This window comes from Stylophora pistillata, chromosome 10, assembly GCF_964205215.1.
Source record: "Stylophora pistillata chromosome 10, jaStyPist1.2, whole genome shotgun sequence".
Classification (NCBI taxonomy): domain Eukaryota; kingdom Metazoa; phylum Cnidaria; class Anthozoa; order Scleractinia; family Pocilloporidae; genus Stylophora; species Stylophora pistillata.
In genome coordinates, this window is record NC_142528.1 from 3,037,861 (window position 1) to 3,180,592 (window position 142,732).

Genomic DNA, 142,732 nt, shown 5'->3' on the forward strand with positions numbered 1-142,732 from the left:
AAATTGTTCCCAACTTACGTAGACGTAAATATCAGCGTTCGGTTTCCAATGTTATAGCTATTGTTACTTACAGTTAGTCAGTTTTAAAATTCATCCTGTGTATCTGTTTTCATTGCCGATTGTTCAATTCTCTCCATATCGAGAGTTGAAATGAGTTCATGATCAATCTTCCTACACGCAACGAATCGCAGACATTTTCCTCATTATATGGAAAAACAATCTCTTTGGTAAAATAGCCAATTATCGCGGCGACATGATAACTCATAACACATTTTGTTAGCATAGCTATTTATAGCTGTTTTTGTAAGCTATCACGAATAAACCTAAAGCACAGTAGTATGCTTTTCAGACGAAGACACGACCGTGATAACCGGAACTCTGAAGTTTAACATGACTCTTACTCAAGTTTTTGAGAACTGAAAGGTATTTATCATGTATGGTTTTCGAAAATTGCAAGCAATTTTTCGTAACTTATTCGATAAGAGCTTAATTCAGGGTAAATAGGAGTGACTTGGAAGAACTGAGTCGATTCTTAATATTTTGAAAAGTTTTCAGTATTTACGCGCCTATATTTAGAAAATTGTTCAGTATTGAGATCAGTTTCACTTGCTCCAACTTTATCTTGTGTGAAGGTGAGACAAGAGACAAATTATCACAAACATGTTAGTGTTCTTTCTATTTAAAAGGAGTAAATTTCATCGCGGAAGCTAATAGAAAAAGATATAAGCTTGACATAAGCTCTTCCTTTCTTCGTCATGCACGGTAATTGAATGCTAAAAGAAGGAATTAACAAATATCATTTGTATTGCTCTATTCGTAGCTTAAGACTAGGTGTGCTATTCGCTAAACACGCTCTTCTCCCAGCCTTTTTTTAATGTTTCTTTGTGCATCTTTAAGAAAGGCAGGTGAGCTCGCCCCCGCTCGAACTGTCTAGTGCTCAAAATTTCAATGATGAATAAATTGTTTTGATTAAAGTAATAGAAAAGTTTTAAAATTTTCTCCATTGCGCAAAATTTCAGCCATTTCACGAGTCCAGCAAGGGAACCTCCAGGTTAACAAACTGTCAAAACCTCAATAAATGTATTTCTAACTTAAGAAACTCACATCTGCTTCTGATTCTGAATTACAAATTCCGTTTATTTGGTGCTCAACAGTATGCAAATAGATTTAAATAAAAATCCGTGATGCTTCTTACAAAGTGCTTACCCTAACATGCATTATAACACAGCACGTGTGTTTGTCCAATGTCACTCCTATTGAGTTACAATGGTATAAAACTCTTAATACCTACGGCCGCGCGGATATATCGTGGCGTATGCAGTCAAATTTGGCTGCAACGTTCCAGTCCTATTCAGCTGCGAGAAGCTAGAGAAGCTATAATCGCTGTCGGCTATGCCTCGAGCAACTTTTAAGCTTCTATGGCGCTCTCTAAACTTCCTGTGTGCATCCGTGTTCTGTAGCTCTTTGTAATAATCATCTCACTTTGAAATGAAATTGTCGCACATTATAATAAAATAGTCTCGCTTTGTCATTAAAAAGCTGTCATACTTTTTTCTAACACACCATTACCTTTTGTAATAAATTAAGTTGGCTCACTTCATAATAAACTCGGTATAGACGGTCGGAGCGCAAGTAGACCCAACGATAGCTAATAGATTGTAAATAGTTAGCAAAATTGATAGTAACCAGTGGCCAGTCTTTCTAGCAAATGTTAAGACGTCGTTTTTAAATTAGGTTTTTAAAGGAACACGAGCTGTTTTAATTATTTTTATTAGTTTCCCACCATTTCTGCACGTTGTATATTATAGAAAGCTATAATCCCGGTAGGAACATAGGTTACGTTATTACGCCCTATGTTTTTTTTTTCCTCTTTTTAATTAGCTCAGCATCTAGAAGTTCAGTATTACGATAAGAAAATTAATAACAATGATGAAGATGGTGATGCACGACTTTCGCCATAACGGACACTATCTGCACTTCCACAGAAAGACCGAGCTGTTACAAAGTGCGACAGGCTTTGTTACAAAGTATGGCAGCTTTTTTAATACAGAGTGCGACAAGCTTTATTAATTTTATTGCAAATTGTGACAGGTATTCTGAAATAAAACAGAACAATTTATACTTCAATAAACGCACGCTAAGCATGAACCAGTCGTTAAATCATTTAAGGAGAGAAGGTCATTCATCTTGCCATTTATTAACTTTGAACTGAAGTGAGTTCAGTCATTCGCATACTACCGGGCAATATAAAGCTAAGCAAGTATGTCACCTGTTTTTACGTAAATTTTATGAGAACAGAAAGTAACAGGTGGTCGTTTTATGTGATATGTGAAATCGTTGGCTATAAGGGAGCGAAAACTACACGATCAATGGGATAACGATCTCCAGTCAGAAAGCTGGAAGTCAGTTTACTCTAAACTTCTCTGTGACGATGCTCACCGTAGTTTTCTTTTTGACCACAGAATGGAAGTCTGGTACATCGTTAATCTCGTCTTGAACGCCATAACATCTTTCACCACCACTGTGTTCAACACTTGTACAATCTACGCGATGAGGAAAACTTCTTCTTTACCGGGACCTTTCAAAACACTTCTCCTGAGTCTTGCAGTTTCTGATCTTATCGCTGGTTTGTTCGCTCAGCCATTGTACATCCTACTAATTGTCATTATGTCCAAGCAAAACACCTCGGAGAATTCCTTGGCATCCACCCTGCTACTGGTCATCGTATGTGCTCTATGCACCGCTTCACTTCTCAGCGTCATGGCTTTGAGTATAGACAGGTTCCTTGCTGTTCATCTTCATCTCAGATATCAGGAGCTTGTGACTCACAAACGCGTTGTTGGTGCAGTGATCGTGACATGGATATCAAGTGTGGGTATTTCACTAGTTTGGATTTGGAGGAAGACGTATACAGCCTTCTCCTTCGTCGCAATAATTTGGAGTCTTTGTTTCGTTTCCATGACAATTGTTAATTTTAGACTATATCAAGCTATCAAACGCCACAGAAACCAAATCCAGGCAAGCTTACATGTACAGCAAGTAGCACAGCATAGCCAGGTAGAAAGTGCTACAAAGCCGAGAAAATCTGCAGTCAGTACACTGTATGTGTATCTTGTAGTTTTAGTTTGTTATTTGCCAATGTATTATTGTATAATTTTCATTGCAATACATGGAAGTGCAGACAGTTTCCTTCGCTACTCACGGACCGTTATGTTTTTCAACTCTTCATTGAATCCTGTTATTTACTGTTGGAGGATAAGACCAATTCGTCAAACCATGATGGACGTACTGCGGAACATATTCCCATGCAAGTCGGCATCAGAATCAGTGCCAACGAAATCTTCGCATGAAATAACAAGAACAGCACATGGCATCCACACTACGAGAAATTTACAAGAAAGTTGAGGCGGTTGTGACCTTAATCTTGACTGAGTAATTAGTACACTTTTAGTACTGTGTATAGCACTTATAACAAAAATCGTTATGAAAAATAATGCGTTCTACCATAAGACACATGAATACTTGGAATAAAAATCTTAATTTTAAGCGCTCCAATTAGAATCATATCTATGCTCTTCTGGTTTTGATCGGATTTTGTTAGAAAAATTTGTGGGTTACTGATGCTCAATGTGCCATTAAAAAAAAAAAAACCGTGACAGTAAAAGTGGGTTTCTGTGACAATCTTTGTTGTGTTAGGATCTGAGTGTTTGATAAAGCCTTTGCAACGACGTTTAGTAGAAAATGAAGATAACATATTTGAAGCCTCATTGATGACTTCTTTTCTTTATCTGACACTGACATACTTCATGCAAAGCGTATATGGTGTAAATTTTTTTTCTCCCCGCGCCTCAATGCAAATATTCCTGAAAATAAACCATTTTTCATGATGAAAATCTGAGTCTGAAGTTATTATCAAAATAGAGGAAATGGGGCTTAGCCTTTCGGAGAAACACCGATGAATTCTGAATAATCAATATCGCTTAAGCTTTCAGTGCCTCGCAGGTTTTTCCGCACACCTGCAGCCGAAAGTCGTTCTTCTTAAGTTGTACTGTGTTCCTATTGGTCAAGCTAGACCAAACTCTGAGGCACCCTTTAATCGGGAGTTCAGAGTTAATTTCCTTCGCGATAGTCATGGGAATTATTTCTGTAGCGGCTTATCAGTTAATTGGTTGATACTCAAGCGCGTTAGAACTGGTTTCATTCTTCTTCCTGTAGCCCTTGTGTTTTCAAAAATGTCCAGAACAGTTACGCTATGCTGACAATTCTCCATATGAATTTTCTGGTTTTTCTTGACGGAAATGATTGAAGTACGTAATCAAGTTCTTTTGTGTCATTGCCACCTGGTAGAGGAAGTATTAATGCTTCAGATCGCAGCGTTGAAACAAAAATATTTTTTCTTGAAGGGAAATCAGTTGGTACTTAGAAACTTGGGACTCGTACACTAGAGTTACGGTCTCGTTTCAATTTTTTACAAAAACAAAATGAAAAAAATAACCGTTTAATTTGTCTGAGTGACGTATGATCATCTGGCACACTTCATTGGAACAAATTTTCCAAACTGTCATCCTCTCAGGTCACTGTTTAAAAAGGTAATATTTAATTTGATTCTAGTTTGATTCACCGTTTTAAAACCTGAGTTGTGAGTCTCGCTGCCCCCGTTATGCATTAGCATATTAGACAATCCCAATATGTAAAGTAGAGGTTCGTTTCATGAAATATAGGAAATTCAAAACTCTTTTACTTAAATCTTAGAAATTTATGTCAGTTCAAGAAAAAGGACGCGAATGCTTTTTGCTTTTTTAATTAAAACGTTTTGAGATAACTAGGATTAATGTGGATCTTATTGATACAGAATTTTGATCACCGGCCTTTCGTCAACAAAGATTAAGTTATCGGTAGCTCCCCGTCGAGTGGTTGCCGGTTCACCACTAAGCACAGCTCCTCGCCACCGTGAAACACAGGAGAGTGTTTGACATAATACAGAATAGAAATGCAAGAAAGAAGAGTCAACCTGACAAGTGCGAGCATCGTTAATTTTGACTTGAACGCATCATCAGCCCCGATAGCGGATGTTACTAAAACTGGTTACAAGGAACGGGGAACGGGGAACGGGGTACGGTGAACGGGGAACGGGGAACGGGGAACGGGGAACGGGGAACGGGGAACGGAGAACGGGGAGCGGGGAACGGGGAACGGGGAACGGGAACGGAGAACGGCGAGCGGGAAACGGAGAACCGGGAACGGGGAACCGGGAACGGGGAACGGGGAACTGGTGTACAGCAGTAACCCGCCTTAGAATTCAAAATGGCGGAGTAAAGGGAACTAAAAGTGTCTGGCAACTAGTTTTGAGTACGTGCTCTTCGAACGCGATCGTCGGAGCAAAAAGCACGGACGGTAAGAGTAGGTTTTATTGAAGGACTTTACTTTGAAATGTGAGTGCCTCATAAATTTAGTTTTTTTCTGGCACACATTGCAGGTTGCATAGAAATCAAATCCTCGGAGAGGTAAGTATCTTACAATTCATGCACAACATTTGAACAATCAAATCAGAACTACAAGCTCGCGGCATTCATTCTTATATTCATAGAGTAATTGTACTGAAAGGTAATGAAGTTTACCTCCAATATCTTCACTGTTACAACCTAGCAATGTCAATAATGTTGTAAAGCAAACAGCTGAATGACTTTCACGCCCATTATGGGAATCACTTTCTCTTGAATATGATCAATGCAGTGTAAATATTATTGTAAGCATTAGCATGAATGTGAATTCATACACCTACATTCTTGAAGACATAACTGATATTTTCCTGTTAAATTAAATGTTATTAAAAGTTCTGTCAATGTTTGATTTCTCTATTGTTTACATGGAAGTTTATGGGTCGATACAATGATATGTTCCTGATGTTATTTTGCGGTAAGGTAAGCAGATATCTGCATGTAGTAACTTTAATAACGAGGCTGGTTATTACGTTTCCTAGCTCATTTTTGTTAATATAAAATATTACCTCCTTGCTACTTATCAGCAAAAAATGCTGTTGGGCAATGCAAACAACCAACATACCCAAACCCTGCCAAAAGATGCAGATTTCAAGAAGGAGAAACAAAGAGGGACGTCAGAACAAATGGTGGCAGCCATTGCAGAAACGTTGACTTCGGATACTCGCCTCGGAATACTAGGCTTCGTGGCTTCGCCTGGGCAGTAGTTAAATAAAAGCGAGTCGTCGAATTTCGCTGCAAGCGGCGACCTAGCGATAAAATCAGTGTTTGTAAACATCGTTTACGCCGCCATTTTAAATTCTCAGGTGGGTTACCGTTGTACACCCGTTCCCTATTCGCCGTTCCCCGTTCCCCTTTCCCCTTTCCCCGTTCCTCGTTATCCCTTTCCTGTTACCAGTTTTAATAACATCCCCCGTAGCCATCATTTTGAACAATTTAACAATCCACGTCATGAGAAAGACTGTCGTCGTTGCCAAAGCTTCTAAAAATATTACTGCTGAGTCTTGCTGTCTCTGATCTTGCTGTTGGTTTAATAGCCCGGCCATTATTTATTGCATTGAAGATTTCAAGGTACTATAGCCCATTTACTGTCAAGTTGTTCGGTGGAAATCTGCATGCACTTTCTAACACATTGTTCCTCGGTGTCATGGCTCTGAGCGTGGACAGATTCTTGGCTGTTCAAATTCATCTCAGATATTAGGAGCTTGTGACGTATAGGCGTGTCGTTGGTGTGGTGATTTTACCGTGGGTGTTAAATATTGTTTTTTCAGCAGTTTCCTTGAATTGGATCCACGTTAAAATTGTAGTTCTCGTAATTTGGAGTATCTCTTTTATTTGCATAGCAGTTATAAGTTGCAGACTTTATTTTGCAGCAAAACGCCATAAAAATCAAATTGAAGCCCTACAAGTTCAACAAGCAGCGCCGAATGGTGAATGGACGATGCTAGGAAGCTGAGAAAATCTGCAGTCGTCAGGGTATTCTATTTATATTTTGTATTCATAGTTTGTTACATGCCAATATATTCTTACTAGTGTTGTTGTCCGGTTAAATTTTGGGAAACATCGCTTCAGCAGCACAGCATCATATCATTTTTATTGTTTCTCTCAGACTCTAATGTTTGTAAATTCTTCGTTGAATCCAATTATTTACCATTGGAGAATGAAAGACATTCGATATTCTACCATTGGCATACTGCGACAGATATTTTCATGTCAGAATTATGGATGATCAAGAAAGAAAAATTTTACAGAACTGACTCGGCTTTCCATTCATGTGTCTACGACATTTGAATTCCTAAGTTTTTTAAGATTTTGCTTCTTTAAATTTATGTAACAGTGACTTTTAAACCTACTAAATTGAGGTTGGAAAGGTTAATAATGTCTTAGTAACTTAAGTATAAACTTCGCTCAGAATTCGATCATATACATTTGTTGCCTCCTTATTCGGGGTGCGTTTTGGAAAATTTAGCAAAGTACCGACCCTGTAGTTTTTTGTATGTATGCAGTGATTGTGTCAAGCGATTTTAGCCACCCTCCCTTTGAAAAGAAACTAGTTCACGGACGCAAGTTTATGCCTTATCCCAAACAAAATTATTCGACTGCAACACCCCTGGAAATAAATTTTGGTATGGTAAAAAAAGGAAATATTCAAGATCACAAGATTTTCTACCGGTGACGATCATTGCTGGTGCAGAAGATTATAAATCATTCATTTCTTGACTGGCATCAACTTTACAGCTAATCAGGCAAAACTGACAATGACACAGTTTTTTGTCGGGTGGCACAAAGCAGGATTTACATACATACTTTAGTTTATAGAAGGTTGCGCAGTTTGTAAAACTTAGTGGAGTATTGACGTGAAAGATTATATGACCTATTGGTCAAGCTAGACCAAACTCTGAGGCACACTTTAATCGTGAGTGCGTTGTCATTAATTCAAGTGAATGGTAGTTCAGAGTTAATTTCCTACGCGATAGTCACGGAAGTTCTTTCCATAGCGGCTTATCAGTTAATTGGTTGATACCCAAGCGTTTTAGAACTGGTTTCACTATTTTTCCTCTAGCCGTTGTGTTTTAAAAAATTTCCAGAACAGTTACGCTACGCTGACAATTCTCCATATGATTTTTGGTTTTTGTTTTTCTTGACGGAAATGATTAAAGCACGTAATCAAGTTCTTTTGCGTCTTTTCCACCAGCTAGAGGAAGTATTAATGCTTCAGATCTTTGCGTTGAAACAAAGTTATTTTTTCTTGAAGGGAAATCAGTTGGTACTTAGAAACTTGGGACTACAGTAAGGTTACGTTCTCATTTCAATTTTTCACAAAAAAAAAATGAAAAAAATAACCCTTTCATTTTTCTCAGTGACGTATGATCATCTGACACACTTCATTGGAACAAATTTCCCAGACTGTCATCCCCTCGGGTCACTGTTTAAATAGATAATCTTAATTTGATTCTAGAAACCCGTTTTGAAACCTGAGTTGTGAGTCTCGCTGCCCCCACTATGCATTGGCATATTAGACAATCCTAATATGTAAAGTAGAGGCTCGTTTCATTAAATATTGGAAATTCAAAACTCTTTTAATTAAATTTCAGAATGCTTTTTGCATGCACATTTTCTAACACTTTCTAACACATGCACAATTTCTACCACATTGATATGTTTCAGCAAAAACCAGCATTCCAAATTCCAATTCGATCTGGAAACAGTGGACAAGGAAGAACTACCCAGTTGAATGTCCATTGCTAAATTATTATTTATTACTATTTATTTATTTATTTTAGCCTCGTTTTCACGCTGGACTTCATGGTTCAGAACTTAACCCCCCCCCCCCCCCTTAAAAGCGAACTGAGCAAGTGGCAAAGCTGGCACCAAAACTTTTCATGTTTAGTAGGACCTAATGAACACTTTTACACTCAGGTGCTTGCTTTCAGCACGAACTTCACACGGGACCTTATTTTATGACATTTGCTCCCAGACTATGATATGGTATTAAAACTGATAAAAGTAAAGTGATTATTCAAAATAACTGAAATTGAATGCCGGTTAACGGGCGCCCTCAAACTTAAGATTGACTCCTCTTAGATGTCAAGACCCAATCTGGTGCCCAAGTAGCTATGGTTCATTTGGTTAATAAAACTTGGGAGCTAAAACTCCTTAATCCCAAGGGACCAGTCCTTATTTGCTGCCCTAGGAAATGAGAAATTCCCGGGGGATCCCATGGTTTTTCAGGGAAAACGGAGGGGGATCGTTCGTTACCAACAAAGTATAAAGGGGAACTATAGCATACTGACTAACAATTTACTTCCAATGAGCGTAGAGGGGTTATAGGACTATTAAAGAGCCTATAGGGGCATCTGGTGAATTTACCTTGACTCAACAACCAGAATCTTCCCTTCCCTGTCCCCCCCGCCGTTTCCCAAGTTGCCTAGCGAAATTTGTTCAGGATGAATTTAGCAAACGAAAGAAAATGGACGTGACTTCCATAGGTTTTTTTTTTAACTTATGAAGAGTTGTTCATGACGAGCAATAAAGAGTTGTTAAGTAATTGTTCTATTTTTACTCTGACAACAAAGCAGCCTTCCGTTACAAATGAAAAGAAAAAGACGTAACTCAGCTTAGAATGGCTTTTATGCAAATAGTTTGGTTATTGAATAGGAGAATATCACTCATCTGTCTGATTATGATATCCGTATGGTGGACAACATCGTCCACGTTTTGATGATTAGTAGAACCTCGTCAGTCTTAAGTCGTAATTTTTTAGTCAGGTATATGTCTGAAAGCCAGAAGCTATTATTCTTTACACTTAGTTTTAACGTGATACCCATAGCATGAGCTCCTCAATTTTTTACTTTTCCATTTCATAGTCATTTTCTATCAATGACGGTCTTTGTTGCCTCCTTTTTTCGCTTATTTTTACCTTGTCTCAGTCTCGTTGCCAATCTTTCGTGAGAATAAAGACTCAAAATCGAAACCAGGAATGATATCACAATAAAACATCGAGTAGATTAGAAATACATTGAGTATTAGTACTTTATTTAGGGCACTGATTCATATCCTATGCTGTCAGCTCTTCATTTTGCATGTCTCCTCTCAAAGCAGCTGAAGACATCTGGCTTGATTTAGACTAAATATTTGCATGCATCTTCAAATTGACAAGCTTTCAGCTTAAATAAAACCGCGTGGAATTGAACTTTTCACATAAACGACCAACTATCGATAATTGTAACTTCCCTCGTGGCAAAATGGCAGCTAATGAACTCACACGTGCTTCAACGTTTTTCATTAATGTCGTCTTGAACGCCCTTTCAGCACTGGTAACGATCGTTTTCAACAGCCTAACAATTCAAGCCATACGGAAAACTTCCTCTTTACCAGAACCTTTCAAAATATTGCTGCTGAATCTTGCCGTTTCTGATCTCGCTGTTGGTTTAGTAGCTCAGCCGTTGTCAATTGCATTTGAGTTAGCGGGTAGCCGTGTTACATATATTTTATGGGCCATCCAATTTGCACTCGTTAACGTTTCGTTCCTTGCCATCACGGCACTGAGTCTGGACAGATTCCTAGCTATTCATCTCCACCTCAGATATCGAGAACTTGTGACACACAAACGCGTTGTTGGTCTAGTAATCTTAACATGGGTGCTCAGTGCTATTCTTTCACCCCTTTGCCCTTTGATCATCAAAAATCATCGATCAAAATTAGTCAACATCAAAATCATCCTTTGGAGTCTTTGCTTCATTTTTATAACTGTCACAAGCTTCAGACTTTACTTTGCAGTAAGACTCCATGCAAAACAGATTCAGGCTTCACAAGTAGAGCAAGCCGCACGGAATGGTGAATTAGCAAATGCCGTCAGACTGCAGAAATCGGCCGTCAACACATTTTATGTATATTTGGTTATTTTAGTTTATTATTTGCCTTCTTTTTGTTCTCTTCTTGCCAAGCAATTCTTTGAGTCCACACCAAATTGGTACAACGATTTTTCTTTTTACTGTCGCACACTAATCTTTGTAAATTCATATCTGAATCCTATTATCTACTGCTGGAGAATGAGCGACGTTCGATACTCTGTAAAGGACCTTACGCGAAATATAATTGCAAGGCTTAAATATGGATAAGCAACATGGAATATTATATATTGCCTATACCAGTCCACTTATTTCTTCTTATTATTTAATTTTCCCAGGCGGTTTTTCTCTTTTTTTATCTCAATTCGGTTACAGTGCAATGAAAGTCGCTCGTAACAAAGAGTAAAAATAGTCAAAGCTGAAAAAAATTCTAATGTTCGTTTAAAATACACCTCTCCCTTGAATACCTCATTTTTATAATTATAATAAATAAAATGTACTGAGAGGACTTTACTAATAAAAAAAAAAAAGAGAATGAAACCCTCAAACATTAAGATACGAATGTTGCGCACGTGAAGCGTTTCTACGCTCAAAATCGATTTCCTTGTTTTATCATGATCATATTTTCGACTGTTTATCAAGTAAGCCGTAATTTCGCTCCCGCTAAAAAGAGATTTGAAGAATGTAACAGGATGCGTAGCAGCATAAAATTAAACAATGTTGCATTTTATCAGGTACTTCTAAGCCGTTAGCCACATATGGATTAGCAGCACGATATGAGTGTTGAATAAACTGACGTGTGATAGGAAATTAGTGCACATGAATTCTTCTAGAAAGTGAGCAAGCTTTGTTTCTCACTAGGAATTACGCATCTGGGTAAGGACTTCCTTAGCTAATAGATGCAGCATTTTTGTAACCTTGAGATGGATAAATCGTAGAGAGTACAAAGTTGAATTGTGAAGAATAAAGTCCGATTTGAGCGAAAGTTTTGCAGTCCAAGATTGTTAAACCAGCGTGAGCGGAACTTCTCTCGAACACAAATGGGAAATTTTGTGAATTTAGCGCGACTCTTTGGCTCTACGTATACTTTGGGTTCTAACTTTGGTGGAACCCTGTGTTGATAACACTGCACGAAATTGAATAAAGGAACCACAAGAAATTTAACACTTAAAGGGCTCTGCGCGAACCGATGAATCAGAGCAAAAAGTTTGTCATTTGTTGTTTATTTTTATTCTGACAGCACAAGCTGTTCTGAAAAAAATTAAGTTTTCAATTCAACTGACTCCATATTTCTAAATCTAGAACATTGCAAACCATTCTGCTGTCTATTTTTTTGATGGTTCATGTTTGATAAGTAATTGTTTGATTCAAATTTCTCTTCATTTTGTGATTCAGTTTAAAGAAGGGGTTCGGGTCAAAGACACTGTGGATAAATTAGAAGAATAAAATTATGCGATATGAATTCATAAGGCCACAAGGTCTGCCTTCAGCGCTGCTCATTGGCTAACGTGGCATTATTTCTCATTTACTCTTTATTTAAGTCAGTCTCATTTCAAATCTTTTATGAATATAAATGTTTGCACCCGAAGCGTGGGACGACATCAAAAGAAAAAAACAGACTAGAACGGGAATTCATTGGATCTCACCAGTTTAGTTAGGAACTTACTAATCGGCACACTGTCGCTTTGAATTTATTCATAACCCAAGTTGTAACCCACTTTATTACACGACTCGGGCAGTCAGAGGGCCAATAACTAAAATCAACCAATCAAAATGCTCTATTGCCGGTCAATAATCTCTCAGTATTGGACCGGGCACTGTTCCGAATGGTCCCGAATGATACCGCACTTGTGTCCCTTTGAACTTCAGTCGTATAAGAAATCTCTTATTAACCAAGCTTGATCGGGACCGTACTGGAAGAATATCGGCCCTCGTTCTTTTTTGTACGGACATCGCTGCGCTCGGTCCGTACTGTCAAGACCTCGGGCCGATATTCTCCCAGTACGGCCCTCGCACTTGGTTAATAAGATATATGTCAAGCTCCTATCAGTAGCTTAAGACATCTGGCTTGGCTTGGGCATAAAACATTACCATATATTGCTAAACTGTTATTCGCTCAGCTCACACTCTGTTAAACCGTTCCGTCAGTAAGCATCGAAATTTGTTCAAAATTTCATGTGACATATCAGGAGTGATACAAATCAAATTGAACGCGTTTGTCCATGCCGCTGACAAGCTGAATCAGCCATAATGCCTAAAATCGTTTTTCTAAAACTGGAATGCCTGTTAAATTGTATATACGAGATCTTCTATTCGTGATTCCGATAACTCTCCATATAGCTAATTTAATGCTAGCTAATAGAAAATACACTTGGATGAGAATATATTACCATCTAAAATTCATAAACTATAACGTCATCACAAAATGCTGGAAAGATGGTAAAGTTTCATTCGCTACAGCGCGTTTTCAAAATATTTATTTATTTTTTGTATATTTAACTTTTACATGCATTCCCTCAATACTTTGAAATAGAATTTTGAATAGCGCGACTTAGTTACTTACCTAACTTTGCAAAATATTCTGAATACCAACGTCACTTATATTTTAAAGTTAAAAGTTTTTCTATAAAAATAAACACTTTTCTTCTTACTAAAAGAAGTAAACAAACATTCCAGCAAAAGGGAAGGAAGCAAAATACTTGTGTGATTTTCTGCTTTTCGAGAGAACGGGTGATGGATTTGCATTTAATGCACAAGATTACCATGTGTTAAACACCGCCGATGTATTGAGATAGCATTTTGACCAGCGGTTCATTTGCTAAGATCAAACTATTTGATTGAGAGCCAGAGGAAAGTTTCTTTACTGCACACTTTCTGATTTAGACGCTCGGTTTTCTGAATTTTAACTCAGTTCGAAATGGAAGAGATTGGACGCGCTTCTACTTCATCGAACTTGACTGTCAATAGGGACCTTAAGCGGTCAGGACAGCAACGCCAAGGAAGACGTCGATTAAAAAATGAATTTCTACTTTTAATTAAAATTTCGAAAATGGCTGCATGTGTTTACCATCTCATAAAGTGCCACAACTCAATCTCAACATAATGTATATAAGTAGCGTTGAGTTCCAAATGAAAATTAAAATAATTTACCGTCGCTGTTCCGGTTCGCAGACGACGCAAATTTTGGTGATTTCACTTTGTTGTTTTGCAAAGGACGCCGGCTAAGAAATATACTAAGTTTTAAAATGCAACTGAGCTATTGTTCTGCCGATTAGATCTTTGTTTTTCCACGTCCTCGTTGCCGTCGCCGTCGTGCTTTGCTTAAACCCTCTTCTATTATTTTCATAACGGTTGTAAGTTTTAGGCTCTATTTTGCAGTAAGACACCACAAAAACCAAATTCACGCTTTACAAGTTCAACAAGTAGGACACAATGGTGAACTAGAGAATGCTATAAAACTGAGAAGATCTGCAGTTAGTGTATTTTATGTATATTTAGTTTTTTTTCCTCCGCTGTTCGCCAGTATACTGTAGGCTTGTTTCCAAAATACTTGGAGATAAAACTACTATTGCTGGGCACAATCATTTTTTCTTTACTCTCTAACAGTAATGTACATGATAAATTCATCTCTTAATCCAGTTATTTACTGCTGGAGAATAAGAGACATTCGGCATTCGATCAGGGAAATTTTGCGAAATATGTTTTGTAAGTCAGAAGAGTAGATTATCAAAACGAAAAACGATGTGTTACAAACAAGTGCATCAATATTACTCTGCCTTCCTGAGATATCCATTAGTCATGAATTGGGCTTCGTTACTATTCTTGTTAGTTTTTACTTTTTCTGATTTTGCTTTAGAGAAAGTTGTGTAGGAAAAAAATTATTAAGACTAATAAAAGTTCTAGTGGGTCGTTTAAGTCAATTTGTTTTCATGAAGAACGTTTTTATGAGGTACTACAATAAATATTCACTTTAAGCTCAGTGATGTCACGTGGTTTACCAAACATCTTCACAATTCGAAAGCCGGTGACAAGAAAAGTTGTAGTCTCGATCCAATGCCGACATACTTGGTCTTAATTAGTTTAGAATGTATTGACATGCCGCTTCCAGTGATCACCAAAATGATAAGTCTATCGCTGGATTCTGGTGTGTTCGTTGATGCTTGGAAATGCGCTCTTGTCAATCCACTGCTAAAAAAAGGCCTTAGCTGGATCTACTGTATAAGAACCACCGACCCATAAGCAATTTACAGTACGTGTCTAAATTGAAGGAGAAAATTGTATTCGACCAGACGCATGCGCAAATGATGGCAAACTCGATATACCCCGCCTTGCAGTCATCCTATGGCGTTTCAAAGTAATGAATGACATTTTCACGAACATGAATTCTCAAGAGATCCCTTCTGCTGTTGATACGGTGAATCCTGATGTTTTGATCGATCGTTTGCGCGAAGAGATTGGTATTTCTACCAACACTCTTGACTGGTTCAGGTCATATTTAAATTTTCATTCAATCTACCCCAAACGTCGCTTGACAGAAAAGGGAACTTAAGCAGTCACGACGGCGACGGCAACGAGATCGTGGAAAAACAATAGATCTAACTGGCAGAACAATAACCCGGCAGGTGCGTTTTAAAACTTTGTACATTTCTTAGCCGTCCTATGCAAAACAGCAACGTGAAATCACCAAAATTTGCGTCGTCTGCGAACCGAAACCGCGGCGGCAAATTATTTAAATTTACATTTGGAACTCAACGCTACTTTTATGCGTTATGTTGAGTTTGAGGTCTGGCGCCCTATGAGACGGTAAACACATGCAGCCATTTTCGAAATTCCAACTAAAAGTAGAAACTCATTTTTTAATCGACGTCTTCCGTGGCGTTGCCGTCGTGACTGCTTAAGTTCCCTAATGACAGACAGACAACCTTTATTTTAGCGCGATAGTAATAAAAGCTATGCAGCTTATGGGGTCGTGCATAAATACTAAACCTAAGAACAAAATATATACATAATAAGTAACAATATCAAACTATCTAAATATTAAACTGGTAGAGGCTATGATGTAACCTAAAAGTAATGGAAATCTTTACAGCTAAAATTTGTGGTTGTTGTAGAGGTCTCTTTGAAAGTCAACTCTAAAAATATCAATTGAATGGGTTTTCTTCTTCAGGTTTTGATAACTTTTATTGGGAATAGTTTCCATAATACAGGGCCTCTATAAGCAATAGAGTTTTTACCATAAATAGAGCTGGAACGTGGCACCACTAAGGAGTCTGACGCTCGTAAAGAGTAACCTGTAGAGCGTTTCGTCATAATATTTTCGGATAGCACTAGTGGGAGCCAATCATGAAATGCTTTGTACATTAGCTTTAACAGAAATAACTTATAACTAGAGCTCAGTCGATGCCAATCAGCTTGTCTTAACACGTCCAACGATCTCATGTCTTTAACTAAATTAAAAATTATCCTCGCCGCCCTACAGTGCAATCGTTCCAATGAGTCGAAGAGATCTGCATTAAAACACGACCCCCCACAGAACGAGGCCGTAAGTTACTGATGGTAATATGACTCTGAAATAAAAGTTAATAAGAACGTCCTTCGGCAGGGACCTCAATCTCCCAATTAGATATAGTTCTTTGCGAAACTCTTCTTGAGATCCAACATGTGCGCTACCCAGGAGAGTTTATCATCGACTGTTATACCCAGTAGCCTGGACGAGACTTGTTAACCCACTTTATGGCATCGGTACCTTTATATGTGGATTGGCGCCACTGGCCCCGTAATTTTGGTTTTGCAAATTAACATGGCTTCGCTTTTTTGCGGAGGTGGGGTAAGGCGACTTAAAATACACCATTTGTACAGCTCATCTAAAGCTTTATCCAATTGAGCTACCGCTTCATCTGCCGTTTGTTTGATACAGTAGATCGTAATATCATCAGCGAATAAGTAGACGGAGCCTGATTTCACACTTGGTGGGTAGATCGATGACAAACAAAGAGAACAGTGTAGGGCCGAGCACTGATCCCCGTGGTATACCGACGGATATGGGAAAAGTGTCAGAGATATTTCCATTATCAACTGTGTACTGCTTTCTCCCAATTAAATAATCTGTAATCCAACCCAGTGCTTGATCACAAATGCCAAAATTTGAGAGTAATTTCTCCAACAAGACCTGGTGCGATACACTATCAAACGCTTTGCGAAAGTCTACAAAGGCAACAGCCACTATGGAACCAGAGTCAACTGCTTTTCTCCATGTTTCCGTGAGATGAACAAGCAGGAGCTCGATAGAGTACCCCTGTCGATAAGCCCATTGTCTGAAAGCTTGAGAGCTTGAAAGCCGATGATGTTCATTTCCACCCGAAATAAGAGAAAACGTAGCAACGCAAGACTGATAAAATAGTTTGCATGGGGGCTTGGAGAGACAAGTGTTTCCCATCGGCCTTAGGCCTACTCTGTATCTTTTTCTTAGGATGATATGGCAGTAGCACAGATACGGTAAGGAATCACTACTGTTTCGGGGGGAGTCACATGGTCACGTGTTCGAAGACGTTGCGCAAGAGAAAGCGAGCTATCCTTGGTAAGGGCTGTGACTAAAAGTGGGTCGGGGACGTGGGAAGTGGGACGTAGGGACGTGGGACTCGGTGACATAGGACGCGGGGACGTGGGATGTGAGGACATGGGACGCGTGGACGTGGGGACATGAGACGTGGGACGCGAGGACGTGGGACGTGAGGACGTGGGACGCGAGGAAGTGGGACGTGAGGACGTGGGACGCGAGGACGTGGGACTCAGGGACGGGAACGAAATTTGCAAGGATAAGGCACGGATGTTGTAGGATCAACAAGAAACAATGGATACTTACAGGGAAAGTCCTCCATGGCTGTCCAGAGTTCTTGCGGTCAAAAAGGAAAACAAACATATCCGGCCGAACCATGGACGCTGGAAATCATCGGCTGCTACTGACAAGCTCTCCAACATAAAATAATACCTTTCCCGAGACCACCGAAAATTATACTTTTACAAATTCAGCGCAAAAATCAGGTGTTGTTTGTTCATCATATCCCCGCGTCCCAGGTCTCGGAGTCCCACGTACCCGAGTCCCACGTCCCCGCGTCCCACGTCCCAAGTCCCAAGTCCCCGCGTCCCACGTCCCCGCGTCCCACGTCCTCACGTCCTCACGTCCCTGCGTCCAACGTCCCACGTCCCCACGTCTGCGATCCCACGTCCCACGTCCCCGCGTCCCAAGCCCCCGCGTCCCACATCCCCGCGTCCCACGTCCCCGTCCCACTTTTAGTCACAGCTCTGGGTAACAACATGAGTGAAAGGATTCTTCCCACCGTTCCTCTTCATCGTTTTCTTTTCCTAACATTCGTTCTTTTTCTGTCAAACACTTAACATTGCCTCAGATTTAGTTCTCACTGGAATCAAAGAACCCTATGAATCCCTTCCATAGTTCTTTATACTTTTCAAAAAGACATGAATAACATCTAAGTTCACTTTCAGAGTATTGCAATGCCATGTTATGAATTTTTTCAGAAGATTGTATCGCTGGAGGAGGGAGAGGGAAAGTGCTTGCTATCTAAAAATTGGCATGTTTGAGGCTCATATTTTTTACTTTGGAACCGATTTTGGCGAAATTCTGAAGAATTACTCATGTCATTCTGAAAATTGATGTGCTGTAGAAGAGTTTCCTGATAATTACTGTTTCAGAAAAAAAATTGGAAATTTGTGTCAAAATACATTGTTGCTTTGGAATAGGGGGATCAACTGTTGTACCACTTATTTGACAACATCACCCATTTCACAGTTTTACCCTCTCTAAAGTCTTTAATTCTTTGTTGTAAAACAAATGGGCTTTACAAAGTGTGCTGAGCACAGAAGAGTTATTTTGAAGTAAGAGTTGCAAAAAAGTAGTACATGTTCATATAACCTGTATAAGCTCTTTCAAGAGGTTTAGAAATAACTAGTAGGACCAAGATAGGCATATAGTTATTCTTATCTTGAGGCAAGTCTTTCAGGTAAACAGGGGTTAACCTGGCTTTAACCTCCTCTTCTATTGCAAAAAGAAAGTATCAGCGCTATTGTGTGGAAGCCGATTGCCAGCCAAACCTTTGAACAAACCGACTTCAAGGTAAAAAAAAAAATAAAGAAACTTTCTTAATCCCTTCCTTTTTTATTTTCATTGCTTAACTATATCATAGTTAACAAATGACGCTCACTAAATTCGAGCACGTGGCCCTATCCGAACTTTCTTGGGTTCTTGATCTTTTCCATTTGTTGCAGGGCTTCAAAGAAAAAGTTTGATCCTTTGGCAGAGTTTTCAAGGTTAGCTGGAAAGTTGAAAGATAAAGTAATGAATCCAAACAAAGGTAAGTAACGGTGAAGTTGATTTGTGTGCTCCCAGCAAGACTGAAAAGTATTTGAAGCAGCAGTCAACGTGCCATACGCATTAAATTACAGCAGATGTACCCGTTTTGCCATATTTTACTTTAATTGAACATTTTGTGGGCAACAAAAGCTCTTGACTACAGTTTTACGCAGCAGCGATGGAATCTCTCTTTAATAATTAAAGTTACAAGTTCCCTATAGGTTGTAGGGAAAATTTTTTCAGTTGATATCTACAAGTACTTGCGCAAGTACATTCGCTAAAGATAGTGCAAAGTCAGCAACAAATTATGTGGTGAGTGAAAATCTTTTGAAGTTTTTACCTCATTTCATTTGTTTTACGCTCCAGATGACTCACCGTATGAAGAGGACCCGTGTGATATCCCAGACACACCTCCGGTAACACTCTACAACTTTCATCAACTAACTTAGTAGTGTAAACGATTTGGAATTGTTTGAATGTAGGTGAACAGTGAAAGGATCACAGAGCAATTGAATCATGGTCATCGATGTTGATCCTGAAATCAATTCGTGATTTGCAAAAGCTCGAAAACGAATTTTTATTCATTTGTTTGAAGGATTGTGACTGGGAAAGTGAAGAAGAAAATGAAGGAGTGGAAGAAAAGGAGACGCGTGACCTCAGCTTGTGGAAGATAACGATTCCTCACGTGATCATGGAAACTAAACAGGTGATTGGTCATTTTACTTCAAGTAAAAACCGGGAAGATTGGGTCGGGTCTTGAGATTAAGTACGCGACCCGACCCAAACCTTCCCGGTTTTTTTCACTCCTTCGCCACCATCGCGCCCTTTGCTTTCGCGTTTTGTTTTACTAATTGAACGTCAGGGATAGGCTACCATTGCAGGTTAAAGTGAGGAGGAAATAACCTTATCATTTAGTAGTAGTAGTAGTAGTAGTAGTAGTAGTAGTAGTAGTAGTAGTAGTAGTTCTTCTTTATTTAATGTACCACCACACTTAGCTACAAGCTACTTTCCAGGAAATAATTTGGATATATCAACAAAAGTTAAATGGTAAATTGGCCATCGTAACGATTCCAAAAGCTTACATTTCAAGCGTTAGCCCTTCGTCGGAGCGAATAGAGGAATTGTGGGTTGTGTGGGTTGTGAATTATTTCGTTACCCCCACCGACACAGCCCTAAATAGTTTCTTTAGAACCTATCAGCCTACTTTCTAGGAAGCCCACAACAAAATATTCAATAAAAATTACAACCTACATCAAGAATTATGTACATTAAGTAAAATATTATTATATAAGGATATCGTAAACTTTAATGACTGTAACGCGGTTGACTTGGAAAATTGTAATTTCCATTTTGTGACAATCAAACCAGATCCTTTAAAATTCTGTTGGATCAGTCTAGTGATAGGAATGGTGACCGTGTTCAAAGATAGTAGAGTGAATCCTTAAACTAGTGTTAACTGTGGTGTGTTCGCTTGCTCTCGATTACTGTAACTGAGAGCAGTAATAGACTTTCATGCATGACATAAAAGGTTTCTTTGCTTTGCAGAAATGTATGTTTATTATATCTGTGGAAAGAGCTGATGCAGAAGAAGGTGCGTATGCTGTAAATATACATCAGGTACAATTGCCGCTATTCCGAAATCAAAGTTCCTCTTTTTCGTCGTAGAACCTTTAGGTATTCTAGAACAATCAGAGCATTTTCCATCACAAAATCAACGAAGACAGAATTTACTTTTACCCAACAAATGTGTCATCCTTTTCATCAGCAGGTTGTTGCACTAAATAGTTTATCCCTCAGCGACTTTGACCCTGTTTACTTGACTTTATGTTTTGATCGGAGAGGTGTTCTCTTCTTCCTATGGTTTCCATCTTTTTCAACCAATGTTTCTACGCTCTCATGATTCCAGCTTCCATTTCCGCCAAATCTCTGGATATTTGTGCGAACTTCTTTTCCAAACTTACTGCTGCCTTTTGAGTTATTTGCGTTTGCTCCATGGAGATTTGTAACCATAATGCACTTCGTGAAAGTCTTCGGTCGGTGAGTGCGAGCTGGTGATTCAAGGTTTCAAGCTAAACGCGCAATTTTTCATATTCCATCATCTTCTCTTTAGAGTTACAAGCCAGGCTCTAGTTCGCTTCATGCTCTATCAACGGCGTATATAGTTTTCAAATAATCAAAGCGACGCTGGCCACCTTTTGAAATAAAAAAGGTATAGTTTCAGCAAAAAGTGGCTTTCTTTGCAACAAAGTCGATAACAAGATGACGATAATTAAAAGTCAAAATTATAATAACTATTACTATTTTAAGCTACCAATTTCAGCATAAGAACGGTTCATTAAGATGAAACATGCTGTTCGACAAAGGGTTCAATGCGAGGTATTTTTATTCTTACTGTTTCCACTGAAGTGGTTAGGTATTTTTCCATAGCTATGTTCGAGGTTCCTTCGAGTGTCCGCTCATTCCACAGTTACTTTGCGAGTGTATTTCTGATTATGAGCGTATCCTTCTCAGTCCCTTACACCTTCTTTAGTCCAGTGTGAAACGGTTTCAATGGATACCAAACTAGCACTACCTCTGAAAACTGACGCCTTCAAGGCACCCCAGCTCCTCCACAACCCACGCATATGGCAAAATCGCTTTGTGAGTTTACATAAGCGGTGACCCGTTAAAGGAGCAGTGAAAGTGATCCAAATGAAAGAAATCCCTGTTTTCGTTTTACTACTTTCTTGAGGAACGGTACGGTACTGGTAAAGCGGTTTAGAAATGCATGCATTTTGGTAAAAAGGGGGGGGAAGCTCAAGCAGTGAACTTATATTTCTTTTTTCCCTTTCTTTGTAGTGACCCGATGGGATGTAGCACGGTAGGTTTTAATTACTGTTTGTCATCAGCTTCCCAGATTACGAGCAGTCTTTCCTTTTCGGCGTAGTTTGTCGCACGAGTCAAAACAAATTAAGTGAAAAAAATAACGGTGTTAGCGCACCGCGCAGAACTCTAGGTGCGAGGCGCACTGATTTTTTTCCCCTCGTGCGACGAACTTCACCGAAAAGCAGAGACTGCTGTTAGTAAGGGGAGTTCAAGTTATACAGATGCCCTTCCATTCTATATTTTGTTGAGGAACTAAACGAATTTCACGATTTTGACATTTTTTCACAAAGCAATCGAAGTTTGCTAAACATTCCTCTTACCTTTTCCATTTTGAAAGTGGCGAAGGCACTGGTAATATCGTTTCCTTTTTTGTTCATATTACCCACAATAGTCGCGAAGAGGAAACTATCGTGCAAGTCCTTGTAAGAGGAAGTTGGACCTTTACAGACTTGGTTTTAACAGTTTTAATCGCCCTTTGATGTTCATTTTAAATCAACAGGCGGTATAAGGAATTCTTTGTTCTTCAAAGCAAGTTACAAGAATTCCACGGTAAGTATTGGAGTTTGATCTATGTTTGCTTTGAATTATTTCCATTGGAAATATCACACCAAACTAAAAGGCATAGACACAGGGTCATTTTTATCAGCCAGCACGCGCAAGATGAGAGAAACACCCATGAGACCCACTAGACGAGTCTTTTTTCCCGTTCGACACTCCTAAAAAGTGCTTCGTGCATATGATTTCATTTCATTTTGTCTCTTGCAGGTTCAATCGATGACTCGCTTCTTCCACCGAAGCGTAATTCTTTAAAATCAGTTTCGCAGAAGAGTACAGCTACTTATTTCGATGCTTGCAGAGTTCAGTTTGAGAAATATTTCCAGGTGAGAATGAGGCATGAATGAATCTCGAGGCTTGGAATGAATTCTTCGAACAATTTGTTGTTTTTCTGTTCTCTAGTATTTGTGTTCTAATCCGCTGCTAAAGGGAAGCGGATTATTGTTCAACTTCCTTTCACCAGAAAAGGAATTCAGTAAAATGTTTGGCCCTGACAAGATGGGTGATAAAGCGGGTAAGTTGTATACTGTTTTGCACCACTCATATATCCTATGCACAGATAGAATGAAAAGAATACAGGATGAAATCAATAAAAGAATAGATTAATAAGCAACGTGACGTTACTGAGCGAAAAAAAGCCTTTTTGAAACATACAGCGAAGAGGGGTTATAGGACTGATAAATTAGTCAATCTAAGCTAATCAGAAAACAATGTCCAGTGTGACAGGTTGTTTGCCCAACGTGATTCTCTGTCATAGGAATATTACCGACACCCTCCTGCAGTTTTAGCTGTTGGAGTCCATACTTTTTGTTCTAATTTCTCGATTCCACATTTTTCGCAGGTAAAAAGATCAAGTCAGTGACAACAATACTCAAAAAGGAGGTAAGCCGGCGATGCTTTAAAGACAAGTGAATTACTTGATTCTTATACTTAGAACTCTATTCAAGTATTCAGTCGGTGGGTATACAATAAATGTCCCGTGGGTATACAAGGAGTGTCCCATGGGTATACAATGAATGTCCCCTGGGTATACAATGGATATCCCCTGGGTATGCAATGAATGTCCCCTGGGTAAAACTGTTAACCTTGCTGTTTCTCTCTACAGAAAGGTCAGAACCTCGATCCATTTTTGCAGTCGATCTTATCATCTACCGTAGAACCAACAAAAAGGAAGCCATTACCAAAGTTAGTTATTTTCTTCATGTTGATTTTGTTTTAAGCTATCAACCATAAATCTCAGACCGATCTTGCAAACTATCTCTATAATCACAGGCAACGAGCAGAGCCTCTCTTTCCAGTTTATCTTGTCACATGAGTCACAAACAGTTAACAGAAACCAGTTGTTTTATTCACCTCTGGTTATTGGTGACTCGCTCAAAAGAACAAAAAGAAAGACAAAAACAAATGCTCTTAGCTTAATGGAGCCTATTCAAGGTAAGCCAAAATTGTGCTATTTAATTGACTTGGTAAATATTGGGTTTTATCTATTGTAGGGGTCTTCTAGATGAATCAAGAAGAGGCGAGGTACGCTTACATTTTAGACATGATTTTCTTCTCTTCATATCTGTTTTCTATATTTGATTAAGCGTTTTTGTGTAGATGGCTTTGAACTCGCTTTTACCAGCCCTCAATGGTACACTTTCAAACAATTTTGTACTTTCGGTTTTGAAACCTTTTGATCATTTTAACGAGTTACATTTGATTGTTAAATTGCATCTAGGAGGGACTTTTTCCTGAAAGGAAAAAACCGGCATCGTGAGTATTGCGTGGTTCGCAAACCTTTCTTTTTATTCTCGAGAAGGACAACAACTTAAATCAACAATATTATACATATGATGCACGATCCTCGCAGTAGATAGCGCTATTTAAGCAATAGCGAAAATCAGACCTGAAAAAAATCAGGCCTGTACGGGATTCGAACCACTGACCTCTGCGATACTAGTGCAAAACATATGAACTTCATATATCTATTGTATCTGATTTATCATCACGGGTTTATTACGAATCAACTTAACGGCCTGCTCCCAGTTGGCTTGTTAGCTCAATAGGTGGTTTGCACGTTACGTCATAGCCGCCATGTTGGTGGACGTAAACAATGAATATCTCATTAGCTTCGTTTGTTCGTCCACCAGCATTTGTTCCTTTCACCATTGTTACCTGTGTCTCTAGAGGTTGGTTGCAAACCACCAATTAGTAGAGCGCTGCACTAGTATCGCAGAGGTCAGTGGTTCGAATCCCGTACAGGCCTGCTGTTTTTCAGGCCTGATTTTCGCTATTGCATAAATAGCGCCATCTACTGCGAAGGATCGTGCATCATAAATATATCTTTGATGTTAAAAGAAACTAGTTAACATTTGTTCACCGAAGCGGAGGTGAATTATTAGGGACCTTAAGAAACCACGACGGCGACGGCAACGAGGACGTGGAAAAAAAAGAGATCTAATTGGCAGAACAATAGCTCAGAACGTGCGTTTTGAAACTTGGTACATTTCTTAGCCGTCCTATGCAAAACAACTTGAACGTGAAATCGCCACAATTTGCGTCGTCTGCGAACCGAAACCGCAACGGCAAATTATTTTAATTTCCATTTGGAACTCAACGGCTACTTTATACGTCATGCTGAAGTTGAGCTGTGGCGCTGTATGAGACAGTAAGTTCCTGCATCCATTTTTGAAATTCTAACTAAGAGTAGAAACTCATTTTTTAATCGAAGTCTACCTTGGCGTCGCCGTCGTGGTTTCTTAAAGTCCCTATTATTTTGGTATAGGAGAGGATAACGTGTAAGTAATTCAATCGAAACTAAAATGAGACAAAAATTCATAGTTGTATAAACGAATATCTATTTATCTTTTCAATACTCTCACAGAATCACTCAGTGTACTTACAAAAATAATCTTTCGGCAAAATACGAAATCAACACCTTTAAGAAGCCATGTTAAGCAGGAGATGCTCATAATTTATCGTCTTTACGTGTCATATTCCTATTTCAAAGTAAAAAAAAAGCTTGTTTTTCTTTTTCGTTTTTAGAGTTATCTGATTAAAGACCCTCTAGCTAAGTAATTGGCGTTCGTTTGAATCAATTTCCGGGTAACTTATAGGTAAAAAAATATATAATAAAACAAAAACAATAGCTGTTAACGTCATCGGTCACCCCCTGAGGGTCCCCCAGAGGAACACATAGCCTCTTCACACAGAGAACAACTTACAAATCTAGTTGAGGATTTATATTGAATACCCAACATTTGAAAAAATGCACAGAAATTAATCTAGAAAGATTTTTTATTCAAAATATGCTAGCTTTTTGGCTTAATTTGTTGAATGGTTTAAGTTCGATTTTATCATTATTAAAGCTCGTCACTCAAACCGCACTTTTGAATGATTGCTTATCAGCAGTCGATTCCGGTAACATTTTTGAAACTCTCAATCGAAATTTCAGTAGCATTCCCACCCACTGATTACAGGTGATGCCTGGCGCAGGTCAGCAGTATTGTTTGTGACATGGTCTAATGCGGAAGCAAAGCGTCGCACTGTAAAACCAGAGACCTCACAGCGGTTTATTTTTTACACTAAAAATATAAATTCGATTTATCTGTATTCGATTGGAGGAGTCCTTTATCGATTCTTTGAACTGCTAAGTTTCTCTGTAGTATACTAGAGGTGGAAAAAAGTGTTGAAGCTTCGAAGAAATTAAATTTCTCTTCACTGGATGATTATGACATTTCAATATCAGAACGACTAATAATTGAGTTTACACTCTCTAGAAGACTGCCATAGAAGGGAGCAGGTGATCTGTTTGAGGAAAGTCAACTGAACAGCAGTGAAATGAAAGAAATTTCTAAGTGTCAAACATTCGTCAACAGACTCAGTCATGATAGGCGATTTCAAGCCTTTGTTCGGTAACAATTAAAAAAAAAATAATCAATATTGATAATTAAGCCTTGCAGAATATGTCCAATTGAAAATTGTAGCTGTATTGAAAATGCCGAGGAGTGACTTGGAGCAGTTACGTATGAAATTAATCACAAAATAGCCCGGATCTGTTGTTTTAGAGGTAACACCTCAAAAGTACCCAATATTCATTTTTAATAATACTTCATGGACCTTGAAAGGTAGCTTTGCGGCTTGCATCGAACGGAAATTTATGTGACCCAGAAGTATCTGTTTTATACTCTTTTTAGGATGAGCTCTTATAAACAATCTACCAATTTCGATGAAGTTCAAGGAAGTTGAGTGGGTGTCGATTTTGACAGATTGCTTGTCAATAGACATGGTAAACCCTTTTGTCAAAGGTGACATATATTATTAGTAGAAAACTAGAAGCCATCCACTTTTAACATTGCCATCCGTTTTCTAGCCAAGGTAATTACATTCTAATTTGGATGCTGCTAACAGATCTAAGTCGTAAACTTACGACTCGAAATTTTGAAAAGCAGGATTCATATTCCCAATTTACTGATTTTAACTCGCTGATATCAAACTCGTGAGGCCCTCTTATCAGTCTCTGTTTTCAAACGCCTTAACAATTTCTTAGATTTGGAACCAAATTTGGAAGGTGAGTATTTACACAGTATAACTAATGATCCTATGGCAACCGAGCTTGATAAGAAGTTTTGCCAGAATTTGGTGCCTCATCGCCCTTCTGACCTTGCATTGGTTGTAATGAGAGTCACACTAAGTTCTAACTAAAGCTTATTTAAAAATTTTCACTATTTATCATGTAATTATATTGTTAGTAACTCTTTTAACTTCCCCACCATGGCCACTGGGAAAACTGAGAGGTAATAATCTTAAAGGCATTACACAAACATAACGTATATGAATAGAAACTAAACTCAGGCATAAAAGATCACATCGTGCAACTCGGCAATCACTACAACCCGGATCCGAAAGGATTATTTTTCCAGATCTCTGGCATATCCATCAAATGATTCCGTCCATGCAAGTACTTTTGCTACCGACAACAACTGATGTAATCAAAAGCTCTTAAAGCAATACGCAAATTCATTCATATTTGTGTGCTAACCAGAAGATGGAATATGTTTTCCGGAGGAAACCACAATCGCCTACTCTTCAATTATATTATTCGATGGGCCAGTTAAAATCAACGGCTGTGTTTGAGAATAATTTTACTTCCCCCATTGGCCACGAGCATGGGTAAAGAAATAAAAGGCATGTCCTTTCTTTTTGATGCAGTATACTTACGAGTGGTTCTTGTCCAAAATTCAATTGTTACACTAAAGGCGGCAGGAAGTTACTACTTGCTAAGATAATGCAACAATCCACAACTTGGAAATTCTACTTGTTTCGGAGCTTTGTCCACTAGAAATGACCTTTGGTTAGTTTTAATACATTCATTGAGCTTAATTCCTTGTAGACTTGAAATCAGTTGTCTTAAAGAGCATCGACCATATCTTTAGTGGTTTATATCATTCTTTACATGGTTTTTTGCATTTGTATCTTGTATTTATTATATAATTTTTTTAGTTGGAGGGCCAATGAATTGTAAATCTTTGTGATTATCATCATGATCTTGTGCTATTTCTTAACTAACCAAGGCATTTCCGTATTACCTACTGAAAATAGTCAACGGTTATGTTGTACGGCGCCTAATTGACCTTCTTCTTGTAGAATAACCTTCAGAATTTTGTCAACCCACTGATCGGACAAAATACAGGGAAGAGTCACGTTCTCATTTAAATACAACTGCTCAAGCGGATCGATCAGAGAATCATCATAGTTGATAATTATTATGCTGACGAACTGATCAGGGGCTGATACTCGTAGGTAAACCTTACATTTTTAATATGCAAGAAAAAGGAAGAAAAAAAAACAATCATCTAAGAGTGGGTAGCATGTCTGTACGAGAAACACATTACGAGGCTTAAGTACACATTCACGGTGAACGTTATCGATTTTTTAATATGAATTCAGTCGACAGGCTTTTACACTTAAGGGCCATTCTGTCTTTAAAAAGAACAATACGCAGTTAAAACCCGGAAACTCTCAAAACAACACAAGAAAAAGGAAGAAAAAAAAACAATCATCTAAGATTGGGTAGCGTGTCTGTACGAGAAACACACTACGAGGCTTAAGCACACACTCACGGTGAATGTTATCGATTTTTTAATATGAATTCAGTCGACAGGCTATTACACTTAGGGGCCATTCTGTCTTTAAAAAGAACAATACGCAGTTAAAACCCGGAAACTCTCAAACCTTGGAGGGTTTTAATGAAACAAAGTAGTTTAGGCAGAATTTGGGTATGGTACAAGGCGTGAAACTCAATAAACTCTGTCTCAAGACAAAATTTACCAATTCTGAGGTTATTATGCTAATGCCTCCGTTTAGGTCTCCTTTGATGTTCCGACATGCCAAATGAACACACGACTGATTGTTTATCAATTTCTGAACAAGATGTTAATCTTTTGCACCCTCATTTAAGTCCACTGAAAGTTATGATTGTTTGCATTCGTTCATATCCAACAAAACAAGTAAATGATATTGGTCGCGTTTTATTGCATATAGTCTTCTCAATACTGGTGAATTTGCGAAGATTGATATTTTTTTAAGCTTGGATGTGCTAGCAACAATCTAACGCGGGCAAGATTAGAAAACTCCGCCTACTTTACAGGTCAATTAGAAACAGCAGGATGAGATAAATTACACTTGCTCAGTCACTGAAATAAAGCTAATTGTTTCAGATATTTTTATCTACGAAGATGGTCAATTAATTTGAGCTCGAGTAAATTCAAAATAAAAGTAGTGTGATACCTTAAGGACGTTGAAAGGTTGCTTCTAAAATTAATGATTTTGCCAGAATTTTCCATATTTGAAGATACTTGTTGAGTCCTGTGAAGAGGAAAACAATTCAGAAGCTCCAAAGCCACAAGTGAACGAGATCTCAACGATATACTGCTTTTTTTAATACAAAAGAGTGACGTTTAACATGACATAGTCTTGCATACTCCTTGAAAGACTTTGTATAAACTTCCTCAACCCTGGAGCCGGACCACCAGACCAAACTACCCAAAAAAATCATAATACATTTCACTGTGGAGATCAATCAAAACTGAGTTATATGACTTTACAACTCAAAACATTTAAACCACCCGTCAGAACATCTTTAAGTTTCAGTGATCTTACACGGAAATATCGTTCATGCACATCATACTATTATAAACTCTTCTGAAAATTTCTACGGCCAAAATGGAACATCTTTGTACTTGAAAAAGCCTCCATGTGATTAGTTTAGGGATCAGCACAAAGGTACCCTTATTGTCTAATTGATTTTTACTTTTGCTCTAACTCGGAATAAACGTGCCATAACAAATTTGCATAGACCATCTGACCATCAGAGTCAATGAATCCGCTTTTGAAACTGTCATCGATTTTCAGTAAACTCATCGCGTAAAATTAACGATCATCGGGCATAACAAATTTGCATAGACCATCTGACCATCTGAGTCAATGAATCCATCGATTTTCAGTAAATTCATCGCGTAAAATTATCGATTATCGGGTATAACAAATTTGCATAGATCATCTGACCATCAGAGTCAATGAGTCCGCTTTTGAAACTGTCATCGATTTTCAGTAAATTCATCGCATAAAATTATCGATTATCGGGGCATAACAAAATTGCATAGACCATCTGACTATCAAAGTCAGTGAATCTCGCTTTTGAAACTGCCATCGGTTTCAGCAAATTTATCGCGTATAGTGATCGATTACCATTGTTTACAAACAGAATGGGTTTTCAATGGAAATTCAACCTTACGAAATACTTCCGCGCAAGAGAATTTAAACTGACTTTGTTGTCATTATTATGTAAATTCAAAGGGCAATTCGATTTTCATTTCATTTTCGGATGTTCATATAAAGCAAAAACAAGCGAGAAATAAAGAATCTCAGAGTCTTCATCAATTGGCCTTGCTTTATAAATAATTGGCCTTCTCCCTCGGAACATCTTACTCGGAGGACATATTACGAGAAAAAGGTTTTCCCAAATTTATTTTTGCAGGATCATGGGAGGTAGGCCCCCAAATGATTTGATAGATGGCAATTAATATCAAATTTCATCAGTCAAGATCGCCGGGAAGTCATAGATAATTTAAAGCTGCTTTCGTTCACGAGAAGTTACCATTTTGTCCACTGTTAGTCTCCTGGTCGACTATCCACGCGTTTGATCTTCATCTGCGTCCTAAACAATGACAAGCGCTGAGGGTCCCTATCGTTCATCGATGGTCGCCAATTGTGTGCTCAACGCATTGTTATCCTACACCGCCATCACATTGAACATCATAACAATTTACGCAATGAGAAAAACCTCGTCGCTACCGAGGCCGTTAAGAACATTTCTGCTAAGTCTTGCCATCTCAGATCTTGGTGTTGGTATATTTGTACAACCTTATTACGTCGTGCTTTTAGTTAGAAGGTTGAAAAGCGCTGATCCTGTTGACGAATCAACGAATAAAGCCCTGCTTGCCATCGCGGATACCATCTCCATAGTTTCAATTCTCACTGTTTTCGCACTCAGCATGGACAGATTCCTGGCTGTACATCTTCATCTCAGATATCAGGAGCTTTTCACCCACAGACACTCTGTTTTGGCTGTGATATCAATCTGGATGTTCAGTGTATTTCTTGGAGTATCTGGACATTTTTGGATACCTCCCTCCCTTCTTATTTTCCTTCCTGTTGTCCTTGGGTTCTGTTTTAATTGCACAGGATTAGTTTACTGCAGGATTTATTTTGCTGTACGGCGCCACACGAGGGAAATTCAGTCCTTGCGAGTGCGGCGAGCCGAGCAGGATGACGGTGACATGGAACAAGCCGCAAGGATGAGGAAAATTGCCATTACTACATTTTACGTGTATCTTGTGTACTTGGTCTGTAATTTGCCTGAATACTGCACTAGTATTGCTGCTACTGCCAATAACGAGCCTAGCGTTGCTTTGAAAACTTTTAGGTTTTACAGTTGGACTCTTGTGTGTATGAATTCATCGCTAAACCCCGTTATTTACTGTTGGAGTATGAGGCACATTCGACACATCATCATTAACACTCTCTAAAATTTACACCCGTGCGGAAAGTGAGCGACACAGAAAAATAACAAGTCGAACTCCTATGGCTATTGCACCTGACAGTTATTATGTGAGTGGATACAATAACACAACTTGATAAGCTTTTTGAACTAACAGCCTGCATAAAGTAGTAATAAAATGGTTTACTTGTAATATTCAAAATTGATCTCTAGTAATAAGGACAAAATCACCGTAGGGAGCCTGTCTAAACGAGAATATTGGTGCAATTTTTGCTGTTGCTCCTCTGCTAACGACATTGGCACAGAAAATAAGTGCTTTGTATTTATGATAGCCTAATTTAGATGCAACATGAAAAGGCACACATCAAAGCGTGTCGGTTGCTATTGTACATATCTTAAAAGGAAAGTTCTATGTAATTTGAATACAAATTTTAAGCATGGTGATAATTGGAATTAGAATAGAGAGCTTCAGCTATCTACTTTTTCTAGTACTACAATATATTAGAGAGCTATCACATAAAAAAAAAATCAAACAAAAAACACCTCAATTTTCATGGCTCAATAATTTTGCATCGATGGAAAGACAAAGAACTTTTGACTGATACAGTGTTGTCGCTCAGCCAAAAACCATATAATTAAACTTTGAATTGACCTTTTAGTTGCTTCCACAGTAGACGCCGACAACTCCCTGACGAAATGAATTCAGGGAAAGTGTTTTTTTCTTTTCAATTCTGTCGCTTTTCCTCCAGTGGAAGCTTTTATATTTTCAATTTACGCTTTTTTAAAGGTTGTTTTACACTTCGGGCTCACGAATCTTTAATCAAATAAAGATCCAGAATTTATTATATGACCCTTCCTTCCCAAACGAATCCAAATGACATTCGATACATACGTCTCATAGCTCTCGCAGCAGTTATTTAACATAAACAAATAAGAGGAAACCCACTAACCGGATAATGCCTAGAACATTTGTATTTATAAAAGTGTTTATTTGGCATCGATTATGTAAAAATCAGAATCATCATCAAACTTAGGCTCGGCCAAACGCTATCAAAATTTAACGCAAGATCTTGCAACGTTGTTGCGCGCAACGTGTTCCACACCTTTGGCCACCCCATTACATTGTTGGTTGGTGTTGTTTCAAGTGGTCAAGTTTTTGGTGCCACACTTTTGGATGTTGCAAAATATTTCTCTCGTTTGGCCAGGTTCTTCACAACATTTTTTATCGCACGATCCAACAATGTTGCGTTGAAATGTTGCGTGCGTTTAGACGGGCCTTGAAAATTTTATTCGGTTTTAAGTACCCCAGAGGACTTAGTGATCATAGTTGGATAAAATTTCTTTGGTTATGAGTAATGCACCCCTTTGTTTTGTTTGTTTTTAGGTTTTGTGAATGGCACCCATCCTTACAAAATATTTCGGTTTAAATTGACCAAACATACCCGCAGTTTATTGACATTCAAGCCAACCCTCCGCCTACACAACCCACAGCTTATTATACCAAACAACCCTCTACCCACACAAAACTATTATTAAGAAGTCTGCATTTCGATTTTTCCGTTTTACAGTGCTCGATACATAAAAGTAGAACGCGATATATACTGAGTTAGTAAAATGCAGAGACTACGCTTTCATCCTTACAAGCCTGTTTCTAAGATCACTAAAAAAAATTATTAAATATTTTGAAGTAAAAACAGTATTTTTTTTTATTTTCTTACAGCTGAATAGAGCCTCAATCGAAAGCCCCTATATATTATGGAAGAAGAAATTACCCCCTACTCAAAATATGAGTCATTTACTTTCATGGAAAACTGAATCGCAGAATAAAAAGCCCGCAGTATAACACACGCACTACCCGCGTGTTTTCAGTAGAATGTGCGCTCAGATCACTATCGTCAGAGTGTGACTGTCCCTGCTATAGGTATTTGCTAGGGGCAGAAAAGTGAGGTTGATTATTTCCGCTGAAAAATCGATCTCGACATGTGCAGCCATCATAATCTACTTCACATACGTATATCATAAATGCATTCGGAGACCAATTAATCCTTTTTCTCTGAATAAATAGCGCGAGGCTTGTCTAGTCTGTAAAATTCTTTCATCGTAGAAGAACCCGAACTAAAACTGATCACTCAACTATTTTACCCGAAAATGAACACCCAACATAATTTTTTTATAAAAAAAAACACATAAAAAGTTAATATACAGAATAAATCCAACGTCTGATTAAAGGTTCATAATTTAACTGAATAAAGCTGCCGCGATCAGATTAAACAAAAAAAAAAAGACTGAGAAAGTCTAAGAAGAGCCCTTAAACCCAGGAGTAACATTTTATAATATAGTGAGGCTATTGAGCGTGCTTAGAAGGACGTTTTGTTGTCAGCGACAATGATAGGCACCTGAACATCCTGAGCGGGTGATGATATCCGTTCAGGTTGTCTTGAGAAAAATATCTATTATGTGTGTATTTTCGAAAACTTCCCGCAGCTTCATGAATGTTTAATAGGGCAGACAGTACTGTCTACTAAAGTCCAAATATAGGAAAAGCTTGTTCCGCATTCAAATCAGTTTCACTCCCTGAGTAAATAAAAAGACCATAAAAATCATTTAAATCGAAAGTTGCCCTGAAAAGGAAAATAATTTTTTCTTCCAGATAATATACTTTCTTGTTATCACTACGAAAACATGAAAATGTATTCTCTTGAATATATGCTCAGTTCACTCGCAATTGGACTGAGGAGAAAAAAGGACTTTTATACTGCAATGGACAGATATGTCAATGAACCAAAACATAAATTATGTTAAAAACGTCACAACGGGCTCCTCTTCCGAGAAATGTCTTAATGGAGCAAACTTAATTAAAGCAGTAATAATAATTATGAGTATTCTCCTAAATATATGCTCAGTTCACTCGCAATTGGACTGAGAAGAAAAAAAGACTTTTATACTGCAATCGACAGAGATGTCAATGAACCAAAATATAAATTATGTTAAAAACGTGACAACAGGTTCCTCTTCCGAGAAATGTCTTTAATGGCGCAAACTTAATTAAAGCAGAAATAATAATTATAAGTTTGAAAGTTTTCTTCCTCGTCTTTGGCCACTCATACAGATATACAAACGGAATGCAATAAAAGTATAGTAGTTGACTTAAGCCAAAGTGCACTTATTCTCTCAGTACACTCTTCACTGAAGCTTTCTTAATGGGTTTCGGGCGGCGATTGTTTATTCATTGGAAAAAGCTAATTTCAAGAAGGGCAGGTGAACCCGCCCTTGATTGAATTTACTAGTACTCACAATCGGCTACGATGAATAATATGATTTTAGGGAAAATAAAACAGTTCAGAATTATTCTCTTTTTCTCATGATTAAGTTTTCCCACAAACTCATGAAAATAACATAAAAAAGACATTTGAATGTAATCCTAACTTTCGAAAATTTCAGTCCAATATTTGATTCCTACTCTGGAGTCTAAATTCGGTTTTCACCTCGCCGCTATGCTAATGAAATATAATGAAAATTCGGCACGTATTTTACAAACTGAATTTGACAAACTTCATTCAAAAAGAAAGAAGAAAAACAGTCATTGAAATATTATAAGATATCAGCGATGGAAAAATTACAGAAACTTCTCCTGTTGATCTTGATTTTGTGAGGATAGAAAAAGGCATAGACTTGACGTGGTATCAGCAGATAAAAGGGTGCGGTAATTTTAGTATCAAGCAAACAAAACGAATTCTTAGGAATAATTTCTGTGAGCAGCTGTTCATCATTAAAGCGGACCATGTTCATCAGCCCGAGAACGGTGCTGGAGACAGTACTGTAAACATCTCTGTGGCAACGCTCACAGCAGTTTTCTTTACGACCACAGAATGGAAGTCTCGTACATCGTTAATCTCGTCTTGAACGCCTTGAAGTCCTTCACCGCCATCAAGTCCAAGATTTCACGCGATAAGGACAACTTCATCCTTACCGGCTCCTTTCAAAGTCCTTGACTGACTGGTTGACTGCCTTGCTGACGGACTGTTCACTGACTGGTTAATACACTGGTGCCTGACTGGCTAGCGACTGGCGACTGGCTAATTGACTGGGGTTCTTATACTGGCTGACTGACTCACTAGTACCTGACTAGCTGACTGACTTGTTGACTGACTGGCTGACTGACTGATTGAGTTAATGGCGATTGACTGTCTGACTAATTGGTTGAGTGTCTCACCGGCACCTCAAGGCTATCTGATTGGCTAACTGATTTACTGACCGAGTGGTGACTGATTGGCTAACTGACTGGGGAACTGACTGGCTGACTGACTGACTCACTGACTGACTCACTGACTCACTGACTCACTGACTGACTGACTCACTGACTCACTGACTGACTGACTGACTCACTCACTGACTCACTGACTCACTGACTCACTGACTCACTGACTCACTGACTGACTGACTCACTGACTCACTGACTCACTGACTCACTGACTCACTGACTGACTGACTGACTCACTCACTGACTCACTGACTCACTGACTCACTGACTCACTGACTGACTGACTGACTCACTCACTGACTCACTGACTCACTGACTCACTGACTCACTGACTGACTGACTGACTCACTCACTGACTCACTGACTCACTGACTCACTGACTCACTGACTCACTGACTCACTGACTCACTGACTCACTGACTGACTGACTCACTGACTCACTGACTCACTGACTCACTGACTCACTGACTCACTGACTCACTGACTCACTGACTCACCGGTACCTGACCAGCTGAGTGACTGGTTGACTATCTGGTTAACTGACTGGTTCACTGAAGGTCTTATTGCTTACTGACTGGCGTATGACTGGCTGACAGACTGGTTCACTGATCACTCGCACCCGACTTGTCTTTAAGCCTGAGTTGAGCTCTACAAGAGCTCGCGCTTTTCACTTTTTGGCCAAAATTTGCAAAGCACATCGCACTTCAGCTGGATTGTAATGTTTTCTTAAAGATTTCAAGCCCATGAAATGAAAAAATTTAATCTCGGCTTGTTTGCAAATACTTTCTGCAAATAGTGTTTTGCAAGCAGTTTCTGACCTTATCGCTGGTTTGTTAGCTCAGCCATTATATATCCTACTTATTGTCATTCGGTCCAAGCAAAACACCGCAGACGGCGATGCCTTGGCATCCACCCCACTACTGGTCATGATATGTACTCTGTGCACCGCTTCACATCTCGGCGTCATGGCTTTGAGTCTGGACAGTTTCCTGACTGCTCATCTCCATCTCAGATATCAGGAGCCTTGTTGGTGCAATGATCTTATTAGGGACCTTAAACAGTTAGGACGGCAACGCCAAGGAAGACGTCGATTAAAAAATGAATTTCTATTTTTAATCAGAATTTCGGAAATGGCTGCATGTATTTACCATCTCATACGGCGCCACAACTCAACCTCAACATAACGTATAAAAGTAGCGTTGAGTTCTAAATGGAAATCAAAATAATTTGCCATCACGGTTTCGGTTCAAAGACGACGCAAAGTTTGGTGATGTCACGTTGTTGTTTTGCAAAGGACGGCTAAGAAATGTACTAAGTTTTAAAATACACGTGCGGAGCTTTTGTTCTGCTAACTGGGTTTTTTGGTTTTTCCACGTCCTCGTTGCCGTCGCCGTCGTGGTTTACTTAAGGTCTCTAATGTGGATATCAGGTGTTGGTATTTCACTAGTTTGGACTTGGGGGAAGGCATGAACAGCTTTCTGCTTTGTCGCAATAATTTGGAGTCTTTGTTTCGTTTACATCACAATTGTTAATTTTAGATTATATCAAGCTATAAAACGGCACAGAAACCAACTTTACGCTAACTTATAGGTACAGCAAGTAGAACAGCATAGCCACAAAGAAAGTGCTACAAAGCCAAGAAAATCTGCAGTCAGTACACTGTAAGTACATCTTGTAGTTTTAGTTTGTCATTTGTAGCATGATTTTCATTGTAAGACGTAAAAGTGCAGACAATTTCTTTCTCTAATCCTTACTGATTCCTGTTATTTACTGTTGAAGGATAAGACCAATTCGTCAAACCATTATGGACGTACTGCGGAACATATTCCCATGCAAGTCGTAACCAAAGAAAACCGGAAAGAAAAACTTTGTTGATTGGATTAACTCAAGGGTAACCTCGTTATCAAATGAGGGATTTTTATCGCAGAATATTCATCATCTAAAATGGTTTCGATCGTTTGTTCTTGTCAATAATACTGGGGACCTTAAGCAAACCACGACGGCGACGGCAACGAGGACGTGGAAAAACAAAAGATCTAATTGGCAGAACAATACCCCAGCCTGTGCGTTTTAAAATTTTGTACATTTCTTTTTCACCAAAATTTGCGTCGTCTGCTAACCGAAACCGCGACGACAAATTATTCGTCGTCTGCTAACCGAAACAGCGACGACAAATTATCTCAATTTCCATTTGCAATTGTTCGCTACTTTTATTCGTTGTGTTGAGGTTGAGGTGTGGCGCCGTACGAGACAGTAAACACATGCAGTCAATTTCCAAATTCTAATTAAAAGTAGAAATTAATTTTTTAATGGACTTCTTCCTTGGGGTTGCTGTCTTGATTGCTTAAGGTCCCTATTGATATCAAAAGATTCGTCATCACGGCAAAAAAGAACAATAACAACACATGGTATCCAAAGGGGAATTCGACTTGACTGAAGCTAATGTGTTATTTATCGTTAACTAATGCGAAATATATTGCCTTTGTCAAAAGGTAATTTGAAATATGATACTTTTAGTCATGTGAATCAGGGGAAGGAAAAGCATCACACACAGTGTTGAAGTTTGAGTGCTGAGTAAAGCTTTCGCCCAACCAGAGGAAGATTATAGCAAATCTAAAGCCTTTTAACAAAGGACTTCTCGTTATTAGACAGACATGCTTCACGCAAAGCGATATTTGAGCCTTACCTTTTTTTCCGCACATAATGACAAAATATGTGGGAAATAAATGACAATTTAATTGTGAAGACTTAATCCGAGTAGAGACGGTCAGGCGAAGCCTTCCAAATACGCCACTCATGGGTGCTGAGTAATGAACTCATCTAGGCCTTCAGTGCCTCGCAAGTTTTTCCCCTCATCTGTAGCCGTCAGCCACTCTTATCAACTTGTGTTCCTATTGGTCAAGCCGTGTTTACGATACGATGATCACAATCATACTTTGCGGCACACTTCGTACTTAGGTGCGTCTCCATGGTTAGAAGTAGTTTGAAATTCAGAGGTTTTTTCTAGGCGATTTTTGCAGAAATTTTGAGTGTAGTGACTGGTTTAAATAATAAGACAAGATTTTCCAGTTGATTGGTTGATTTCACAGCGAACCGGCCAAGTCGCTACCTCGTGTCTCAAAAATGTCTGTGCTTATAAGCTATCAGAAAAATTTCATTAATGATCGTCTACCTGTTTTTCTTGACTAAAATAATAAACCGGAAGGCATATGCTTTTAATTCACTGCCGCTTTGATGAGGAAGCATAAAGGCTTTTAAAAGAAGTTTAATTGAAAAAAAAAAGAGGATTTCTTTTTTAAGGAAAATTATTTTCTACTCCCCTAAGACAGTTTAGATGATGCTTAAAAACCCAGGAGCAAAGCTAATATATAGTCTCATTAAAAAGAAACCCGCAAGACTATTTAGTTCATCTGAGCAACATATGATCATCCGATAGACCTCATCAGAACACATCTTCCAAACAGTCTTCACTTCAGTTCATTTTTTACATAGATAGTCTTAATTTGGTTCTAGAGACCCATAATGAAACCCGATTTCAATCTAATGGAAGAAACAGCAATCACTTTAATGGATTTGATCAATATTGATCTTGTCTTGAACACATTTTTAATACAGACATCATGTTGAACAGTTAACTAATCATCATCACCAAGCCTCACGCTAATGTTTGTAAATTCATCGCTGAATCCTGCTATTTATTGGTGGAAATCTATCTAGGCAAGTTCTCTACTACATTTTAACATCTGATTTCCACGTCATTCCTTCGAATGGAATATTTTAGTTGAGTATTGAAAGTAACCAATTGCATCCTTTGTAATTCTTAATCGTTTTAAATAAGTTGTCCCATTAGTTGTTAGTTAATAGGTTTTTAACTATATTATATTGTTAGGCCTTTTTTAATAGTTCCATTAGAAAATAGTTGATAGGTTACTAATTGTGTCCCCAATTAGTAGAGGGTTTCCTTAACCCCATCGGCTACGAATGGAAATGTGTGTGCGAATGGAAATGTGTGTACGAATGGAAATGTGTGATCAAAACAATGCCGTCTTGACAAAACCTCTCGAGGGGACCAGGGGAGCTAACTGGTTTGTTTGTCGACTGCAGGTCGCTGGCTACCCTCGCCGGGCTTATTTTTGTTACCCAACATACTGTGCGATCGGCCAACGGGCCGCAAATGGTTCAAGCAGCCAAATTCGAAATTGGAAAGCCGATCGATCTGGAGATAAAAGCATCGCTAGTGAAAGATCTGTGGAAGGAATTGGGAATCGAGTGAATGGAAATGAAACTGCAACATCTCTGCTTTGATTTTCTGGAGGAATCGAGACTGGTGGTAATTTTTTGGCGGAATTATTCGCTTCAGGCGACGGACACTTTTAAAATAGGTTACCGGCCTTGTCTTTCTTTTAGCAGTTGAACACCAACATAGCGATAACTCGCCGAAAACGCTTCAAAATGGCCTGAGTTGCTCGGAATCAAAAAAGAAAACAACAAAGCAATAAGGTAAGCCCATTTTATTTCAAAACAAGACATTTTTTCCTCTCTTATAAAGGCAAACCGATAACAACCCATACAAACCTTTATAAATATAAGACGTTGCGCAACACGTTAAGAGTCGCGTCCGCTTTTCAAGTAGTGAGCTTGGGCTGCCTGTGCTTGGGCTAGCTGTGATGCGCTTTGATATTTGAATTCCGCAGTAAGGGCAAAAGGATACGCGTACCTAAAAAGCGATTTAGCCAGAATAAGTGATAAAACGGAGCAGCTCTCGGATCGATGCAGCGGAATTTGGAAACTTTTGCCGCTGGAAAGGATAAGTAATAAGTAAGCGCTCTCACGGGTGGAAATTTGAGAGAGATCGGTCGACTTTTGTGCAATTTTTCGGCCTTCGAGTGGCGACGGTTGGTGTTCAGGACCGGTTGAAGTTTCCAGCCTTGAGTTTTTTTTTATACACAGTTGACCGGTAGCACCACACGCGTTACAAAGAAAGTCGCCAAAACAGCGTTAAAACGACCGTTGGCAACAAAGCAGGTACGGGAAAAAGGTAACGAGACTGCACATGTTTCATTCCTCGCTTACTATCCTTTTAAATTTTTTTCTTATTTTTTTTAATTTGTCCTTTTTTAACGGCCCACACGTATGCTTGAAATTCGATCTTAATATGTTAGTTATTGCCGTTAATAAACTTTACATCCAAAAGTCACACACAGCAAGCTTGGGCCACTTGTGATCTATCCTCTTTTTCAGTGGTAATTAGGCATTCATTTCCTCTTACTTCCCAACTTACGTAGACAGAAATATTAGCATTCGGTTTCCAATGTTACAGCTATTGTTACTTGCAATTAGTCAGTTTTAAAATTCATCCTGTGTATCTGTTTTTATTGCCGATTTTTCAATTCTCTCCATATCGAGAGTTGAAATGAGTTCATGATCAATCTTCCTACACGCAACGAATCGCAGAAATTTTCCTCATTATATGGAAAAACAATCTGCTTGGTAAAATAGCCAATTATCGCGGCGACATGATAACTCATAACACATTTTGTTAGCATAGCTATTTATAGCTGTTTTTGTAAGCTATCACGAATAAACCTAAAGCACAGTAGTATGCTTTTCAGACGAAGACACGACCGTGATCACCGGAACTCTGAAGTTTAACATGACTCTTACTCAAGTTTTTGAGAACTGAAAGGTATTTATCATGTATGGTTTTCGAAAATTGCAAGCAATTTTTCGTAACTTATTCGATAAGAGCTTAATTCAGGGTAAATAGGAGTGACTTGAAAGAACTAAGTCGATTCTTAATATTTTGAAAATTTTTCAGTATTTACGCGCCTACATTCAAAAAATTGATCAGTATTGAGATCAGTTTCACTTGCTCCAACTTTATCTTGTGTGAAGGTGAGACAAGAGACAAATTATCACAAACATGTTAGTGTTCTTTCTATTTAAAAGGAGTAAATTTCATCGCGGAAGCTAATAGAAAGAGATATACGCTTCACATAAGCTCTTCCTTTCTTCGTCATGCACGGTAATCGAATGCTAAGAGAAGGAACTAACAAATATCATTTGTGTTGCTCTATTCGTAGCTTAAGACTAGGTGTGCTATTCGCTAAACACGCTCTTCTCCCAGCCTTTTTTTAATGTTTCTTTGTGCATCTTTAAGAAAGGCAGGTGAGCTCGCCCCCGCTCGAACTGACTAGCGCTCAAAATTTCAATGATGAATAAATTGTTTTGCTTAAAGTAATATAAAAGTTTCAAAATTTTCTCCATTGCGCAAAATTTCAGCCATTTCACGAGTCCAGCAAGGGAACCTCAAGGTTAACAAACTGTCGAAACCTCAATAAATGTATTTCTAACTTAGGAAACTCACATCTGCTTCTGATTCTGAATTACAAATTCCGTTTATTTGGTGCTCAACAGTATGCAAATAGATTTAAATAAAAATCCGTAATGCTTCTTACAAAGTTGAGTCAGTTTGCTAGACATAACGTCTCGTAGTCACGTTCGACGCACTAAAAACTACTGTAAAACGAATACAAGAATTGTAAAAACGTGTAAAATGGTATATAAAAAGTCACTTGTAAAAATGTAGCGGAATTCCAAATCGATTTCGATCAATTACGATCCTCATCAGTAGTACTCCGCCATGTTTAAAATACTCATAAATAATTGTTCATATAAGTGACTCTGAAATGTCCACACTTCTTCCAGGCTTCATGTAAGCGGTCATGATGTATCAATCACAGCTCGTGGGATTTGAAAAAAGTTCCATTCGTTCTTGGAGTTCATAAGCGAGTCTTCGTTCACATTATTTATCCTCACTCCTTCAGTTATTTGTCTCAGCATCGCGTCATTGTGATAAACCCCCGTCACATTCAATTATCGAACACGTTCCTGGCCTCGGCCCACAAAATTTCATCACAATTCTTACAAAGTGCATACCCTAAAATGCATTATAACACAGCACGTGTGTTTCTCCAATGTCACTCCTATTGAGTTACAATGGTATAAATGTCTTAATACCTACGGCCGCGCGGATATATCGTGGCGTATGCAGTTAAATTTAGCTGCAACGTTCCAGTCCAATTCAGCTGCGAGAAGCTAGAGAAGCTATAATCGCTGTCGGCTATGCCTCGAGCAACTTTTAAGCTTCTATGGCGCTCTCTAAAGTTCCTGTGTGCATCCGTGTTCTGTAGCTCTTTGTAATAATCATCTCACTTTGAAATGAAATTGTCGCACATTATAATAAAATAGTCTCGCTTTGTCATTAAAAAGCTGTCATATTTTTTTCTAACACACCATTACCTTTTGTAATAAATTAAGTTGGCTCACTTTATAATAAACTCGGTATAGACGGTCGGAGCGCAAGTAGACCCAACGATAGCTAATAGATTGTAAATAGTTAGCAAAATTGATAGTAACCAGTGGCCAGTCTTTCTAGCAAATGTTAAGACGTCGTTTTTAAACTAGGTTTTTAAAGGAACGCGAGCTGTTTTAATTATTTTTATTAGTTTCCCACCATTTCTGCACGTTGTATATTATAGAAAGTTATAATCCCGGTAGGAACATAGGTTACGTTATTACGTCCTATGTTTTTTTTTTGTTGTTGTTGTTTTGTTTTGTTTTTTTTTTTTTTCAATTAGCTCAGCATCTTGAGGTTCAGTACTACGATAAGAAAATTAATAATAATGACGAAGATGGCGATACAGGACTTACGCCATAACGGACACTATCTGCACTTCCGCAGAAAGACCGAGCTGTTACAAAGTGCGACAAGCTTTGTTATAAAGTATGGCAGCTCTTTAAATACAGAGTGCGACAAGCTTTATTAACTTTATTACAAATTGTGACAGGTATTCCGAAATAAAACGGAACAATTTATACTTCAATAGACGCACGCTAAGCATGAACCAGTCGTTAAATCATTTAAGGAGAGAAGGTCATTTATCTTGCCATTTATTAACTTTGAACTGAAGTGAGTTCAGTCATTCGCATACTACCGGGTATAGGCAATATAAAGCTAAGCAAATATGTCACCTGTTTTTACGTAAATTTTATGAGAACAGAAAGTAACAGGTGGTCGTTTTATGTGATATGTGATATCGTTGGCTATAAGGGAGCGAAAACTACACGATCAATGGGATGACGATCTCCACTCAGAAAGCTGCAACTCAGTTTACTCTAAACTTCTCTGTGGCGATGCTCACAGTAGTTTTCTTTTTGACCACAGAATGGAAGTCTGGTACATCGTTAATCTCGTCTTGAACGCCATAACATCTTTCACCACCACTGTGTTCAACACTTGTACAATCTACGCGATGAGGAAAACTTCTTCTTTACCGGGACCTTTCAAAACACTTCTCCTGAGTCTTGCAGTTTCTGATCTTATCGCTGGTTTGTTAGCTCAGCCACTGTACATCCTGCTAATTGTCATTTTGTACAAGCAAAACACCTCGGAGAATTCCTTGGCATCCACCCTGCTACTGGTCATCGTATGTGCTCTATGCACCGCTTCACTTCTCAGCGTCATGGCTTTGAGTATAGACAGGTTCCTTGCTGTTCATCTTCATCTCAGATATCAGGAGCTTGTGACTCACAAACGCGTTGTTGGTGCAGTGATCGTGACATGGATATCAAGTGTGGGTATTTCACTAGTTTGGATTTGGAGGAAGGCGTATACAGCCTTCTCCTTCGTCGCAATAATTTGGAGTCTTTGTTTCGTTTGCATGACAGTTGTTAATTTTAGACTATATCAAGCTATCAAACGCCACAGAAACCAAATCCAGGTAAGCTTACATGTACAGCAAGTAGCACAGCATAGCCAGGTAGAGAGTGCTACAAAGCCGAGAAAATCTACAGTAAGTACACTGTATGTGTATCTTGTAGTTTTAGTTTGTTATTTGCCAATGTATTGTTGTATAATTTTCACTGCAATACATGGAAGTGCAGACAGTTTCCTTCACTACTCACGGACCGTTATGTTTTTCAACTCTTCATTAAATCCTGTTATTTACTGTTGGAGGATAAGACCAATTCGTCAAACCATGATGGACGTACTACGGAACATATTCCCATGCAAGTCGGCATCAGAATCAGTGCCAACAAGATCTTCGCAAGAAAGAACAAGAACAGCACATGGCATCCACACTACGAGAAATTTACAGGAAAGTTGAGGCGTTGTGACCTTAAATCTTGACTGAGTAATTAGTACACTTTTAGTACTGTGTACCGCACTTATAACAAATATCGTTATGAAAAATAATGCGTTCTATCATAAAGGCTGATAGTTTCGAAAGAAACTGTTTGGGGCTGCGTCGGTGAGAGTAACGAAATAATTTGGATATATCAACAAAGTTGAAGTGGTAAATTGGCCACCATAACCATTACAAAAGCTGACGTTTCGAGCGTTAGCCCTTCGTCGGAGCGAATAGAGGAATTGTGGGTTGTGTGTGTTTTTAAAGGCAGAGAATGGAGCTACGTTATTGGTGGGAACATGGCAACGAGAAAAACAAGAATAAATTAGTGGAATTTAAAGCGTTCGTTGATCCCTGTGGGATTTAGACTGCCGGTTTGAAAGATGAGGTTTTGTTCAAGATTTTTATGGCTTTCCGTGCTACCTAAGTGTAAGGAAAGACCGCAGATTGCAATATGTTGCTTAGATGATTAGGTAAATTAAAATGTCTAGCGACTGGTTTCGATGTGTCCTTGTTATTGCTTTCCACGTATCGAAGGTGTTCTCGGAATCGGCCACCTAGTCTTCTGCCTCTTTCGCTGATGGATATCTTTTTGCAATAAGTGCAAGTTATGCAATAGATTACATTGGCAGAGGTGCATGTAACGTGATCGGTGATCTTAATGGATCGTTTAGGTCCCGATATTTCCACCACAAATCAGAGTCAATGTGCCAGTTTTTCGATAAACGTCGTTACCCTGTTTCTGTCGTTCAAGCGGGTTACCACCGCGCCCAACTTATTGATCAACATTCAGCACTACAAACGTCGCATAAGGAAGATTCCGACCGCATTCCATTCACTCTCACGTTTCACCCTCACAACCACTAAGTTAAATCCATCATTCTTAAGAACTTTAAATTACTTCAAAACGATCCAGAGACAAGCACTATCTTTTCGCAGCCTCCGCTCATTTCATTCAAACGCGACAAAAACATAGGCAATTTTTTGGTCAAAAGTTCTTTTCACACTAATGACCAATCAGGCACTTTTAAATGCGCTCATGCACGATGCAAAACGTGTCCTTTCATTCACAACACTGATGAAATATCGGGACCTAAACGATCCACTAAGATCACCGATCACTTCACGTGCACCTCCGCCAATGTAATCTATTGCATAACTTGCACTTATTGCAAAAAGATATCGGCGAAACAGGCAGAAGACTAGGTGACCGATTCCGAGAACACCTTCGAGACGTGGAAAGGAATGACAAGGACACATCGAAATCAGTCGCTAAACATTTTAATTTACCTAATCATTCTAAGCGACATATGGCAATCCGCGGTCTTTCCTTACACTTAGGTAGCACGGAAAGCCGTAAAAATCTTGAACAAAACCTCATCTTTCAAACCAGCAGTTTAAATCACACAGGGATCAACGAACGCTTTTCATTCCACTAATTTATTCTTGTTTTTCTCGTTGCCATGTTCCCACCAATAACGTAGCTCCATTCTCTGCCTTTAAAAGCACACACAACCCACAATTCCTCTATTCGCTCCGACGAAGGGCTAACGCTCGAAACGTCAGCTTTTGTAATCGTTACGGTGGCCAATTTACCACTTCAACTTTGTTGATATATCCAAATTATTTCGTTCTATCATAAGACACATAAATACATAAAAATCTTAATTTTAATAAGTGCTCCAATAAGAATCTTATCTGTACCCTTCTGGTTTTGATCGGATTTTGTCAGCTAGATTTGTGGGTTACTGATGCTCAATACGCCATTAAAAAAAAAAACATTAAAAGTGGGTTTATCTGACAATCTTCGTTGTGTTCGGATCTGAGTGTTTGATAAAACCTTTGCACGTTCAGTAGAAAATGAAGATAGCATATTTGAAGCCTCATAGGTGATTACTTTTCTTTAACTGACACTGACATACTTCATGCAAAGCGTATATGGTGTAAAGTTTTTTTTCTCACCGCGCCTCAATCCAAATATTCCTTAAAATAAACCGTTTCTCATGATGACAATCTGAGTCTGAAGTTATTATCAAAGTGGAGTAAATGGGGCTTAGCCTTTCGGAGAACCACCGATGAATTCTGAATAATCAATATCGCTTAAGTTTTCAGTGCCTCGCAGGTTTTTCCGCACACCTGTAGCCGAAAGTCGTTCTTCTTAAAGTTGTACTGTGTTCCTATTGGTCAAGCTAGACCAAACTCTGAGGCACACTTTGATCGTGAGTGCGTTGCCATTCATTCAAGTGAATGGGAGTTCAGAGTTAATTTCCTACGCGATAGTCACGGAAGTTCTTTCCATAGCGGCTTATCAGTTAATTGGTTGATACCCAAGCCTTTTAAAACTGTTTCATTCTTTTTCCTGTAGCCGTTATGTTTTCAAAAATGTCCAGAACAATTACGCTACCCTGACAATTCTCCACATGACTTTTTGTTTTTGTTTTTCTTGACGGAAATGATTAAAGTACGTAATCAAGTTCTTTTGCGTCATTTCCACCAGGCAGAGGAAGTATTAATGCTTCAGATCTTTGCGTTGAAACAAAGATATTTTTTCTTGAAGGGAAATCAGTTGGTACTTAGAAACTTGGGACTACAGTAAGGTTACGGTCTCATTTCAATTTTTCACAAAAACAAAATGAAAAAAATAACCCTTTCATTTTCCTCAGTGACGTATGATCATCTGACACACTTCATTGGAACAAATTTTCCACACTGTCATCCCCTCAGGTCACTGTTTAAATAGGTAATCTTAATTTGATTCTAGAAACCCGTTTTGAAACCTGAGTTGTGAGTCTCGCTGCCCCCACTATGCATTGGCATATTAGACCATCCTAATATGTAAAGTAGAGGCTCGTTTCATTAAATATTGGAAATTCAAAACTCTTTTAATTAAATTTCAGAATGCTTTTTGCATGCACATTTTCTACTTTCTAACACATGCACAATTTCTACCACATTGATATGTTTCAGCAAAAACCAACATTCCAAATTCCAATTCGATCTGGAAACAGTGGACAAGTAAGAACTACCCAGTTGAATGTCCATTGCTAATTTATTATTTATTACTATTTATTTATTTATTTTAGCCTCGTTTTTACGCTGGATTTCATGGTTCAGAATTTAACCCCCCCCCCCCCCCCCTTAAAAGCGGTCTGAGCAAGTGGCAAAGCTGGCACCAAAACTTTTCATGTTTAGTAGGACCTAATGAACACTTTTATACTAGGTGCTTGCTTTCAGCACGAACTTCACAAGGGACCTTATTTTATGACATTTGCTCCCAGACTATGATATGGAATTAAAACTGATAAAAGTAAAGTGATTATTCAAAATAACTGAAATTGAATACAGTTAACGGGCGCTCTCAAACTTAAGATTGACTCCTCTTAGATGTCAAGACCCAATCTGGTGCCCAAGCAGCTATGGTTCATTTGGTTAATAAAGCTTGGGAGCTAAAACTCCTTAATCCCAAGGGACCAGTCCTTATTTGCAACCCTAGGGAATGAGAAATTCCCGGGGGATCCCATGGTTTTTCAAGTAAAACGGAGGGGGATCGTTCGTTACCAACAAAGTATAAAGGGGAACTATAGAATACTGACTAACAATTTACTGCCAATGAGCGTAGGGGGGTCATAGGACTATTAACGAGCCTCATAGGAGCATCTGGTGAATTTCTCTTCACTCAACAACCAGAATCTTCCCATCCCTGTCCCCCCCCCCCGCCGTTTCCCAAGTTGCCTAGCGAAAATTGTTCAAGATGAATTTAGCAAAGGAAAGAAAATGGACGTGACTTCCATAGGTTTTTTTTTTAACTTATGAAGAGTTGTTCATGACGAGCAATAAAGAGTTGTAAAGTAATTGTTCTATTTTTACTCTGACAACAAAGCAGCCTTCTGTTACAAATGAAAAGAAAAAGACGTAACTCAGCTTAGAATGGCTTTTATGCAAATAGTTTGGTTATTGAAAAGGAGAATATCACTCATCTGTCTGATTATGACATTCGTATTATGGACAACATCGTCCATGTTTTGATGATTAGTAAAACCTCCTTAGTCTTAAGTCGTAATTTTTTAGTCTGGTATATGTTTGAAATCCAGAAGCTATTAATCTTTACACTTAGTTTTAACTTGATACCCATAGCAGGAGCTCCTCAATTTTTTACTTTTCCATTTCATACTCATTTTCTATCAATGACCGTCTTTGTTTCCTCCTTTTTTCGTTTAATTTTACCTTGTCTCAGTCTCGTTGCCAATCTTGCGTGAAAATAAAGACTCAAAATCGAAACCAGGAATAATATCATAATAAAACATCGAGTATTGAATATTAGTACTTTATTTAGGGCACTAAATTCATATGCTATGCTGTCAGCTCTTCATTTTGCATGTCTCCTCTCAAAGCAGCTCAAGACATCTGGCTTGATTTAGACTAAATATTTGCATGCATCTTCAAATTGACAAGCTTTCAGCTTGAATAAAACCGCGTGGAATTGAACTTTTCAAATAAACGATCAACTATCGATAATTGCAACTTCCCTCGTGGCAAAATGGCAGATAATGAACTCACATGTGCTTCAAGGTTTTTCATTAATGTCGTCTTGAACGCCCTTTCAGCACTGGTAACGATCGTTTTCAACAGCCTAACAATTCAAGCCATACGGAAAACCTCCTCTTTACCAGAACCTTTCAAAACATTGCTGCTAAATCTTGCCGTTTCTGATCTCGCTGTTGGTCTAGTAGCTCAGCCGTTGTCAATTGCATTTGAGTTAGGGGGTTGCCGTGTTACAAATATTTTATGGGCCATCCAATTTGCACTCGTTGACGTTTCGTTCCTTGGCATCACGGCACTGAGTCTGGACAGATTCCTGGCTGTTCATCTCCACCTCAGATATCGAGAACTTGTGACACACAATCGCGTTCTTGGTCTGGTAATCTTAGCATGGGTGCTCAGTGCTATTCTTTCATTCGTTTCCGCTTGGATCATCAATGATGATCGATCAAAATTAGTCAACATCAAAATCATCCTTTGGAATCTTTGCTTCATTTTTGTAACTGTTACAAGCTTCAGACTTTACTTTGCAGTAAGACTCCATGCAAACCAGATTCAGGCTTCCCAAGTACAGCAAGCCGCACGGAATGGTGAATTAGCAAATTCCGTCAGGCTGAGGAAATCCGCCGTCAACATATTTTATGTATATTTTGTTTTTTTAGTTTGTTATTTGCCTTTTTTTTGTTCTCTTCTTGCCAAGCAATCCTTTGAGTTCAATTCAAATTGGTTCAAGGATTTTTCTCTTTACTGTCGCACCCTAATGTTTGTAAATTCATCTCTGAATCCAATTATCTAATGCTGGAGAATGAGCGACGTTCGACACTCTGTAAAGGACCTAATGCAAAATATAATTGCAAGGCTAAAATGTGGATAAGCAACATGGAATATTGTATATTGCCTATACCAGTCCACTTATTTCTTCTTATTATTTCATTTTCCTAGGCGGTTTTTCTCATTTTTTTTTCTCAATTCGGTTACAGTGCAATGAAAGTCGCTCGTAACAAAGAGTAAAAAATAGTCAAAGCTGAAAAAAACTCAAATGTTCGTTTAAAATACACCTCTCCCTTGAATAACTCATTTTTATAATTATAATAAAATGTACTGAGAGGGCCTTACTAAAAAAAAAAAAAAGAGAATGAAACCCTTAAACATTAAGATACGAATGTTGCGCACGTGAAGCGTTTGTACGCTCAAAATTGATTTCCTTGCTTTATCATGATCATATTTTCGTCTGTTTATCAAGTAAGCCGTAATTTCGCTCCCGCTAAAAAAGAGATTTGACGAACGTAACAGGAAGCGTAGCGGCATAAAATTAAAGAATGCTGCATTATATCAGGTACTTCTAAGGCGTTAGCCACATATGGATTAGCAGCACGATATGATTGTTGATTAAACTGACGTGTGATAGGAAATTAGTGCACATTAATTCTTCTAGAAATTGATCAAGCTTTGTTTCTCACGAGGAATTACGCATTTGGGTAAGGACTTCCTTAGCTAATAGATGCAACATTTTTGTAACCTTGAGATGGATAGATCGTAGACAGTACAAAGTTGAATTGTGAAGAATAAAGTCCGATTTGAGCGAAAGTTTTGCAGTCCAAGATTGTTAAACCAGCGTGAGCGCAACTTCTCTCGAACACAAGTGGGAAATCTTGTGAATTTAGCGCGACTCTTTGGCTCTACGTATACTTTGGTTCTAACTTTGGTGGAACCCCGTGTTGATAACACTGCACGAAATTGAATAAAAGAACCACAAGAAATTTAACACTTAAAGGGCTCTGCGCGAACCGATGAGTCAGAGCAAAAAGTTTGTCATTTGTTGTTTATTTTTATTCTGACAGCACAAGCTGTTCTGAAAAAAATTAAGTTTTCAATTCAACTGACTCGATATTTCTAAATCTAGAAAATTGCAAACCATTCTGCTGTCTATTTTTGTGATGGTTCATGTTTTATAAGTAATTGTTTGATTCATATTTCTCTTCATTTTGTGATTCAGTTTAAAGAAGGGGTTCGGGTCAAAGACACTGTGGATAAATTAGAAGAATAAAATTATGCGATATGAATTCATAAGGCCTCAAGGTCTGCCTTCAGCGCTGCTCATTGGCTAACGTGGCATTATTTCTCATTTACTCTTTATATAAGTCAGTCTCATTTCAAATCTTTTATGAATATAAATGTTTGCACCCGAAGGGTGGGACGATATTAAAAGAAAAAAACAGACTAGGACGGGAATTCATTGGATCTCACCAGTTTAGTTAGAAACTTACTAATCGGCACACTGTCGCTTTGAATTTATTCATAACCCAAGTTGTAACCCACTTTATTACACGACTTGGGCAGTCAGAGGGCCAATAACTAAAATCAACCAATCAAAATGTTCTATTGCCGGTCAATATTCTCTCAGTATTGGACCGGGCACTGTCCCGAATGGTCCCGAATGATACCGCACTTGTGTCCGTTTGAACTTCAGTCGTATAAGAAATCTCTAATTAACCAAGCGTGCTCGGGACCGTACTGGAAGAATATCGGCCCTCGGTCTTTTTTGTATGGACATCGCTGCGCTCGGTCCGTACTGTCAAGACCTCGGGCCGATATTCTCCCAGTACGGCCCTCGCACTTGGTTAATAAGATATATATCAAGCTCCTATCAGTAGCCTAAGACATCTGGCTTGGCTTGGGCATAAAACATCACCATATATTGCTAAACTGTTGTTCGCTCAGCTCATACTCTGTTGTGACATATCAGGAGTGATACAAATCAAATTGAACGCGTGTGTCCATGCCGCTGACAAGCTGAATCAGCCATAATGCCTAAAATCGTTTTTATAAAACTGGAATGCCTGTTAAATTGTATATACGAGATCTTCTATTCGTGATTCCGATAACTCTCCATATAGCTAATTTAATGCTGAAATAATGAAAATACACTTGGATGAGAATATATTACCGTCTGAAATTCATAAACTATAACGTCATCACAAAACGCTGGAAAGATGGTAAAGTTTCATTCGCTACAGCGCGTTTTCAAAATATTTATTTATTTTTTGTAAATTTAACTTTTACATGCATTCGCTCAATACTTTGAAATAGAATTTTGAGGAGCGCGACTTAGTTAGTTACCTAACTTTGCAAATTATTCTGAATACCAACGTCACTTATATTTTAAAGTTAAAAGTTTTTCTATAAAAATAAACACTTTTCTTCTTAATAAAGGAAGTAAACAAACATTCCAGCAAAAGGGAAGGAAGCAAAATACTTGTGTGACTTTCTACTTTTCGAGAGAACGGGTGATGGATTTGCATTTAATGCACAAGATTACCATGTGTTAAACACCGCGGATGTATTGAGATAGCATTTTGACCAGCGGTTCATTTGCTAAGATCAAACTATTTGATTGAGAGCCAGCGGAGAGTTTCTTTCCTGCACGCTTTCTCATTTAGACGCTCGGTTTTCTGAATTTTAACTCAGTTCGAAATGGAAGAGATTGGACGCGCTTCTACTTCATCGAACTTGACTGTCAATAGGGACCTTAAGCAGTCAGGACGGCAACGCCAAGGAAGACGTCGATTAAAAAATGAATTTCTACTTTTAATTAAAATTTCGAAAATGGCTGCATGTGTTTACCATCTCATAGAGCGCCACAACTCAACCTCAACATAACGTATATAAGTAGCGTTGAGTTCCAAATGAAAATTAAAATAATTTACTGTCGCTGTTCCGGTTCGCAGACGACGCAAATTTTGGTGATTTCACTTTGTTGTTTTGCAAAAGACGCCGGCTAAGAAATGTACTAAGTTTCAAAATGCAACTGAGCTATTTTCCTGCCGATTAGATCATTTGTTTTTCCACGTCCTCGTTGCCGTCGCCGTCGTGCTTTGCTTAAACCCTCGTATTATTTTCATAACGGTTGTAAGTTTTAGGCTGTATTTTGCAGTAAGACGCCACAAAAACCAAATTCATGCTTTACAAGTTCAACAAGTAGGACCATGGTGAACTAGAGAATGCTATAAAACTGAGAAGATCTGCAGTTAGTGTGTTTTATGTATATTTAGTTTTTTTCCTCCGCTATTCGCCAGTATACTGTAGGCTTGCTGCCAAAATACTTGGAAATAAAACTACTATTGCTGGGCACATACATTTTTTCTTTACTCTCTAACACTAATGTACGTGATAAATTCATCTCTTAATCCACTTATTTACTGCTGGAGAATAAAAGACATTCGGCATTCGATCAGGGAAAGTTTGCGAAATATGTTTTGTAAGTCAGAAGAGTAGATTATCAAAACGAAAAACCATGTGTTACAAACAAGTGCATCAATATTACTCGGGCCTCCTGAGGAATCCATGAGTCATGAATTGGGCTTCGTTACTATTCTTGTTAGTTTTTACTTTTTCTGATTTTGCTTTAGAGAAAGTTGTGCAGGAAAAAATTTATTAAGACTGATAAAAGTTCTAATGGGTCGTTTAAGTCAATTTGTTTTCATGAAGAACGTTTTTATGAGGTACTACAACAAATATTCACTTTAAGCTCAATGATGTGTCACGTGGTTTACCAAACATCTTCACAATTCGAAAGCCGGTGACAAGAAAAGTTGTAATCTCGATCCCATGCCGACATACTTGGTCTTAATTAGTTTAGAATGTATTGACATGCCGCTTCCAGTGACCACCAAAATGATAAGTCTATCGCTGGATTCTGGTGTGTTCGTTGATGCTTGGAAATGCGCTCTTGTCAATCCACTGCTAAAAAAAGGCCTGAGCTGGATCTACTGTATAAGAACCACCGACCCATAAGCAATTTACAGTATGTGTCTAAATTGAAGGAGAAAATTGTATTCGACCAGACGCATGCGCAAATGATGGCAAACTCGATATACCCCGCCTTGCAGTCATCCTATGGCGTTTCAAAGTAATGAATGACATTTTCACGAACATGAATTCTCAAGAGATCCCTTCTGCTGTTGATACGGTGAATCCTGATGTTTTGATCGATCGTTTGCGCGAAGAGATTGGTATTTCTACCAACACTCTTGACTCGCTCAGGTCATATTTAAGTTTTCATTCAATCTACTTCAAACGTCGCTTGACAGAAAAGGGAACTTAAGCAGTCACGACGGCGACGGCAACGAGAGCGTGGAAAAACAATAGATCTAACTGGCAGAACAATAACCCAGCAGCTGCGTTTTAAAACTTTGTACATTTCTTAGCCGTCCTATGCAAAACAGCAACGTAAAATCACCAAAATTTGCGTCGTCTGCGAACCGAAACCGCTGCAGCAAATTATTTAAATTTACATTCGGAACTGAACGCTACTTTTATGCGTTATGTTGAGTTTGAGGTCTGGCGCCCTATGAGACAGTAAACACATGCAGCCATTTTCGAAATTCCAACTAAAAGTAGAAACTCATTTTTTAATCGACGTCTTCCGTGGCGTTACCGTCGTGACTGCTTAAGTTCCCTAATGACAGACAGACAACCTTTATTTTAGCGCGATAGTAATAAAAGCTATGCAGCTTATGGGGCCGTGCATAAATATTAAACCTAAGAACAAAACATATACATAATAAGTAACAATATCAAACTATCTAAATATTAAATTGGTAGAAGCTATGATGTAACCTAAAAGTAATGGAAATCTTTACATCTAAAATTTGTCGTTGTTGTAGAGGTCTCTTTGAAAGTCAACTCTAAAAATATCAATTGAACGGGTTTTCTTCTCCAGGTTTTGATAACTTTTATTGGGATTATATAGTTTCCATAATACAAGGCCTCTATAAGCAATAGAGTTTTTACCATAAATAGAGCTGAAACGTGGCACCGCTAAGGAGTCTGACGCTCGTAGAGTAACCTGTAGAGCGTTTCGTCATAATATTTTCGGATAGCACTCGTGGGAGCCTATCATGAAATGCTTTGTACATTAGCTTTAACAGAAATAACTGATAACTAGAGCTCAGTGGATGCCAATCAGCTTGTCTTAACACGTCCAACGATCTCATGTCTTTAAGTAAATTAAAAATTATCCTCGCCGCCCTACAGTGCAATCGTTCCAATGAGTCGAAGAGATCTGCATTAAAACACGACCCCCCACAGAACGAGACCGTAAGTTACTGATGGTAATATGACTCTGAAATAAAAGTTAATAAGAAAGTCCTTCGGCAGGAACCTCAATCTCCCAATTAGATATAGCTCTTTGCGAAACTCTTCTTGAGATCCAACATGTACGCTACCCAGGAGAGTTTATCATCGACTGTTATACCCAGTAGCCTGGACGAGACTTGTTAACCCACTTTATGGCATCGGTACCTTTATATGTGGATTGGCGCCACTGGCCCCGTAATTTTGGTTTTGCAAATTAACATGGCTTCGCTTTTTTGCGGATGTGGGGTAAGGCGATTTAAAATACACCATTTGTACAGCTCATCTAAAGCTTTATCCAATTGAGCTACCGCTTCATCTGCCGTTTGTTTGATACAGTAGATCGTAATATCATCAACGAATAAGTAGACGGAGCCTGATTTCACACTTGGTGGGTAGATCGTTGACAAACAAAGTAAAAAGTGTAGGGCCGAGCACTGATCCCTGTGGTATACCGACGGATATGGGAAAAGTGTCAGAGATATTTCCATTATCAACTGTGTACTGCTTTCTCCCATTAAATAATCTGTAATCCAACCCAGTGCTTGATCACAAATGCCAAAATTTGAGAGTAATTTCTCCAACAAGATCTGGTGCGATACACTATCAAACGCTTTGCGAAAGTCTACAAAGGCAACAGCCACTATGGAACCAGAGTCAACTGCTTTTCTCCATGTTTCCGTGAGATGAACAAGCAGGAGCTCGATAGAGTACCCCTGTCGATAAGCCCATTGTCTGAAAGCTTGAGAGCTTGAAAGCCGATGATGTTCATTTCCACCCGAAATAAGAGAAAACGTAGCAACGCAAGACTGATAAAATAGTTTGCATGGGGGCTTGGAGAGACAAGTGTTTCCCATCGGCCTTAGGCCTACTCTGTATCTTTTTCTTAGGATGATATGGCAGTAGCACAGATACGGTAAGGAATCACTACTGTTTCGGGGGGAGTCACATGGTCACGTGTTCGAAGACGTTGCGCCAGAGAAAGCGAGCTATCCTTGGTAAGGGCTGTGACTAAAAGTGGGTCGGGGACGTGGGAAGTGGGACGTAGGGACGTGGGACTCGGTGACATAGGACGCGGGGACGTGGGACGTGAGGACATGGGACGCGTGGACGTGGGGGCATGAGACGTGGGACGCAAGGACGTGGGACGTGAGGACGTGGGGCGCGAGGAAGTGGGACGTGAGGACGTGGAACGCGAGGACGTGGGACACAGGGACGGGAACGAAATTTGCAAGGATAAGGCACGGATGTTGTGGGATCAACAAGAAACAATGGATACTTACAGGGAAAGTCCTCCATGGCTGTCCAGAGTTCTTGCGGTCAAAAAGGAAAACAAACATATCCGGCCGAACCATGGACGCTGGAAATCATCGGCTGCTACTGACAAGCTCTCCAACATAAAATAATACCTTTCCCGAGACCACCGAAAATTATACTTTTACAAATTCAGCGCAAAAATCAGGTGTTATTTGTTCATCACATCCCCGCGTCCCAGGTCCCGGAGTCCCACGTCCCCGAGTCCCACGTCCCCACGTCCCACGTCCCCACGTCCCAAGTCCCCGCGTCCCACGTCCCCGCGTCCCACGTCCTCACGTCCTCACGTCCTCACGTCCCTGCGTCCAACATCCCACGTCCCCACGTCTGCGATCCCACGTCCCACGTCCCCGCGTCCCAAGCCCCCGCGTCCCAGTCCCCGCGTCCCACGTCCCCGTCCTACTTTTAGTCACAGCTCTGGGTAAGAACATGAGTGAAAGGATTCTTCCCACCGTTCCTCTTCATCGTTTTCTTTTCCTAACTTTCGTTCTTTTTCTGTCAAACACTTAACATTGCCTCAGATTTAGTTCTCACTGGAATCAAAGAACCCTATGAATCCCTTCCATAGTTCTTTATACTTTTCAAAAAGACATCAGTAACATCTAAGTTCACTTTCAGACTATTGCAATGCCATGTTATGAATTTTTTCAGAAGATTGTATCGCTGGAGGAGGGAGAGAGAAAGTGCTTGCTATCTAAAAATTGGCATGTTTGAGGCTCATATTTTTTACTTTCGAACCGATTTTGGTGAAATTCTGAAGAATTACTCATGTCATTCTGAAAATTGATGTGCTGTAGAAGAGTTTGCTGATAATTACTGTTTCAGAAAAAAAATTGGAAATTTGTGTTAAAATACATTGTTGCTTTGGAATAGGGGGATCAACTGTTGTACCACTTATTTGACAACATCACCCATTTCACAGTTTTACCCTCTCTAAAGTCTTTAATTCTTTGTTGTAAAACAAATGGGCTTTACAAAGTGTGCTGAGCACAGAAGAGTTATTTTGAAGTAAGAGTTGCAAAAAAGTAGTACATGTTCATATAACCTGTATAAGCTCTTTCAAGAGGTTTAGAAATAACTGGTAGGACCAAGATAGGCATATAGTTATTCTTATCTTGAGGCAAGTCTTTCAGGTAAACAGGGGTTAACCTGGCTTTAACCTCCTCTTCTATTGCAAAAAGAAAGTATCAGCGCTATTGTGTGGAAGCCGATTGCCAGCCAAACCTTTGAACAAACCGACTTCAAGGTAAAAAAAATAATAAAGAAACTTTCTTAATCCCTTCCTTTTTTATTTTCATTGCTTAACTATATCATAGTTAACAAATGACGCTCACTAAATTCGAGCACGTGGCCCTATCCGAGCTTTCTTGGGTTCTTGATCTTTTCCATTTGTTGCAGGGCTTCAAAGAAAAAGTTTGATCCTTTGGCAGAGTTTTCAAGGTTAGCTGGAAAGTTGAAAGATAAAGTAATGAATCCAAACAAAGGTAAGTAACGGTGAAGTTGATTTGTGTGCTCCCAGCAAGACTGAAAAGTATTTGAAGCAGCAGTCAACGTGCCATACGCATTAAATTACAGCAGATGTACCCGTTTTGCCATATTTTACTTTAATTGAAAATTTTGTGGGCAACAAAAGCTCTTGACTACAGTTTTACGCAGCAGCGATGGAATCTCTCTTTAATCATTAAAGTTACAAGTTCCCTATAAGTTTTAGGGAAAATTTTTTCAGTTGATATCTACAAGTACTTGCGCAAGTACATTCGCTAATGATAGTGCAAAGTCAGCAACAAATTATGTGGTCAGTGAAAATCCTTTGAAGTTTTTACCTCATTTCATTTGTTTTACGCTCTAGATGACTCACCGAATGAAGACGACCCGTTTGATATCCCAGACACACCTCTGGTAACACTCTACAACTTTCACCAACTAACTTAGTAGTGTAAACGATTTGGAATTGTTTGAATGTAGGTGAACAATGAAAGGATCACAGAGCAATTGAATCATGGCCATCGATGTTGATCCTGAAATCAATTCGTGAGTTGCAAAAGCTCGAAAACGAATTTTTATTCATTTCTTTGTAGGATTGTGACTGGGAAAGTGAAGAAGAAAATGAAGAAGTGGAAGAAAAGAAGACGCGTGACCTCAGCTTGTGGAAGATAACGATTCCTCACGTGATCATGGAGACTAAACAGGTGATTGGTCATTTTACTTCAAGTAAAAACCGGGAAGGTTGGGTCGGGTCTTAAGATTAAGTACGCGACCCGACCCAAACCTCCCCGGTTTTTTTTCACTCCCTCGCTACCATCGCGCCCTTTGCTTTCGCGTTTCGTTTTACTAATTGAACGTCAGGGATAGGCTACCATTGCAGGTTAAAGTGAGGAGGAAATAACCTTATCATGTAGTAGTAGTAGTAGTAGTAGCAGTAGCAGTAGCAGTAGCAGTAGCAGTAGCAGTAGCAGTAGCAGTAGCAGTAGCAGTAGCAGTAGCAGTAGTAGTAGTAGTAGTAGTTGTTGTTGTTCTTTATTTAATGTAGCACCACACTTAGCTACAAGCTACTTTCCAGGAAATAATTTGGATATATCAACAAAAGTTAAATGGTAAATTGGCCATCGTAACGATTACAAAAGCTGACGTTTCGAGCGTTAGCCCTTCGTCGGAGCGAATAGAGGAATTGTGGGTTGTGTGTGCTTTTAAAGGCAGAAAATTTCTGCCTTTAAAAGCACACACAACCCACAATTATTTCGTTACCCCCACCGACGCAGCCCCAAATAGTTTCTTTAGAAACTATCAGCCTACTCTCCAGGAAACCCACAACAAAATATTCAATAAAAAATTACAACCTACATCAAGAATTTATGTACATTAAGTAAAATATTATTATATAAGGATATCGTAAACTTTAATGACTGTAACGCGGTTGACTTGGAAAATTGTAATTTCCATTTTGTGACAATCAAACCAGATCCTTTAAAACTCTGTTGGATCAGTCTAGTGAGAGGAATGGTCACCGTGTTTAAAGATAGTAGAATGAATCCTTAAACTAGTGTTAACTGTAGTGTGTTCGCTTGCTCTCGATTACTGTAACTGAGAGCAGTAATAGACTTTCATGCATGACATAAAAGGTTTCTTTGCTTTACAGAAATGTATTTTTATTATATCTGTGGAAAGAGCTGATGCAGAAGAAGGTGCGTATGCTGTAAATATACATCATTTACAATTGGCGCTATTCCGAAATCAAAGTTCCTCTTTTTCGTCGTAGAACCTTTAGGTATTCTAGAACGATCAGAGCATTTTCCATCACAAAATCAACGAAGACAGAATTTACTTTTACCCAACAAATGTGTCATCCTTTTCATCAGCAGGTTGTTGCACTAAATAGTTTATCCTTCAGCGACTTTGACCCTGTTTACTTGACTTTATGTTTTGATCGGAGAGGTGTTCTCTTCTTCTTATGGTTTCCATCTTTTTCAACCAATGTTTCTACGCTCTCATGATTCCTGCTTCCGTTTCCGCCAAATCTCTGGATATTTGTGCGAACTTCTTTTCCAAACTTACTGCTGCCTTTTGAGGTATTTGCGTTTGTTCCATGGAGGTTTGTAACCATAATGCACTTCGTGAAAGTCTTCGGTCGGTGAGTGCGAGCTGGGGATTTAAAGTTTCAAGCCAAACGCGCAATTTTTCATATTCCATCATCTTCTCTTTAGAGTTACAAGCCAGGCTCTATCAACGGTGTATATAGTTTTCAAATAATCAAAGCTACGCTGGCCACCTTTTGAAATAAAAAAGGTATAGTTTCAGCAAAAAGTGGCTTTCTTTGCAACAAAGTCGATAACAAGATGACGATAATTAAAAGTCAAAATTATAATAACTATTACTATTTTAAGCTACCAATTTCAACATAAGAACGGTTCATTAAGATGAAACACGCTGTTCGACAAAGGGTTCAATGCGAGGTATTTTTATTCTTACTGTTTCCACTGAAGTGGTTAGGTATTTTTCCATAGCTATGTTCGAGGTTCCTTCGAGTGTCCGCTCATTCCACAGTTACTTTGCGAGTGTATTTCCGATTATGAGCGTATCCTTCTCAGTCCCTTACACCCTTCTTTAGTCCAGAGTGAAACGGTTTCAATGGATACCAAACTAGCACTACCTCTGAAAACTGACGCCTTCAAGGCACCCCAGCTCCTCCAGAACCCACGCATATGGCAAAATCGCTTTGTGAGTTTACATAAGCGGTGACCCGTTAAAGGAGCAGTGAAAGTGATCCAAATGAAAGAAATCCCTGTTTTCGTTTTACTACTTTCTTGAGGAACGGTACGCTACTGGTAAAGCGGTTTAGAAATGCATGCATTTTGGTAAAAAGGGGGGGGAGCTCAAGCAGTGAACTTATATTTCTTTTTTCCCTTTTCTTTGTAGTGACCCGATGGGATGTAGCACGGTAGGTTTTAATTACTGTTTGTCATCAGCTTCCCAGATTACGAGCAGTCTTTCCTTTTCGGCGTAGTTCGTCGCACGAGTCAAAACAAATTAAGTGAAAAAAATAACGGTGTTAGCGCACTGCGCAGAACTCTAGGTGCGAGGCGCACTGATTTTTTTCCCTCGTGCGACGAACTTCACCGAAAAACAGAGACTGCTTTTAGTAAGGGGAGTTCAAGTTATACAGATGCCCTTCCATTCTATATTTTGTTGAGGAACTAAACGAATTTCACGATTTTGACATTTTTTCACAAAGCAATCGAAGTTTGCTAAACATTCCTCTTACCTTTTCCATTTTGAAAGTGGCGAAGGCACTAGTAAAATCGTTCCTTTTTTGTTCATATTACCAACAATAGTCGCGAAGAGGGAACTATCGTGCAATTCCTTGTAAGAGGATGTTGGACCTTTACAGACTTGGTTTTAACAGTTTTAATCGCCCTTTGATATTCATTTTAAATCAACAGGCGGTATAAGGAGTTCTTTGTTCTTCAAAGCAAGTTACAAGAATTCCACGGTAAGTATTGGATTTTGATCCATGTTTGCTTTGAATTATTTCCATTGGAAATATCACACCGAACTAAAAGGCATAGACACAGGGTCATTTTTATCAGCCAGCACGCGCAAGATGAGAGAAACATCCATGAGACCCACTAGACTAGTCTTTTTTCCCGTTCGACACTCCTAAAAAGTGCTTCGTGCATATAATTTCATTTCATTTCGTCTCTTGCAGGTTCAATCGATGACTCGCTTCTTCCACCGAAGCGTAATTCTTTAAAATCAGTTTCGCAGAAGAGTACAGCTACTTATTTCGATGCCTGCAGAGTTCAGTTTGAGAAATATTTACAGGTGAGAATGAGGCATGAATGAATCTCGAGGCTTGGAGTGAATTCTTCGAATAATTTGTTGCTTTTCTGTTGTCTAGTATTTGTGTTCTAATCCGCTGCTAAAGGGAAGCGGATTATTGTTCAACTTCCTTTCACCAGAAAAGGAATTCAGTAAAATGTTTGGCCCTGACAGGATGGGTGATAAAGCGGGTAAGTTGTATACTGTTTTGCACCACTAATATATCCTATGCACAGATAGAATGAAAAGAATACAGGATGAAATCAATAGAAGAAAAGATTAATAAGCAACGTGACGTTACTAAGCCAAAAAAAGCTTTTTTGAAACATACTTACAGCGAAGAGGGGTTATAGGACTGATAAATTAGTCAATCTAAGCTAATCAGAAAACAATGTCCAGTGTGACAGGTTGTTTGCCCAACGTGATTCTCTGTCATAGGAATATTACCGACACCCTCCTGCAGTTTTAGCTGTTGGAGTCCATACTTTTTGTTCTAATTTCTCGATTCTGCATTTTTCGCAGGTAAAAAGATCAAGTCAGTGACAACAATACTCAAAAAGGAGGTAAGCCGGCGATGCTTTAAAGACAAGTGAATTACTTGATTCTTATACTGAGTTCTATTCAAGTATTCAGTCGGTAGGTATACAATAAATGTCCCGTGGGTATACAAGGAGTGTCCCATGGGCATACAATGAATGTCCCCTGGGTATACAATGGATGTCCCCTGGGTATACAATGAATGTCCCCTGGGTAAAACTGTTAACCTTGCTGTTTCTCTCTACAGAAAGGTCAGAACCTTGATCCATTTTTGCAGTCGTTCTTATCATCTACCGTAGAACCAACAAAAAGGAAGCCATTACCAAAGTTAGTCATTTTCTTCATGTTGATTTTGTTTTAAGCTATCAACCATAAATCTCAGACCGATCTTGCAAACTATCTGTATAATCACAAGCAACGAGCAGAGCCTCTCTTTCCAGTTTATCTTGTCACATGAGTCACAAAATAGTTAACAGAAACCAGTTGTTTTATTCACCTCTGGTTACTGGTGACTCGAACAAAAGAACAAAAACAAAAACAAATGCTCTTAGCTTAATGGAGCCTATTCAAGGTAAGCCAAAATTGTGCTATTTTATTGACGTGGTAAATATTGGGTATTATCTATTGTAGGGGTCTTCTAGATGAATCAAGAAGAGGCGAGGTACGCTTACATTTTAGACATGATTTTCTTCTCTCCATATCTGTTTTCTGTATTTGATTAAGCGTTTTTGTGTAGATGGCTTTGAACTCGCTTTTACCAGCCCTCAATGTTACACTTTCAAACAATTTTGTACTTTCGGATTTGAAACCTTTTGATCATTTTAACGAGTTACATTTGATTATTGAATTGCATCTAGGAGGGACTTTTTCCAGGAAGGAGAAAACCGGCATTGTGAGTATTGCGTGGTTCGCAAACCTTTCTTTTTATTCTCGAGAAGGACAACAACTTAAATCAACAATATTATGTAATAATTTTTTGTTTTTTCCCCTTTTTAGGAGTAGTGCATTACGCTTGAAGGTAGAAGGTGAGTTTTTGATCCGTAATCTATAAGATTTTAAATCGCTTTGTTTGTTGTTTTTATTCGTATCTACATGGCGTAGCTCATGGGATCATAGTAGGACACGAGTTTTGGATAAAGCTGATAATCATCGAAATCTTTGTTGTTATGTAGCATCAGGGAAGCCGCAGATACCAGTGACCGGTGTTACCGATTACATCTTGTTCCTCGGTAAGTCGTATGAAATTCGTTCTTTGAGCGTGTACAAAGTGAAGTGATTCATTGCCTTACTAATGGTTGGGCGAATTTAGCCATAGATTGCCAAAGTGCCAAACCACTGCGCGTGCTTTTTAGTTCGGTTTCTTGAACTAAGTCAAGTCGCAAGTTATCTGTAATTATTTGCTCTGTAGCTCACGAAGAATTAGCCAAAACAGCCAACGAAGATTGATGTCGCTGCTGCAGCGATATTGACAAACTTTTCTGGTGAATTTTCACCAGTCAAGCTATGAATCGTCATCTTTTTTTTCTTACAGCGCAACGTCTATTCAATGTTCCAGCCTGGTTATACAGCTTGTTAGTTTGTGGAAAAGTCGCATTTCAAGAGACTCTAGATGTTTACGCTGACAGGTGCCCATAAAATTTAACTTTAGGCAGGATATCAAGTAATTCTGTAAATGAGACTGATCGGCATAACTGCTAGAGGCCATTTCGATTTCTCCCACAGTTCCACGGTAACTAGTCATACTCCTCGGGGGAGGAGAGAGGTTCTGTGAGAGTAAAGTGTCTTGCCCAAGAACACAACATACTGGCCCAGACAGAAATTGAATGTTCATGTTTCCATGTACAGTGAGTTCAAAACAATACAGCCTCCCGGTTAGCTCAATGGATACAGCGCTGGACTATTTGTGCGGGAGGTCGAGGGTTCGAGCCCCGGCCGGACCAACACTCAGGGTCTTAAAATAATTGAGAAGAATATGCTACCTTTCTATAACATCAAGAAATGATTAGATATTCTAGTCTTCTCGGATAGGGACGAATAAATGGAGGTCCCGTCTCCTGCAGGGTTAGGGGCAGGAGACGTTAATTTCCCACGCACGAGATTACTGTGTGATGGATGTCCTCCCCTAGGGTGGGATGGGTGGGTAACAGGACCCCCGTTGATACCATTGTTTACTACACTGAAGGGGCTATCCTGTATAAATGTAGATGTCTACTTCTACTTCTACAGAATGAGCCAACTCTCCCTCAACTCTCTCTCTTCTCTCAAACAAATAGAGTTATTTTGAAAGAAATGTTTCCCACCAAAAAGCGAATATTTCAATACCAGCAAAATCTGGTCACTCTCGTCCCCGTTGCCAACCTTACGTCCCTTTTTTTGTATCGCAGATATTTAGCTGGTAAAGTGGATTTGTTGACGAATGAACATCGCCTGGTTATTATAATTCATTAACTAAGAGGTGACAGAGAACTACTGGTGTAGATCCATCTGATTTTTTTGGAATTGTTTTCATGTGATATAAGCTCATCACGAACGCAAATGAAGTCTCGACTGCCATCAAAACCTGGTGAAAGATACAAAGCCAAGAGGAAGAAAATTTACTTTTAAAAATTTTTAATTTGAATTATTTTACTTACTCAGAGGCACGCCTATGACATTTTTTTTCTTCTCTCGTAGATGCACTTTTCTTTGATGAAGATCCCCCACGGTAAAATAAAATGTCTTAAAATGCCATTTTTTAAACTAGTTTCATTGCATGCCAATTTGATTACTTGGTATTTATTTTAATTTCCTATGTACTATTACGTTTTTTCATTGGTATGATTGACTTCTCTTTCTTTTTCCTAGAACGGATACACAGAGGTTAGAAAGACGTGAAAAGACTCTGAAGGAAATGCTCGAGTTCATACCAGGTTTGTGAGTTAACATACCAGGAGGCCACCCACCATAGGGGGTGGCTTTGGACAAAAAACACACCTCTACCCTTACTCCACCCAAATTGCACCTGAATCACCTACATGCTGCAGCGCACTAGTGTTAAACTTAGCTTAAGTGCACAATGTTTATTACTTGCCTACAGATATGGTCGTGCGTGTTGTTGGAGCTGATAGACATAAAGCTGGGATTAGTTCATTGTTTGAGCTCCTTCAGCAGCCCAGGTTGAACAAACACGTTGGTGTGTTCATATGAGCTTTCAAATAAAGGAGTCGTTTGGTTAATGTAATAAAGTAGTTTCTCAACGTTCGGGAATGATAGGTATTTTGCACCACGTCATGCTTTTAAAGTAGTTTGTTCCAGATGTTCACTCATTTTATCAACTCCTTTTTGCCCAAAAACAAAGAAATAAAATAAAGCAGGCTAATAGGAGAGCGACGAAAAATAAACTGCGGAATATTTGAGCATGATTTATCTAACAACGTTTTCTACAACCGAACGCTTGAAACTTATGAATAATTGCGGTGCAAGGCTAGTTTCGAAAATATTTACAGCCGTGTTTGTTTCCTGATATATTTTCGTTGTTTTGTGTTGAATATTGTTTTTGTCTTTTTAATTTTCACCTTATATGAGACAAGGAAGTCAATTTATGAATGTAAGGATGAAGAATTACATCATTCAATGAAAAGCCAGAGAACAAACAAAGGTTCCAAATCAAGGCAGATAGTTCAAAGTGAATATAAGAGACGATTCAGGGGCTGACTTGTTTATGAACCCAAGTATCCTAATCATGATGTAGCTTTTCGTTTGTCTCTTAGCTGACGTACGTTCTCCTGGATTGTTTGATGGGTGAGATTTTTCCAGAGCTGAAGAAGGTATGACACTTGCTCTTTCCTCGGTATCTTTCTTTCTTTTCTACATCAAGCTAACATCTTAAGCTTAGATAGCCCGTACGTTTTGGTCTAGAACTATAATTTATTCACATTAAACGTGACACAATTTTCGACGTATGCAAAGACAAAGATTTTTATTTCTCTACGCTGACAGAAGCATAAAACTTATCAGTTAGTAACCAGTTCGCTAAATTCTTAGAATTGTTGCATTTCGATTTCCGCAGAGTGAGTTGTTTCCAGCAGAAGAGCTCCCACGTCGCAAATGAATCAAAATATGTTAAAAAAGGGAAAATCAGTGAATGCAAGACAAATTGAGGAAAAGTTTCTCTTCTGAGTCAAGAAAAGAGGAAATAATTTCATTCGGAAGAGTAACTTTTAAAATGTGTAGATATTTACGTAACAGAAATGAAATTTAGTCATCAAAAGCTATGATAAAAATGTGGTAATTTGTATGTTTCTTTTATTTAAAAGTTTTCCACAAAATACAGGAAAGATTGAATCACTAAATTAATAAAATTATTCTTTGAAAAGTTTGTGATTGCTTCTGTCTCTTTTTTTGTGATCAGTCACTGTGTAAGCAAAATAAATTGTCATGCGAAATTAACATCCACAATAATGTTTTCTTTTATTTGTTTTAACGAAAATGCAACTATTTTATTCTTTTCGTTTTTAATCATGAAACATATGGCAGTGTGGTCGTCCACCATTACAGGAAGGTATGAACTTGTTGTTACTGGTGTATTGTTGCATAGTTAAACAGCGAAGACAGTATACCTTTCCTATGATATTTTAACTTTACATTGACACACAATATGAGAACTCCCTCTATTCATCGTCCGTTGCCATAACCTCTGATTTTGATAGAAATGCTGAATTCAGGTGAAAATGGGTTCTGAAATGCTGAGATGATCGGCATGGAGACAAAAGATTGTTCTAAATATAACACTGTATATGTTTGCCTCGCTTATTTAACTCGGCCTCGTTCTGCAGGAGATAAGAGCAGGCAATTGCGTTAACCCTTCTCGAGGCACATATTGTAAGTTTCCTTCTGGAGGAGAAATATATCATTAAGAGAATTTGAGCTGACCTTAAATTAATCTTTGTCTTGATGTTTTTCTTTCTGGTTGATCAAAGTTTTGCTCCCGCCACTAGAAAGTGAAAAGAGCCAGGAGCACATCGCTAATCATCTAGCACAAATAAATATTAAACATGGCAAAGGGTCTTCAGGATTATAAACACATCAGTCTTGTTCCTCGGGAGTGAGAAGGAAAAAAAACATAGACCTGGATAAATAAATGAGTCAACCTCCCGCATTTACAACAACTCGCCAGATGCTTTACCACCAATTATAAAGAAATAATGCACATGGAGCAAGGAAGTTCAAATGATGAAAAAAATACCTATATCTTATTAGACGTTTTGTTGTGTAGTATCGCTGAGTATTTTTACGAGTTGTGCCGTATTTTGACGAGCCTGTAGGGCGAGTCAAAATACAAATAAAGAGTAAAAATACTCAGCGATACTACACAACAAAACGTATAATAAGTTATTTATTATCCAACACGCCAAACTGTTATTTCAGTGCGGGCGAATTTCGCGGATATTTATTTACGGGGAGTGCGTGACAAAAGTATGCGAAGCGGAACGGAATTGGCGCGTTGACGTGTTGCTGTATTTTTTTTTTCTTCAATAAATAAAGAAATTTCCAGGTCGTCTAGCTGTTTTTCTTCGTTTGATTCATCTAATAAACTTGGATGTATATTTCCTAGCCATTCTGACTCTTCGTCGTCAGAAATGTGATTCAAATTGTCCGCCAAATTTTTTTTGTAACTACAGTTCAATTCTTCGCTTGCGCGATGTGAGAAAACCTGTTAAACCGGTACTCCACAGTACAAATACCGCGTGATATTTGTACTCGTCTATGGCGTTATTTGTACTCTGCGAAGTGTAGTTGGATAGTAATTAAGGTTATCTAACAAACACACAACGGGTCTTCAGCAATTTTCAAATAGGTTTCATTACTTTCGGAAATTGTTATTTTTCCTGACCAAATCGAACTCACTTAAACCAATCAGAAATCAGTAGTTTACCCACAACGTATATAGCACATTTACTTACCTATCAAGTGTATATTTGCATTGGTAACTCACCGATTACCTCAGATTTTATTTCCTTCAAGATCTCTTAAAAGGTTTTACTTTGAAGCCTGAGCGTCGGGAACTTTTTTCTTTCGTGAGCAAACAATCGGCACCCCGTGTGGTTGTGTTGAAAATAAGTTTGGCTCTTATGCAAATTTGTATTAGCTGTGAGCGGGAGAGAAAACGAAATTTCATTATCTAAAGGATAAAGCAACAAGAACCGATTTGTGCACTTCAAATAACTCCATTAAATGATGACAGAAGGTGAAGACCCACTATATTTATCTTACGTTGTGAACTGCATTCTCAATGCTTTCTCGTCGTATGCCGCAGTCATGTTGAACAGTTTAACTATCTACGCACTGAGAAGAACGCCTTCGTTACCGAAGCCTCTGAAAACATTACTGCTGAGTCTTGCAGTTTCTGATCTTGGAGTTGGTTTGCTGGCTCAACCTCTTTATATCGCAGTTCTTTTAAAGTGGATCAAAGACATGGAAGACAATCTACTTAACGAGATCTTCGACGTGATCACGAGTGTATTTTATTACGCTTCGTTTCTGGGTCTCATAGCTCTAAGTTTAGACAGATTCCTGGCTGTTCATCTTCATCTCAGATATCAAGAACTTGTGACTCACAAACGTGTCGTTGGTTTGGTCATTTCAATCTGGCTTTTTAGCACATTTCTTTCTTCACTTTTGTTGTGGCTATCGAGTGACTTTGTAATTGACTTATTGGAAATTACCATCTTCACTTGCTGTTTTGTTAGTGTGACACTTTTTTATGTCAGAATTTATGACACTGTACGACGCCTTGAAATCCAAATGCGAGCTCTACACCTAGGGCAAGCTGGTCAGAATCAAAATGGCGAAATGTACCTTCATTTCTCGAGGCTGAAGAAATCTGCTCTTAGCACATTCTATGTATATGTGGTATTTATGATCTGTTACTTTCCAGACTATTGTAATGCCATCCTGAATGTGTTACGGAGTGAACCAAACATGTTTTTAGAAGGTTTGGATTTGTTCACTTTTACTCTTGTGTTTGCAAATTCTTCTGTTAATCCTGTTATTTACTGCTTAAGGATAAAACACATTCGACACACTATAGTGGACATACTTCGAAATATATTTCGGAATGTTTATGGAATTCACAGCTGATGGAACATGGAGAAGTTTCACAAAGAGAAAGTGAAGCTGTAACATTTTGATTTTAATTTGAAGTTTGTTAGTTCTTCATGAAGTTTATCCTGATGTATGTCAACCATTCGCTGATGTATTCAAACCTTTCAGGTAGTTAGAAACACAAACATCGGTTAAAATCATGATCTCATTGGTTGCATGTCGGCCTAGCGGAGTGGAACTGTAATCTAGGTCTCAATATACCACACAGGGTAAATAGAGCTTCTCGCACGCACTGATTGGTTGGTTGAAAAGTGATTGACAAGTGCTATTCACCTTCGAGCAGCAGATAAGGCAAAATCGCGCGTGGAGAGTTCAATATCTGATTAATTTTCGGTGTACTGACAGAATAAACAAATAATTTCTTGCTTCAGTATGGTAAATAGTACGGATAATCGAAAATATGAATATTAATAAGATAGAAATGTAAACAAAAGGTATACAGCAAAGAAAACATCATTTTAATTGTGATAGCTACACAGCCTGTATGTATCAACAAATAACGCATCAGAATATTTCTTTGTCTCGTCGCACTTACGAATTTTGAAAAGCGCACAGGATAATACGCTGTTTTAACAGCCTTTTGAAAGGATTAGTCGGCTTTTTGCGACTCTAAGTTTTCAAGGTCACAACTAATTAATATTCATCAAAACTGGGACCAGAGAAAAAACTCCGGATAATCGAATTGTCCGGATAATCGAGGTCCGGATAATCAAGGTCCGGATAATCGAGGTCCGGATAATCGAGGTCCGGATAATCGAGGTCCGGATAATCGAGGTTCGACTGTATAGACACATTCAGTGGAGTTCATAGTGTAATAATACACATGAAAAAATTACGCGCTTCTGAGTGGCTGCAAACGAGTGCCTTTTTCATGTAAAACGAATTCTTAGTCGTAACGGCAGTGCAAATTGCAAAACGAGCGCTCGTGCTTTCAAAAGTTCGAATTTCTTGAACTTCTGTGATCCTTTTTTTATGTAAATTTTTAATAACTAATGACATGATTTCTCGTAAAACATGAAGTAACGGTAATATCTCAGAGACTCAGCTTAACCCATATCGTCTATTAGTGGATTATTAGGGTGATACCCTGTGGGGGGAGGGGTAATAGACTATTGAGCGAAACAAACAAACATTTAGCAACAAGCTGCTAAAAGACTTATTTCACTACAAAAAAAAAATAAATAAAATGAAAAATAAAAAATTAGAAATTATATCTTTGACGTTAACTGGAACTAATTAACATTTGTTCACCGAAATGGAGGTGAATTATTATTTTGGTATAGGAGAGGATAAGGTATAAGTAATTCAATCGAAACTAAAATGAGACAAAAATTCATAGGTGTATAAACGAATATCTATTTATCTTTTCAATACTCTCACAGAATCACTCAGTGTACTTACGAAAATAATCTTTCAGCAAAATATGAAATCAACACCTTTAAGTGGCCATGTTAAGCAGGAGATGCTCCTAATTTATCGTCTTTACGTGTCATATTCCTATTTCAAAGTTTAAAATAGGCTTGTTTTTCTTTTTCGTTTTTGGAGTTATCTGATTAAAGACCCTCTAGCTAAGTAATTGGCGTTCGTTTGAATCAATTTCCGGGTAACTTATCGGTAAACAAAAATATATAATAAAACAAAGACAATAGCTGTTAACGTCATCGGTCACCCCCTGAGGGTCCCCCAGAGGAACACATAGCCTCTTCACACAGAGAACAACTTACAAATCTAGTTGAGGATTTATATTGAATACCCAACGTTTGAAAAAATGCACAGAACCTAACCTAGAAAGTTTTGTATTCAAAATATGCTGGATTTTTGGCTTAATTTGTTGAATGGTTCAAGTTCGATCTTATCATTACTATAGCTCGTCACTCAAACCGCACTTTTGAATGATTGCTTATCAGCAGTCGATTCCGGTAACGTTTCTGAAACTCTCAATCGAAATCTCAGTAGCATTCCCACCCACTGATTACAGGTGATGCCTGCCGCAGGTCAGCAGTATTGTTTGTGACATGGTCTAATTCGGAAGCAAAGCGTCGTACTGTAAAACCAAGACCTCACATCGATGTTTTTTTTACACTAAAAATAGAAATTCGATTCATCTGTATTCGATTAGAGGAGTTCTTTATCGAAATTTTGAACTGCTAAGTTTCTCTATCGTATACTAGAGGTGGAAAAAGCGTTGAAGCTTCGAAGAAATTAAATTCCTCTTCACTGGATGATTACGACATTTCAATATCAGGACGACTGATAATTGAGTTTACACTCTCTAGAAGACTGCCATAGAAGGGAGCATGTGATCTGTTTGAGGAAAGTCAACTAAACAGCAGTGAAATGACAGAAATTTCTAAGTGTAAAACATTCGTCAACAGACTCAGTCATGAAAGGCGATTTCAAGCCTTTGTTCGGTAACAGTTAAAAAACAATAATCAATATTGATAATTAAGCCTTGCAGAATATGTCCAATTGAAAATTGTAGCTGTATTGAAAATGCCGAGGAGTGTCTTGGAGCAGTTACGTATGAAAGTAATCACAAAATAGCCCGGATCTGTTGTTTTAGAGGTAACACCTCAAAAGTACCCAATATTCATTTTTAATAATACTTCATGGACCTTGAAAGGTAGTTTTGCGGCTTGCATCGAACGGAAATTTATGTGACCCAGAAATATCTGTTTTATACTCTTTTTAGGATGAGCTTTGATAAACAATCTACCAATTTCGATGAAGTTCAAGGAAGTTGAGTGGGTGTTTTTTTGACAGATTGCTTGTCAATAGACATGGTAAACCCTTTTGTCAAAGGTGACATGTATTATTAGTAGAAAACTTGAAGCCATCCACTTTTCATATTGCCATCCGTTTTCTAGCCAAGGTAATTACATTCTAATTTGAATGCTGCTAACAGATCTAAGTCGTAAACTTACGACTCGAAATTTTGAAAAGCAGGATTCATATTCCCAATTTACTGATTTTAACTCGCTGATATCAAACTCGCGAGGCCCTCTTATCAGTCTCTGTTTTCAAACGCCTTAAGAATTTCTTAGATTTGGAACCAAATTTGGAAGGTGAGTATTTACACAGTATAACTAATGATCCTATGGCAACCGAGCTTGATAGGAAGTTTTGCCAGAATTTGGTGCCTCATCGCCCTTCTGACCTTGCATTGGTTGTAATGAGAGTCACACTAAGTTCTAACTAAAGCTTATTTAAAAATTTTCACCATTTATCATGTAATTATATTGTTAGTAACTCTTTTAACTTCCCCACCATGGCCACTGGGAAAACTGAGAGGTAATAATCTTAAAGGCATTACACAAACATAACGTAAATGAATAGAAACTAAACTCAGGCATAAAATATCACATCATGCAACTCGGCAATCACTACAACCCGGATCCGAAACGATCATTTTTCCAGATCTCTGGCATATCCATCAAATGATTCCGTCCATGCAAGTACTTTTGCTACCGACAACAACTGATGTAATCAAAAGCTCTTAAAGCAATACGCAAATTCATTCATATTTGTGTGCTAACCAGAAGATGGAATAAGTTTTGCGGAGGAAACCACAATCGCCTACACTTCAATTATATTATTCGACGGGCCAGTTAAAATCAACGGCTGTGTTTGAGAATAATTTTACTTCCCCCATTGGCCACGAGCATAGGTAAAGAAATAAAAGGCATGTACTTTCTTTTTGATGCAGTATTCTTACGAGTGGTTCTTGTCCAAAATTCAATTGTTACACTAAAGGCGGCAGAAAGTTACTACTTGCTAAGATAATGCAACAATCCACAACTTGGAAATTCTACTTGTCTCGGAGCTTTGTCAACTAGAAATGACCTTTGGTTAGTTTTAATACATTCATTGAGCTTAATTCCTTGTAGACTTGAAATCAGTCGTCTTAAAGAGCATCGACCATATCTTTAGTGGTTTATATCATTCTTTACATGGTTTTTTGCATTTGTATCTTGTATTTATTATGTAATTTTTTTAGTTGGAGGGCCAATGAATTGTAAATCTTTGTGATGATCATCATGATCTTGTGCTATTTCTTAACTAACCAAGGCATTTCCGTATTACCTACTGAAAATAGTCAACGGTAATGTGGTGCGGCGCCTAATTGACCTTCTTCTTGTAGAATAACCTTCAGAATTTTGTCAACCCACTGATCCGACAAAATACAGGGAAGAGTCACGTTCTCATTTAAATACAACTGCTCAAGCGGATCGATCAGAGAAACATCATAGTTGATAATTATTATGCTGACGAACCGATCAGGGGCTGATACTCGTAGGTAAACCTTACATTTTTAATATGCAAGAAAAAGGAAGAAAAAAAAACAATCATCTAAGAGTGGGTAGCATGTCTGTACGAGAAACACACTACGAGGCCTAAGCACACATTCACGGTGAATGTTATCGATTTTTTAATATGAATTCAGTCGACAGGCTATTACACTTAAGGGCCATTCTGTCTTTAAAAAGAACAATACGCAGTTAAAACCCAGAAACTCTCAAAACAACACAAGAAACAGGAAGAAAAAAAAACGATCATCTAAGATTGGGTAGCGTGTCTGTACGAGAAACATACTGCGAGGCCTAAGCACACATTCACGGTGAATGTTATCGATTTTTTAATATGAATTCAGTCGACAAGCTATTACACTTAGGGGCCATTCTGTCTTTAAAAAGAACAATACGCAGTTAAAACCCGGAAACTCTCAAACCTTGGAGGGTTTTAATGAAACAAAGTAGTTTTGGCAGAATTTGGGTATGGTACAAGGCGTGAAACTCAATACACTCTGTTTCAAGACAAAATTTACTAATTCTGAGGCTATTATGCTAATGCCTCCGTTTAGGTCTCCTTTGATGTTCCGACATGCCAAATGAACACACGACTGATTGTTTATCAATTTCTGAACAAGATGTTAATCTTTTGAACCCTCCTTTATGTCCATTGAAACTTATGATTGTTTGCATTCTTTCATCTCCAACAAAACAAAGTAATGATATTGGTCGGCGTTTTATTGCATATAGTCTTCTCAATACTGGTGAATTTGCGAAGATTGATATTTTTTTAAGCTTGGATGTGCTAGCAACACACTAACGCGGAAATTTAGCAAATTTAGCAAATTTAGAAAACTCCGCCCACTTTACAGGTCAATTAGAAACAGCAAGATGCGATAAATTACACTTGCTCAGTTACTGAAAAAAAGCTAATTGTTTCAGATATTTTTATCTGCGAAGATGGTCAATTATTTTGAGCTCGAGTAAATTCAAATTAAAAGTAGTGTGATACCTTAAGGACGTTGAAAGGTTGCTTCTAAAATTAATTATTTTGCCAGAAAGTTCCATATTTGAAGATACTTCAGTTGGGTCCTGTGAAGAGGAAAACAATTCAGAAGCTCCAAAGCCACAAGTGAACGAGATCACAACGATATACTGTTTTTTTTATAATACAAAAGAGTGACGTTTAACATGACATAGTCTTGCGTACTCCTTGAAAGACTTTGTATAAACTTCCTCAACGCTGGAGCCGGACCACCAGACCAAACTACCTAAAAATCATAATACATTTCACTGTGGAGATCAATCAAAACTGAGTTATATATGACTTTATAAACTCAAAGCATTTAAACCACCCGTCAGAACATCTTCAAGTTTCAGTGATCTTACACGGAAATATCGTTCATGCACATCAAACTATTATAAACTCTTCTGAAAATTTCTACGGCCAAAATGGAACATGGTTGCACTTGAAAAAGCCTCCATGTGATCAGTTTAGGGATCAGGACAAAGGTACCCTTATTGTCTAATTGATTTTTACTTTTGCTCTAACTCGGAATAAACGTGCCATAACAAATTTGCATAGACCATCTGACCATCAGCGTCAATGAATCCGCTTTTGAAACTGTCATCGATTTTCAGTAAATTCATCGCGTAAAATTATCGATTATCGGGTATAACAAATTTGCATAGATCATCTGACCATCAGAGTCAATGAGTCCGCTTTTGAAACTGTCATCGATTTTCAGTAAATTCATCGCATAAAATTATCGATTATCGGGGCATAACAAAACTGCATAGACCATCTGACTATCAAAGTCAGTGAATCTAGCTTTTGAAACTGCCATCGGTTTCAGCAAATTTATCGCGTATAGTGATCGATTATCATTGTTTACAAACAAAATGGGTTTTCAATGGAAATTCAAGCTTACGAAATACTTCCGCGCAAGAGAATTTAAACTGACTTTGTTGTCATTATTATGTAAATTCAAAGGGCAATTCGATTTTCATTTCATTTTCGGATGTTCATATAAAACAAAAACAAGCGAGAAATAAAGAATCTCAGAGTCTTCATCAATTGGCCTTGCTTTATAAATAATTGGCCTTCTCCCTCGGAACATCTTACTCGGAGGACATATTACGAGAAAAAGGTTTTCCCAAATTAATTTTTGCAGGATCATGGGAGGTAGGCCCCCAAATGGTTTGGTAGATGGCAATTAATATCAAAATTCATCAGTCAAGATCTCCGGGAAGTCATAGATAATTTAAAGCTGCTTTCGTTCTCGAGAAGTTACCATTTTGTCCACGGTTAGTCTCCTGTTCGACTATCCACGCGTTTGGTCTTCATCTGCGTCCTAAACAATGACAAGCGCTGAGGGCCCCTATCGTTCATCGATGGTCGCCAATTGTGTGCTCAACGCATGGTTATCCTACACCGCCATCACATTGAACATCATAACAATTTACGCAATGAGAAAAACCTCGTCGCTACCGAGGCCGTTAAGAACATTTCTGCTAAGTCTTGCCATCTCAGATCTTGGTGTTGGTATATTTGTACAACCTTATTACGTCGTGCTTTTAGTTAGAAGGTTGAAAAGCGCTGTTGCTGTTGACGAATCAACGAACAAAGCCCTGCTTGCCATCGCGGATACCCTCTCCATAGTTTCAATTCTCACTGTTTTCGCACTCAGCATGGACAGATTCCTGGCTGTACATCTTCATCTCAGATATCAGGAGCTTTTCACCCACAGACACTCTGTTTTGGCTGTGATATCAATCTGGATGTTCAGTGTATTTCTTGGAGTATCTGGACATTTTTGGATACCTCCCTCCCTTCTTATTTTCCTTCCTGTTGTCCTTGGGTTCTGTTTTAATTGCACAGGATTAGTTTACTGCAGGATTTATTTTGCTGTTCGGCGCCACACGAGGGAAATTCAGTCCTTGCGAGTGCGGCGAGCCGAGCTGGATGACGGTGACATGGAACAAGCGACAAGGATGAGGAAAATTGCCATTACTACATTTTACGTGTATCTTGTGTACTTGCTCTGTAATTTGCCTGAATACTGCACTAGTATTGCTGTTACTGCCAATAACGAGCCTAGCGTTGCTTTGAAAACTTTTAGGTTTTACAGTTGGACTCTTGTGTGTATGAATTCATCGCTAAACCCCGTTATTTACTGTTGGAGTATGAGGCACATTCGACACATCATCATTAACACTCTCAAAAATTTACACCCGTGCGGAAAGTGAGCGACACAGAAAAATAACAAGTCGAACTCCTATGGCTATTACACCTGACGGTTATTATGTGAGTGGATACAATAACACAACTTGATAAGCTTTTTGAACTAACAGCATGCATAAATTAGTAATAAAATGGTTTACTTGTAATATTCAAAATTGATCTCTAGTAATAAGGACAAAATCACCGTAGGGAGCCTGTCTAAACGAGAATATTGGTGCGATTTTTGCTGTTGCTCCTCTGCTAACGACATTGGCACAGAAAATAAGTGCTTTGTATTTATGATAGCCTAATTTAGATGCAACATGAAAAGGCACACATCAAAGCGTGTCGGTTGCTATTGTACATATCTTAAAAGGAAATTTCTACGTAATTTGAATACAAATGTTAAGCATGGTGATAATTGGAATTAGAATAAAGAGCTTCAGCTATCTACGTTTTCTTGTTCTACAATATATTAGAGAGCTATCACATAAAAAAAAAGCAAAAAACACCTCAATTTTCATGGCTCAATAATTTTGCATCGATGGAAAGACAAAGAACTTCTGACTGATACAGCGTTGTCGCTCAGCCAAAAACCATATAATTAAACTTTGAATTGACCTTTTAGTTGCTTCCACAGTAGACGCCGACAACTCTCTGACGAAATGAATTCAGGGAAAGTGTTTTTTTTTTTTCAATTCTGTCGCTTTTCCTCCAGTGGAAGCTTTTATATTTTCAATTTACGCTTTTTTAAAGGTTGTTTTACACTTCGGGTTTACAAATCTTTAAACAAATAAAGATCCAGAATTTATTATATGACCCATCCTTCCCAAACGAATCCAAATGACATTCGATACATACGTCTCATTGTTCTCGCAGCAGTTATTAGACATAAACAAATAAGAGGAAACCCACAAACCGGATAATGCCTAGAACATTTGTATTTATAAAAGTGTTTATTTGGCATCGATTGTGTAAAAATCAGAATCATCATGAAACTTAGGCTCGGCCAAACGCCATCAAAATTTAACGCAAGATCTTGCAACGTTGTTGCGCGCAACGTGTTCCACACCTTTTGGCCACCCCATTAAATTGTTGTTTGGTGTTGTTTCAAGTGGTCAAATTTTTGGTGCCACACTTTTGGATGTTGCAAAATATTGCTCTCGTTTGGCCAGGTTCTTCACAACATTTTTTATTGCACGATCCAACAATATTGCGTTGAAATGTTGCGTGCGTTTAGACGGGCCTTGAAAATGTTATTCGGTTTTAAGTACCCCAGAGGACTTAGTGATCATAGTTGGATCAAATTTCTTTAGTTATGACTAATGCACCCCTTTGTTTTGTTTGTTTTTAGGTTTTGTGAATGGCACCCATCCTTACAAAATATTTCGGTTTAAATTGACCAAAAATACCCACAGTTTATTGACATTCAAGCCAACCCTCCGCCTACACAGCCCACAGCTTATTATACCAAACAACCCTCTACCCACACAAAAATATTATTAAGAAGTCTGCATTTCGATTTTTCCGTTTTACAGTGCTCGATACATAAAAGTAGAACGCGATATATACTAAGTTAGTAAAATGCAAAGACTACGCTTTCATCCTTACAAGCCTGTTTCTAAGATCACTAAAAAGATTATTAAATATTTTGAAGTTAAAACAGTATTTTGTTTATTTTCTTACAGCTGGATAGAGCCTCAATCGAAAGCCCCTATATATTATGGAAGAAGAAATTATCCCCTACTCAAAATATGAGTCATTTACTTTCATGGAAAACTGAATCGCAGAATAAAAAACCCGCAGTATAACACACGCACTACCCGCGTGTTTTCAGTAGAATGTGCGCTCAGATCACTATCGTCAGAGTGCGACTGTCCCTGCCATAAGTGTTTCCTAGGGGCAGAAAAGTGAGGTTGATTATTTCCGCTAAAAAATCGGTCTCGACATGTGCAGCCATCATAATCTACTTCACATACGTATATCATAAATGCATTCGGAGACCAATTAATCCTTTTTCTCTGAATAAATAGCGCGAGGCTTGTCTAGTCTATAAAGTTCTTTCATCGTAGAAGAAGCCGAACTAAAACTGATCACTCAACTATTTTACCCGAAAATGAACACCCAACATAATTTTTTTATAAAAAAAAAAAAACACATAAAAAGTTAATATACAGAATAAATCCAACGTCTGACTAAACGTTCATAATTTAACTGAATAAAGCTGCCGCGATCATATTAAACAAAAAAAAGACTGAGAAAGTCTAAGAAGAGCCCTTGAACCCAGGAGTAACATTTCATAATATAGTGAGGCTATTGAGCGTGCTTAGAAGGATGTTTTGTTGTCAGCGACAATGATAGGCACTTGAACATCCTGAGCGGGTGATGATATCCGTTCAGGTCGTCTTGAGAAAAATATCTATTATGTGTATATTTTCGAAAACTTCCCGCAGCTTCATAAATGTTTAATAGGGCAGACAGTAAGTCCAAATATAGGAAAAGCTTGTTCCGCATTCAAATTAGTTTCACTCCTTGAGTAAACAAAAAGACCATAAAAATCATTTAAATCGAAAGTTGCCCTGAAAAGGTTAAATGATTAATTTCATCCAGATGATATACTTTCTTGCTATCACTACGAAAACATAAAAATGTATTCTCTTAAATATATGCTCCGTTCACTCGCAATTGGACTGAGAAGAAAAAAGGACTTTTATACTGCAAGCGACAGAGATGTCAATGAACCAAAACATAAATTATCTTAAAAACGTCACAACAGGCTCCTCTTCCGAGAAATGTCTTAATGGAGCAAACTTAATTAAAGCAGAAATAATAATTATGAGTATTCTCTTAAATATATGCTCATTTCACTCGCAATTGGACTGAGAAGAAAAAAGGACTTTTATACTGCAATCGACAGAGATGTCAATGAACCAAAATATAAATTATGTTAAAAACGTCACAACAGGTTCCTCTTCCGAGAAATGTCTTTAATGGAGTAAACTTAATTAAAGCAGAAATAATAATTATGAGTTTCAAAGTTTTCTTCCTCGTCTTTGGCCACTCATACAAATATACAAACAGAATGAAATAAAAGTATAGTAGTTGACTTAAGCCAAAGTGCACTTCCTCTCTCAGTACACTCTTTACTAAAGCTTTCTTAATGGTTTTCGGGCGGCGATTGTTTATTCATTGGAAAAAGCTAATTTTAAGAAGGGCAAGTAAACCCGCCCTTGATTGAATTTACTAGTACTCACAATCGGCTGCGATGAATAATATGATTTTTAGGGAAAATAAAACAGTTCAGAATTATTCTCTTTTTCTCATGATTAAGTTTTCCCACAAACTCATGAAAATAACATAAAAAAGACAGTTGAATGTATTCCTAACTTTCGAAATGTTCAGTCCAATATTTGATTCCGACTCTGAAGTCTAAATTCGGTTTTCACCTCGCCGCTATGCTAATGAAATATAATGAAAATCCAGCGCGTATTTTACAAACTGAATTTGACAAACTTCATTCAAAAAGAAAAAAGAAAAGCAGTCATTGAAATATTATAAGATATCAGCGATGGAAAAATTACAGAAACTTCTCCTGTTGATGTTGATTTTGTGAGGATAGAAAAAAGGCATAGACTTGACGTGGTATCAGCAGATAAAAGGGTGCGGTAATTTTAGTATCAAGCAAACAAAACCAATTGACTGGGGAACTGACTGGCTGACTGACTGACTCACTGACTCACTGACTCACTGACTCACTGACTCACTGACTCACTGGTACCTGACCAGCTGAGTGACTGGTTGACTATCTGGTTAACTGACTGGTTCACTGAAGGACTTATTGCTTACTGACTGGCGTATGACTGGCTGACAGACTGGTTCACTGATCACTCGCACCCGACTTGTTTTTAAGCCTGAGTTGAGCTCGACAAGAGCTCGCACTTTTCACTTTTTGGCCAAATTTTGCAAAACACATCGCATTTCAGCTGGATTTTAATGTTTTCTTAAAGATTTCAAGCCCATGAAATGAAAAAATTTAATCTCGGCTTTTTTGCAAATACTTTCTGCGAATAGTGTTTTGCAAGCAGTTTCTGACCTTATCGCTGGTTTGTTAGCTCAGCCATTATATATCCTACTTATTGTCATTCGGTCCAAGCAAAACACCGCAGACGGCGATACCTTGGCATCCACCCCACTACTGGTCATGATATGTACACTGTGCACCGCTTCACATCTCAGCGTCATGGGTCCTCCCCATAGTCCGTCTAATAAGGTACCCCGGGTAAGAGGATATTTGTAAAAATCCATTGAAAACAGTGAACATGGACAGTATCGACGATTTAGTCAAGTCGATGAGTTTACCCGGGTTACCTTAGTATGTGTGAAGAGTTGGTGTTAGAAGACTATGGGGAGGACCCGTTGAGAGAGATTTGACTAGGGTCCAGGTTGACCACGCATTAACGGTCTCTCAGCTGCACAAGAAGTTCCTTCCACGCATTAGAAGAATTCAGAACGGCCGTTAATTTAAAATTCTCGCTGGATTGGTTGCTCGACAAACCGACTTTTGTGGGAATTTTTTTGGTGAACTTAAAGGGCAACTATTTGGCTTTCGTGCTGCCGAGTTTTGATTCAAGAGAAAGTATTTAAGAGTTGTTTTCGAGCGATTTTTGCGAGCATGTGTCAACAGAAGTTTCCGACCTTCCCCTATTTTATGCACGGTAATTTAGGGCGTCAAGCTAAAACACAGCAAAACGGCCTCAAATCGCGAGGAGAACAACACAGACTACTCTTTACGAAGGTAAGACTTTATTTCTTTGATTATTTCGCACAAATTTACATTTACGGAGCTCAAAAGCAAGTCCAGCTAAACCACTATACAAACTCTTTAATTCTATCAGTCATCACCGCAGAGATTCCAAGAGATCACTACGCATGCGCATAACTGGTCATTCTGCTACGCTTACGCTCCGCCATTACATGTGCGACTGGTCAAGCGAATCGAAATCAAAGAATATCTTCACCATCCTACCTCCTTTACAGACAATATATAAACCTCTACGTAAGGCGCTGCCTTACAAGGATAATTTGGTTGTTTTGCGAGGCAAAACTGTATTTAAAGCGTTTTATCGCTGTCTACCAATATGAATTCAGAGGGATCAACGCTGAGCGCGTTTGACATAATTGTAGAGGAAAATTGCCCCACGGCGCCGCCGGGGAAACAAGGGAGTGAGTGATGCTCCAACAGGCAAAACTCCCAATGCTGGTACAAGGAGAGAAAAACAACCAGCCTTAAAGGTCTCTAAGGTCAAAAAGGCTTCAAAGTCAGCAGAGACCATAACATCAAACACGATGATCAACGAGGAATCATCCAAAACGTCAAAAGGATTTGACGAACTCAGCCACAAAATTGACCAACTCACGGCAGTTGTAGGTAATTTCGCTCCCGTTATTGCCGAACTAAAGGCGGCTTATGATGCCGGCTTAAATGAGGACCCGCCTGACGATTGCGAGGACGATAATGGAGTCGTGGGGGAACCCCCGGCAAAAATGAGTAGGTCAAGCTCAGACAATGATAAACCCGTCGCGGACGGTTTAGTTGATGTACTTGTTCAGGAAGTCACTGGAGATGAACAAACTGGCAAAGCATTAAACGAGAAAATTGCACAAGTTCTTGATAATATCTTAGCTTCAGGACTGAGCGAGCACGTGTTGACGAAACGCAAAGAGGATATAAAACGGCCCGAAAATTGCAAACTGCTGCGGGTCACAAAGGTCAACACTGAAATATGGGATATTGCCCAGAAAACCACACGTAGTATGGATGCCAGAATCCAGAAAATGCAAGAAACCCTGATTAAGGGTCTAACTCCACTCGCCTACCTAACAGGGAAGGTAGGTGAGACAGTGGAAAACCAGGCTCCACTGCCAGCCCCAGAAGAAATATGGGAAAGCCTTACAAGGTCTGTGTTGCTGATTGCCGCTGCCAATCATGACCTCAATATGTGTCGTCGAGATCTTTTCAAGGTTGATTTGAATACAAACTACAAAACTATATGCAGTAGCAAAGAACCTGTCGGTTCAGAATTGTTTGGCGATGATTTGACAGAGCGACTGAAAACTGTCAAAGAGAGCAAAAAGGCAGCTCAACAACTCACAAAACAAAAGTATGGAGAGTCTTCTTCTAAAAGCACAAGTAACTCCAGGAGGAATTTTTTATCGCATCGCAGGGGGCGTGCCAATCAAGGACGCTCCCACAGAAGGGAACAATACAGCTACCCCCACAACTACTATCAAAAAGAAGTCAAAAACTATCAGTCGACAAAGACGACCAAACCACAGAAACAAAAATAGATGTGTCAAATGTGAGTATGACAGGGATTGAGGGAAATGGTGTGCCTCATTCCTCTGAAAATTTGACTGCAGCAGGGAACCCAGCCACCAAAGTGGCAGGTCGAATCTAAAATTTTTTCCAAAAATGGAGAGAGCTCACTCAGGACTCCTCCATATTATCTGCTATCTCTGGATACAAAATAGAATTTTTAGTACAACCTGTGCAGTTTTCTGTACCGGGGCCAATCAGATTTTCAGCTGATGAAAGCTCGAATATTGCTTTACAACTTACTCAGTTCCTTGACAAGGGAATCATAAAAGAAAGTCATCATGAACATGGACAGGTTATCTCAAATATATTTTTAAGGCCAAAGAAAGATGGTACATACCGTATGATTTTAAACCTCAAAGAATTAAACAAGTTTGTGGTTTTTCACCATTTTAAGATGGATTCAATTCACACCTGCACCCAATTAATGAGACCAGGGTGCTACATGGCCTCAATAGACCTACGAGATGCATACTTCTCTATACCAGTCCACAGGGAACACCAAAAATATTTAAAATTCTATTGGAACAACACATTATACCAATTTACCTGTTTGGCCCAGGGACTTTCGTCTGCCCCACGCCTTTTTACAAAAATTATGAAACCAGTTTTTGCTGCACTCAGGAGAATGGGGCACATCTCAAGTGGATACCTTGATGATTCATTTCTAGTTGGATACACATTTGATGAATGCCAACGTAATGTAAATGACACCCTTACCCTGCTTGAAGATTTGGGTTTTTTGCCACATAAAGAAAAATCTGTGACATCACCTACCCAAACAATTCACCACCTGGGTTTCATACTTAACTCCAGGGACATGACTATATCCATTTCAGATGAGAAATATCAAAAACTCAAAGGGGTAGCTCATGGGGTATTGGAACAAGCCATGCCCACCGTAAGGGAGGTTGCACAGCTTATTTGCATGATGGTCTCCTCCCTGCCAGGAGTTGATTATGGTGAATTGTACTTCCGCCAGATAGAAATAGAAAAGGCTGCTGCCTTGAAGTCTACTCATGGTGATTTTGACTCGTCCATGCAATTCTCTGGGAGAGCAAAATCTGATATTTTGTGGTGGATATCTAATGCCTTGATATCAAAAAGAAAAAATTGATAGGGGGAAAATCTCACAAACCCTATATACCGATGCATCTACCCAAGGTTGGGGTGCAAGCCTGGATGGCAATACTACTGGGGGAAGGTGGTCAGCCTCAGAATCCCACTATCACATAAACTACCTTGAACTCAAGGCAGTCTAACATGGGCTTCAAGCTCTATGTAAAAATCTAAACCAGACTCCTATCAAAGTGTTGACCGACAACACGACTGCTGTTGCTTATATCCGTAACATGGGGGGCTCCCATTCCCTGCCATGCAATCAAATGGCAAGGGAAATATGGGAGTGGTGTATCCCACGGGGAGTCTGGATTATAGTGAGTCACATCCTGGGGAAGGATAACATTGTAGCCGACAGGGCGTCCAGGATTTTTGATGGCTCAACTGAATGGAAACAAGATTCAAATATTTTCAGAGAGGTCACAAGAATTCTGGGACAGCCAAACATTGACATGTTTGCCTCACGACTGAATTGTCAGATTACCCCCTACGTTTCATGGTTCTCAGACCCAAATGCACTTGCTGTTGATGCATTTACAATTGAGTGGAGTAATTATTTTGTATATGCTTTTCCTCCTTTTAGTGTTTTGCCACACACACTGCCGAAGATCGAGAGGGAAAAGTCACTTGCAATCTTAATTGCCCCAAATTGGCCATCCCAACCCTGGTACCCCAAGCTCCTGCGTCTGTTGATCAAGAGACCCATTCTACTGCCTCCACAGAAGACCAATGTCCACTTGCCATTCAAGAGGGACAAACCTCATCCTTTTGGAGTGAAGCTCAAACTGATAGCCTGCCTTTTGTCAGGAGATCCCTTGCAAACAAAGGCTTTTCAGCAGCAGTACAGGCAACGATCTGTAACTCCTGGAGATCAAATACCCAGATATACGTCCATGTGGGACACTTCAATTGTTCTTCGATATCTTCAAACACTTCATCCACTATCGGATCTTAGTTTGAAAAACCTTACATACAAATTGATCATGATGTGTGCACTCGTAACAGGTCAACGCTGTCAGACAATCCATCTAATGAGCCTTAAGAATATGCATATGGATGAGGACAAATCTTATTTGTTTTACATTGACCAATTCGTAAAACAATCTGCACCAGGTAGGGAACAGCCTGTACTCACCATACCCAGATTCACCTCAGATTAGAAATTGTGTGTGACCTCAACACTTGAGGAATACCTGAGTAGGACACAAGACCTACGGGATGGGGAGAATCAGTTATTTATCAGTGTTATACGGCCATATAAGAAAGTGTCAAAAGAGACCATATCCAGATGGATTAAAGAAGTTATGGCACTCTCAGGCGTAGACACTACAATGTTTACACCACATAGCACACGAGCAGCTTCTACCAGCAAAGTGTTCAACAAGGTCCCCTTACAAACAATAATGAAATCTGCTAGCTGGAGGAGTGACTGTGTGTTCAACAAGTTTTATAACAAACCAATAGCAAGGTCAAGCGAAAATAGTTTTGGACATGTTCTTCTGTCTGCAATGTGAACACTTGTATATTTTTTACTGTCAGAACCCATTATGTTGTTGTCCTCTAATCCATATAGCGATTAGACTCACTCATTTTCAACTGGAGAGCTATCTTGTGAAATGTTAACATTTGTTCTGTTATGCAGTTACTTTGTCACAAGTCAGAGTTGGAACTCTAGTTATTTTTATGGGGGATGCATGTTTATCTCACCACCACCCCCACATTATGCAATCAGTTTTGGATGCTATGTTGGTGTTATACTCAGCTTAAATTCAGTGCTTGATTAAAGCAAACTTGATATTCTCCAGGGATGTCTCCCTTGTAGAATTGTGGATAATCAAAGTGACCACATGACTTTAAAGTCTCGTGGAATCTCTGCGGTGATGACTGATAGAATTATAAAATTAAACGAGACTTACAAAGTGAGTATGTAAAGATGAAATGGCTCGGATTTTTCTATTACACTAAAAACTGTTCCCAACTTACGTAGACAGAAATATTAGCGTTCGGTTTCCAATGTTATACCTATTGTTACTTACAGTTAGTCAGTTTTAAAAAATTCATCCTCTGTATCTGTTTTCGTTGCCGATTTTTCAATTCTCTCCATATCGAGAGTTGAAATGAGTTCATGATCAATCTTCCTACATGCAGCGAATCGCAGACATTTTCCTCATTAAATGGAAAAACAATCTCTTTGGTAAAATAGCCAATTATCGCGGCGACATGATAACTCATAACACATTTTGTTACCATAGCTATTTATAGCTGTTTTTGTAAGCTATCACGAAAAAACCTAAAGCAGAGTAGTATGCTTTTTAGACGAAGACACGACCGTGATAACCGGAACTCTGAAGTTTAACATGACTCTTACTCAAGTTTTTGAGAACTGAAAGGTATTTATCATGTAGGGTTTTCGAAAATTGCAAGCAATTTTTCGTAACTTATTCGATAAGAGCTTAATTCAGGGTAAATAGGAGTGACTTGGAAGAACTGAGTCGATTCTCAATATTTTGAAAAGCTTTCAGTATTTACGCGCCTATATTTAGAAAATTGTTCAGTATTCAGATTTCTTTCACTTCCTCCAACTTTATCTTGTGTGAAGGTGAGACAACAGACAAATTATCACAAACATGTTAGTGTTCTTTCTATTTCAAAGGAGTAAATTTCATCGCGGAAGCTAATAGAAAAAGATATAAGCTTCACATAAACTCTTCCTTTCTTCGTCATGCACGGTAATTAATGCTAAAAGAGGGAACTAACAAATATCGATTTTGTTGCTCTATTCGAAGCTTAAGACTACGTGTGCTATTCGCCAGACACGCTCTTCTCCCAGCCTTTTTTTAATGTTTCTTTGTGCATCTTTAAGAAGGGCAGGTGAGCTCGCCCCCGCTCGAACTGACTGGTGCTCACAATTTCAATGATGAATAAATTGTTTTAAATAAAGTAATATAAATGTTTCAAAATTTTCTCCATTCGCAAAAATCTCAGCCATTTCACGAATCCAGCGAGGGAACCTCAAGGTTAACAAACTGTCAAGACCTCAATAAATGTATTTCTAACTTAAGAAACTCACATCCGCTTCTGATTCTGAATTACAAATTCCCTTTATTTGGTGCTCAACAGTATGCAAATAGATTTAAATAAAAATCCGTAATGCTTCTTACAAAGTGCATACCCTAACATGCATTATAACATCATGACGTGTGTTTGTCCAATGTCACTCCTATTGAGTTACAATGGTATAAATCTCTTAGTACCTACGGCCGTGCGGATATATCGTGGCGTATGCAGTCACATTCGGCTGCAACGTTCCAGTCCAATTCAGCTGCGAGAGGCTAGAGAAGCTGTAATTGCTGTCGGCTATGCCTCGAGCAACTTTTAAGCTTCGATGGCGCTCTCTAAACTTCCCGCGTGCATCCGTGTTCTGTAGCTCTTTGTAAGAATCTTCTCACTTTGAAATGAAATTGTCGCACATTAGAATGAAATAGTCTCGCTTTGTCATTAAAAAGCTGTGATAATGTTTTCTAACAATCCATGTTAAGACGTCGTTTTTAAATTAGGTTTTTAAAGGGACACGAGTTGTTTTAATTATTTTTATTAGTTTCCCACCATTTCTGCACCTTGTATATTATAGAAAGTTATAATCCCGGTAGGAACATAGGTTACGTTATTACGCCCTATGTTTTTTTTTTCCTTTTTCAATTAGCTCAGCATCTAGAAGTTCAGTATTAGGATAAGAAAACTAATAATAATGACGAAGATGGTGATGCAGGACTTTCGCCATAACGGACACTATCTGCACTTCCACAGAAAGACCGAGCTGTTACAAAGTGCGACAGGCTTTGTTACAAAGTATGGCAGCTCTTTTAATACAGAGTGCGACAAGCTTTATTAACTTTATTACAAATTGTGACGGGTATTCCGTAATAAAACGAAACAATTTATATCTCAATAAACATACGCTAAGCATGAACCAGTCGTTAAATCATTTAAGGAGAGAAGGTCATTCATCTTGCCATTTATTAACTTTGAACTGAAGTGAGTTCAGTCATTCGCATACAACAGGGTATAGGCAATATAAAGCTAAGCAAATATGTCACCTGTTTTTACGTAATTTTATGAGAACAGAAAGTAACAGGCGAACGTTTTATGTGATATGTGATATCGTTGGCTATAAGGGAGCGAACACTACACGATCGATAGGATGACGATCTCCAGTCAGAAAGCTGGAACTCAGTTTACTGTAAACTTCTTTGTGGCGATGTTCACAGTAGTTTTCTTTTTGACCACAGAATGGAAGTCTGGTACATCGTTAATCTCGTCTTGAACGCCATAACATCTTTCACCACCATTGTGTTCAACACTTGTACAATCTACGCGATGAGGAAAACTTCTTCTTTACCGGGACCTTTCAAAACACTTCTCCTGAGTCTTGCAGTTTCTGATCTTATCGCTGGTTTGTTAGCTCAGCCATTGTACATCCTACTAATTGTCATTTTGTCCAAGCAAAACACCTCGGAGAATTCCTTGGCATCCACCCTGCTACTGGTCATCGTATGTGCTCTATGCACCGCTTCACTTCTCAGCGTCATGGCTTTGAGTATAGAAAGGTTCCTTGCTGTTCATCTTCATCTCAGATATCAGGAGCTTGTGACTCACAAACGCGTTGTTGGTGCAGTGATCGTGAAATGGATATCAAGTGTGGGTATTTCACTAGTTTGGATTTGGAGGAAGGCGTATACAGCCTTCTCCTTCGTCGCAATAATTTGGAGTCTTTGTTTCGTTTCCATGACAATTGTTAATTTTAGACTATATCAAGCTATCAAACGCCACAGAAACCAAATCCAGGCAAGCTTACATGTACAGCAAGTAGCACAGCATAGCCAGGTAGAAAGTGCTACAAAGCCGAGAAAATCTGCAGTCAGTACACTGTATGTGTATCTTGTGGTTTTTGTTTGTTATTTGCCAATGTATTGTTGTATTATTTTCATTGCAATACATGGAAGTGCAGACAGTTTCCTTCGCTACTCACGGACCGTTATGTTTTTCAACTCTTCATTGAATCCTGTTATTTACTGTTGGAGGATAAGACCAATTCGTCAAACCATGATGGACGTACTGCGGAACATATTCCCATGCAAGTCGGCATCAGAATCAGTGCCAACGAAATCTTCGCATGAAAGAACAAGAACAGCACATGGCATCCACACTACGAGAAATTTACAAGAAAGTTGAGGCGGTTGTGACCTTAATTTTGACTGAGTAATTAGTACACTTTTAGTACTGTGTATAGCACTTATAACAAAAATCGTTATGAAAAATAATGCGTTCTATCATAAGACACATGAATACTTGGAATAAAAATCTTAATTTTAAGCGCTCCAATAAGAATCATATCGATGCTCTTCTGGTTTTGATCGGATTTTGTTAGAAAAATTTGTGGGCTACTGATGCTCAATGTGCCATTAAAAAAAAAAAACCGTGACAGTAAAAGTGGGTTTCTGTGACAATCTTTGTTGTGTTAGGATCTGAGTGTTTGATAAAGCCTTTGCAACGACGTTTAGTAGAAAATGAAGATAACATATTTGAAGCCTCATTGATGACTTCTTTTCTTTATCTGACACTGACATACTTCATGCAAAGCGTATATGGTGTAAATTTTTTTTCTCTCCGCGCTTCAATACAAATATTCCTGAAAATAAACCATTTTTCATGATGAAAATCTGAGTCTGATGTTATTATCAAAATAGAGGAAATGGGGCTTAGCCTTTCGGAGAAACACCGATGAATTCTGAATAATCAACATCGCTTAAGCTTTCAGTGCCTCGCAGGTTTTTCTGCACACCTGCAGCCGAAAGTCGTTTTTCTTAAGTTGTACTGTGTTCCTATTGGTCAAGCTAGACCAAACTCTGAGGCACCCTTTAATCGGGAGTTCAGAGTTAATTTCCTACGCGATAGTCATGGGAATTCTTTCTGTAGCGGCTTATCAGTTAATTGGTTGATACTCAAGCGCGTTAGAACTGGTTTCATTCTTCTTCCTGTAGCCCTTGTGTTTTAAAAAATGTCCAGAACAGTTACGCTATGCTGACAATTCTCCATGTGAATTTTTTGGTTTTTCTTGACGGAAATGATTGAAGTACGTAATCAAGTTCTTTTGCGTCATTGCCACCTGGTAGAGGAAGTATTAATGCTTCAGACCGCAGCGTTGAAACAAAAATATTTTTTCTTGAAGGGAAATCAGTTGGTACTTAGAAACTTGGGACTCGTACAGTAGAGTTACGGTTTCGTTTCAATTTTTCACAAAAACAAAATGAAAAAAATAACCGTTTAATTTGTCTGAGTGACGTATGATCATCTGGCACACTTCATTGGAACAAATTTTCCAAACTGTCATCCTCTCAGGTCACTGTTTAAATAGGTAATCTTTAATTTGATTCTAGTTTGATTCACCGTTTTAAAACCTGAGTTGTGAGTCTCGCTGCCCCCGCTATGCATTAGCATATTAGACAATCCCAATATGTAAAGTAGAGGTTCGTTTCATGAAATATAGGAAATTCAAAACTCTTTTACTTAAATCTTAGAAATTTATGTCAGTTCAAGAAAAAGGACGCGAATGCTATTTGCGAATTTTGATTGAAACGTTTTGAGATAACTAGGATTAATGTGGATCTTATTGATACAGAATTTTGATGACCGGCCTTTCGTCAACAAAGATTAAGTTATCGGTAGCTCCCCGTCGCGTGGTCGCCGGTTCACCACTAAGCACAGCTCCTCGCCACCGTGAAACACAGGAGATTGTTTGACATAATACAGAATAGAAATGCAAGAAAGAAGAGTCAACCTGGATAAGTGCGACCATCATTAATTTTGACTTGAACGCATCATCAGCCCCGATACGGATGTTACTAAAACTGGTTACGAGGAACTGAGAACGGGGAACGGGGAACGAGGAACGGGGAACGGAGAACGGGCAACGGGCAACGGGCAACGGGAAACGGAAAATCAGGAACGGGGAACGGGGAACGGGGAACGGAGATCGGGGAGCGGGGAGCCTCATAAATTTAGTTTTTTTCTGGCACACATTGCAGGTTGCATAGAAATCAAATCCTCGGAGAGGTAAGTATCTTACAATTCATGCACAACATTTGAACAATCAAATCAGAACTACAAGCTCGCGGCATTTATTCTTATATTCATAGAGTAATTGTACTGTAAGGTAATGAAGTTTACCTCCAATATCCTCACTGTTACAACCTAGCAATGTCAATAATGTTGTAAAGCAAACAGCTGAATGACTTTCACGCCCATTATGGGAATCACTTTCTCTTGAATATGATCAATGCAGTGTAAATATTATTGTAAGCATTAGCATGAATGTGAATTCATACACCTACATTCTTGAAGACATAACTGATATTTTCCTGTTAAATTAAATGTTATTAAAAGTTCTGTCAATGTTTGATTTCTCTATTGTTTACATAGAAGTTTATGGGTCGATACAATGATATGTTCCTGATGTTATTTTGCGGTAAGGTAAGCAGATATCTGCATGCAGTAACTTTAATAACTAGGCTGGTTATTACGTTTCCTAGCTCATTTTTGTTAATATAAAATATTACCTCCTTGCTACTTATCTGCAAAAAAAACTGTTGGGCAATGCAAACAACCAACATACCCAAACCCTGCCACAATTATGTAACATCTTTTGTTCTGCCACGGAAGTTGAGAAATTGCTAAGAAATTTGAATATTTACAAGTCCCCCGGGCCCGACTACATATCACCTCGCATCCTAAGAGAATGTGCTCAAGTGTTGTCATCTCCACTGGCTTTATTTTTGAATACATCCTTCTCTCAAGGTCAACTACCAAGTATATGGAAGTCGGCCCACATCACTCCAGTCCATAAGAAAGGGAGCAAAAATCTCATGGAGAACTACCGCCAAATATCACTGACTTGTATTGTTTGCAAGATTGCAGAAGCTGTGGTAAAGTCCCGTGTGGTCGACTTTTGGTCAGACCTCAATCTTTTTAATCCAGACCAATTTGCGTATCTAAGGGGTAAATCGACGTTGGCACAATTACTTACATGTTACAATGACTGGGCAAAGGCTAGGAATTGCTCGCAACAAACGGATATCATCTTCTTAGATCTCTCCAAGGCTTTCGACAGCGTGCCACACGAGCGCTTGCTGCTGAAACTACAACGGTATGGGATAGATGGCTCTCTACTACTGTGGATTAGAAATTTTTTGACGAATAGAAGGCAGCGTGTAGTGTTAAGGGGCAATTGTTCAGACTGGTCACCCGTGATTTCAGGTGTGCCTCAAGGAACAGTACTCGGCCCAATCCTATTCATTATTTATATAAATGATATTTCGGCAAACATTGCATCAACCGTGAAAATCTACGCTGATGATACTAAAATCTATCGCAAGATCATGGAGCCTGATAAGGATATACCAGCCTTACAGCTGGACTTGAACAAATTAAGCGATTGGGCTAACAAGTGGCAGTTGCGCTTTAATCCTGAAAAATGTGAAGTTATGAGTGTAACGCACAGTAGAGACAGATCCAAGCCTAGTTATTCCCTTGGTACGCAACTAAAATCTGTCGACAGCGCCAAGGACCTAGGGGTCACAATAAACTACGATCTATCTTGGGGTAAACACGTTTCCTACATAGTAAACAAGGCGAACAAAGTGTTGGGTATAATTAGGCGATCACTTGGAAACGATAATCGCTATGCGTTTTCCTGCCTCTTTAAGTCATTAGTAAGACCTATACTCGAATACGCTGTCCCCGTCTGGAGCCCCTACCAAAAAAAAGATATCGAATCCTTGGAAAAAGTCCAAAGAAGGGCATCTCGGTTGGCATTAAAGCAAAAACGCGAAGAAATGAGCTATGAAGACCGCTGCCGCCTACTGAATTGGCAAACTTTGGAGAAACGAAGAGAGTTTTTATCTCTGATCCAGTGCTACAAGATAGTTCTGGAAATAGATAGTCTTCATTTTTCGGACTTTTTTGAACTTACTAAATGTAATCGAACTAGAGCCAATCACGATTATAAGCTCTACGTAAAAATAGCTATCGTAAATTGCTACAAATTTTCTTTTTTTGTACGGATCGTTAATATGTGGAATAATTTGCCTAAAGATATTGTACACGCAGGATCATTGACTTTATTTCGTAACAGACTAAAGATTTACATGAATATTGATTGAGATGATGGTAAACAGTTTTTAATTATCTGTATATAATGTTTTGATCTTTTTATTCGGGGAATCTTTTATATAGGGTTAACCTCTAGAATATCCCCTTTCGAGAGATACTTTTACAATTTTTATTTTCCTTTCTCTTGAATAAAGTATTGTATTGTATTGTACAAGATGCAAATTTCAAGAAGGAGAAACAAAGAGGGACGTCAGAACAGATGGTGGCAGCCATTGCAGAAACGTTGACTTCGAATACTCGCCTCAGAATACTAGGCTTCGTGGCTTCGCCTTGGCAGTAGTTAAATAAAAGCGAGTCGTCTAATTTCGCTGCAAGCGGCGACCTAGCGATAAAATCAGTGTTTGTAAACATCGTTTACGCCGCCATTTTGAATTCTCAGGTGGGTTACCGTTGTACACCCGTTCCCTATTCGCCGTTCCCCGTTCCCCTTTCCCCTTTCCCCGTTCCTTATTATCCCTTTCCCGTTACCAGTTTTAATAACATCCCCCGATAGCCATCATTTTGAACAATTTAACAATCCACGTCATGAGAAAGACTGTCGTCGTCACCAAAGCTTCTAAAAATATTACTGCTGAGTCTTGCTGTCTCTGATTTTGCTGTTGGTTTAATAGCCCGGCCATTATTAATTGCATTGAAGATTTCAAGGTACTATAGCCCATTTACTGTCAAGTTGTTCGGTGGAAATCTGCATGCACTTTCTAACACATTGTTCCTCGGTGTCATGGCTCTGAGCGTGGACAGTTTCTTGGCTGTTCAAATTCATCTCAGATATTAGGAGCTTGTGACGTACAGGCGTGTCGTTGGTGTGGTGATTTTACCGTGGGTGTTAAATATTGTTTTTTCAGCAGTTTCCTTGAATTGGATCCACCTTAAAGTTGTAGTTATCGTAATTTGGAGTATTTGTTTTATTTGCATAGCAGTTATAAGTTGCAGACTTTATTTTGCAGCAAAACGCCATAAAAATCAAATTGAAGCCCTACAAGTTCAACAAGCAGCGCCGAATGGTGAATGGACGATGCTAGGAAGCAGAGAAAATCTGCAGTCGTCAGGGTATTCTATTTATATTTTGTATTCATAGTTTGTTACATGCTAATATATTCTTACTAGTGTTGTTGTCCGGTTAAATTTTGGGCTACATCGCTTCAGCAGCACAGCATCATGTCATTTTTATTGTTTCTCTCAGACTCTAACGTTTGTAAATTCCTCGTTGAGTCCAATTATTTACTATTGGAGAATGAAAGACATTCGATATTCTACCATTGGCATACTGCGACAGATATTTTCATGTCAGAATTATGGATGATCAAGATAGAAAAATTTTACAGAACTGACTCGGCTTTCCATTCATGTGTCTACAACATTTGAATTCCTAAGATTTTTAAGATTTTGCTTTAAATTTATGTAACAGTGACTTTTAAACCTACTAAATTGAGGTTGGAAAGGTTAATAATGTCTTAGTAACTTAAGTATAAACTTCGCTCAGAATTCGATCATATACATTTGTTGCCTCCTTATTCGGGGTGCGTTTTGGAAAATTTAGCAAAGTACCGACCCTGTAGTCTTTTGTATGTATTCAGTGATTGTGTCAAGCGATTTTAGCCACCCTCCCTTTGAAAAGAAACTAGTTCACGGACGCAAGTTTATGCCTTATTCCAAACAAAATTATTCGACTGCAACACCCCTGGAAATAAATTTTGGTATGGTAAAAAGAGGAAATATTCAAGATCACAAGATTTTCTACCGGTTTACGATCATTGCTGGTGCAGAAGATTATAAATCATTCATTTCTTGATTGGCATCAACTTTACAGCTAATCAGGCAAAACTGACAATGACACAGTTTTTTGTCGGGTGGGACAAAGCAGGATTTACATACATACTTTAGTTTATAGAAGGTTGCGCAGTTTGTAAAACTTAGTGGAGTATTGATGCGAAAGATTATATGAAATTAAAACTGATAAAAGTAAAGTGATTATTCAAAATAACTGAAATCGAATGCCGGTTAACGGGCCCCCTCAAACTGAACATTGACTCCTCTTAGATGTCAAGACCCAATCTGGTACCCAAGCAGCTATGGTTAATAAAGCTTAGGAGCTAAGACTCCTTAATCCCAAGGGACCAGTCCTTATTTATTGCCTTAGGGAGTGGGAGATTCCGAGGGGATCCCATGGTTTTTTCAGGGAGAGCGGAGGAGGGATCGGTCGTTGTCAACAGAGTATAAAGGAGAACTATAGAATACTGACTAACAATTTACTGTCAATGAGCGTAGGGGGTTATAGGACTATTACAGAGCCTTATAGGGGCATCTGGTGAATTTATCTTGACTCAACAACCAGAATCCTCTCTTCCCTCCCTCCCCCCCTTCCCCACGTTGTCTTACGAAAATTTTTCAAGATGAATTTGGCAAAGGAAAGAAAAAGGACGTGAGTTCCATAGGTATTTTTTTAAAACTTATGAAGAGTTGTTCATGACGCGCAATAAAGAGTTCTCAAGTAATTGTTCTATTTTTACTCTGACAACAAAGCAGCCTTCTGTCACAAATTAAAAAAAGAAGACGTAACTCAGCTTTGAATGGCTTTTATGCAAATAGTTTGGTTATTGAACAGGAGAATACCGCTCATCTGTCTAATTATGACATCCAAATGGTGGGAAACATCGTCGATATCTTGATGATTAGTAAAACCTCCTCAGTCTTAAGTCGTAATTTTTTAGTTTGGTATATGTCTGAAAGCCAGAAGCTATTATTCTTTACACTTAGTTTTAACTTGATACCCATAGCATGAGCACTCGATTTTTTACTTTTTCATTTCATACTCATTTGCTTTCAATGACCATGTTTGTTTCCTCCTTTTTTAGTTTTTTTTTTTTTTACCTTGTCTCAGTCTCGTTGCCAATCTTTCGTGAAAATAAAGACTTGAAATCGAAACCAGGAATGATATCACAATAAAACATCGAGTAGATTAGAAACACATTGAATATTAGTACTTCATTTGGGGCACTATGATTCATATCCCATGTTTTTAGCTCTTCATTTTGCATGTCTCCTCTCAAAGCAGCTGAAGACATCTGGCTTGGTTTAGACTAAATATTTGCATGCATCTTCAAATTGACAAGCTTTCAGCTTGAATAAAACCGCGTGGAATTGAACTTTTCATATAAACGAGTAACTTCCCTCGTAGCAAAATGGCGGATGATGAACGTACACGACATTCTACGTATTTCATTAATGTCGTCTTGAGCGCCCTTTCAGCAGCATTGATAGCGATCGTTTTCAACAGTATAACAATTCAAGCCATACGGAAAACTTCCTCTTTACCAGAACCTTTGAAAATGTTGCTGCTGAATCTTGCCGTCTCTGATCTCGCAGTCGATTTAGTAGCTCAGCCGTTGTTTATTGCAAGTGTCTGAAGTAACCTTGATATCAAAAGTTTATGGCTCATCCAATTTGCAATCGCTAACATTTCGTTCTTTAGTATCATGGCACTAAGTCTAGACAGATTCCTGGCTATTCATCTCCACCTCAGATATCGCGAACTTGTGACCCACAAACGCGTTCTTTGTCAGGTAATCTTAGCATGGGTGCTCAATGCTATTCTTTCATCCGTTTGCGTTTGGGTCACTACTGATGAATCAAAATTAGTCAACATCAGAATCATCTTTTGGAGCCTTTGCTTCATTTTCATAACCGTTACAAGCTTCAGACTTTACATTTTCATTGTGATTCAGTTTAAAAAAGGGGTTCGGTTCAAAGGCACTGTGGATAAATTAGTAGAATAAAATTATGCGATATGAATTCATAAGGCCTCAAGGTCTGCCTTCAGCGCTGCTCATTGGCTAACGTGGCATTATTTCTCATTTACTCTTTATTTAAGTCAGTCTCATTTCAAATCTTTTATGAATATAAATGTTTGCACCCGAAGCGTGAGACGACATCACAAGAAAAAAAAACAGACTAGAACGGGAATTCATTGGATCTCACCAGTTTACTTAGAAACTTACTAATCGGCACACTGTCGCTTTGAATTTATTCATAACCCAAGTTGTAACCCGCCATCATGCTCCTATCAGGAACTTAAGACATCTGGCTTGGCTTGGGCATAAAACATTACCGTATATTGCTAAACTGTTATTCGCTCAGCTCATACTCTGTTAAACCGTTCCGCCGGTAACCATCGAAATTTGTTCAAAATTTCATGTGACATATCAGGAGTGGTACAAATCAAATTGAACGCGTGTGTCCATGCAGCTGACAAGCTGAATCAGCCATAACGCCTAAAATTGATTTTATAAAACTGGAATGCCTGTTAAATTGTATATACGAGATCTTCTATTCGTGATTCCGATAACTCTCCATATAGCTAATTTAATGCTAGCTAATAGAGATATACTTGGATGAGAATATATGACCATCTGAAATTCATAAACTATAACGTCATCACAAAACGCTGGAAAGATGGTAAAGTTTCATCCGCTACAGCGCGCTTTCAAAATATTTATTTATTTTTTGTAGATTTAACTTTTACATGCATTCCCTCAATACTTTTAAATAGAATTTTGAGGAGCGCGACTTGGTTAGTTACCTAACTTTGCAAATTATTCTGAATACCAAACGTCACAGGTAGTGTGATACCTTAAGGACGTTGAAAGGTTGCTTCTAAAATTAATTATTTTACTAGAATGTTCCATATTTGAAGATACTTATTGTGTCCTGTGAAGAGGAAAACAATTCAGAAGCTCCAAAGCCACAAGTGAACGATATCACAACGATATACTTGTTGTTTATTTCACAGAAATATTTGCTTGTGTCGAAAACTCGACTAACCAGCAAAGGAGAGGTTTTCTGCAAAGTGAACACACGCTTAAAACAAACGAAATTACAACATAAACAACTGAAATGGTAAACTCACCGACTGTTCGAGCTTAGGGTTTACAAACAACCACAATACACGGAACAAAACATTTTTGGAATGAACGCGATGATTTTCCCCTTCAAAGCACATAGGCGATTGCCCAGATGTTCACGTAAACATAGGCCCGCAATGGGAGCTACAATACTGCTTTTTTTTTTTAATAAAAAAGAATGACGTTTAAAATGACGTTTAATACTCCTTGAAAGACTTTGTATAAACTTCCTCAACCCTGGAGGAACACCAGACCAAACTACCTAAAAATCAGAATACGTTTTACTGTGGAGATCAATCAAAACTGAGTTATATATGACTTTACAACTCAAAACATTTAAACCATCTGTCAGAACATCTTTAAGTTTCAGTGATCTTACACGGAAATATCGTTCACGCACATCAAACTATTATAAACTCTTCTGAAAATTTCTACGGCCAAAATGGAACATCGTTGCACTTGAAAAAGCCTCCATGTGACCAGTTTAGGGATCAGGACGAAGGTACCCTTATTGTCTAATTGATTTTGACTTTTGCTATAACTTGGAATAAACGTGGCATAACAAATTTGCAGAGACCATCTGACCATCAGAGTCAATAAATACACTTTTGAAACTGTCATCGATTTTCAGTAAATTCATCGCGTAAAATTATCAATTATCGGGGCATAACAAATTTGCATCTGACCATCAAAGTCAGTGAATCTCGCTTTTGAAACTGTCATCAGTTTCTGTAAATTTATCGCGTATAGTGATCGATTATCATTGTTTACAAACAGAATTGGTTTTCAATGGAAATTCTACCATACGAAATGCTTCCGCGTAAGAGAATTCAAACTGACGTTGTTGTCATTATTATGTAAATTCAAAAGGCAATTCAATTTTCATTTCATTTTCGGATGTTCATATAAAACAAAAACAAACGAGAAATAAAGAATCTTAAAGTCTTCATCAATTGGCCTTCTCCCTTGCTTTATAAACATCATACTCGGAGGACATATTACGAGAAAAAGGTTTTCCCTAATTAATTTTTGCAGGTTCACGGGAGGTAGGCCCCCAAATGGTTTGGCAGATGGCAATTAATATCAAAATTCATCAATCAAGATCGCCGGGAAGTCATAGATAATTTAAAGCTGCTTTCGTTCACGAGAAGTTACCATTTTGTCCACTGTTAGTCTCCTGGTCGACTATCCTCGCGTTTGATCTTCATCTGCGTCCTAAACAATGACAAGCGCTGAGGGTCCCGATCGTTCATCGATAGTCGCCAATTGTGTGCTCAACCCATTGTTATCCTACACCGCCATCACATTGAACATCATAACAATTTACGCAATGAGAAAAACCTCGTCGCTACCGAGGCCGTTAAGGACATTTCTACTGAGTCTTGCTATCTCAGATCTTGGTGTTGGTATATTTGTACAACCTTATTACGTTGTGCTTTTAGTTAGAGGGTTGAAAAGCCCCGATCTTGTTGACGATTCAACAAATAAAGCCATGCATGCCATCGCGGATACCCTCTCCATAGTTTCAATTATCAGTGTTTTCGCCCTCAGCATGGACAGATTCCTCGCTGTACATCTTCATCTCAGATATCAGGAGCTTATCACTCACAGACACTCTGTTTTGGCTGCGATATCAATCTGGATGTTCAGTGTATTTCTTGGAGTATCTGGACATTTTTGGATACCCCCCTCCCTTGTGATTTTCCTTCCTGTTGTCCTTGGGTTCTGTTTTATGTGCACAGGATTAGTTTACTGCAGGATTTATTTTGCTGTACGGCGCCACACGAGGGAAATTCAGTCCTTGCGAGTGCGGCGAGCCGAGCAGGATGACGGTGACATGGAACAAACCGCAAGGATGAGGAAAATTGCTATTACTACATTTTACGTGTATCTTGTGTACTTGGTCTGTAATTTGCCTGAATACTGCACTAGTATTGCTACTACTGCCAATAACGAGCGTAGCGTTGCTTTGAAAACTTTTCGGCTTTACAGTTGGACTCTTGTGTGTATGAATTCATCGCTAAACCCCATTATTTACTGTTGGAGTATGAGGCACATTCGACACACCATCATTAACACTCTCAAAAATATACACCTGTGCGGAAAGTGAGCGACACAGAAAAATAACAAGTCGAACTCCTATGGCTATTGCACCTGACAGTTATTATGTGAGTGGATACAATAACACAACTTGATAAGCTTTTTGAACTAACAGCCTGCATAAAGTAGTAATAAAATGGTTTACTTGTAATATTCAAAACTGATCTCTAGTAATAAGGAAAAAATCACCGTAGGGAGCCTGTCTAAACGAGAATATTGGTGCAATTTTTGCTGTTGCTCCTCTGCTAATAACATTGGCACAGAAAATAAGTGCTTTGTATTTATGATAGCCTAATTTAGATGCAACATGAAAAGGCACACATCAAAGCGTGACGGTTGCTATTGTACATATCTTAAAAGGAAATTTCTACGTAATTTGAATACAAATGTTAAGCATGGTGATAATTGGAATTAGAATAGAGAGCTTCAGCTATCTACGTTTTCTAGTTCTACGATATATTAGAGAGCTATCACATAAAAAAAAAATCAAACAAAAAACACCTCAATTTTCATGGCTCAATAATTTTGCATCGATGGAAAAACAAAGAACTTTTGACTGATACAGCGTTGTCGCTCAGCCAAAAACCATATAATTAAACTTTGAATTGACCTTTTAGTTGCTTCCACAGTAGACGCCGACAACTCTCTGACGAAATGAATTCAGGCAAAGTGTTTTTTTTTTTTTAATTCTGTCGCTTTTCCTCGAGTGGAAGCTTTTATATTTTCATTTTACGCTCTTTTAACGGTTGTTTTACACTTCGGGTTTATAAATCTTGAAACAAATAAAGATCCAGAATATATTATCTGACCCTTCCTTCTTAAACGAATCCAAATGAGATTAGATACACACACGTCTCGTAGTTCTCGCAGCAGTTATTGGACATAAACAAATAAGAGGAAACCCACTAACCGGATAATGCCTAGAACATTTGTATTTATAGAAGTGTTTATTTGGCATCGATCATGTAAAAATCAGAATCATCATGAAACTTAGGCTCGGCCAAACGCTATCAAAATCTCAACGCAAGATCTTGCAACGTTGTTGCGCGCAACGTGTTCCACACCTTTGGCCACCCCATTAAATTCTTGGTTGGTGTTATTTCAAGCGGTCAAATTTTTGGTGCAACATTTTTGGATGTTGCAAAATATTGCTCTCGTTTGGCCAGGTTCTTCACAACATTTTGCATCACACGATCCAACAATGTTGCGTTGAAATGTTGCGTGCGTTTAGACGGGCCTTGAAAATATTATTCGGTTTTAAGTACCTCAGAGGACTTGAGATTATAGTTGGATCAAATTTCTTTATGAGTAATGCACGCCATTGTTTTGTTTGTTTTTAGGTTTTGTTCTGAGAATGGCACGCATCCTTACAAAATATTTCGGTTTAAATTGGCCAAATATACCCGCAGTTTATTGTCATTCAAGCCAACCCTCCGCCTACACAGCCCACCGCTTATTATACCAAACAACCCTCTTCCCACACAAAAATATTATTAAGAAGTCTGCATTTCGATTTTTCCGTTTTACAGCGCTCGATACATAAAAGTAGAGCGCGATATATACTGAGTTAGGGAAATGCAAAGACTACGCTTTCACCCTTACAAGCCTGTTTCTAAGATCACTAAGAAAATTATTAGATATTTTGAAGTAAAAACGGTATTTTGTTTATTTTGTTACAGCTGAATAGAGCCTCAATCGAAAGCCCCTATATATTATGAAAGAAGAAATTATCCCCTACTCAAAATATGAGTCATTTACTTTCATGGAAAACTGAATCGCAGAATAAAAAACCCGCAGTATAATACACGCATCACCCGCGTGTTTTTAGTAGAATGTGCGCTGAGTTTGACTAATGGTCGTGGCTGGTGGGTCGTGGGTACAAGTCGTGGGTCGTGGGTGTGGGTGTGGGTAAAAGTCGTGGATGTGATTAATACTTAACAATAACAAAAATCACTTAAAATATTAGTTATAATAATACATAAAGATTATAAATTCCTTGTCATTGTATCAGCTCGGTTTCAGTGAGCCTAATATTTCATTGATCTCATCCAACAGAATTAATTCATTTCATCCAAAAAGAAAAGTGAAACCAAAGACAAAGCCATTATTTGCAGGATGATGTAATCTCTTAAAATGAGGGTCATTCCAAAGAGTTTGAGGAGTTTTGTTCAGGTCAAACGCTTGATCAACACACAAAAATATAAAGTTACACTGAAAAGAGAGAAGGGTTAAACTTAAAAGAACAACGTTTTCAGAACATGAAAGAAGCTTAGAGGATCGGAAACACAGCTATTGGCCGTGTTCTTGAAATAAAATTAAATTGTGCTCTCAGTGTCGGTTAAAAATAAATGAAGTTTCAAAATTAAAAGTATATCCCTCTGTTGGTTAGGGAAAATAAAACTTGCGTTGATCAATGACATTCAGACAAAGAGCCGAATGCTACATCAATTGTCATCTCCGTATCGCGTACCATCTACACAGCATCTAAGAAAAAAAATGAAGTGACACAGCGAACTGTTGCAAGATAAGCCGATATGTAGATAGCAACGTTGCAAAGTTAGTTGCAGGTCTGGAGATGTTGGCTCCAAGGTTTTTCCAAGGCACGAAAATGTAAAACCTCTGGTATCCAGTGTGCGGTACAATCGACAACCGGAAATCGCAAGCCAATGTTAAATTGGTCACAACTGGCGTCGGTGACAAGAAATTAAACTAAGAACCAATTACTAAAATCTTAAAATTTTTCTTCTTCCATTTACTGGCCAGGTCCTTTTCTAAATCATAAAATAAACTAGATATGAAGAATTACTGAAATAAGTAGATTAATAAATAAAGAGGTTCTAATAATTTCAATTCTTCAACGATTCATTTCTTATCTGACAGACCGGACTCTGCAGAGTTGCGAAATGTGACGTACTCAAGAAACATACCTTTCATTGTTCGTCAAGAAGTATTGCATTACTTCACGGTAGCTAATGACAGTCATGTTTCACGTCTTGTTTTGAGACGCTTACAGGATAAATTTTTGGAAAAGAAGAATAACAACGGTTCAAGTCACGTTTCGCAAAAAAAGCCAGTCATCTCGTAATTTCCATGAAGAAAAGGCGATTCAACGTTCACGGCGATATAACCAAATCACGTTTAAAACCAGCCAAAGGGCCCTTCACGATCACGAATAAAACCCTTTTCCCCTACAAACATAACAGTAATTGATTATTAGTAGTGGTACTATTGACATTATTAAATATGAGCTCTTAACGATTAATTGTTATGTATTACCCACACCCACACCCACACCCACGACCCACGACCTGTACCCACGACCCACGACCATTAGTCAAACTCATGTGCGCTCAGATCACTATCGTCAGAGTGTGACTGTCCCTACCATAAGTGTTTCCAAGGGGCAGAAAAGTGACGTTGATTATTTCCGCTGAAAAACCGGTCTCGACGTGTGGAGCCATCATAATCTACTTCACATACGTATATCATAAACGCATTCGGAGACTAATTAATCCTTTTACTCTGAATAAATACCGCGAGGCTTGTCTAGTCTGTAAAATTCTTTCAGCGTAGAAGAAGCCGAACTAAAACTGATCACTCAACTATTTTACTCGAAAATGAATACCCAACATAACTTTTTTATAAAAAATAAAACACATAAAAAGTTAATATACAGAATAAATCCAATGTCTGACTAAACGTCTGACTAAACGTTCATAATTTAACTGAATAAAGCTGCCGCCATCAGATTAAACAAAAAAAAAAGACTGAGAAAGTCTAAGAAGAGCCCTTGAACCCAGGAGCAACATTTCATAATATAGTGAGGCTAATGAGCGTGCTTAGAAGGACGTTTTGTTGTCAGCGACAATGATAGGCACCTCAACATGCTGAGCGGGTGATGATATCCGTTCAGGTCGTCTTGAGAAAAATATCTATTATGTGTATATTTTCGAAAAGTTTCCACAGCTTCATGAATGTTTAACAGGGCCGACAGTAGTGTCTAATAAAGTCAAAATATAGGAAAAGCTTGTTCCGCATTCAAACCAGTTTTACTCCCTGAGTAAATAAAAAGACCATAAAATTGGTATTGGATTTTCGAGCATTGTATTGCGCCGTTTGGCTGTATAAAATTTGGCTCCTCAGTTTTTTGTTTTTTCTATACTTTTGTGGTTCATCCCTTTCGTTCTAAGGTTGTTAACACGTCTTTAACGCTATGGCTATGAATTACAGCCGATCTACACTGCTTTCCCTCAGATTCTGGTGGAAAAATTCGACACAACTTATCAAACCTTTGCGGCGTTCTGAATGGACCGCTTGCAAATTTGTTGGAATCTTAAAACCAACCAGAGGAATACGCGGCGGGATCCAACGCAAACTACAGGCGGATCACAGAGTTAACCATATTCTTCCAGTTATCTCAAGACGAAAACAGTTCGACATTAGGGTTCTGTCCTGGTGTACCGGTTCACAAGGGAATTACCATTGTTCTTTCTTTGTTTAGGAGTCATTGGTTAGCTGTTCTGTATTGTTTGGTCTTTTGTATCGGCTCTTGTGAACCGGTACACGAGGACAGAACCGACATTAGCTATCCAAGGGCCAAGGGAAAGCATGATTCAGTAAATCATGGGAACTTATTAAATATTCAAAATCACACCTCTTCGACTCCATCAAGATCTGAAGTCGATAGCGTGACCACAAGCTCCCTTGGGAGGCCTCACTTTGTTCCATCGATCTTTTTGTCCAACACAATGTCCTTGGCGCCTAAAATTGATGAAATTGCTCACAATCTAAACAACGTTAATGCTGATATAGCCCTTTTTACTGAAACCTGGCTGAGTGGCTGTGTTCCTAATTCCCCGATTAACATCAAAGGCTACCAGCTTTTTAGGCGCGATCGTGTCGGCTGGCAACATGGAGGTGTGTGTATGTACGTTAAAGATTCGATCCAGTGCAAGGTTCTATCTGATTTTCATCATGAGGATCATGAAGCTCTCTGGGCCGACCTTAGGCCCATCCGATTACCGCGTGGATTCTCCAACATTATCGTGGGCGTGGTGTATCAACCCCCTGACGCCAACGACTCCGCTATGAGGGATTATTTGGTGACATCCTTAATGTCTCTTGAGGCTAAATGTTCTAACTGTGCAATTATTTTGGCTGGCGACTTTAACCGGTCGCTCCTTCCTATGGTCCAATCTGCTGTTAAGGCCTTTCACCTCAAGCCTACTGTCTCATTTCCCACTAGAGGTAATAATACTCTGGATCAAATTTTCACCAACTTCCCTGAATTTTTCTCTGCTCCATGTAGCCTTCCTCCCTTTGGTCTATCTGACCACCTGTCTGTGTATATGGGGCCGGGAATCAGGGAGACGCCCTCAAAATCTAAATATAAGATCATCCTCTCCAGAGACAAAAGACCCAGTAAAAGAGCCAGTGTGGGCAGATTTTTTCTTCAAGTGCCTTGGTCTGATCTTCTCTCACCTGATCTGTTATCTGAACTTAAGCTTAGAACTCTCACTGACATTATTAACCTTGGGCTGAACACGATCATGCCCGGGCGTTCTACAAAGGTGTACGAAACTGACCGGCCTTGGTTGTCTGTACATCTCAAACATCTGATTGCCCGTCGTCAGAAGGCATTCGCATCCGGGAACCAGTACCTATTTAAGATCTTAAGAAACAAAGTGAATCGAGAGCGCAAGCGCTGTCGGAGGGTCTATTACGAGAACAAGGTTGATAGCCTGCGCGCTTCCAGGCCTCGTAATTGGTGGAAAGAAGTGAAACAGCTTTGTGGCTCCACTAAATACATACATACATACATACTTTATTGCATAGCTCCCCCCTGGGGGCTCTTCCGCCATACATGAATATAAGATATTAAGTCATAAAAACGTCATAATAAGATAACATGATAAAAAAAAAAATTAAAAAAAAATAAAAAAAATTAGCTTATATTTCAATACTAAAGTCACATGTTACGAATTAAAAATATTCTTAAAAATTTTCTTTTTAAAACCACTTAGGCTATCTGTGTCTCTGATAAATTTGGGTAAAAAATTATAGCTTTTAGCCCCACGGAAGGCAAAAGCCCTTTGCCCAGCCGCGATCCTGCATTTGGGCAACGTAAGCTCGCTCTTCTGTCTGGTATCTCTTTGGTGAATTTCGGAACGTTGTTAAAATCGTTCACAGAGATAGTTAGGAGTCAAGTTGTTGATGCATTTATAAACCATAACTGAGTCATTAAAAAGTAGTTTTTTCTTTACGTTAAGCCATTTAAGGGACTTCAGTGCTTCTGTGATGTGATCGTACTTTTTCAAGCCAGTCACGATCCTGCAAGCGTAGTTCTGGACTAACTGAAGTTTTTTGATATTCTTATTACTTGTGTTGCTCCAAACTGTCGAACAATAAAAAAGTTTGCAAAAGACGAAAGCATTTATGAGGTATATCAGAGTGCTTCGATCCAGTAAATGTTTTATCCTATTGACTCTCGTTAATTTAAACATACAGTCTGATACCGTTTTAGTGATATGCTCATTAAAGTTAAGATGGCAATCAATGTGCACTCCCAGGTCCTTAACTACGGTCACAGGCTTGATTTCAGTTCCCAATATTGTGGCACTTGGAAGAGTGGCAGGTAAAGTTCTCATTAGTTGGGGGACGCCCACATAGAGAAGTTTTGTTTTATCAGGGTTGATGAGCAGCGAATTTCTACAACACCAACTCAATATTTCTTCGAGATCTTCGTTTACAGCAGAGATAACGTCTTGAAGTTTGTTTGAGGGGAACCCGAGGAAAATTTTTGTGTCATCCACATAGCCCAGAGGTTTGCAGTGTTTTGGAACCCGAAAGAGATCATTTACATATAATGTAAACAATACTTGGCCCAGGATGGATCCTTGCGGTACTCCGACTGTTAAGGGTAGAGGGCTGGACAAGGTATCCTGAATCTTTACAACTTGTTGACGTTGTGTCAAATAACTCTCAAACCAGGTACAAGCTATTTCCGATAAACCAACGTTGCGAAGTTTTCGCAACATCAAGTCATGTCGAATGCTATCAAAAGCTTTGGACATATCCAAGAGAACGATAACCGACATCTTTCTGTGATCCATGTTATTTAGTAGTTCGTCTGTGAAATAAAGTAATGAGGTCTCGGTTGAGTGAAATTTTCTGTTTCCGCTTTGCATTTGATATATTATATTGTTTGAGTCAAGGAAGTTGACTAGTTGCGAGTGAGCTGCTCTTTCGCATACTTTAGATAAAATGGGTAGTAGTGAAATTGGTCTTGTGTTGGCAGGTTCCTCACTGTCGCCTGATTTAATGATTGCAACGATTTCTGCTTTCTTCCATTGTAGTGGAAAACTGCCCAAAGAAAAGGAGTTGTTTATAAGACTAGTTATGATGGGAGCAATAACTGGTGAACTATCTTTCAGAATTTTTGCATTTACTTTGTCGCAAACGGGAGCTTTGTTAGACGGTATACTCATAATAATCTTCTGCACATCGTCCGTAGTGATGGAACGAAACATAAACAAGGTATTTTGACCAGAGCTGCGAATGGATTCACACGGATGAATTCCCTCAGTGTCTCGGGAGTTGAGATTATGTTCTTCAGCAAGGTCCGTGGCTTTCAAAGCTGTCACTTTTCCCACATTAGCATAAAATTCATTGAATTTATTTGCCAGAAGGAGTGGATTTTCAACAGCGGCTAATGGAGCGTTTTTCTTGGGAAGACAACGGTTAAGAATTTTCCAAATCGAGTTGGAGTTTCCATTCGATTTTGAGATTTCAGAACGAACATGTTCTTTTTCGGCAAGCTTGATTTCATGTTTGACCTCCTGACGGAAAAAGCGATAAGCATTCCAGTGCAATTTGTCGTTGGTTTTCATCGCCTTTTTATGCCACATATCACGCGTGTTCATTAGTCCTTTGATCTCTGGTGTAATGAATGGATTAGGCCTTGAATTTATCCTGATACGTTTAATTGGGGCGTGCTCGTCTAAGACCTGAAGAAAAAGGCAGTTAAAGGCGTTAACTTGATCATCAGGATCTTCAAAAAGATTAACGATATGAAAGGGAACATTTGCCAAATCGTCAATAAAGCCATTACGATCGTAATTTTTATATGTTCTCGTGGTTACATATTTTCCGTGGCCTTGGTGTCTTAAACTTGAGTGTTAAGCTAACCAAACTATGATCACTAATTGCATACTGTATCACTTCGCAAGCGTAGATGCTATTTTCGTTTGTAGTCAGAGCAACATCGATGAGTGATTCAGTATTTTCGGTTACTCTTGTTGCGGTCTTGACGAGTTGAGTTAGGCCAAAAGTCGAGCAAAAGTTGATTAGTGCGCGGCCCCCAGGATCAGTTGTTCCAAGAACATTACAATTAAGATCTCCAAGGATTAGCACGTTTAAGCCATGTAGCAAAGAGTCAACAAAAGTCTTACTTAAGTCTCCTAAGAAATCTATTGAGGCATCCGGTGGTCTGTAAACTGTGCAGAGAAGAAAAGATTTAAATTTCTTATACTGTACATTCATCCAAAGCTGTTGAAAATTCGATTCAGACGTTGAGGACCATTTTTCAATCACCGAGGCCTTATAAATATTTTTAATGTAAACAAGTAATCCGCCACCTCTCGTGCGTAGCCCTCGATCTTGCCTGAACGTCGTATATCCTGGAATAAGAATATCCGCGTCATGTATTGTAGAGTCCAACCACGACTCAGAAATAGTAAAAAGGTCATACTTGTTATTGATAATCATGTCTTTAAGAAGGTGAAAATTTTCGCGAGACGCCACAGAGCGTACATTAAGATGGGCGACGGACATGAGATGTTTTCGATTCTTCGTTGCTTGATTTCTGGTCGATTTGTTGCCTTGGTTTGTAGTTTCATTGCTGCCTGCTTTTCCTCGTATGGAGGGCCCAGGTTGCGGGTGAATGTCGCCAGACAAGAGGATGAGGTTAACCGCAAAGACGCCTCGAGCGTCAGGCATCGCCATGGTCGTTTGGCCATGTTTAGACCATTTGCAAATGGGAAACCTTCGCTGTTTACACCGCGACGAAGTTCGACGAAAGATAGTACAACGATTTGAATCAAAGGTGATATCTTTGCTGGTGCTGTCGAGGAGACGCGAGAAAAGAAATAGGATAATGAAGATAATGACAAAAGTCGAGGGACGGACGCAAACTTGACCGACCACCATCATGGCAAAACCTAAATCTACTGAGCGCGATCTGAAATCCAAGCTCCACAAAGATCTCGTATATGAAGATGCAGTTTTAGCTGAAAAAATTAACCAGGCGTTTGTCAGCGTAATGAAAGACTACTCGCCATTGGCAGTTGGCGCACGGGTGTCAGCAGATGATGATAATCCGATTGTAGTTACCGTGCAATCTGTCGCGAGGAAGCTTCGCGAGGTCAGCACTTCTCGGGCGAGTGGCCCAGATGACATTCCAAACTGGGTCCTTAAGGAATATGCTGATATCTTGGCAGTGCCCATTGCTGACATCTTGAACGCCTCTTTCTCTGAAGTCAGTGTACCTCGTGTATGGAAACTGGCCGACGTTCAACCGTTACCCAAAGCGCCAATTGTCTCGGACTTTAACAAAGATCTACGGCCAATCTCACTTACATCAACCATGTCAAAAATCGCCGAGAGCTTTGTTATCGAGAAAGCTCTGAAGCCCGTGGTGCTATCTCATATTGATCCAGGTCAATTTGGTTTCATCCCGGGCTCTTCCACTACGTTCGCGCTTATCTCGATGTTTCATCATTGGCTGCGCGCCACCGACGGCCCCGGGGCGTCTGTAAGAACCGCTCTACAGGACTTTCGCAAAGCTTTCGACTTAGTGGACCATAACATCTTGGTTGGTAAACTTCATACTCTCGGAGTTAAGCCAACTGCCATCAACTGGATTATTGATTTCTTGAGGGACAGAAAGCAAAGAGTTAAGCTCAACGGAGTTTACTCTGATTGGCTTAGTGTTCCTGCGGGTGTTCCCCAGGGGACTCGTCTTGGCCCTTGGTTATTCTTGGTGCTGATAAACGATCTTAAGTTACCTGATGGGTCGTTTGCTATGTGGAAATTCGCCGACGACACTACTGTTGCGGAAATAGTACTACCATCCAAACAAAGCGCACTTCAGCAAGCTGTCGACTTTATTAGCACCTGGTCTCAGGAGAACCGCATGAAGCTGAATCCATCTAAATGTAAGGAACTGCAGTCATGCTTTAAGAGATCTCCTCCAATTCATTCTCCAGTTGAACTCGATGGCTTTGCTTTCGAGTCTGTTAACTCGGCTAAAGTGCTCGGCGTTACCATAAGAGATGATTTCAAATGGAACGATCACATCTTTAATGTAACCTCAAAGGCTGCCAAAAGACTGTACCTCCTGAGTCAACTCAAACGTGCTGGTATCTGTGCGAGTGATCTTGTTTTATTTTACTGTAGTACCATAAGATCGGTTTTAGAATGCACATGTCAAGTATTTCACTCCAGCCTTCCGTTCTATTTATCCGAAGAGCTGGAACGTATTCAGAAGCGCGCCTTGCGCATTATCTTTCCTTATACAAGCTAAAAAAAAGCGCGCTCAAAGAGGCAGGCATCTCCTCTCTTTACGACAGGAGAGCACCTCTATCGTTTGATCTTTTTAATAACATTGTTCTTGACATTAATCACAAGCTCGCAGGTCTGCTCCCACCTAAAGCTGAGCACCACAGGCAGCTGCGCAACAATAGGAAGTTTAACGTGCCAGTGTGCAAGACTGATCGTCTCAAAAAAATTTTTATTGTTAGCCATAGCCTAAGGATGTAAATATATATGTTTAAGTATGTATATTTATTTAACATAAGATCATGCTAAGTTAAACTTTTTTATTAGATTTGTATATTTTTATTATTAAGATTTTTAAACTATTTTAACTATGAATTTTGTTTATTGTAATGTATATTATACACGTAATTCAGTCTTCGGACTGCGAGGTGTTTCTTTTTGATAAACGATCTATCTAAAAATAATTTTAATCGAAAGTTGACCTGAAAAGGAAAATGATTAATTTCATCCAGATAATAGACTTTCTTGTTATCACTACGAAAACATAAAAATGTATTCTCTTAAATATATGCTCAGTTCACTTGCAATAGGACTGAGAAGAAAAAAGGACTTTTATACTGCAATCGACAGAGATGTCAATGAACCAAAACATAAATTATGTTAAAAACGTCACAACAGCTTCCTCTTCCGAGAAATGCCTTTAATGGAGCAAACTTAAACCATTACATGAACTTTTACCAGCTCAGAGAGCTAAGAGCCTCAGGAAAAGGGGACATAATTACATCCTGCCTCTAGTTAGAACCGAACGTTTTAAACGTTGCTTTTTTTAATAGATGTCTTTTCGAACTTGTGTAGCCACTTAGTCTTGTATATACATAATGAATTGATATATGTAGAAAATTGTAAGTCCAGACGTTTTGTCTCTGGACGTGTTTCTTTTATTTTTTCCAAGTCAATAAAGATCTTATCTAAACTTAATTAAAGCAGAAATAATAATTATGAGTTTGAAAGTTTTCTTCCTCGTCTTTGGCCACTGATACAGATATACAAAGAGAATGAAATAAAAGTATAGTCGTTGAATTAAGCCAAAGTGCACTTTTTCTCTCAGTACACTCTTTACTAAAGCTTTCTTGATGGGTTTCGGGCGGCGATTGTTTATTCATTGGAAAAAGCTAATTTTAAGAAGGGCAGGTGAACCCGCCCTTGATTGAATTTACTAGTACTCACAATCGGCTGCCATGAATAATATGATTTTAGGGAAAATAAAATAGTTCAGAATTATTCTCTTTTTCTCATGATTAAGTTTTCCCACAAACTCATGAAAAGAACATAAAAAAGACAGTTGAATGCATTCCTAACTTTCGAAAATTTCAGTCCAATATTTGATTCCGACTCTGAAGTCTAAATTCGGTTTTCACCTTGCCGCTATGCTAATGAAATATAATGAAAATCCGGCACGTATTTTACAAATTGAATTTGACAAACTTCACTCAAAAAAGAAAGAAGAAAAACAGTCATTGAAATATTACAAGATATCAGCGATGGAAAAATTACAAAAACTTCTGTTGACCTTGACTTTGTGAGGATAGAAAAAAAGACATCGACTTGACGTGGTATCAGCAGATAAAAGGGTGCGCTAATTTTAGTATCAAGCAAACAAAACGAATTCTTAAGAATAATTTCTGTGAGCAGCTGTTCATCATTAAAGCGGGCCATGTTCATCAGCCCGTGAAAGGTGCTGGAGACAGTTTACTGTAAGCATCGCTGTGGCAACGCTCACAGCAGTTTTCCTTACGACCACAAAATGGAAGTCTCGTACATCGTTAATCTCGTCTTGAACGCCTTCAAATCCTTCACCGCCATCAAGTCCAAGACTTCACGCGATAAGGACAACTTCATCCTTACCGGCTCCTTTCAAAGTCCTTGACTGACTGGTTGACTGCCTTGTTGACGGACTATTGACTAACTGGTTAATAGACTGGTGCCTGACTGGCTAGCTGACTGGCGACTGGCTAATGGACCGGTTGTCTTATACTGGCTGACTCACTCACTGATACCTGACTGGCTGACTGACTTATTGACTGACTGGCTGACTGACTGATTGAGTTAATGGCTACTGACTGGCGACTGACTGTCTGACTAAAACGTGCCCTTTCATTCACAACACTGATAAAATATCGGAACCTAAACGATACATTAAGATCACCGATCACTTCACGTGCACCTCCGCCAATGTAATCTATTGCATAACTTACACTTATTGCAAAAAAATATCGGCGAAACAGGCAGAAGACTAGGTGATCGATTCCGAAAACATCTTCTAGACGGGGAAAGGAATGACAAGGACACATCGAAACCAGTTGCTAGACATTTTAATTTACCTAATCATTCTAAGCAACACATGGCAATCTGCGGTCTTTCCTTACACTTAGGTAGCACGGAAAGCCGTAAAAATCTTGAACAAAACCTCATCCTTCAAACCGGCAGTCTAAATCCCACAGGGATCAACGAACGCTTTTCATTCCTCTGATTTATTCTTGTTTTTCTCGTTGCCATGTTCCCACCAATAACGTAGCTCCATTCTCTGCCTTTAAAAGTACACACAGCCCACAATTCCTCTATTCGCTCCGAAGAAGGGCTAACGCTCGAAACGTCAGCTTTTGTAATCGTTACGGTGGCCAATTTACCACTTCAACTTTATTGATATATCCAAATTATTTTGTTCTATCATAAGACACATAAATCCATAAAAATCTTAATTTTAATAAGTGCTCCAATAAGAATCTTATCTGTACCCTTCTGGTTGTGATCGGATTTTGTCAGCTAAATTTGTGGGTTACTGATGCTCAATATGCCATTAAAAAAAAAAAAACATTAAAAGTGGGTTTATGTGACAATCTTCGTTGTGTTCGGATCTGAGTGTTTGATAAAACCTTTGCACGTTCAGTAGAAAATGAAGATAGCATATTTGAAGCCTCATAGGTGATTACTTTTCTTTAACTGACACTGACATACTTCATGCAAAGCGTATATGGTGTAAAGTTTTTTTTTCTCACCGCGCCTCAATCCAAATATTCCTTAAAATAAACCGTTTTTCATGATGAAAATCTGAGTCTGAAGTTATTATCAAAGTGGAGTAAATGGGGCTTAGCCTTTCGGAGAACCACCGATGAATTCTGAATAATCAATATCGCTTAAGTTTTCAGTGCCTCGCAGGTTTTTCCGCACACCTGTAGCCGAAAGTCGTTCTTCTTAAAGTTGTACTGTGTTCCTATTGGTCAAGCTAGACCAAACTCTGAGGCACACTTTAATCGTGAGTGCGTTGCCATTAATTCAAGTGAATGGGAGTTCAGAGTTAATTTCCTACGCGATAGTCACGGAAGTTCTTTCCATAGCGGCTTATCAGTTAATTGGTTGATACCCAAGCGTTTTAGAACTGGTTTCATTCTTTTTCCTGTAGCCGTTGTGTTTTCAAAAATGTCCAGAACAGTTACGCTACGCTGACAATTCTCCATATAACTTTTTGTTTTTGTTTTTCTTGACGGAAATGATTAAAGTACGTAATCAAGTTCTTTTGCGCCATTTCCACAAGGCAGAGGAGGTATTAATGCTTCAGATCTTTACGTTGAAACAAAGATATTTTTTCTTGAAGGGAAATCAGTTGGTACTTAGAAACTTGGGACTACAGTAAGGTTACGGTCTCATTTCAATTTTTCACAAAAACAAAATGAAAAAAATAACCCTTTCATTTTCTGAGTGACGTATGATCATCTGACACACTTCATTGGAACAAATTTCCCAGACTGTCATCCCCTCAGGTCACTGTTTAAATAAATAATCTTAATTTGATTCTAGAAACCCGTTTTGAAACCTGAGTTGTGAGTCTCGCTGCCCCCACTATGCATTGGCATATTAAACAATCCCAATATGTAAAGTAGAGGCTCGTTTCATGAAAAATAGGAAATTCAAAACTCTTTTACTTAAATTTCAGAATTTGTTTTTAATTCAAGAAAAAGGACGCGAATGCTTTTTGCGAATTTTGATTAAAACATTTTGAGATAACTAGGACTAGTGCGGATCTTACTGATACAGAATTTTGATCACCGGCCTTTCGTCAACAAAGATTAAGTTATCCGTAGCTCCCCGTCGGGTGGTCGCGGTTCATCACTAAGCGCTCTTCGCCACCAACACAGAACAGTGTTTGACATAGTACAGAATAGAAATGCAAGAAAGAACAGTCAACTTGACGAGTGCAAGCATCGTTAATCTTGTCTTGAACGCATTATCAGTCCCGATAGCCATCATTTTGAACAATTTAACAAGTCACCTCACGAGAAAGACTTTGTCATCATTACCGAAGCTTTTAAAAATATTACTGCTGAGTCTTGCTGTCTCTGATCTTGCTGTTGGTTTAATAGCGCAGCCATTATTTATTGCATTGAAGATTTCAAGGTACTATGGCCTATTTACTCTCAAGTTGTTGGATGGAAATTTGCATGCACTTTCTAACACATCGTTCCTCGGTGTCATGGCCCTGAGCGTGGACAGATTCTTGCTTGTTCAACTTCATCTCAGATATTAGGAGCTTGTGACGTACAGGTGTGTCGCTGGTGCGGTGATTTTACCGTGGTTGTTAGATATTATTTTTTCAGTAGTTTGCTAGAATTGGATTCACGTTAAAGTTGTAGTCCTCGTAATTTGGAGTATTTGTTTTTTATTTGCATAACAATTATAAGTTGCAGATTGTATTTTGCAGCAAAAGGCCATAAAAACAAAATTCAAGCCTTACAGCTTGTTGAACTGAGTTCAAAAAGCAGCACCGAATGGTGAATGGAGGATGCTAGGAAGCTGAGAAAATCTGCAGTCAGCGTATTCTATTTATATTTTGTATTCATAGTTTGTTACATGCCGATATATTCTAGTCTTGTTGTCCGGTTAAATTTTGGGCTACATCGCTTCAGCAGCACAGCATCATATCATTTTTATTTTTTCTCTCAGACACTAATGTTTGTAAATTCATCATTGAATCCAATTATTCACTGCTGGAGAATGAAAGACATTCGGCATTCTATCATTAGCATACTGCGACAGATATTTTCATGTCAGAATTACGGATGAGCAAGATCGAAAAATTTTACAGAACTGACTCGGCTTTCCATTCATGGGTCTACGACATTTGAATTCCTAAGTTTTTTAGATTTTGCTTCATAATATGTAACAGTGACTTTTAAGCCTACTAAATTGAGTTTGGAAAGGTTAAGAATGTCTTAGTAACTTAAGTATAATTTTATACCTCGCTCAGAATTCATATTCATTTGTTGCCTCCTTACAGGGTGCGTTTTGGAAAATTTAGCAAAGTACCCGGCGACCCTGCAGTCTTTTGTATATATTCAGCGATTGTGTCAAGCGATTTTAGCCACCCTCCCTTTGAAAAGAAACTAGTTCACGGACGCAAGTCTATGCCTTATTCCAAACAAAATTATTCGACTGCAACAACATTACTGGTGCAGAAGATTATAAATCATTAATTTCTTGATTGGCATCAACTTTACAGCTAAGCAGGCAAAACTGACAATGAAACAATTTTTTGTCGGGTTGGACAAACAGGATTTACATACATACTTTAGTTTATAGAAGGCTGCGTAGTTTGTAAAACTTAGTGGAGTATTGACGCGAAGAGATGATAGTCTGGGAGCAAATGTGGTCCCGTGTGAAGTTCGTGCTGAAAGCAAGCACCTAGTGTAAAAGTGTTCATTAGGACATACTAAACATGAAAAGTTTCGGTGCCAGCTTTGCAACTTGCTCAGACCGCTTTTAAGGGGGGTTCACTTCTGACCCATGAAATCCAGCATGAAAACGAGGCTAACACACATAATTCCTCATAACTTTGTTAATAACAAATGAAAATACACCAAACTTGCTCACGTGATTGAGCATGATCCTACCTGTTGATTTATGCTAATTTACATAGGTCACGTGATGCTACGCATAAAAGCGAGGCTGGAACACATCATTTTCCAAAAATTTGTTCAAAAAAATCCTTATCATGCCAAACTTACTCACCTTAGTCAGGTAGACATCTTGCATCGATTGGTGCTACTTTGTAGTGTCACGTGATCCCATACATGGAAACGAGGCTGGATATATCTGGTGGCAAGGTGTAGGATGGCATTTGTCTTGCCAAATGTATTAACAACTACTAGGCAGATACATATCTGGTTATCCGAGTTCAGATATAAAAACTTGAACTAATCATTGTCCTGTGGCCCATAGCACAGGGACGAGACGGATAAAGGAAATACTGCGGAGGCTCCATTTGAGAATCTATTTTGTACACATAATCATTAATTTTGCCAACTTATGATACTGGTTTCATGTATTCATTTTCGCATGTATATTGGAACAAGGGCAGAAAACGAAAATAGCGACTACTGCTACTTTATATATACAGTCATGAAAGTCTTACTGAATATCTATATACATTGTTCAGTTGTCCATTCCTATGGAATTTCCTGTTCGACTTCGTCCTCATCATACTCATCATCACTCTCAGCATACTCGTTCTGGCAATCTTCAGAGCACAGACAGAGATCAGTACAGACAAGTCCGGCTTTTTGACACTGACAACGGTTCTTAGAGCAACGGGACTTGGGGCACTAGCATCGGACAAGCTGCATAATTGCCTCTGGAGCTGGTGGAAGATTTGTCATGACTGGTACCCACTTTCCATCTTCATCTTGCCATCCATAGCCTTCTGGTGAGGGCAACACCGGGTTTGCTACTTGATCGTTGTTCCAAACAAGAAGCTGGTAGTGCGCTCTCAGTATGGCTTGATGGAGAGCAGCTTGTGTGGGCGGCAACCTCTCAGACTCAGCTTGATTTTTCTTAAGGAGGGACCATCTGAGGGCTTTGACAGTTTTGATGTCTGTCTTTGTTTGGTACATCCGACAAACCAGCTGTTCCACTCCACTTCTTGTGCCGTCATCTGGCTGTTCCCCACAACCGAGGTTAGCAAGAGCTTGCAAGATAGGAGTGCTGCCGTTATCAAACTCATCCCAACAAGTGGCTATTCCCTTTCCAGAGAAACTCCCAGTAACATCTGCTCCGGTCAACGCATGAGATGTTGGCAGCGCAGCCGTCTTAGTGGGCCCAAGGGCGTCTGCAATTGACTTCAAGTTGATAACTCTACGACTACTGCCGGTCCTAATAACAAAGCAAGAGTTCGAGCACAAATCTGGATACCGTCGGAGAGCCAAAACAAGAACATCAGTGTCAGGAGAATATATAGAGAGTTGTGTAGCACCTTGAGCAGAGGCATCCAGAGCATATAAAATAATCTTCGTGTCGGCTTCTTCTTGTGTACTTCGTAAATGCCTGACGTCTCTGTGCGTTGCCTCACATTCCTTTCCCCATGCCACAACGACTTGTCTCCCATTAGCATTATCCTTCACATTCTTTGCGAGAAACATAGTAAGTTCGCCCTTGGTCTTTGAATGGGCAAGAAGCTTCTTCATCGGCACCTTGGCGATCTGGGTAGAATCAGTGATGCGATAATAAATGGGAGCATGGCCACCTTGTCGTTTTACTGGTGTTGCTGATTTCAGCGAGAATCGTACATCATATCTGTCGAAGATTATGTGGAGCTCTTGTAAATCATTATACTTTACAAGCAAGCGATTCGTGAAATGTTCAGCCAAGTCTCTACAGTTCTTGATCCACTCTGGCTTGTCAAGTGATTGGACTTCGGGTATTCCATCAGCAATCGCGACTTTGAGTCCTACGGTGATTTCTTGTGTATTAGTACTAGGGCCATCTGCCTTCTCTAGAATATGCATAAGGGCATCCTTACAAGAACAATGCAACATGGTACCATCTCGTGCAAACAAAGACAGTGAACTCATATAAGCCAACAGCCTCTTGGATTTCAATTTCTGGGCGGCTCTTGCACACCATCGCCAAACGAGCAAACAGATTTCTGTCCTCCTTTAACTCGATGATCGTGTCTTTAGCTTTGACTTTGATGACCTTAGCACTCGTTTTCCAGGTAAGAAGATTGCGCTTCTTAACAGGAGCCCAGAGGTTGATCTTTCCTGTCTTGATCCTATCTTGTACAAAAGAACTGAATAGCTTTCTCCCTTCTTCACTGTTATTAACAAGATCTCTCTTCGTTTTCTCATTCATCACAACCGTTTGTGACCAACTTGTACAGATCGGTGTTGGTGCTAAGGTCTGATGAAAAGGGATTGGTGAAGGTCTTGATTGTCTCGGTCAACTTATTTATGCTGTTATCTTCATGCGTCAAAACAGCTGAGTTTAGTTCTTGATGGTGTGCACCTTCCGGAACGAGACCCTCCATTGCCTTGGCTTCTGCTGTGAGTAGGGCAAGTTCTGGGGCAATGAGGAAAAACTTGGCTCGTGCGCTCTCATTCAAAGTGATTCCTACAAGCCCACCAGAAACTTTCATAGAGCGATTGAGGTGTTCCAACGCAGTATCACCACCAACAGCACAGAAGGGAACCTTCTTGTTCTTGTTCACTACCCAGTTTCCTGTGATGAACTCTCCATAGGAATTTGTGCAAAATAGGATTGTAGAAATCGCTCATAATAAAGTTATATAAGCCACACGAAATACATTATCACTACACCTTTTTAGCTTTTATTTTTTTCATTCAAATCCTATACATACAGCATTAATATGCATTACAATGAGTCAACGTTATTGTCCTGGATGATGTGTTCACCTTCGGCGTGTTTTGCAATCCAGCCTCATTTCCATGTATGGGGCCACGTGACACTACAAAGTGGCATCAATCGATGCAAGATGTCTAACTGACTAAGGTGAGCAAGTTTGGCATGATAAGGATTTTTTTGGACAAATTTATAGTAAATTGTTTCAGTCTCGCTTTCATGCGTAAGATCACGTGACCTATGTGAATTAGCATAAATCAACAGGGAGGATCATGCCCAATCATGTGAGCAAGTTTGGTGTATTTTCGTCCGTTATTAACAAAATTAAGAGGATTTATGTGTTTTAGCAAAAACCAACATTCCAAATTCCAATTCGATCTCGAAACAGTGGACAAGGAAGAACTACCCAGTGGAATGTCCATTGCTAAATTATTATTTATTACTATCTATTTATTTATTTTAGCCTCGTTTTCACGCTGGATTTCATGGTTCAGAATTTAACCCCCCCTTAAAAGCGGTCTGAGCAAGTGGCAAAGCTGGCACAAAAACTTTTCATGTTTAGTAGGACCTAATGAACACTTTTACACTACGTGCTTGCTTTCAGCACGAACTTCACACGGGACCTTATCTTATGACATTTGCTCCCAGACTATGATATGGAATTAAACTGATAAATGTAAAGTGATTATTCAAAATAACTGAAATTGAATGCCGGTTAACGGGCGCTCTCAAACTTAAGATTGACTCCTCTTAGATGTCAAGACCCAATCTGGTGCCCAAGCAGCTATGGTTCATTTGGTTAATAAAGCTTGGGAGCTAAAACTCCTTAATCCCAAGGGACCAGTCCTTATTTGCTGCCCTAGGGAATGAGAAATTCCCGGGGGATCCCATGGCTTTTCAGGGAAAACGGAGGGGGATCGTTCGTTACCAACAAAGTATAAAGGGGAACTATAGAATACTGACTAACAATTTACTGCCAATGAGCGTAGGGGGGGGGTCATAGGACTATTACAGAGCCTCATAGGGGCATCTGGTGAATTTATCTTGACTCAACAACCAGAATCTTCCCTTCCCTGTCCCCCCCGCCGTTTCCTAAGTTGCCTAGCGAAAATTATTCAAGATGAATTTAGCAAAGGAAAGAAAATGGACGTGAGTTCCATAGGTTTTTTTTATAACTTATGAAGAGTTGTTCATGACGAACAATGAAGAGTTGTTAAGTAATTGTTCTAGTTTTACTCTGACAACAAAGCAGCCTTCTGTTACAAATGAAAAGAAAAAGACGTAACTCAGCTTAGAATGGCTTTTATGCAAATAGTTTGGTTGTTGAATAGGAGAATATCACTCATCTGTCTGATTATGACATTCTTATTATGGACAACATCGCCCATGTTTTGATAATTATTAAAACCTCCTCAGTCTTAAGTCGTAATTTTTTAGTCTGGTATATGTTCGAAAGCCAGAAGCTATTATTCTTTACACTTAGTTTTAACTTGATACCCATAGCATGAGCTCCTCAATTTTTTACTTTTCCATTTCATACTCATTTTCTATCAATGACCGTCTTTGTTTCCTCCTATTTTCGTTTATTTTTACCTTGTCTCAGTCTCGTTGCCAATCTTTCGTGAAAATAAAGACTCAAAATCGAAACCAGGAATGATATCACAATAAAACATCGAGTAGATTAGAAACACATTGAATATTAGTACTTTATTTAGGGCACTAAATTCATATCCTATGCTGTCAGCTCTTCATTTTGCATGTCTCCTCTCAAAGTAGCTCAAGACATCTGGCTTGATTTAGACTAAATATTTGCATGCATCTTCAAATTGACAAGCTTTCAGCTTGAATAAAACCGCGTGGAATTGAACTTTTCACATAAACGATCAACTATCGATAACTGCAACTTCCCTCGTGGCAAAATGGCAGATAATGAACTCACACGTGCTTCAACGTTTTTCATTAATGTCGTCTTGAACACCCTTTCAGCACTGGTAACGATCGTTTTCAACAGCCTAACAATTCAAGCCATACGGAAAACCTCCTCTTTACCAGAACCTTTCAAAATATTGCTGCTGAATCTTGCCGTTTCTGATCTCGCTGTTGGTCTAGTAGCTCAGCCGTTGTCAATTGCATTTGAGTTAGCGGGTTGCCGTGTTACAAATATTTTATGGGCCATCCAATTTGCACTCGTTGACTTTTCGTTCCTTGGAATCACGGCACTGAGTCTGGACAGATTCCTGGCTGTTCATCTCCACCTCAGATATCGAGAACTTGTGACACACAAACGCGTTCTTGGTTTGGTAATCTTAGCATGGATGCTCAGTGCTATTCTTTCATTCGTTTGCGCTTGGATCATCAATGATGATCGATCAAAATTAGTCAACATCAAAATCATCCTTTGGAGTCTTTGCTTCATTTTTGTAACTGTTACAAGCTTCAGACTTTACTTTGCAGTAAGACTCCATGCAAACCAGATTCAGGCTTCACAAGTACAGCAAGCCGCACGGAATGGTGAATCAGCAAATACCGTCAGGCTGAGGAAATCCGCCGTCAACACATTTTATGTATATTTTGTTTTTTTAGTTTGTTATTTGCCTTTTTTTTGTTCACTTCTTGCCAAGCAATTCTTTGAGTTCAATTCAAATTGGTACAAGGATTTTTCTCTTTACTGTCGCACCCTAATGTTTGTAAATTCATCTCTGAATCCTCTTATCTACTGCTGGAGAATGAGCGACGTTCGACACTCTGTAAAGGACCTAATGCGAAATATAATTGCAAGGCTAAAATGTGGATAAGCAAAGTGGAATATTATATATTGCCTATACCAGTCCACTTATTTCTTCTTATTAATTTTCCCGGGCGGTTTTTAACTTTTTTTTATTTTCTCAATTCGGTTACAGTGCAATGAAAGTCGCTCGTAACAAAGAGTAGAAAATAGTCAAAGCTGAAAAAACTCAAATGTTCGTTTAAAATACACCTCTCCCTTGAATAACTCATTTTTATAATTATAATAAAATGTACTGAGAGGGCCTTACTAAAAAAAAAAAAAACAGAATGAAACCCTCAAACATTAAGATACGAATGTTGCGCACGTGAAGCGTTTGTACGCTCAAAAGCGATTTCCTTGCTTTATCATGATCATATTTTCGACTGTTTATCAAGTAAGCCGTAATTTCGCTCCCGCTATAAAAGAGATTTGAAGAATGTAACAGGAAGCGTAGTGGCATAAAATTAAACAGTGTTGCATTATATCAGGTACTTCTAAGGCGTTAGCCACATATGGATTAGCAGCACGATATGATTGTTGAATAAACTGACGTGTGATAGGAATTTAGTGCACATGAATTCTTCTAGAAATTGATCAAGCTTTGTTTCTCTCTAGGAATTACGCATTTGGGTAACGACTTCCTTAGCTAATTAGATGCAGCATTTTTGTAACCTTGAGATGGATAGATCGTAGACAGTACAAAGTTGAATTGTGAAGAATAAAGTCCGATTTGAGCGAAAGTTTTGCAGTCCAAGATTGTTAAACCAGCGTGAACGGAACTTCTCTCGAACACAAGTGGGAAATTTTGTGAATTTAGCGCGACTCTTTGGCTCTACGTATACTTTGGGTTCTAACTTTGGTGGAACCCCGTGTTGATAACACTGCACGAAATTGAATAAAGGAACCACAAGAAATTAAACACTTAAAGGGCTCTGCGCGAACAGATGAATCAGAGCAAAAATTTTGTCATTTGTTGTTTATTTTTATTCTGACAGCACAAGCTGTTCTGAAAAAAATTAAGTTTTCAATTCAACTGACTCGATATTTCTAAATCTAGAAAATTGCAAACCATTCTGCTGTCTATTTTCGTGATGGTTCATGTTTTATAAGTAACTGTTTGATTCAAATTTCTCTTCATTTTGTGATTCAGTTTAAAGAAGGGGTTCGGGTCAAAGACACTGTGGATAAATTAGAAGAATAAAATTATGCGATATGAATTCATAAGGTCTGCCTTCAGCGCTGCTCATTGGCTAACGTGGTATTACTTCTCATTTACTCTTTATTTAAGTCAGTCTCATTTCAAATCTTTTATGAATATAAATGTTTGCACCCGAAGCGTGGGACGACATCAAAAGAAAAAAACAGACTATAACGAGAATTCATTGGGTCTCACCAGTTTAGTTAGGAACTTACTAATCGGCACGCTGTCGCTTTGAATTTATTCATAACCCAAGTTGTAACCCACTTTATTACACGACTCGGGCAGTCAGAGGGCCAATAACTAAAATCAACCAATCAAAATGCTCTATTGCCGGTCAATATTCTCTCAGTATTGGACCGGGCACTGTCCCGAATGGTCCCGAATGATACCGCACTTGTGTTCCTTTGAACTTCAGTCGTATAAGAAATCTCTAATTAACCAAGCGTGCTCGGGATCGTACTGGAAGAATATAGGCCCTCGGTCTTTTTTGTACGGACATCACTGCGCTCGGTCCGTACTGTCAAGACCTCGGGCCGATATTCTCCCAGTACGGCCCTCGCGCTTGGTTAATAAGATATATGTCAAGCTCCTATCAGTAGCTTAAGACATCTGGCTTGGCTTGGGCATAAAACATTACCATATCTTGCCAAACTGTTATTCGCTCAGCTCATACTCTGTTAAACCGTTCCGTCAGTAAGCATCGAAATTTGTTCAAAATTTCATGTGACATATCAGGAGTGATACAAATCAAATTGAACGCGTGTGTCCATGCCGCTGACAAGCTGAATCAGCCATAATGCCTAAAATTGTTTTTATAAAACTGGAATGCCTGTTAAATTGTATATACGAGATCTTCTATTCGTGATTCCGATAACTCTCCATATAGCTAATTTAATGCTAGCTAATAGAAAATACACTTGGATGAGAATATATTACCATCTAAAATTCATAAACTATAACGTCATCACAAAACGCTGGAAAGATGGTAAAGTTTCATTCGCTACAGCGCGTTTTCAAAATATTTATTTATTTTTTGTATATTTAAATTTTACATGCATTCCCTCAATACTTTGAAATAGAATTTTGAAGAGCGCGACTTAGTTACTTACCAAACTTTGCAAATTATTCTGAATACCAACGTCACTTATATTTTAAAGTTAAAAGTTTTTCTATAAAAATAAACACTTTTCTTCTTAATAAAAGAAGTAAACAAACATTCCAGCAAAAGGGAAGGAAGCAAAATACTTGTGTGATTTTCTGCTTTTCGAGAGAACGGGTGATGGATTTGCATTTAATGCACAAGATTACCATGTGTTAAACACCGCCGATGTATTGAGATAGCATTTTGACCAGCGGTTCATTTGCTAAGATCAAACTATTTGATTGAGAGCCAGCGGAAAGTTTCTTTACTGCATACTTTCTCATTTAGACGCTCGGTTTTCTGAATTTTAACTCAGTTCGAAATGTAAGAGATTGGACGCGCTTCTACTTCATCGAACTTGACTGTCAATAGGGACCTTAAGCAGTCAGGACGGCAACGCCAAGGAAGACGTCGATTAAAAAATGAATTTCTACTTTTAATTAAAATTTCGAAAATGGCTGCATGTGTTTACCATCTCATAGAGCGCCACAACTCAACCTCAACATAACGTATATAAGTAGCGTTGAGTTCCAAATGTAAAATTAAAATAATTTACTGTCGCTGTTCCGGTTCGCAGACGACGCAAATTTTGGTGATTTCACTTTGTTGTTTTGCAAAGGACGCCGGCTAAGAAATGTACTAAGTTTTAAAATGCAACTGAGCTATTTTTCTGCCGATTAGATCTTTTGTTTTTCCACGTCCTCGTTGCCATCGCCGTCGTGCTTTGCTTAAACCCTCGTATTATTTTCATAACGGTTGTAAGTTTTAGGCTGTCTTTTGCAGTAAGACGCAATAAGTCTATCGCTGGATTCTGGTGTGTTCGTTGATGCTTGGAAATGCGCTCTTGTCAATCTTCTGCTAAAAAAAGGCCTGAGCTGGATCTACTGTATAAGAACCACCGACCCATAAGCAATTTACACTATGTGTCTAAATTGAAGGAGAAAATTGTATTCGACCAGACGCATGCGCAAATGATGGCAAACTCGATATACCCCGCCTTGCAGTCATCCCATGGCGTTTCAAAGTAATGAATGACATTTTCACGAACATGAATTCTCAAGAGATCCCTTCTGCTGTTCATACGGTGAATCCTGATCTTTTGATCGATCGTTTGCGCGAAGAGATTGGTATTTCTACCAACACTCTTGACTCGCTAAGGTCATATTTAAGTTTTCATTCAATCTACCCCAAACGTCGCTTGACAGAAAAGGGAACTTAAGCAGTCACGACGGCGACGGCAACGAGAGCGTGGAAAAACAATAGATCTAACTGGCAGAACAATAACCCAGCAGCTGCGTTTTAAAACTTTGTACATTTCTTAGCCGTCCTATGCAAAACAGCAACGTGAAATCACCAAAATTTGCGTCGTCTGCGAACAGAAACCGCTGCAGCAAATTATTTAAATTTACATTCGGAACTCAACGCTACTTTTATGCGTTATGTTGAGTTTGAGGTCTGGCGCCCTATGAGACGGTAAACACATGCAGCCATTTTCGAAATTCCAACTAAAAGTAGAAACTCATTTTTTAATCGACGTCTTCCGTGGCGTTGCTGTTGTGACTGCTTAAGTTCTCTAATGACAGACAGACAACCTTTATTTTAGCGCGATGGTAATAAAAGCTATGCAGCTTATAGGGCCGTGCATAAATACTAAACCTAAGAACAAAATATATACATAATAAGTAACAATATCAAACTATCTAAATATTAAATTGGTAGAAGCTATGATGTAACCTAAAAGTAATGGAAATCTTTACATCTAAAATTTGTGGTTGTTGTAGAGGTCTCTTTGAAAGTCAACTCTAAAAATATCAATTGAACGGGTTTTCTTCTTCAGGTTTTGATAACTTTTATTGGGAATATATAGTTTCCATAATACAAGGCCTCTATAAGCAATAGAGTTTTTACCATAAATAGAGCTGAAACGTGGCACCGCTAAGGAGTCTGACGCTCGTAGAGTAATCTGTAGAGCGTTTCGTCATAATATATTCGGATAGCACTAGTGGGAGCCTATCATGAAATGCTTTGTACATTAGCTTTAACAGAAATAACTTATAACTAGAGCTCAGTGGATGCCAATCAGCTTGTCTTAACACGTCCAACGATCTCATGTCCTTAAGTAAATTAAAAATTATCCTCGCCGCCCTACAGTGCAATCGTTTCAATGAGTCGAAGAGATCTGCATTAAAACACGACCCCCCACAGAACGAGGCCGTAAGTTACTGATGGTAATATGACTCTGAAATAAAAGTTAATAAGAACGTCCTTCGGCAGGGACCTCAATTTCCCAATTAGATATAGTTCTTTGCGAAACTGTTCTTGAGATCCAACATGTGCGCTACCCAGGAGAGTTTATCATCGACTGTTATACCCAGTAGCCTGGACGAGACTTGTTAACCCACTTTATGGCATCGGTACCTTTATATGTGGATTGGTGCCACTGGCCCCGTAATTTTGGTTTTGCAAATTAACATGGCTTCGCTTTTTTGCGGATGTGGGGTAAGGCGATTTAAAATACACCATTTGTACAGCTCATCTAAAGCTTTATCCAATTGAGCTACCGCTTCATCTGCCGTTTTTTTGATACAGTAGATCGTAATATCATCAACGAATAAGTAGACGGAGCCTGATTTCACACTTGGTGGGTAGATCGTTGACAAACAAAGAGAACAGTGTAGGGCCGAGCACTGATCCCCGTGGTATACCGACGGATATGGGAAAAGTGTCAGAGATAATTCCATTATCAACTGTGTACTGCTTTCTCCCAATTAAATAATCTGTAATCCAACCTAGTGCTTGATCACAAATGCCAAAATTTGAGAGTAATTTCTCCAACAAGATCTGGTGCGATACACTATCAAACGCTTTGCGAAAGTCTACAAAGGCAACAGCCACTATGGAACCAGAGTCAACTGCTTTTCTCCATGTTTCCGTGAGATGAACAAGCAGGAGCTCGATAGAGTACCCCTGTCGATAAGCCCATTGTCTGAAAGCTTGAGAGCTTGAAAGCCGATGATGTTCATTTCCACCCGAAATAAGAGAAAACGTAGCAAAGCAAGACTGATAAAATAGTTTGCATGGAGGCTTGGAGAGACAAGTGTGTCCCATCGGCCTTGGGCCTACTCTGTATCTTTTTCTTAGGATGATATGGCAGTAGCACAGATACGGTAAGGAATCACTACTGTTTCGGGGGGAGTCACATGGTCACGTGTTCGAAGACGTTGCGCAAGAGAAAACGAGCTATCCTTGGTAAGGGCTGTGACTAAAAGTGGGTCGGGGACGTGGGAAGTGGGACGTAGGGACGTGGGACTCGGTGACATAGGAAGCGGGGACGTGGGACGTGAGGACATGGGACGCGTGGACGTGGGGACATGAGACGTGGGACGCGAGGACGTGGGACGTGAGGACGTGGGACGCGAGGAAGTGGGACGTGAGGACGTGGGACGCGAGGACGTGGGACTCAGGGACGGGAACGAAATTTGCAAGGATAAGGCACGGATGTTGTAGGATCAACAAGAAACAATGGATACTTACAAGGAAAGTCCTGTCCAGAGTTCTTGCGGTCAAAAAGGAAAACAAACATATCCGGCCGAACCATGGACGCTGGAAATCATCGGCTGCTACTGACAAGCTCTCCAACATAAAATAATACCTTTCCCGAGACCACCGAAAATTATACTTTTACAAATTCAGCGCAAAAATCAGGTGTTGTTTGTTCATCACATCCCCGCGTCCCAGGTGCCGGAGTCCCACGTCCCCGAGTCCCACGTCCCCGCGTTCCACGTCCCCGCGTCCCAAGTCCCCGCGTCCCACGTCCCCGCGTCCCACGTCCTCACGTCCTCACGTCCTCACGTCCTCACGTCCCTGCGTCCAACGTCCCACGTCCCCACGTCTGCGATCCCACGTCCCACGTCCCCGCGTCCCAAGCCCCCGCGTCCCACGTCCCCGCGTCCCACGTCCCCGTCCCACTTTTAGTCACAGCTCTGGGTAACAACATGAGTGAAAGGATTCTTCCCACCGTTCCTCTTCATCGTTTTCTTTTCCTAACTTTCGTTCTTTGTCTGTCAAACACTTAACATTGCCTCAGATTTAGTTCTCACTGGAATCAAAGAACCCTATGAATCCCTTCCATAGTTCTTTATACTTTTTTAAAAAGACATGAATAACATCTAAGTTCACTTTCAGACTATTGCAATGCCATGTTATGAATTTTTTCAGAAGATTGTATCGCTGGAGGAGGGAGAGGGAAAGTGCTTGCTATCTAAAAATTGGCATGTTTGAGGCTCATATTTTTTACTTTGGAACCGATTTTGGTGAAATTCTGAAGAATTACTCATGTCATTCTGAAAATTGATGTGCTGTAGAAGAGTTTCCTGATAATTACTGTTTCAGAAAAAAAATTGGAAATTTGTGTTAAAATACATTGTTGCTTTGGAATAGGGCGATCAACTGTTGTACCACTTATTTGACAACATCACCCATTTCACAGTTTTACCCTCTCTAAAGTCTTTAATTCTTTGTTGTAAAACAAATGGGCTTTACAAAGTGTGCTGAGCACAGAAGAGTTATTTTGAAGTAAGAGTTGCAAAAAAGTTGTACATGTTCATATAACCTGTATAAGCTCTTTCAAGAGGTTTAGAAATAACTGGTAGGACCAAGATAGGCATATAGTTATTCTTATCTTGAGGCAAGTCTTTCAGGTAAACAGGGGTTAACCTGGCTTTAACCTCCTCTTCTATTGCAAAAAGAAAGTATCAGCGCTATTGTGTGGAAGCCGATTGCCAGCCAAACCTTTGAACAAACCGACTTCAAGGTAAAAAAAAAAATAAAGAAACTTTCTTAATCCCTTCCTTTTTTATTTTCATTGCTTAACTATATCATAGTTAACAAATGACGCTCACTAAATTCGAGCACGTGGCCCTATCCGAACTTTCTTGGGTTCTTGATCTTTTCCATTTGTTGTAGGGCTTCAAAGAAAAAGTTTGATCCTTTGGCAGAGTTTTCAAGGTTAGCTGGAAAGTTGAAAGATAAAGTAATGAATCCAAACAAAGGTAAGTAACGGTGAAGTTGATTTGTGTGCTCCCAGCAAGACTGAAAAGTATTTGAAGCAGCAGTCAACGTGCCATACGCATTAAATTACAGCAGATGTACCCGTTTTGCCATATTTTACTTTAATTGAAAATTTTGTGGGCAACAAAAGCTCTTGACTACAGTTTTACGCATCAGTTGATATCTACAAGTACTTGCGCAAGTACATTCGCTAAAGATAGTGCAAAGTCAGCAACAAATTATGTGGTCAGTGAAAATCCTTTGAAGTTTTTACCTCATTTCATTTGTTTTACGCTCCAGATGACTCATAGTCTCCCTCGCAGCCGTTTTTAGTCTCGTCACGCAACGCTTCTCCCCACAAACGGCTGCTCACATTCGAACAACATTCCTTTCCCTTTGTTGTCTTTGCACCAATGAGATCGCTGACATTGTTTCTTAAGCGACCAATCAGAGCACAAGAGACTGTAATCACTATCGTTATTCGCGCGTTTTCAAATTCTGCATTTCATCGTACGTAGTTTCTTGCTGGAGGAAACCCTGAAGAAGGTTTTGCAAAGTGATCGTTCTTTTATTTGTTCCACCTCAGTTGAGACAAAAGAAAAAATTTATGTTTTTGGAAAAAGTTCTTTTGATTTTCCGGCGAATATTTGTTCCTGTCTGGATGTGAATGTGAGCTGCTATTCAGCGACCAGCGAGTTGTCAGTTTGTAAAGCTTGCTACCGACGATTGATCAAGTTCAAAAAGGCCTCTGTTCATCTTGAAGAGTTCAAAGATGAATTGAAGGGAATCTTGAAGGTTCGAGAACTTCCCAGAAAGAAGCGCTTATTGAGCGTTGAGAGCGACGGTGGAGAAATCCAAGCTTCGTGCCGTGGGAAATCCTCGAAATGTTTACAATTCGATCCGATCTATACGACTTGTACCTCTAATGCTACAGCCAATTCTAATATTTCTACCACGATCAGCCAAGAGGGACGTTATACTCCGGCAAGATTTCCTATTGGTTCTAATGGTGTATTGATCTAGATGCCTCAAAATTATCACTGGATAAACAAACACAAGAAAAACATGCTCAGGGGTATCAGAGCTAGATAAACAGTAAACAAAACATTTTTTGTGTTGCCTCATGGGAAATTGAATTCTGTAGTCCATAGCTTTTGAGAATTCGCACTGTCTATTCAGTATGCCACTGCAGTGTTAAGTAGTCTATGAATAGTCTGGAACAGCACAAATGTACAATATATGAGAGCCTAGTGACAAGTATGTGCCAATGATGACAAACTGTTACAGCCAAAAAATGTCAAAACAGGACCCTGAAAAAGTCTGTTAGCCCAGATTTTAACCCAAGAAGTACCCAGGTGCTGCAACTACTGATATAAATGAAGTTGATATAAATGTCTTCATATGAATCTGATCTATTCAAAAGTCTGAAAGATTTGCAATCTCACTGAATAATGACTATTATTAAAAACTAGATCATTGGATAATGCAATTCAAGACTTTTTATTGGCTTAGCCATTACGGTATATCAGCCAATATACCATAATCTACAAATATGGCAAGCGTACGTGTCAGCTTAAAATTAAAAGGGAGCTAAAGATTTAATAAAATTTAATAATTTAATTTAACGTTTTTATAAAAACAATTATTCCACTCGAGCTTGTTGGATATGAGATGATTATAGCCAACTACAAATCAAATACAATTTGATACTGGCAGCAGCACCAATGAAGAGATTCAATTTTCAAAGAATCAATTGGTCAATATAACCCATGGAATCTTTCATAGCATTCTTAATCAAACTTCAGACCATTATCATAAATTACTTTTCTCTATTACATGTACATGTATACAGTATTTTACGTATATGAGCACGATCCTTCGCAGTAAAGCACTATTTGAGCAATAGTGAAAATCAGACCTGAAAAAAATTTCAGGCCTGTACGGGATTCGAACCACTGACCTCTGCGATACTAGTGCAGCGCTCTACCAATTGAGCTAACAAGCCAACTGGGAGCATGTTTCATATGTTTGTTGTTATACAGTATTTTCTTCACAAGTGAAATGTAACTAATCTCAAACAGATGTTCCATCTTTTGTGACTTCACATGACAAAACTTTCAATTGCTATGATAGAGTATGAGTAGCACACAATTTATGTCACTAATCAGACAATGAAATTGACCAGTAATCTGATTTAAAAATATGATGAATTTATTAGATCACTCATTTTCTTACCACAATTTAGGAGGGCCAAAGAAGCTGTACTGTTCTCCCCAACCCCCTCCCCCACAGTGATTTCCACCACTCTGTGAAAGGACTCCAAAATGTTATCCTTATTGGTTTCAGGAGTGCAGGAATGCAACATTTCAACAAGCACATGTTTTGAATCATTTCCAATAAACATTAAAGTAAAACATTAATGGTAGCATAAAGTAAACCACATTATCTTATAGTCTGGCAATAAATAAGTGTTCTTTCTGTTTTTTCTTGACTCTGTTTCAGTTCATCAGTAAGCCAGCCAAAATACAATTCCAGTTCCATGTCCTTATCCATATACTGCACAACATCAGCAACATTTGATTTATTTTGACTTTCCTTAATTTCTACTGCATTTTTCATGTTCAGAAGGTTGAAGTAAGACTCACAGAAGGCTTCCATTATCTTGTGATGTTCCCCAACACATCAAAAGGAAAATAGACAGCATTAATCTATAATGAAATTTCTAATAATAATAATAATAATAATATAATGACAACTTTATAAATTTTAATAATTTAATAATAATAATACTAGTGTCATTCATTGCTAAGGAACATGCAGAAAGCTGTAGTCTCTAGCTCCTTTAACATTGTCAGGACTTTCAAGGTCCTATTGGACTGAGTTCTTCAAATGACGTTAGCTTCAAGCATAGGTTTTTAATAAGTTGATGGGACATTTATCTCCATTTTAGGGTCTAGGGGTCTACCATCTTAGAACTTTTAGGTTTTATTTGTGTCGGGACAGGTCCTGTCAGACTAAGTTCCCTAAATGACGTTAGTTTCAAGCATAGTTTTAATAGGTTGATGGGACATTTACTTCCTTTTAGGGTCTAGGGGTATAAAATTTTAAAAAGTTTAGCTTTTATCTATGTAGTAGTGACAATCAAATAGGCTACACCATGGCACCCAATATCAATTTTATTGGTAATCTGAAGCACTCAGAAGTGTATACTGCAATGATAATGTCTTGTATTTAGACACAACATTTTTACAGGTGATCATGTGTAATATAACACAGACAGAATAAAATAACGATAACCAAAATAAGACCACAGTGTAATACTAATACTGACTAAACTATTTACATTTTCTATTTACAATATTTACATTCTTGTCCTTTCCTTTATACTGCTTAATTTAAAACATACATGTAAAATAACATTTTGCTGCAGACTCGTTTTTATTGAAACACTTACCACTGCCTTACTACATGCGCTTCATCGACGGCAATGGCACAGAGTTTTTTGGCATGGAGTACACAGAGTTCGTCAGCATAAATCTCCAGCGTTCGTTCCTTAACCACGCTTCAGGGGATCCGTAAACTAAGGAATATTCGCCGCTTTCGACACGAGTGCGTTTACCACCCTCAAGTGAACTTATGTTACCAGCTTTTAGCCCTAGCTCCCTCAAATGGGACACTTGGTCGTTCATAAGGCTTTCCCCAATGGTGAGAAAACGACGACAATATCACCAGGCTCTTGTGAGGTAAGATCAAACACGAGTGGTAATGCTTCATACAGGAGAGATTTCCCGAAACCAGTAGGAAGATTGACAAATACATCCTTTCTTTCCTCAACTATTTTCCTAATTCCAGTTTTTTGCTGCGCATTTAAACTAGGAATTCGAAATGTATTACTAACAACATTAAACGCTTCTTCAAAGGACGCCATTTTCAAAGCTTTGAACTCGAAGATGAAACAAACAATATGATTGGATAGACTACTTTGGCGCGTACAGTTCTCAACACATGTAACCCAAATAGTGATTGGTTGAAGTAGCGGAAAGGAATGTTGTTCGAATGTGAGCAGCCGTTTGTGGGGAGAAGCGTTGCGTGACGAGACTAAAAACGGCTGCGAGGGAGACTAGATGACTCACCGTATGAAGAGGACCCGTGTGATATCCCAGACACACCTCCGGTAACACTCTACAACTTTCACCAACTAACTTAGTAGTGTAAACGATTTGGAATTGTTTGAATGTAGGTGAACAGTGAAAGGATCACAGAGCAATTGAATCATGGTCATCGATGTTGATCCTGAAATCAATTCGTGATTTGCAAAAGCTCGAAAACGAATTTTTATTCATTTGTTTGAAGGATTGTGACTGGGAAAGTGAAGAAGAAAATGAAGGAGTGGAAGAAAAGGAGACGCGTGACCTCAGCTTGTGGAAGATAACGATTCCTCACGTGATCATGGAAACTAAACAGGTGATTGGTCATTTTACTTCAAGTGAAAACCGGGAAGATTGGGTCGGGTCTTGAGATTAAGCACGCGACCCGACCCAAACCTTCCGGGTTTTTTTCACTCCTTCGCTACCATCGCGCCCTTTGCTTTCGCGTTTCGTTTTACTAATTGAACGTCAGTGATAGGCTACCATTGCAGGTTAAAGTGAGGAGGAAATAACCTTATCATTGTAGTAGTAGTAGTAGTAGTAGTAGTAGTAGTAGTAGTAGTAGTAGTAGTAGTAGTAGTAGTAGTAGTAGTAGTAGTTCTTCTTTATTTAATGTAGCACCACACTTAGCTACAAGCTACTTTCCAGGAAATAATTTGGATATATCAACAAAAGTTAAATGGTAAATTGGCCATCGTAACGATTACAAAAGCTTACATTTCAAGCGTTAGCCCTTCGTCGGAGCGAATAGAGGAATTGTGGGTTGTGTGTGCTTTTAAAGGCAGAAAATTTCTGCCTTTAAAAGCACACACAACCCAAAATTATTTCGTTACCCCCACCGACACAGCCCTAAATAGTTTCTTTAGAACCTATCAGCCTACTTTCTAGGAAGCCCACAACAAAATATTCAATAAAAAATTACAACCTACATCAAGAATTATGTACATTAAGTAAAATATTATTATATAAGGATATCGTAAACTTTAATGACTGTAACGCGGTTGACTTCGAAAATTGTAATTTCCATTTTGTGACAATCAAACCAGATCCTTTAAAATTCTGTTGGATCAGTCTAGTGATAGGAATGGTGACCGTGTTCAAAGATAGTAGAGTGAATCCTTAAACTAGTGTTAACTGTGGTGTGTTCGCTTGCTCTCGATTACTGTAACTGAGAGCAGTAATAGACTTTCATGCATGACATAAAAGGTTTCTTTGCTTTGCAGAAATGTATGTTTATTATATCTGTGGAAAGAGCTGATGCAGAAGAAGGTGCGTATGCTGTAAATATACATCAGGTACAATTGCCGCTATTCCGAAATCAAAGTTCCTCTTTTTCGTCGTAGAACCTTTAGGTATTCTAGAACAATCAGAGCATTTTCCATCACAAAATCAACGAAGACAGAATTTACTTTTACCCAACAAATGTGTCATCCTTTTCATCAGCAGGTTGTTGCACTAAATAGTTTATCCCTCAGCGACTTTGACCCTGTTTACTTGACTTTATGTTTTGATCGGAGAGGTGTTCTCTTCTTCCTATGGTTTCCATCTTTTTCAACCAATGTTTCTACGCTCTCATGATTCCAGCTTCCGTTTCCGCCAAATCTCTGGATATTTGTGCGAACTTCTTTTCCAAACTTACTGCTGCCTTTTGAGTTATTTGCGTTTGCTCCATGGAGATTTGTAACCATAATGCACTTCGTGAAAGTCTTCGGTCGGTGAGTGCGAGCTGGTGATTCAAGGTTTCAAGCTAAACGCGCAATTTTTCATATTCCATCATCTTCTCTTTAGAGTTACAAGCCAGGCTCTAGTTCGCTTCATGCTCTATCAACGGTGTATATAGTTTTCAAATAATCAAAGCGACGCTGGCCACCTTTTGAAATAAAAAAGGTATAGTTTCAGCAAAAAGTGGCTTTCTTTGCAACAAAGTCGATAACAAGGTGACGATAATTAAAAGTCAAAATTATAATAACTATTACTATTTTAAGCTACCAGTTTCAACATAAGAACGGTTCATTAAGATGAAACATGCTGTTCGACAAAGGGTTCAATGCGAGGTATTTTTATTCTTACTGTTTCCACTGAAGTGGTTAGGTATTTTTCCATAGCTATGTTCGAGGTTCCTTCGAGTGTCCCCTCATTCCACAGTTACTTTGCGAGTGTATTTCTGATTATGAGCGTATTCCTCTCAGTCCCTTACACCCTTCTTTAGTCCAGTGTGAAACGGTTTCAATGGATACCAAACTAGCACTACCCCTGAAAACTGACGCCTTCAAGGCACCCCAGCTCCTCCAGAACCCACGCATATGGCAAAATCGCTTTGTGAGTTTACACTTTGTGAGTGACCCGTTAAAGGAGCAGTGAAAGTGATCCAAATGAAAGAAATCCCTGTTTTCGTTTTACTACTTTCTTGAGGAACGGTACGGTACTGGTAAAGCGGTTTAGAAATGCATGCATTTTGGTAAAAAGGGGGGGGAAGCTCAAGCAGTGAACTTATATTTCTTTTTTCCCTTTCTTTGTAGTGACCCGATGGGATGTAGCACGGTAGGTTTTAATTACTGTTTGTCATCAGCTTCCCAGATTACGAGCAGTCTTTCCTTTTCGGCGTAGTTTGTCGCACGAGTCAAAACAAATTAAGTGAAAAAAATAACGATGTTAGCGCACCGCGCAGAACTCTAGGTGCGAGGCGCACTGATTTTTTCCCCTCGTGCGACGAACTTCACCGAAAAGCAGAGACTGCTGTTAGTAAGGGGAGTTCAAGTTATACAGATGCCCTTCCATTCTATATTTTGTTGAGGAACTAAACGAATTTCACGATTTTGACATTTTTTCACAAAGCAATCGAAGTTTGCTAAACATTCCTCTTACCTTTTCCATTTTGAAAGTGGCGAAGGCACTGGTAATATCGTTTCCTTTTTTGTTCATATTACCCACAATAGTCGCGAAGAGGAAACTATCGTGCAAGTCCTTGTAAGAGGAAGTTGGACCTTTACAGACTTGGTTTTAACAGTTTTAATCGCCCTTTGATGTTTATTTTAAATCAACAGGCGGTATAAGGAATTCTTTGTTCTTCAAAGCAAGTTACAAGAATTCCACGGTAAGTATTGGATTTTGATCCATGTTTGCTTTGAATTATTTCCATTGGAAATATCACACCAAACTAAAAGGCATAGACACAGGGTCATTTTTATCAGCCAGCACGCGCAAGATGAGAGAAACACCCATGAGACCCACTAGACGAGTCTTTTTTCCCGTTCGACACTCCTAAAAAGTGCTTCGTGCATATGATTTCATTTCATTTTGTCTCTTGCAGGTTCAATCGATGACTCGCTTCTTCCACCGAAGCGTAATTCTTTAAAATCAGTTTCGCAGAAGAGTACAGCTACTTATTTCGATGCCTGCAGAGTTCAGTTTGAGAAATATTTACAGGTGAGAATGAGGCATGAATGAATCTCGAGGCTTGGAGTGAATTCTTCGAATAATTTGTTGCTTTTCTGTTGTCTAGTATTTGTGTTCTAATCCGCTGCTAAAGGGAAGCGGATTATTGTTCAACTTCCTTTCACCAGAAAAGGAATTCAGTAAAATGTTTGGCCCTGACAGGATGGGTGATAAAGCGGGTAAGTTGTATACTGTTTTGCACCACTAATATATCCTATGCACAGATAGAATGAAAAGAATACAGGATGAAATCAATAGAAGAAAAGATTAATAAGCAACGTGACGTTACTAAGCCAAAAAAAGCTTTTTTGAAACATACTTACAGCAAAGAGGGGTTATAGGACTGATAAATTAGTCAATCTAAGCTAATCAGAAAACAATGTCAAGTGTGACAGGTTGTTTGCCCAACGTGATTCTCTGTCATAGGAATATTACCGACACCCTCCTGCAGTTTTAGCTGTTGGAGTCCATACTTTTTGTTCTAATTTCTCGATTCTGCATTTTTCGCAGGTAAAAAGATCAAGTCAATGACAACAATACTCAAAAAGGAGGTAAGCCGGCGATGCTTTAAAGACAAGTGAATTACTTGATTCTTATACTGAGTTCTATTCAAGTATTCAGTCGGTAGGTATACAATAAATGTCCCGTGGGTATACAAGGAGTGTCCCATGGGCATACAATGAATGTCCCCTGGGTATACAATGGATGTCCCCTGGGTATACAATGAATGTCCCCTGGGTAAAACTGTTAACCTTGCTGTTTCTCTCTACAGAAAGGTCAGAACCTTGATCCATTTTTGCAGTCGTTCTTATCATCTACCGTACAACCAACAAAAAGGAAGCCATTGCCAAAGTTAGTCATTTTCTTCATGTTGATTTTGTTTTAAGCTATCAACCATAAATCTCAGACCGATCTTGCAAACTATCTGTATAATCACAGGCAACGAGCAGAGCCTCTCTTTCCAGTTTATCTTGTCACATGAGTCACAAAATAGTTAACAGAAACCAGTTGTTTTATTCACCTCTGGTTACTGGTGACTCGAACAAAAGAACAAAAACAAAAACAAATGCTCTTAGCTTAATGGAGCCTATTCAAGGTAAGCCAAAATTGTGCTATTTTATTGACGTGGTAAATATTGGGTATTATCTATTGTAGGGGTCTTCTAGATGAATCAAGAAGAGGCGAGGTACGCTTACATTTTAGACATGATTTTCTTCTCTCCATATCTTTTTTCTGTATTTGATTAAGCGTTTTTGTGTAGATGGCTTTGAACTCGCTTTTACCAGCCCTCAATGTTACACTTTCAAACAATTTTGTACTTTCGGATTTGAAACCTTTTGATCATTTTAACGAGTTACATTTGATTGTTGAATTGCATCTAGGAGGGACTTTTTCCAGGAAGGAGAAAACCGGCATTGTGAGTATTGCGTGGTTCGCAAACCTTTCTTTTTATTCTCGAGAAGGACAACAACTTAAATGAACAATATTATGTAATAATTTTTTGTTTTTTCCCCTTTTTAGGAGTAGTGCATTACGCTTGAAGGTAGAAGGTGAGTTTTTGATCCGTAATCTATAAGATTTTAAATCGCTTTGTTTGTTGTTTTTATTCGTATCTACATGGTGTAGCTCATGGGATCATAGTAGGACACGAGTTTTGGATAAAGCTGATAATCATCGAAATCTTTGTTGTTATGTAGCATCAGGGAAGCCGCAGATACCAGTGACCGGTCTCACCGATTACATCTTGTTCCTCGGTAAGTCATATGAAATTCGTTCTTTGAGCGTGTACAAAGTGAAGTGATTCATTGCCTTACTAATGGTTGGGCGAATTTAGCCATAGATTGCCAAAGTGCCAAACCACTGCGCGTGCCTTTTAGTTCGGTTTCTTGAAATAAGTCAAGTCGCAAGTTATCTGTAATTATTGGCTCTGTAGCTCACGAAGAATTAGCCAAAACAGCCAACGAAGATTGATGTCGCTGCTGCAGCGATATTGACAAACTTTTCTGGTGAATTTTCACCAGTCAAGCTATGTATCGTCATCTTTTTTTTCTTACAGCGCAACGTCTATTCAATGTTCCAGCCTGGTTATACAGCTTGTTAGTTTGTGGAAAAGTCGCATTTCAAGAGACTCTAGATGTTTACGCTGACAGGTGCCCATAAAACTTAACTTTAGGCAGGATATCAAGTAATTCTGTAAATGAGACTGATCGGCATAACTGCTAGAGGCCATTTCGATTTCTCCCACAGTTCCACGGTAACTAGTCATACTCCTCGGGGGAGGAGAGAGGTTCTGTGAGAGTAAAGTGTCTTGCTTAAGAACACAACATACTGGCCCAGACAGAAATTGAATGTTCATGTTTCCATGTACAGTGAGTTCAAAACAATACAGCCTCCCGGTTAGCTCAATGGATACAGCGCTGGACTATTTGTGCGGGAGGTCGAGGGTTCGAGCCCCGGCCGGACCAACACTCAGGGTCTTAAAATAATTGAGAAGAATATTCTACCTTTCTATAACATCAAGAAATGATTAGATATTCTAGTCTTCTCGGATAGGGACGAATAAATGGAGGTCCCGTCTCCTGCAGGGTTAGGGGCAAGAGACGTTAATTTCCCACGCACGAGATTACTGTGTGATGGATGTCCTCCCCTAGGGTGGGATGGGTGGGTAACAGGACCCCCGTTGATACCATTGTTTACTACACTGAAGGGGCTATCCTGTATAAATATAGATGTCTACTTCTACTTCTACAGAATGAGCCAACTCTCCCTCAACTCTCTCTCTTCTCTCAAACAAATAGAGTTATATTGAAAGAGATGTTTCCCACCAAAAAGCGAATATTTCAATACCAGCGAAATCTGGTCACTTTCGTCCCCATTGCCAACCTTACGTCCCTTTTTTTGTATCGCAGATATTTAGCTGGTAAAGTGGATTTGTTGACGAATGAACATCGCCTGGTTATGATAATTCATTTACTAAGAGGTGACAGAGAACTGCTGGTGTAGATCCATCTGATATTTTTGGAATTTTTTTCATGTGATATAAGCTCATCACGAACGCAAATGAAGTCTCGACTGCCATCAAAACCTGGTGAAAGATACAAAGCCAAGAGGAAGAAAATTTACTTTTAAAAATTTTTAATTTGAATTATTTTACTTACTCAGAGGCACGCCTATGACATTTTTTTTCTTCTCTCGTAGATGCACTTTTCTTTGATGAAGATCCCCCACGGTAAAATAAAATGTCTTAAAATGCCATTTTTTAAACTAGTTTCATTGCATGCCAATTTAATTACTTGGTATTTATTTTAATTTCCTATGTACTACTACGTTTTTTCGTTGGTATGATTGACTTCTCTTTCTTTTTCCTAGAACGGATACACAGAAGTTAGAAAGACGTGAAAAGACTCTGAAGGAAATGCTCGAGTTCATACCAGGTTTGTGAGTTAACATACCAGGAGGCCACCCACCATAGGGGGTGGCTTTGGACAAAAAACACACCTCTACCCTTACTCCACCCAAATTGCACCTGAATCACCTACATGCTGCAGCGCACTAGTGTTAAACTTAGCTTAAGTGCACAATGTTTATTACTTGCCTACAGATATGGTCGTGCGTGTTGTTGGAGCTGATAGACATAAAGCTGGGATTAGTTCATTGTTTGAGCTCCTTCAGCAGCCCAGGTTGAACAAACACGTTGGTGTGTTCATATGAGCTTTCAAATGAAGGAGTCGTTTGGTTAATGTAATAAAGTAGTTTCTCAACGTTCGGGAATGATAGGTATTTTGCACCACGTCATGCTTTTAAAGTAGTTTGTTCCAGATGTTCACTCATTTTATCAACTCCTTTTTGCCCAAAAACAAAGAAATAAAATAAAGCAGGTTAATAGGAGAGCGACGAAAAATAAACTGCGGAATATTTTAGCATGATTTATCTAACAACGTTTTCTACAACCGAACGCTTGAAACTTATGAATAATTGCGGTGCAAGGCTAGTTTCGAAAATATTTACAGCCGTGTTTGTTTCCTGATATATTTTCGTTGTTTTGTGTTGAATATTGTTTTTGTCTTTTTAATTTTCACCTTATATGAGACAAGGAAGTCAATTTATGAATGTAAGAATGAAGAATTACATCATTCAATGAAAACCCAGAGAACAAACAAAGGTTCCAAATCAAGGCAGATAGTTCAAAGTGAATATAAGAGACGATTCAGGAGCTGACTTGTTTATGAACCCAAGTATCCTAATCATGATGTAGCTTTTCGTTTGTCTCTTAGCTGACGTACGTTCTCCTGGATTGTTTGATGGGTGAGATTTTTCCAGAGCTGAAGAAGGTATGACACTTGCTCTTTCCTCGGTATCTTTCTTTCTTTTCTACATCAAGCTAACATCTTAAG

General features: G+C 38.9%; 16 protein-coding genes and 2 pseudogenes across 16 annotated transcripts in view; 17 read left to right on the forward strand and 1 right to left on the reverse strand.

Annotated features, from left to right (window-relative positions):
• Nucleotides 1-226: 226 nt before the first annotated feature.
• On the forward strand, nt 227-3,775 carry LOC148721393 (melanocyte-stimulating hormone receptor-like). The gene is made up of 2 exons (XM_088734858.1): nt 227-423; nt 2,463-3,775. Exon 2 carries the CDS (start codon nt 2,464-2,466, stop codon nt 3,403-3,405), a length of 942 nt encoding a protein of 313 aa, XP_088590984.1. The 5' UTR covers nt 227-423; nt 2,463; the 3' UTR covers nt 3,406-3,775.
• Nucleotides 3,776-9,730: 5,955 nt separating this feature from the next.
• On the forward strand, nt 9,731-12,536 carry LOC148721394 (adenosine receptor A2b-like). The gene has a single exon (XM_088734586.1). The coding sequence runs from the start codon at nt 10,244-10,246 to the stop codon at nt 11,117-11,119; it is 876 nt and encodes a 291-aa protein (XP_088590712.1). The 5' UTR covers nt 9,731-10,243; the 3' UTR covers nt 11,120-12,536.
• A 6,329-nt stretch (nt 12,537-18,865) lies between these two features.
• On the forward strand, nt 18,866-23,144 carry LOC148721395 (sorting nexin-14-like). The gene is made up of 8 exons (XM_088736491.1): nt 18,866-18,980; nt 19,133-19,218; nt 19,584-19,633; nt 19,813-19,923; nt 20,763-20,808; nt 22,056-22,077; nt 22,582-22,631; nt 22,848-23,144. Exons 2-8 carry the CDS (start codon nt 19,203-19,205, stop codon nt 22,982-22,984), a joined length of 432 nt encoding a protein of 143 aa, XP_088592617.1. The 5' UTR covers nt 18,866-18,980; nt 19,133-19,202; the 3' UTR covers nt 22,985-23,144.
• Nucleotides 23,145-30,844: 7,700 nt separating this feature from the next.
• Nucleotides 30,845-31,708, forward strand: LOC148721396 (dopamine receptor 1-like). Its single transcript, XM_088736160.1, has one exon. The coding sequence runs from the start codon at nt 30,845-30,847 to the stop codon at nt 31,706-31,708; it is 864 nt and encodes a 287-aa protein (XP_088592286.1).
• Nucleotides 31,709-35,549: 3,841 nt separating this feature from the next.
• On the forward strand, nt 35,550-37,861 carry LOC148721397 (uncharacterized; annotated as a pseudogene).
• A 3,712-nt stretch (nt 37,862-41,573) lies between these two features.
• Nucleotides 41,574-45,526, forward strand: LOC148721398 (melanocyte-stimulating hormone receptor-like). Its single transcript, XM_088734632.1, has 2 exons — nt 41,574-41,627; nt 44,169-45,526. The coding sequence occupies exon 2, from the start codon at nt 44,170-44,172 to the stop codon at nt 45,109-45,111; it is 942 nt and encodes a 313-aa protein (XP_088590758.1). The 5' UTR covers nt 41,574-41,627; nt 44,169; the 3' UTR covers nt 45,112-45,526.
• A 3,330-nt stretch (nt 45,527-48,856) lies between these two features.
• Nucleotides 48,857-51,334, forward strand: LOC148721399 (histamine H2 receptor-like; annotated as a pseudogene).
• Nucleotides 51,335-59,119: 7,785 nt separating this feature from the next.
• Nucleotides 59,120-65,428, forward strand: LOC148721400 (sorting nexin-14-like). The gene is made up of 12 exons (XM_088736161.1): nt 59,120-59,151; nt 61,367-61,555; nt 62,058-62,107; nt 62,324-62,439; nt 62,516-62,627; nt 62,959-62,999; nt 63,221-63,300; nt 63,604-63,634; nt 63,831-63,998; nt 64,146-64,202; nt 64,505-64,598; nt 65,358-65,428. The coding sequence occupies exons 1-9, from the start codon at nt 59,120-59,122 to the stop codon at nt 63,867-63,869; spliced, it is 690 nt and encodes a 229-aa protein (XP_088592287.1). The 3' UTR covers nt 63,870-63,998; nt 64,146-64,202; nt 64,505-64,598; nt 65,358-65,428.
• A 20-nt stretch (nt 65,429-65,448) lies between these two features.
• LOC148721401 (sorting nexin-14-like) lies at nt 65,449-67,413 on the forward strand. The gene is made up of 5 exons (XM_088736781.1): nt 65,449-65,677; nt 65,818-65,882; nt 66,050-66,141; nt 66,723-66,779; nt 67,022-67,413. Exons 2-5 carry the CDS (start codon nt 65,864-65,866, stop codon nt 67,061-67,063), a joined length of 210 nt encoding a protein of 69 aa, XP_088592907.1. The 5' UTR covers nt 65,449-65,677; nt 65,818-65,863; the 3' UTR covers nt 67,064-67,413.
• A 1,380-nt stretch (nt 67,414-68,793) lies between these two features.
• On the forward strand, nt 68,794-70,168 carry LOC111319681 (adenosine receptor A3-like). The gene has a single exon (XM_088736402.1). It carries the CDS (start codon nt 69,187-69,189, stop codon nt 70,090-70,092), a length of 906 nt encoding a protein of 301 aa, XP_088592528.1. The 5' UTR covers nt 68,794-69,186; the 3' UTR covers nt 70,093-70,168.
• A 6,154-nt stretch (nt 70,169-76,322) lies between these two features.
• Nucleotides 76,323-78,081, forward strand: LOC148721402 (dopamine receptor 1-like). Its single transcript, XM_088736492.1, has one exon. The coding sequence runs from the start codon at nt 76,767-76,769 to the stop codon at nt 77,652-77,654; it is 888 nt and encodes a 295-aa protein (XP_088592618.1). The 5' UTR covers nt 76,323-76,766; the 3' UTR covers nt 77,655-78,081.
• A 4,438-nt stretch (nt 78,082-82,519) lies between these two features.
• LOC148721403 (uncharacterized) lies at nt 82,520-83,976 on the forward strand. Its single transcript, XM_088736162.1, has one exon. The coding sequence runs from the start codon at nt 82,975-82,977 to the stop codon at nt 83,974-83,976; it is 1,002 nt and encodes a 333-aa protein (XP_088592288.1). The 5' UTR covers nt 82,520-82,974.
• Nucleotides 83,977-87,418: 3,442 nt separating this feature from the next.
• Nucleotides 87,419-90,361, forward strand: LOC148721404 (melanocyte-stimulating hormone receptor-like). Its single transcript, XM_088736590.1, has 2 exons — nt 87,419-87,513; nt 89,413-90,361. The coding sequence occupies exon 2, from the start codon at nt 89,414-89,416 to the stop codon at nt 90,353-90,355; it is 942 nt and encodes a 313-aa protein (XP_088592716.1). The 5' UTR covers nt 87,419-87,513; nt 89,413; the 3' UTR covers nt 90,356-90,361.
• A 10,113-nt stretch (nt 90,362-100,474) lies between these two features.
• LOC148721405 (dopamine receptor 1-like) lies at nt 100,475-101,362 on the forward strand. The gene has a single exon (XM_088736163.1). It carries the CDS (start codon nt 100,475-100,477, stop codon nt 101,360-101,362), a length of 888 nt encoding a protein of 295 aa, XP_088592289.1.
• A 16,680-nt stretch (nt 101,363-118,042) lies between these two features.
• LOC148721406 (uncharacterized) lies at nt 118,043-119,385 on the reverse strand. The gene has a single exon (XM_088736882.1). The coding sequence runs from the start codon at nt 119,376-119,378 to the stop codon at nt 118,566-118,568; it is 813 nt and encodes a 270-aa protein (XP_088593008.1). The 5' UTR covers nt 119,379-119,385; the 3' UTR covers nt 118,043-118,565.
• Nucleotides 119,386-122,267: 2,882 nt separating this feature from the next.
• Nucleotides 122,268-124,184, forward strand: LOC148721407 (adenosine receptor A2b-like). Its single transcript, XM_088736608.1, has one exon. The coding sequence runs from the start codon at nt 122,517-122,519 to the stop codon at nt 123,390-123,392; it is 876 nt and encodes a 291-aa protein (XP_088592734.1). The 5' UTR covers nt 122,268-122,516; the 3' UTR covers nt 123,393-124,184.
• Nucleotides 124,185-134,883: 10,699 nt separating this feature from the next.
• On the forward strand, nt 134,884-139,917 carry LOC148721408 (sorting nexin-14-like). Its single transcript, XM_088736596.1, has 9 exons — nt 134,884-134,929; nt 135,109-135,219; nt 136,127-136,172; nt 137,423-137,444; nt 137,948-137,997; nt 138,214-138,329; nt 138,406-138,517; nt 138,849-138,889; nt 139,111-139,917. The coding sequence occupies exons 2-9, from the start codon at nt 135,205-135,207 to the stop codon at nt 139,222-139,224; spliced, it is 516 nt and encodes a 171-aa protein (XP_088592722.1). The 5' UTR covers nt 134,884-134,929; nt 135,109-135,204; the 3' UTR covers nt 139,225-139,917.
• The window catches only part of LOC148721409 (sorting nexin-14-like), a 3,885-nt gene continuing 571 nt past the window's right edge, over nt 139,419-142,732 (forward strand). The window contains exons 1-8 of the mRNA XM_088736164.1: nt 139,419-139,434; nt 139,916-140,092; nt 140,395-140,488; nt 141,248-141,318; nt 141,537-141,567; nt 141,708-141,772; nt 141,940-142,031; nt 142,613-142,669. Coding sequence (XP_088592290.1) covers nt 139,419-139,434; nt 139,916-140,092; nt 140,395-140,488; nt 141,248-141,318; nt 141,537-141,567; nt 141,708-141,772; nt 141,940-142,031; nt 142,613-142,669 — 603 coding nt within the window. The remainder of the gene's footprint in view (nt 139,435-139,915; nt 140,093-140,394; nt 140,489-141,247; nt 141,319-141,536; nt 141,568-141,707; nt 141,773-141,939; nt 142,032-142,612; nt 142,670-142,732) is intronic.

Bases quoted from the DNA above. Each gene is read 5' to 3' on its own strand.
- LOC148721393 (XM_088734858.1), top strand. From the start codon at position 2,464: ATGGAAGTCTGGTACATCGTTAATCTCGTCTTGAACGCCATAACATCT.
- LOC148721394 (XM_088734586.1), top strand. From the start codon at position 10,244: ATGGCAGCTAATGAACTCACACGTGCTTCAACGTTTTTCATTAATGTC.
- LOC148721395 (XM_088736491.1), top strand. The intron at 19,924-20,762 runs GTGATTGGTCAT...TTTGCTTTGCAG, and splicing joins TGATCATGGAAACTAAACAG to AAATGTATGTTTATTATATC. The intron at 22,632-22,847 runs GTAAGTATTGGA...TGTCTCTTGCAG, and splicing joins CAAGTTACAAGAATTCCACG to GTTCAATCGATGACTCGCTT.
- LOC148721396 (XM_088736160.1), top strand. From the start codon at position 30,845: ATGACAAGCGCTGAGGGTCCCTATCGTTCATCGATGGTCGCCAATTGT.
- LOC148721398 (XM_088734632.1), top strand. From the start codon at position 44,170: ATGGAAGTCTGGTACATCGTTAATCTCGTCTTGAACGCCATAACATCT.
- LOC148721400 (XM_088736161.1), top strand. From the start codon at position 59,120: ATGGCCATCGATGTTGATCCTGAAATCAATTC. The intron at 62,108-62,323 runs GTAAGTATTGGA...CGTCTCTTGCAG, and splicing joins CAAGTTACAAGAATTCCACG to GTTCAATCGATGACTCGCTT. The intron at 62,628-62,958 runs GTAAGTTGTATA...CATTTTTCGCAG, and splicing joins CAGGATGGGTGATAAAGCGG to GTAAAAAGATCAAGTCAGTG.
- LOC148721401 (XM_088736781.1), top strand. The intron at 66,142-66,722 runs GTTGGTGTGTTC...TTTGTCTCTTAG, and splicing joins AGCCCAGGTTGAACAAACAC to CTGACGTACGTTCTCCTGGA. The intron at 66,780-67,021 runs GTATGACACTTG...CGATTTCCGCAG, and splicing joins TTTTTCCAGAGCTGAAGAAG to AGTGAGTTGTTTCCAGCAGA.
- LOC111319681 (XM_088736402.1), top strand. From the start codon at position 69,187: ATGATGACAGAAGGTGAAGACCCACTATATTTATCTTACGTTGTGAAC.
- LOC148721402 (XM_088736492.1), top strand. From the start codon at position 76,767: ATGACAAGCGCTGAGGGCCCCTATCGTTCATCGATGGTCGCCAATTGT.
- LOC148721403 (XM_088736162.1), top strand. From the start codon at position 82,975: ATGATCAACGAGGAATCATCCAAAACGTCAAAAGGATTTGACGAACTC.
- LOC148721404 (XM_088736590.1), top strand. From the start codon at position 89,414: ATGGAAGTCTGGTACATCGTTAATCTCGTCTTGAACGCCATAACATCT.
- LOC148721405 (XM_088736163.1), top strand. From the start codon at position 100,475: ATGACAAGCGCTGAGGGTCCCGATCGTTCATCGATAGTCGCCAATTGT.
- LOC148721406 (XM_088736882.1), bottom strand. From the start codon at position 119,378: ATGTTTCTCGCAAAGAATGTGAAGGATAATGCTAATGGGAGACAAGTC.
- LOC148721407 (XM_088736608.1), top strand. From the start codon at position 122,517: ATGGCAGATAATGAACTCACACGTGCTTCAACGTTTTTCATTAATGTC.
- LOC148721408 (XM_088736596.1), top strand. The intron at 136,173-137,422 runs GTGCGTATGCTG...CTTTCTTTGTAG, and splicing joins AAGAGCTGATGCAGAAGAAG to TGACCCGATGGGATGTAGCA. The intron at 138,518-138,848 runs GTAAGTTGTATA...CATTTTTCGCAG, and splicing joins CAGGATGGGTGATAAAGCGG to GTAAAAAGATCAAGTCAATG.